Below are 144,179 nucleotides of genomic sequence, written 5' to 3'. Positions count from 1 at the left end.
ATTTGAAAGCCAAAACCAAGAGTGAGTAAAAAAAATGCAGAATTGGTGACGTGTTTCTATTGTACTTTTCCTTTGATTGTTCCTCACCTGGTTTTGACTTACAAATACTGATGTAAAATACTGATAGCGTGACCGTAGCCTTAGATGGAGTCCATAGAGAAGGATTTATATAATGCTTCTTGTACTATCAGGATTATATATTGTCAGCTGAATTTTATTATAAAAACATCAGCCTCTTCAGGCTGTCTTTTGCTCCCACCCCCACCCAGGAGATGTGGTATGATCAGACCATGTTCCTGTACGGTCACACACAGCCATTACACAGTACACAGCAGGGGCACATTTATAAGATTATCTCAGCACAGGAACATTTTATTTAAACACATCCAAATGTGGAAGTTATTATTATTCTAGGATCTATTGATTAAAATGTACTTTTGTTCATGGGAAAACACCTTTAAGTCAGGACTTTTGTCCCCAAAAAGGAGATTCTGATGAAACCCCCAGATGGAGTCACTTTGGACAATGTCTGGCCTCTGACTTGCGGTGTCCCATCTTCCTATATGCATAAAACTGGTCGACCAAACTTGTGCACTAAAAAAAAACAAAAAAAAAAACGGACACTGCTGAGACAGAGGCCAAAGTGACTCCATCGGCTTCATCATAGTGAATGGTTCCATTGACGGTTCCCTTTGAATTGTGTTTTTGCAGATTGAGGCAGAAACCCCAAGGTCAGTGCTTAGGGTACAACACAGCATAAACTTGAAACTAGACATACACTGTTTTTTGAGAGGCAGAATGGACAAAAACAGCATGATATTGAGGCAGAGACCCTGATTTCAGTGATTACTGTTGTATCTGCTGCAGATCTAGCAGTTCTCTGAAAGCTGAGCTCTGTATAACCCCGCCCACACCACCGATTGGCAGCTTTCTGTGTACACTGTGCATAGGCAAAAAGCTGCCAAATTAGTACAGATATATGATCAGAGACATTGATGACTTCTTGTTCTGTCCTACCCTTCAGTGATAATAATTGTCAGACTTTATGGGACAGTTGTAAACTTTATGGCACTAAATTATTACTCCTTGAAAACATCTACCTGGGCACATTTTTTGTGCATGTTTCTATACATCATGTATGTATATTACCTGTCCTACCCTGCTGAGTATATATTGATGTATTCTTTGGTTGTCATGCATCATGCTAATGCTTTTAACATGCCAGGGAGACACACAATCAATTTGCATGTGTGACATCTACGACTCAAATACTGAGCTGTTGTACAAGGCAGAAGGGGATTTCTAGAGGGGCACCGTATAGAACCTGCAGAAAAATTCCTAGCACATCACGAGTTTTATCAATCTACGTCATGTGCTCAATTTGTATTTTTTTCTGGGGTCATATTTTTATATTTTACAGCTATGGAGTCATAGGTGAGACTCTAATTGATACCTGCAGAGCAGTGATTCCACTTCTATAAAAACATTTCTATTTGCACAATAGATCAGTTATTTCGCTTACATGATTCATTTTACAGGGTTTCATGATGACATCTATGACAAGGCTGAATATTTATAATACAGGTTCAGTTTCCGCCACAAACAATGTACAATATGAGCATTGGTATTAAAAAAAAAAAAAAAAAAAAAAGCAACTTTGGCATTCTCACACCATTTTTGTGCAGCCCCGATGAAGTGATCGGAGCTGGGTCGGGACGAGGGCTTTCGACCGCTGCTTTTCATGATGAGCGGTGGCGTTCACTATGCTACAAATCTCTTTCTCCAGCAGGGACTCAAGTAGGATTTGTGGTGAGGCGCAGACAGAGGTACACACCATTCATCCAGAGACCTCAGTCTTGATGACTTGGGCCCTCAGTGTGCACATACCCTTAGAATTCAGAGCGATTACTGTACCATCAAATAAGAACTTATAGGGAAGGGGGAGCATGCTCGGATATGGAGTTATCTGAGTGTTCTCGGGTTCGGACAGAGGAGTCGGCGTGCGTGAGTCACATGCTCGGGTAGCCGCGGCGGCATATATCGTGGAGCTAAACATGCGGAGAATGCCAGTGTATTGTCTGATAGATGAGGGTCTATATTCTGTAACTTGCACCCATGTGAAGCATATGCACCAGACAGTGGGCACAGACGCAGTGTGGACCGAGCCCAAGTTGGGAATAACCCCCTATGGAGTGGCTAAGTAAAAGGCATAACAATTCCCCAAAAGGGCTCTTGTTTAATTTTTTTTTTTTTATTACAGTGGACAAGTTAAATCCTGTAAAACAAATATGTTCTGAGTTGGTATAATGGAATCTACCTGCATGTGTAGCCTTCTAGGGTATTTATGCCACTATATGACAGTAGTCAACTCTGCATTGTCTGGAGAAATTGTGGTCAGTGGTCACACTCCAATATTCAATGTAGACCCTGATCGACTGGTTGCGCAGGATTTACAATGAAGTCTATAGAAGTGCCACTGGTAAGTGTACACTTGGCAGCATTCTCATCGTCTTACCATCACAATAGATGAAAGATTCATCAATAGTGCAGTAAAATGCAGGAATTTAGTTGTCAGTGAACTCTACAAAATGGCACCATTTTTTTTCAAAGTGGCAACACATTGCATAATTGGCACTTCTGGCTATGCACACTCTCAGATAGCAGCACAACGATATTCTAGGTGGCACAAGTGTGAATTCATTTGGTGCATTTTATAACTTAATCCACAGCTCAAGACATTTCAGAATGGTCAAAATTTGCTGTTTTCCATCTGTTCTATTTTTTTGGGTCCCATTTTGCAAAAAGCCTTTGCCATTTTTTGCTTAGTAAAATGTATTTATTTATTTTACTCACTTATATAGCGACATTAATTCCACAGCGACTTACAGACATTATCGGCACTGTCCCCATTGGGGGCTCACAATCTAAATTCACTATCAGTATGTCTTTGGATTGTGAGAGGAAACCGGAGAACCCGGAGGAAACCCACGCAAACACGGGGAGAACATACAAACTCCTTGCAGATGTTGTCCTTGGTGGGATTTGAACCCATGACCCCAGCGCTGCATTCAGCCTATATATTATTTTAGCTGTGACCATAAAGCATCCAGAGTCACAGTGTAGCCCAAACCTAATGTTCACATTTTCAACAAAGCCTATATCCAGAAATGCCTGCAATCATTTACCATCTGCTCCCATATAGGAGTCTTGTCCTATAAATCCACAGAGCAGCATTTCACTTTGCCACCATTACAAAACCCCTACAGAAAGGATTATTCATATCCTGTAAGGAAATGGTGCCACAACTACAACATCAATCAAATGTTAGCATTTAATAGAAGAAAAGAGAACTGGAAAGAAGGATGTACACTTTCAGCCACTGTAAAAACATTATGGTTTATATGGTATTTCACCTGTTCTTCTATGGTAGAGGTCGCAATATTGGCACAGGAAATACAACTATTCTGCATCACCACTACTTGCACAGCATGATACATCTGAATGGGCAATGTTACATGAATCTGTTACATGAATCATGAACATACATCTGAATGGGCAGGTTACATTACTAGTTCATCTATTATAATAAGGCTTCACATTACGGGCTTATTCACAATACTATATAGCAGCCACATTTTCTTGTCATGTTACAGACACAAGTCTCATCCCCACCGAGTGTCTCATGACCTAAACCAGGGATGGGGAATCTTTTTTCTGCCAAGGGCCATTTGGATATTTATACTGTCCTTCGGGGGCCGTACAAATTGCGCCCTAACTCCACCAACAAAATGCGTCCTGATGCTGGCACTGGTGTCAGGGCGTAATCTACCATTGCATGCGCCTCAGCGTTCAGTAGTGAACACTTTGGGCAGAGTCAGAAGAAATTAATGGGACGGCAGCCGGCAAAATACAGCTGCCGGCCCAAGCACTGTGGTCCCCAGGAGTCTACTCGGGGGCCTGATAAAAGGTCATCGAAGGCCATAAATGGCCCATGGGCCTGAGGTTCACCACCCCTGACCTAAACTAACAGCACCATATATGTTTTGGATAAGGTGCTGAAATACAGATGAGAAGACACAGGTGCTATAGAGTCATGTGAAGAAGCCCTTAAAGGGAGTTTTCGCCCCAGATTTTTTTTGTTTAAAGCGTGCAGCATGGTCAGAATATAAGAAGTTTTCCCCACCACTCTTCTCTCTACAGTGCAATGAGGGGAGAGGTGAAGGATTGCTAAGGCGAGTAGGTTTTGTTTTATTTAACCATCCTGCAAGTTTTGAAAACAAAAGACATAGCTGGAACTGGAGGCCAGAAATTTATTACTGTAAACTCTTTTATGGCTCATTCACACGTCTGTTTTTCACATGCGTGTTTTATCCATGAGCTTACGGGGCTGTTCAGTGTTTTGGTGGAAGGGGTGTCCTGAAAAGAACCCCTTTAATAGACAGAACACCCCTCCATTGTTGCAGAACTTGATGTTACACTTGTTTCAATTCTTCACCACTGAGAAATATTTAGACTTGTGTAAAGAGCTGAAACCAATTCTTTATGAGCATCACCACCTCCGAAGAACATCAAGAACGTTCCTATTCACTGGCAGCAAACATCTTAGAAATGGTGAAACAATGAAATACAAGATATATTAGAAAGTTGCAGAACTGCTCATTGTACAATTTGCTTTTTCTATAAAACTGGAACCCTTTAGGTGCTCCAAAAACGTTCAGCATCCTCCCACCCTAAGAACCATAGGACCACCTGATAGCACATTAAAATCTGGAGCTCTGGTCACAGACAGATCAGCACAAGAGGGACAGATCAGATCGGATCAGACACAGACACATTGTGTTACCTTGGTAACCAAGTATAATAGTATCTAGCATTATGCCAATACATTGCAGCGGCTTTCCAGGGCTCCTGAATGGTGGAATACAGAGGCAGAGGTCTCAGAAGGTTAGGGGACGTCACCAGCAGTGGAGGCACATCCCCCAGCACACCTTCCTTACCTACACTGTTTACCCCATACACCCCAGTTTCCCCAATGTCCACGCAGAGGGGACACTTTCCACGTGACCAGTGGCTGCACCGTTAACCCCTTGCTGCCCCCGCAGAGGAGCTCTTCTTACCTATCCAGGTGACTGGGAGCAGTCGGCGCCACTAGCAGGCAGGAGAAGGGGCGGCGGTGCCTCTGCTGTCCCTCCTGGAAGTCATACTGCACACGATGGAGGGACGTGACTACAACTCAGAGAAAACTGCAGATAAACAAAAAAAGCAGAAGCTACATGTGAAAGCAGAAGGAGGGGGCGCCACTTCCTGGTCCAAGCTTCTTGTCAGGGAGAAGTGGAGGAGGGCAGAGACTGGGTTACAGGTGAGAGACAGCCCTCCCCTCCCTTCCGGAAGTGGTAGCGCCCGAAACTGTCCTGGCTGTGCAGTGGCTGGAGGAGTACATTTATGTATTGCATGCAGCTTGTGAAGTGACCAGTGTACTTGTGTGCACAGCCTGTGTGGTGATTGCTGTATATTTATGTATGCAGCTTGTGTGGTAACCAGCGTACAGGCGTGTGTGCATCCTGTGTGGGGACTAGTGTATACAGGTGTGTGTGCAGCCCGTGTGGTGACTAGTGTATACAAATATGTGTGCAGCCCATGTGGGACTAGTGTATACAGGTATGTGTGCAGCCCGTGTGGTGACTAGTGTATACAGGTATGTGTGCATCCTGTGTGGGGACTAGTGTATACAGGTATGTGTGCAGCCCGTGTGGTGACTAGTGTATACAAATATGTGTGCAGCCCATGTGGGACTAGTGTATACAGGTATGTGTGCAGCCCGTGTGGTGACTAGTGTATACAGGTATGTGTGCATCCTGTGTGGGGACTAGTGTATACAGGTGTGTGTGCAGCCCGTGTGGTGACTAGTGTATACAGGTATGTGTGCAGCCCATGTGGGACTAGTGTATACAGGTATGTGTGCAGCCCGTGTGGGACTAGTGTATACAGGTATGTGTGCAGCCCGTGTGGGACTAGTGTATACAGGTATGTGTGCAGCCCATGTGGTGACTAGTGTATACAAGTATGTGTGCAGCCCATGTGGTGACTAGTGTATACAGGTATGTGTGCAGCCCGTGTGGGACTAGTGTATACAGGTATGTGTGCAGCCCGTGTGGGACTAGTGTATACAGGTATGTGTGCAGCCCATGTGGTGACTAGTGTATACAAGTATGTGTGCAGCCCATGTGGGGACTAGTGTATACAAATATGTGTGCAGCCCATGTGGGACTAGTGTATACAGGTATGTGTGCAGCCCGTGTGGTGACTAGTGTATACAGGTATGTGTGCATCCTGTGTGGGGACTAGTGTATACAGGTATGTGTGCAGCCCGTGTGGGGACTAGTGTATACAGGTATGTGTGCAGCCCGTGTGGGACTAGTGTATACAGGTATGTGTGCAGCCCGTGTGGGACTAGTGTATACAGGTGTGTGTGCAGCCCGTGTGGGGACTAGTGTATACAGGTGTGTGTGCAGCCCGTGTGGGGACTAGTGTATACAGGTATGTGTGCAGCCCATGTGGGACTAGTGTATACAGGTATGTGTGCAGCCCGTGTGGGGACTAGTGTATACAGGTATGTGTGCAGCCCGTGTGGGACTAGTGTATACAGGTATGTGTGCAGCCCGTGTGGGACTAGTGTATACAGGTGTGTGTGCAGCCCGTGTGGGGACTAGTGTATACAGGTGTGTGTGCAGCCCGTGTGGTGACTAGTGTATACAGGTATGTGTGCAGCCCATGTGGGACTAGTGTATACAGGTATGTGTGCAGCCCGTGTGGGACTAGTGTATACAGGTATGTGTGCAGCCCGTGTGGGACTAGTGTATACAGGTATGTGTGCAGCCCATGTGGTGACTAGTGTATACAAGTATGTGTGCAGCCCATGTGGTGACTAGTGTATACAAATATGTGTGCAGCCCATGTGGGACTAGTGTATACAGGTATGTGTGCAGCCCGTGTGGTGACTAGTGTATACAGGTATGTGTGCAGCCCGTGTGGTGACTAGTGTATACAGGTATGTGTGCAGCCCGTGTGGGGACTAGTGTATACAGGTATGTGTGCAGCTCGTGTGGGGACTAGTGTATACAGGTATGTGTGCAGCCCGTGTGGGGACTAGTGTATACAGGTATGTGTGCAGCCCGTGTGGGGACTAGTGTATACAGGTATGTGTGCAGCCCGTGTGGGGACTAGTGTATACAGGTATGTGTGCAGCCCGTGTGGGACTAGTGTATACAGGTATGTGTGCAGCCCGTGTGGGACTAGTGTATACAGGTGTGTGTGCAGCCCGTGCGGTGGCCGGCGTGCAGGCGAGTGTGCAGCCCGTGCGGTGGCCGGCGTGCAGGCGAGTGTGCAGCCCGTGCGGTGGCCGGCGTGCAGGCGAGTGTGTAGCCCGTGCGGTGGCCGGCGTGCAGGCGAGTGTGCAGCCCGTGCGGTGGCCGGCGTGCAGGCGAGTGTGCAGCCCGTGCGGTGGCCGGCGTGCAGCCCGTGCGGTGGCAGGCGTGCGTGCAGCCCGTGCGGTGGCCGGCGTGCAGGCGTGCGTGCAGCCCGTGCGGTGGCCGGCGTGCAGGCGTCCGTGCAGCCCGTGCGGTGGCCGGCGTGCAGGCGTGCGTGCAGCCCGTGCGGTGGCCGGCGTGCAGGCGTGCGTGCAGCCCGTGCGGTGGCTGGCATGTGCGCAGCCCGTCTGGTGGCCGGCGTACAGGCGTGTGCGTAGCCCGTCTGGTGGCCGGCGTACAGGCGTGTGCGCAGCCCGTCTGGTGGCCGGCGTACAGGCATTTTGTGCAGGTTGCATCCTGCATAGTAATTGCAATACAACCATATATCACTTATGTGTGCAGCCTGTATTCTGACGGGAGCGCTCTTGGGCTGTTTTTTTGTTTGCTCGTACACTCACTATTCGATATGACTGATAGTATTGCTAAAAGAAATGACCGATTCTTCTGACGACTTCTGCTTGGAAGCTGCTACTTTCTTATATATGGAATAAAAAAAACACAGGTGCGCAGCAAAATAAACAACCAGTGTTTCATGAAGCGTCTACATTAGTGACGTTTCAAATAGTTTTATTGAATCACAGCTTTTATGTTACAGGGATGATGATAAAGGATTTAGCGTTAAGTACATTGTCTATAGTAAATGCAATTTCAATCAGAAAATGAAGAAGTTAAATCTGTTAATGATGGGTTTCCTTTAATGAATATTTCTGTCATCAGGTTTTACCAATATAAAGTACTGCCACCATTTTTACCGCTTGTTTTACAATATTCTAGGAAGATTCATATCAGTTTCCAATACCCTCTGCATAGCCCCGAAACTACGTTTTAGCCTATGAGCACACAGTGCGTTTTTGGTACTTTTTCTTCTTTTTTTCCGATCGGAAATAGGCCAAAAACGCTAGGAAATCCTTATGCCAGCTAATGCAATGACAATCCTGAAGTGCTGTACACATGATCAGGAATTTTCCTGTCAGGATTGTCATTGCGTTTAAATCTGCAGCATGTCAATTCTTTGTACATTTCTGCAGCGTTGTTCACCCATTTACTTCAATTGAGTCAATCGTATCCGCAGCAAAAACGCAGGTATAAAAATATTTGCAGGTTTGCTGCGTATTTGACTGACTCAATTTAAGTCAATGAGTCAAAAACGCACAAAGAATTGCCTGCAGGAGACTACTCCCATCATCCTACGGTCGCTCCCGCTGACAATAGCGGTGAGCAGGCGCAGCTTAGCGGAAACGTAGTTTCCTCAGCCGGCGTCTGTGCACTGTGTAAACAATAAAAATAAAAACACCTTATATTCACCTATACGCCGTAACACGAGTGTCCCACGGAAATCCGATCATTAAGGTCACTGGAGTTCATCAGCTAAGAGCTCCGGAGACCTCACTTATGGCATCGGTGCTGCGCGAGAATTTTCCCATGCAATACTAAAGCAGTAAGTGAGATTACTGGAGCTCACAGCTTCTGCTGTTTGAACTCAAGTGACTTCAGTCCCATAAGCACTGTACACTGACACGAGTGATTACGCTCCTGTCAGTATATAGAGTGCTGTCCTCTACAACAGTCACACCAGTGATTGCTGGTGTGACTGCTGTAGAAGTGACCCAGATCATCCTGGGACACTGGATTAAGACATCATGGCGGACAGGTGAAGGATATGTTTGTTTTTGGTTTCTTACAGGAGAGTACGCAGTGTTTTTTTTTTTTTTAAATAAATGATTAATACCGTGTGGAATTTTATTTAAAATAAGACTTTATTTTGGCCGTGTCTTTATTTAAAAAACTTTACTACGGGGTTAGTAATGGGGGCGTCTTATAGACTCCCTTCATTACTAACCTGGGCTTCATGTCAGCTGACAAGAACCCAAACCCTATTACCCCACTTGCCATCGCACCAGGGCAAGTGGGAACAGCAGAGGCAAAGCTCCAGATTTGGTAAGATTTGGTAAATCTTATGGATGCGCCAGTTTCTGGGCCACTGAGAGCTGATATTATTAGCCTCGGAGGGGGCCACGATACATGGCCCCTTCTCTGGCTATTAATATCAGCCCGCAGCTGTCAGCCTAGCCTTTGCTGACTAGATTTTTAAAGGGACCATACGTCAATTTTTTTCTGCCCCCCCCTGTAATCTAGCCAGTAAAGGCTAAGCAAACAGCTCTGGGCTGTTATTAATAGCCAGGCAACATTTTTGGCTGGTGGCCCCTTCCACAGATAGTAATATCAGCCCCCAGTGGTTGGCTTTCCCACTGCAGGTTATGAAAATGACGCGGGAGCCCACACCGTTTTTTAAAATTTTAGGCTATGTGCCCACGATACGGACGTAGCAGCGCTTTTGACACCGCATATTTTTGCTGCGTAAAAGTGCTATGTTCTATTAAACGCAGGTAAATCCGCATGTGTTCACTTAACCATGCAGATTTACGGCATTCAATACATTCTAGTGGTCAAATTTCTGTTATGAAGACTACAGACTACGTAAGAGAATTTGACATGCTGCGGTCCTGAATGGCTCGCCGCATGTCAGTGTCCGCGGGTAATCCCCAGCCTCAGATGCACGCATAGTGGATGTGGGATTTCTAGAAATCCCATCCAATATGCTGAAACATATAGCTGCTGCAGTTTTGACGCTGCATGAACACGTAGCTTCAAACCTGCAGCGGCTCATGATTGTGGGCACATACTCAAACTCACCTGCAGCATGTCAATTTCTGTAGCGGAGACGCTAGTCTCTGCTGCAGATTTTGGCCGATTGAAATGTCATTACATGCGGTGGATCCGCATGTACTGGAAAAACAAGTGCAGCATTACAGCACAGTGTTTTGGACGCAGCGAAAATACGCTGCGACCAAAGCGCTGTTAGTTGCTGATCGTGGGGACTTAGCGGCTAACCAAACAGCTGTGAGCTGTTATTAATATCCAGGGAACATGCTGGCCTAGCGGCCCTTTCCTGGGCTACATATAGCAGCTCTCAGCTGTCCCAGAAATTACATGGGACTAATGGTTAGGGCTAATGGGATTAGTGTTTATGGGTTTAGGTGTCGCTGACACCAAGCCCTTTGTTTAGTGATGAAGAGGTGTCAACCAGACACCCTCATTAATAAACCTGTAAACTGTAAGTAAAAAGTTAAATAAACACACAAACTGAGAGTAAAACACTTTATTTGAAATAAAACAGACACATTCTTTAATCATTTAAATTAACCAATATGCTCACCTCAGGTCTGATGGTAATCCAAGGGTTAAAGCGATGTCCCACGTTTCTTTCTTCAAATATCTTTATTTAGCTCCAAAAAGCATTCATTGCTGTACAAAAAACGCACCAAAATCGTGGAAAAACGTGCATTTGTGCCGCAGCACTTTTCCTGCCAAGAGATGTAGAAATCTTGCTGAAATTTTGGTGGATTTAATCTTAGACTGTTTTGTGGTTTAGGTTGTATGATAATCCTATTCTTTCCCAATTTTGTTTGTACCCCATCGTCCACTTCCAGGTGTTAACCTCTGTTGTTTGTGTTCATATATTTGTATGATTGGTATTTTCCTTTTAGCCCTGTTTGTATTACCTTGTTAGTCTGGTTGGTGTACTGCCATACACTGCTACTCCCCTCTTCCTTGGGTGGGGGAAGGGAACAGACTGAAGGAGGATTGAGGAGCTCTGACAAGGTGTGTGACCCTGGCGTCTTCACTTTCAGAAGTAATTTGGGAAACAAGGCCAGGTAGAGCGCCCCTAGCATTAGGGACAGGGTGGGAGTCCCTGGCCACGGGGTACCCGACAACAGGTTATGGAACCAGAATAGGGACTTCGCATAAATTTGTAACTAAGGAACCAAATAGGGAATAGGAAGCTAGGTTAGATTCTCATTGGGAGAAGTAATATCTTATGTTGGGGGCATCCAAGTACTTCAGCAATGGATTCCAAATATTCTCAAACCGTTCTCAAGTATCATCTCTAATTGCAATCAATTTTGCATATATTAAAATGTATTTGCAGCAGAAATTTCTGCACCAAAAACATAACTTTTGGCAGGAAGAATAAAGCTGCATAAACACGTGCATTTTTTTAAGGTTTTCTCCTTCTTTATTTGAATGGGTTAAAAGCATTGCAAAAATGGTAAATAAATTGACATGCTGCAGATTTAAAGGGAATCTGTAAGCAGAGTTTTCCTATCTAATTTGAGGGCAGCATGACGTAGGCGCTAAGACATTGATTAGGCTGCGTGCTGTTGTTTCAATACAATGAGTGTTTTATCAGCAGGAAATTATCACTGCCCAGACTAGCTCCCTTGTGCCAAGTGGTCCAACCACGCTCCCTAAGCAGCTGTCAATATACAATGTACACTGAAAGCTGCTAATCAGGGGCATGTATGGTCAGAGTAAGCTTTCTGAGCTTTGCTAAAAACGCTGATTGTATCACAAGTGCTGCACCCAGTAAACTACGTGATACATCGCTGGAATCAGGGTTTATTTCCCCTACAGCTGCTCTCAAATAATGTAGCAAAAACCTGGTGACAGATTCCCTTTAAAACTGCTTCAGATCTGCAAGGAAAAAATAAGCAGCATGTGCAATGAGATTTCAGAAGTCTCATTCACTTTGCTGCTACTGTAAACTGCAGCTTATTGGTGCAGAATAATCTGCTGCAAATACTTAATATGTGTGTGCACATGCCCTCTCGCGAGATTTGGATGTCAATTAAGAGAGGTTAGGTTTCCTCCACTTCTTGGCTATACAGTATGTATCCTGGAAGCCTTCAATATGTATTGAGTGTTAGGCTGTGTGCCCACGATGCGTTTTTCAAGCGTTTACACTGCGGAATTTCCGCAGCGCAAACGCTTGGGAAACTCTTGGTAAACCTTCCCCCATGGTCTCCAATGCAATTCCGCACTTTCAGTGCCCATGCTGCGTATTTTTCCGCAGCGTTTATGCTGCGCTCAAAAATACGCAGCATGTCCATTAATATTGCGGACACGCAGCGTAATCGCCGCTATTGACTTGCATTAGAACGCGCCAATTCTGCAAGACTGCATCTGTACTTGCGTAATTGGCGCGTTCTAATGTGTGGATGGTACCCGGGTGTAGAGGAGAGGAGACTCTCCTCCAGACCTGGGTACCATAGAATCTGTAAAAAAAGAATAAAATAAAAAATAAAGTTTATACTTACCTTCCGATGTCCTCCCGGTGTTTTGTCAACGCCGTCCGGTCTCTTGCAATGTTCGCGGTGTTATGAAGGACCTGCTATGACGTCACTGAGTCATGTGACCCATCACATTACCCAATGACGTCACCGCAGGTCCTTCACACCACCGCAAGCAATGCAAGAGACCGGACACAGCAGAGATGCCACCGGAAGGTGAGTATAATCTTTTTATTTTTATTATTTTTTTACCATTCTTATTCTTTTTTTTAACTATTACTTGGTCACACATTATAAATCCATGCCGGTTGCATGGATTTATATTGTGTGACCAACTTGTCAAGCACTTTTCCAAGTGCTTGAAAAAACGCATTTAAAAACGCTTCTCTCTGGCAGAAAAAACGCATGTAAATCTGCATGCGTTTTTTTCTGCCAGAGAGAGGCAAAAACGCTCTGCATCAAATTTGCTACGTGGGCACATAGCCTTAGAGCAGTTATTCCCAAGAGGACACATTTGTGGTGTAGGCATCAGAGAAAGACCCAATTTTGCTCCTGCAAATCTTACCACATCTCTCCAGAAATGCTTGACTAAACTACAGGACCACCATGTATGAACAAATTTGCCCTACGACCCACAAGCCCTAAAGCATAGAGTGAATAGCACTGTGGATAGAATCTTTGATAGAACCAGGCATGTCCTGTGAAGGGTCTTTAAGGAAGCTTCCATTTGAGTTCCTTGCCAACTTTATTCCACTGCTTTTTACCGAGAACATCATCCTCAATAGACATACCTTTTCCCTGCTGCATTGTTTTATTCCTCCAACAACAAAATGTACAAAAAAAACTACAAAAATTAAGCAGACCTTCTTATATAGGTATGGTGTAACAACCACAAGACCAGGTAAACCTAAAATTACCTACTGTTATATATTTAGGGTATGTGCACACAACGTCATTCTTGGGCTGAAACCCACCTAAAAAAGTGCTCAGAAAATGCTCAAAAGAATGAACATATACATTGCAATGTAAAACAGCTTTCTGTTCATATGTTCAGTCTTTGGAGCTCCTTTTGAACTGCTTCACATTTCCAACAATGCAAAGCAGTTAAAAGAATTGACTTGGCCATGCTTCATGAAGCTTCCACTTGAAAGCTGCTCACTAATTTATACACTGCTCAAAAAAATGAAGGGAACATTCAAATAACACATCCTAGATCTGAATGAATGAAATATTCTCATTGAATACTTTGTTCTGTACAAAGTTGAATGTGCTGACAACAAAATCACACAAAAATCATCAATGGAAATCAAATTTATTAACCAATGGAGGCCTGGATTTGGAGTCACCCCCCAAAATTAAAGTGGAAAAACACACTACAGGCTGATCCAACTTTGATGTAATGTGCTTAAAACAAGTCAAAATGAGGCTCAGTATTGTGTGTGGCCTCCACGTGACTGTATGACCTCCCTACAACGCCTGGGCATGCTCCTGATGAGGTTGCGGATGGTTTCCTGTGGGATCTCCTCCAGGATGGCACATCAATGCGAGTTGTGGCAAGAAGGTTTGCAGTGTCTGTCAGCGTAGTGTCCAGAGGCTGGAGGCGCTACCAGGAGATAGGCCAGTACACAAGGAGACGTGGAGGGGGCCGTAGGAGGGCAACAAGCCAGCAGCAGGACCGCTACTTCCGCCTTTGTGCAAGGAGGAACAGGAGGAGCACTGCCAGAGCCCTGAAAAATGACCTCTAGCAGGCCACAAATGTGCATGTGTCTGCACAAAATGTTAGAAACCGACTCCATGAGGGTGGTATGAGGACCCGATGTCCACAGATGGGGGTTGCGCTCACTGCCCAACACCCTGCAGGACGCTTGCCATTTGCCACAGAACACCAGAATTGGCAAAGTCGCCACTTGTGCTTTGTGCTCTTCACAGATGAAAGCAGTTTCACACTGAGCACATGTGACAGACGTGACAGAGTCTGAAGACGCCATGGAGAGCGATCTGCTGCCTGCAACATCCTTCTGCATGACCGGTTTGGCAGTGGGTCAGTAATGGTGTGGGGTGGAATTTCTTTGGAGGGCCGCACAGCCCTCCATGTGCTCGCCAAAGGTAGCCTGACTGCCATTAGGTACCGAGATGAGATCCTCAGACCCCTTGTGAGACCATATGCTAGTGCGGTTGGCCCTGGGTTCCTCCTAATGCAGGACAATGCCAGACCTCATGTGGTTGGAGTGTGTCAGCAGTTCCTGCAAGATGAAAGCATTGAAGCTATGGACTGGCCCGCCTGATCCCCAGACCTGAATCTGATTGAGCACATCTGGGACATCATGTCTCGCTCCATCCACCAACGTCACGCTGCACCACAGACTGTCCAGGAGTTGGCGGATGCTTTAGTCCAGGTCTGGGAGGAGATCCCACACGAGACCATCCTCAACCTCATCAGGAGCATGCCCAGGCGTTGTAGGGAGGTCATACAGGCACGTGGAGGCCACACACAATACTGAGCCTCATTTTGACTTGTTTTAAGGACATTACATCAAAATTGGATCAGCCTGTAGTGTGTTTTCCACTTTAATTTTGGGGGTGACTCCAAATCCAGGTCTCCATTGGTTAATAAATTTGATTTCCATTGATGAATTTTATGTGATTTTGTTGTCAGCACTTTCAACTTTGTACAGAGCAAAGTATTCAATGAGAATATTTCATTCATCCAAATCTAGGATGTGTTATTTGAGTGTTCCCTTTATTTTTTTGAGCAGTGTACAATACAAGTTAAAAAAAACTACCGGTGAGAACAATATCCCAGAAAACGACCGAAAAGACGCTTCAGGAAAAAAAAACGCTGGCGTTTCCCAATGCGTCTTCTTCTTGAAAAACTTGTCGGGTACGCACACCTCTCACAGAAATCATGGGCACATACCCTAAGGATATGTTTGAAAAGGTTGCACTTGAGGCAGAATGTCAAGATGAAAAATCCACTGCATATTACATTTTACAAAATGTTATCAATGAACTGCAGAAATAATGTGCATCATAAACTAATAGACTCTGAAGACTTGACATCCTCAATATGTCAATTTATGCTGTAGATTTTCAGTGTAGATTTCATCCTTTTCAAAGCAAATGTTGAAATCTATTGTAATTCTGCAACAAAATCCACAGTAAATATGTCATGTGTGGATCTTTACCTGTCATGGGTGTGTCAGAAGTGACAGACAGTCACCCTGCAGTTGGTTGCAGGAGATCTCTTTGGCATTACAGACACCTTCTTAGAGGCTGTCTCTCTAGGACCCAGCGGCTACCTTCCTCTTGCTAATTAACACCCTTGCCTGGGTGTATAAATACCTGCTGTCTGCTAGAGGGAGGTGTCGGCGATACTCACATTACCCCTTGTGAAGGCTCGGCGCAAGTGCGTTACTTCTTCCTCTCTGGAGCTATGAGGACGGGTGTTTATCTCTCTGAAGTCAACTAAAAGCTAAGCTATCTTCCCTAGTTTTTTCCCCCTTGTTGTCTTTAGTTGTCAGTGGGGATTGACTAGGTCCAACTTTTAATGCAATTATTATGAGGATTGTGTACAATTTGACTGTACATTTACACTTGGCCATTTTATTATATTGCTGAACAATTCCTAATATTGATCCTCCGAAAATTGGTGCAGTTTTAGGGTCTATTTATATGTCAAACAATGCTACTATATAGAAATACAGTGGCATTTGTCAGTCATTGACTCCTATTCTATAATAGGACTGTGTCCTTCTGTATATGATAGTGCATCAGACAGCACTAGTGTATTAGGTAAAAAAAAATATGCTATCATATACTGGGTAGGTAATACCAGAAAGACACTATTTTGGCTCGCGCAAGGTTAATGTATATGTACTTTACTTTATATGTACAAAGTAAAGTAGGATGAGATTGAATCAAAATCGTAAGTGTTGTTCTGGGGTTCCCTGAAGTTTTGTACTATACAGTATAAGGCCTCATTCACATGTCCATGTTAAACCCATTAAGGACCGGGTGATTTTTCATTTTTGCTCTTTCTTTTTTTCCTCCCCTTATTCCAAGAGCCATAACGTTTTTATTTTTCTGTTGACATAGCTGTGTGAGGGCTTGTTTTTTGGGGGGGATTAGTTGTACTTTTGACCCCATTAATTTTATGATGTGATGTACTGTAAAGCGGGGAAAAATTCCAAGTGTGACAAAATTGATGCCTTTTCATCCGTGATTCCGAAAAAACACGGACATATGAATAGTTTTTTACTATAGTTGTTGTGCCGAAGATCTGGGAGAATAAATTAGTCAGATGTGTGCTCCTCAGACATTTTCCAAAAGTGTAAAAGGGTGTGACTTTGTAGAAAAATGTGCCAGATTTATTAATGGCATACGTCACTTTTTAGCTGCAAGTCAAGTAGAACATATTTTTATTAGGCACCTACATGTCAGAGAAGAACCTTCTAGCAAGATGCTCCAAATCTATCAAAAGGATCAGATGTCATTCATCCACCCTGATCATTTTCTCTCCCACGGTAGCTCAGTGGTTAGCGCTGCAGTGCTGGGGTCCTGGGTTCAAATCCCACCAAGGACAACATCTGCAAGGAGTTTGTATGTTCTCCCCGTTTTTGCGTGGGTTTCCTCCGGGTTCTCCGTTTTCCTCCCACACTCCAAAGACATACTGATTGGGAATGTAGATTGTGAGCCCCGATTGGGGACAGTGCCCATAATGTCTGTAAATCGCTGTGGAATTATTGGCGCTACATAAGTGAGTAAAATAAATAAATAAAGATCACCTGTCGTGGAAAGGTTGGGATGCCCCCTTACATATTATTTGGTTCACTGGTTGCAATGAAATCTACTGTGTATGGAGACCTTAAAGGTGTTGTCCATGATTATCAAAACATTACTGCTTTCTTCTAAGAACAGCACCTGTGCCTGCAGCTTTATCCAGTTCACTTCAAAAGAGATTAGACACAATGCCACACACAACCCGGGGATAGGTGTGGGGCTGTTTCTACAAGAAAACAGTCTTGTTTTTCTAATCCTGGAAAACTCTTACTGATCATGTGCACAGCACATCAGGATTGTCATCGAATTACCTGGCACACGGATTACCTAGCGTTTTTGGTGCATTTCCGAGGGGAAAAAACAGCGAAAACGCATCAAAAACGCACAGTGTGCACAGAGCCTTAATGTCCATTTACATTGCATGATTATTGTGAATGAGTGTACCTTGGAATGATCGTTTCATAATAATCTTTAAGTGTAAACAGGCTGCCAATCACCCAACAAACCAGCAAAACACTTGTTTATTGGGTGAAATGATCTTTTGTTCTCAACAGCCCATCGTTCTGTGTAAACAGGGCTTGCTCTGCAAAGAACAATGGCGGCCAATGTGCACTGAGCAATCAGATCTCTCAGTGCACCTCGTTAGAGCGGTCTATCTGTGTAAACAGGCTCTTAAATGACCGCTAAGCATATTCATATTTCTTAGTGTAAATTAACCCCTAGCATTAGCAAATGTGGGCCACATCTATCAGTTCAGATCTGTACTATTCACACTGGTTTTCCTTTTATGAGATGTTAACTATCTGGAATTGTTATACAAGGTGTCCATGTGTGTCAGTGGACTGATATGGCCTCACCTCCAAAGTTTCTTCATCCTTCTGCAGGTGCTGTGATTATCTTGTGGGTGTTGTGATAGATGACACGACACGGTAAACCCCCCCCCCCCAACCCCAGCTCTCCCATACACAGGAGCGCTCTGTGATTTCTGTGTTGCCAAACATCTCTGACGGCAGCTTCTCTCTTAGAGAACGAAAAGATCAACAATCTGAAATCAGACTTGCCATATCCTTCTTTTCCACGACAACATCCATCGGGAGACAGACGGGAGGTCACCATACACATTATACTCTCAGCCAAACCTGTACATATTGATGGATTTGGACAACATTAGTGTAATGTGCACAGGGAGCCAGTGCATATTTTTGCACTAATTTTTCTAATACAGAAGGCCGTGTTAACACATTTTATTCATATATGGCACTCAAGGAATGGACAGACCCATACATAAAACACACCTTGATCAGGTCGCTCTGACTCATGATTTATACCTTCTTATAAAACAATGCAAATATTTTTCTGTTTGGGTCAGGATCTCGACTATCCAGTTGGACATGGCTTTTCCATATTGTACCAATCTCTTCCATAAAAAGAGATGACATAAAAGCCACTTCCTGTTACATGAAGTTTAGGTTTGACACATCCATGCCCGATCTGAGCCAAGCTAAACCCACACCCATCCTGGATTAGCATGTACTGGTGAACAGGTCATCTAAATATAGCATAGAACAAGTGAGTCGTTTTATTTTGGATTGTTAAGGATCATGCAGTTCGTAATATGTGTGTTATATGTATTTCAACAAGGTCACACTACATAATATTGAAGAAAACTGGCAAAAAACACTGTGAAAAATGTTGTGACTTTTGGCATAGTCAAGCCAATTTTGAATAACTCTGCCAAAATGGGAGGAGCAGGGATGGGACGTGATTAAGCCCGACCTTCAAATTCACGAAAAGTGGTGGAAAAAGACTGGAGTAACAAGTCACACTGAGCCGCACACCACTGTTAAGATGGACCGAATTGATTAAGTGGTGTATGCTTCTTGACCCCTTCATGACATTGTGATTTTCTGTTTTTGCACTTTCGGTTTTTCCTCCCCTTCATCCAAGAGCCATAACTTTTTTATTTTTCTGTCAATATAGCCGACTGAGGGCTTGTTTTTTTGTGCGACGAGTTGTACTTCTTAATGACACCATTGATTTTACCATATAGTGTACTAGAAACCGGAAAAAAATCCAACTGCGATGAAATTGCAAAAAAAAAAGTGCAATTCCACAATATTTTTTTTATTTATCATCCTCACTATTTAGTAAAACTGACCTGGAAATATGATTCCCCAGGTCAGTACGAGTACGCAGATGCAAAACATGTATAAGGTTTATTTTATTTAAGTGGTGATAAAAATTAATTTTTTTGGTGTCAGGGGCTGAGTGAGGGCTTATTTTTTCATGCCGACCTGACGTTTTTTACTGACACCATTTGGGATACATATGCTGTTTTGATTGCCTTGTTGTAAGCAAAAATCACGATCTCCTATGAACGCCAGCCACAAACCGACGTTCACAATGACAGGCAAGGGGGTCTTCTGCAGATCCCAAACTGTCTTGACAAGCCATCAGCGCCCCGCGGTCACGTGACGCGGGTGACGATGGGTGGGATTTGTGACATGCTTCCGGCTGTGATTTACCATGGGATTTAACAGGTTAACAGTCGTGGCTGTTAAAGGCAGTTGATGTATGATTAAATCAGCCATCAAGTGAGGGGAGAGATGCAGGGTCAGCGTTGGAACCCGCATCATGACCTTTGACGTAAATATACGTCAAAGGCCATGAAGGGGTGAATTTGGCGCATCATAGGAGTATATGAAACTTGCACTGCATCACTGCTATATAGTATATATTTATAAAATGTAGGTATTTAGTGCATAAATTAGCCAATTCATGAGAACCCACCAGCCATGACAAGGCGACCTTTCTTTGATGGCACCATAAACTTAATATTTATCAAACATGCCTCTCCCGGGCTAAAAGTCTGCAAATTTAAAGCATTAATTAAAAACAGCCTAAGGGCGGCTGCAGACGGGCATATGAAAATCTTCTGAGCTTCATCCAGAAAACTCGGACGTTTTTGTTTCCCAATTTATTCAGATTTTCATCCTTGTGCCATCCGTGTGTCCTTTTCTTACATCCGTGTGCTTTACATGTGTGATCCATTTTCATACAACTACATTAAATCATGTACATGATCATATACAGTTTCCTTCCTTTCCTAGGTTTATAATAGAAATCTATCCTTAAAAAATCAGATGCCACTCTGATGGTCCACCTGGGATCCAATTTTTTTCACGCAAGCATAAACTTGAGTGTGTGAGTCTCATCCAGGGTGCGGATCTAAGTAGTGCATGCTGCAATATTTTTGTCACTGACAGTCGGACCTAGAAAAAGAACGTTCATCTGAACAGCACTATTCAATAACATTGGTCAGTGTGCTGTCCGTGTCCTATCCCGTTAAAAATCATTTAGCACACATCCAATTTAGACGCTCGTTTACATGAGCCCTTAGGCTGATGAAAGCAGTGCTCAGCCAAATTTGGAGGCAGTCATGACCTCCAATATTATACTAAAACAAAACAAAAAAAAAAACAACTGTTGTACAGTTGTATTCTGTATTATGCAGTAATAGCAGCTTGCACCTGTTTACACTTGCTTTATTCTGTTTGGGGTTGCTGGTCAGCTTTCTGGCATATACTTAGGAGCCTATCAATCAGGGTAGGTAAGCAGAGATTAAGAATACTCTTTTAAATAGGATTATTCAACCGGTCTGTAAGTACACCAGACTCATCGGGTCTAAAATTCATTCACTATTCTAGGCACTTTGTATTGTGAAGTCTGGTGACAGATCGGCTTTAAACCCTTGTTTGTATTATGCATTGTTAATATCAATATCTTTTTTAGTAGTGGCATTGTGCACTGGTTTCCTCTGCACATACGTGAAGCGGATCTGTCAGTGTTAATATGCCGCCCTTTATAAATGCAGCAATTTACAGATATGGGTGAATGTTGATTTTAGCCAAAGCAGCACAAATAATTGTTGGTTACGTCTGGCCAAGAAAAAATGCAGCAGTCCCATATTTGTAGCATGTTTTTCTTTATTATTTGTTGCCTCCAATATGATGTATTGTATTTTCATTTTATTTGTTGCTGTATTTGATCATAATATATGTCATTATTACAGTTAGGCTACATTCACGTGAGTGTTTAGGGATTCCGATTTTCTGTTACATTTTTAGGAACAGACAATGGAATTTTTGTCCAAAATGAATTTGTTGCATAGCCAATGCAAACGGAAACCGAGGGGCACCATTAACTATCACGGGGTCCGCCTGTGTTCCATAAAATGTCATTTTTTTAACAGAAGAAATAGTGCATCATGTATGACAGTTTTTTCTGTTGTAAAAACTGACAAATAATATAACCACGAAGCCTATAATAATCAATTGGGTCCCCCAGTTACCATTTGTATCAGCTATGCAGCGAATCTGATTAGACATTAATTTAATTTGTCTGTTCCTAAAAGCAGAATAGAAAAAGAGATTGTCCAAATGCAAGTGAATATGTAGCCTGTGATATATTCACCATGATATGTTATTTATGTAGGTTTTCTGTTATAAGGAATATACTAAAAGGAAAGGAAGCCAGCTCACCACTGCAGCAATTGTGTCCAGTGTGCCCGGAACCACTTTCTGACCATACGTGGAATAATAGAACAAAATTGAGGAAGGTATTGTTCTAGCTCCTGGCTTAAAATGACATTTTCTTTGTTCGAAAATCCTTAAAAACATGGCCAAAAGACAGTAGGTGGGAGAAAATAAAGCGACGCGTTTTGAACTCTAGACGGCGTTCTTTGTCAAGGCTCATGGTAAAATTTTCACAGCAACCTTAAATATTCCAGCTGAACAATGGAGGTGGAATATTTAGAGAAGTGATAGACAATGTGATAATGTCATTATTGCATATCATGTTTCTAAATATTCCACTTTTATCGGTCAGTTATAATATTTAAGGTTGCTGGGAAAATTTTCCCACTGAGCTGTGACAAAGAATGCCAGATAGCATTTGATTCGCGGCACTTTATTTTCTCCAACCTACAGTCTTTGAGCCATTTTTTTTAAGGATTTTCCAATAAAGAAAATTTTATTTTAATCCGGGAGCTGGAACAATACCTTCCTCGTATTTTTCTGTTATAAGGCAAGGGTTTGTTTGTTTTAGCAGAGCCTAATATTGGACTATTCAGTTACTTCCAGGGGTTTTGCTTACCGTTTCTACATATTCGTTTTCATTTTCCGCATTCTACGCAAAGCCATATTTGTAGATGTCTAGTGTGAACTGACAGCTAATATCTCAAGGATGAGAAGCCGGGCACTTGGTTCTGAAACCCTAAATCGATCTGTGTGGATTGATTCGTCTGCTCCGTCCTGTGGTTTTGTCAGTTCAGACACTGAACAGCAGGTTACAACAGGTTTTACACAACCAGCTGTGATCCACCCATATACCATTAGACTATGCATTCTAGTCAGGCTCTTCATGCTGAGGCCTGCAGAGGTATTCCTATGATGATGCACAAGGTTTTATTAGTGCAAAATAGTTGATTCACAAAAATTACATACAGACAGGCAAGTGAAACCAAAACAGGGTTCTTTGTTATTCCTGCATTGTATTCACCTCCCACACGCTCTGCCCTACCTTTCAGATGGTAAGCGATGGACACTGGATATTCACTTTATCTTTTAGACCTGCATATCTCTATGTCCTAAATTCTTTACTTATTAATTTACCAATATATCTTTATAGAGGCCACAAATTCCCACTACAGATAAAAACAAAGTTCCAACCACTATGAAGATATATTAGGAAATCAACCATCACAGAGTTTTGGACCTATTTACATAACAATGTATTGGCATTTACTTCCAAATTAAAAATGTTGCTTTGTTTGGCTTCAATAGCCTCTATGCAATGTCATATGGCTAATAGCAGTAGAACACGTAGTCACCTCAGGGCCCTGAGTTGGGGTCCCAGTACAGGTCCAGGATGCAATTACAGTTTAATACAATGGTGTAACAGGGAGCTGTCAGCTTTCTGCATTCAGCCTGTGCATCTGAGTCTCACAGCAGCAGGCACAATGACATGACAGCCTGCTGCACAGAGCTTCAGTCCACACACTACACAGACCTGAGCAGTGCATGGAAGGAAGGGGGTAGGCCAGTAGTTTTTTTTTACATATTGTAAGTCAGTACTTGTGGGGGAACTATGGAGCCCCATAATGTGTGGGAGTAGTCTATGGTGGCCTCATATTGAGGGATCAAATCACTGTGGGATCTTCATATAGGAGTAGGAACCATACATAAGGGGGTCTGTGGCGGCCATCATACTGTGTGTGGGCTGCTGTGGGGCCATCATACTGTGTTGGACGGCTGTGGGGATATCATATTAGGATTTGGGTATATCATACTGTATGGGAGGATATGGAAACATTCTATTGAGTGTGGGGGGAATGCAAGGACATCATATTGTATCAAGCTGTGGGGGCATCAAACTTTGGGTTGCTGTGGGTACTATAATACTGTGGGGGAGCAGTTTAGGCAATATATCATTTGGGGGACTCTGTGGGTCATCATACTGTGTTTGTCGCCATCATCCTGTGTAGGGGTGGTTGTGAGGAATCCAACAGTGTTGGGTGTCACTCTGGGGGCCTCATAATGTGTGTGTGGGGATATCAACTGTGAGTGGACTGTGTGGGGGACTGTGGGGCCATCATACTTTGTGGGGAGGCTGTGGGGCCATCATACTGTGTTGGGTGTCACTGTGGGGTCTGATAATGTGTGTGGGAACTGTTGAGATATCTTATTGTTAGCCATCACTGTGGGGCTGTCATATTCTGGGGGAGTCACTGTAGGGTCTTAATATTGTATTGGGGGTCACTCTGGCACCTTATCATGTGGGTGGGGGAATTATGGGGTCATTATAATGTGCTGGGGGCACTTTGGAGATATTGTGTTGGGGGTACTGTGGTGGCATCATACTTTGTTAGCAGCATTGTGGAGACAATAGTGTGAGTGTGGGGATACTGTTGGGGAAAATTGCGTGGAAAAACTCACTTCGTGGATAATGTGTGTGGGGGCATTTTTTTTACATTATACTTTGAAAGCTATGGGCTTCAGTAGTGGCACTAGTTCTGTGTATGTGCCACAACACGTCTCTCTACTGATCTTTAAAGGGAATCTGTCACCTGTTTATGCTACGCCATCTGAGAGCAGCATGATGTAGGTGCAGAGACTAAAGTTCCCTTTATGTGGAAAATTACATGGACTGACGAGCGGCACAATACAACTGCCGATTGGTAAAAGTTTACCAATCAGAAGTTGTTTAAATGCCTGTTTACACAGGCAGACCAAAGTAAGCAATGCACACCGTACACATAGGCTGCCATTGTTCTCGGCGGTGTATACAGGACTTGCGCTTCCAAGAAAGATCGATTTTTTTTTCTGCTGCACAAAAGATCATTTAACCGAATGAACAAGTGTGTTGCTCATTCATCGGGTGATCGGCAGCCTGTTTTCACATCAACATATCTTGCAGCTTAAATGTACTAAATCCTTGAATAAGCACCATCACCAATGGAGGCCAATGCTGTCAAATCCTATGGTAGAGTAGAAAGCCTTCCAGTCCTGTCACTCTTCATGTATGTCAGGGCTTTATTCCTCGTAGGGGCAGCAGACTGAACAGTACGGGAAAAAACTTAAACGTCAAATTGTAGCTGATTTGAAATATGGCTGGACTCAGTTTCTCCCCATCAATATACATCACTGCTTACTTATCCATTGCCTTGAAGATGGACGTATTGTATCACTGGTTTAAACTTTTGATGGTTTTATTGTAGAGTCCAAGATAGACTTAGCAAGATGTATACCAAAAGAGTGTTCTTTTGGTATATATTTGGTCTCTGCATAGCTGTATTGAAAAGCATAGTAAATTTGTGTATATACCGTACATGATTTCTTCTGTTGCATATGTTTGAGGGACCATTTTTACCATTGAATTCAATGCCCAAACAATATAAACCTAGAGGTAAAAAAAATATGAAATGCTGACAAAGGACTGCTGAATGCCATGCCAAAAATACATTGGGAAGCATATGAATGGCTTTTAATTTTATATGTAATTAGAAAATATTTATTCATGGTAAAAAAAAATCCACTTACATCAACATTACATAACACAGAATGGGATATTACTAGATAACACACCTAAAGGTCAGGGAAATTAGATGCAGGGTGTTATATTTTATTGGTATTAACATCAGATAATGGAAATTGCTTACTATTACAACGTAGTATTTTATGTATTTGTAGCAACCACATCATTGTCAAAATGATGCAAATAGAATAAAAATATTGCCATATAGGAGTGTCAAGCAACAAGATTAACCCCAAAGCGACATTTTTTTTTCATCATCCTATTCAAAGAGCCATAATAATTTTATTTTCCCATTAATCTAGCTATGCGAGGGCTTGTTTTTTGTGGTACTTTTTGTAAAACTAAGTTGCCCATCTACCGGCCAGTGCAGTGATAACAAATATGGTTGGCTAAGTTTTAGTACATGTACACAAAAAAACATTTGCTACATCTCTAGAGCCATACCTTTTTTTCTGATGATGTAGCCATATAGAATGTTTTTGCTGTAGTATTTTTAGTCTTTATTGGTACCATTTTTGGGTACATACATTTTTATGAATAATATTGTTACTTTATTGGGAGGGAAACTGAAAAAAAAAGTATTTGCCAAAATAATAAGCCATCTCTAATACATGTCATTATGTTTGCAAAAGGACTTTATTTGCTTTTTTGTCCCATTAGATTTTTTGAAACAGAGATCCTTTGATTGCTTGTATAATGCTTTGGAATACCAAACCTGTCAGTAGTACATAGCGATAGATACTGAAGTCAGACCTAGGGTCCTTTTATTAAAGAGAACCTGTCAGCAGGATTTAGCAATATAAAATAAAAGCATGGCCACAATGGCGCTGTTATGCTAACTGAATTCATAATACTTTAGTGAAGGAATCCGATCTGTGAAATCAAACTGCAGACGCGCCACCCATGCAAAAGACGGCGACGGCCTAAAATTTCAAACAGCAGGCGGGTAACTGAACACCGGTGGAAGGCAGAGGGTCCAGAATAGGAGACTCTACCCACAGAACCACAAATCAAATTCCTTCACTAAAGGTGTCAATTTAATCAGTATAACAGAACCGTTATGGCCATGTCTTTACTTTATATTGCTAAATCCTGATGTCAGGATCTCTTTAAGCCCCTGGTTGCCATTGTTACCTTAGTTGGTCAAGGTATTTGAGTATCTGAGCGGTTGTGCTGAGAGTCTACCCCCGCATTAGGCTGGATTCAGACAAGCAAAAGTGAAATCATCTTTTTTCATCCAGAAAAATATGGATAATTTTTCATCTGTATGGAACTGATTTCCCTTCCGTGTGTACGTTTTGTAAAACAGTATACCATCCGCCTGTAATCCATTTTGTACATCAATAATTTAAAATATAATACCGGTAATCCAAATACAGTTATCTATGTTAATAATGGCAATAGAACCTTAAAAAAAACTGATGCCATGTGAATAGTGTCTGGATTTTTTATGCACCCAATGGAGTTTAATTGGCTAATCTGATCTGAAAAAAAGGTTCAGACTAGTGCATGCTGTGATTTTTTTATAGCTCCATATGTAAAACGCTCATGTGAACTTCACCATTGAATTTCATTGATCAGTGTGTTGTTCCTACATTATCCGTATCCTCTTTGCATATGGACAGCACACAGACATATACATTGCTCATCTATACGAGCATGCTCCCTCCACTATCTTACAATGGATATATTCGTCATAATAATGCAAGAGCTATCATCTTCTCATTATTGATGTATCTGTCATTGGTTATTAAGCAGATAACTCCTGGCTTAACTAGACTGTTTGATGGGCAGATCACACATGTAGAGACTGATAAAACGTCTGTTAGGTGTGTTAATAGAGGGAGGTGAATGATAACAGGTATGCTCAGATCAGTGATGCCAGATTTCACCCACATATGTTGTCAAAGTTTCCGATCCTTCTTGGACTTCCTGTCACCACATACATTTAGTGACACAGAAGATTTCAGAGTTTAACTGCAAATATCAAACATATGGCCAAATTATAGGGAAAGCTTAGAAAGATTAGCAGGTCTCAGTATCGTTACTCAAACACCAGATCCTATTATAAATAAATGGGATTTACTGATAAGAAATCACTAAAATAATGAATAAAATCATATAATCACCTCCATCACTAATACAAGGCTCAATTGGACTTAGAATAACAGTAAAAGCTAATCAAACAGGCGCTTATTTCCAAAGACTATTGTTTTATCTGGCACGTGAATTGTTAACCTTGAAGTAACTCAAAATTTTCGCCTGAAACCAGGGGTACTCCTTAGTAAGTGCGCACACAACTCCAGGGGGTCTGTGCATCGACGTCCGTATGTGAGGTTAAGGAAACCTATGTTGATATTGTAATGCAGATGTCTGCATAGCTGTTTAAAGGAGTTGTTTTTCCCCAAAACTTCAACACTCATGTCTGCTTTGTTGGGTGTTACACCTTATCCTTGATAACCTGAAGACGTTGAGCTGCGACACTAAACACAGCCAAGCTATGGACAGTAATGGTGCTGTTTCTTATAAGTAAGCAGCAAACCAATCTCTGAAAACCCCTAAACATCAGTTATTTCCGACACTAAAAAGAATATTTCCACAAAATTGAAAGGGAAATATACCAAGGCATAAAGGGGTTAACATTCAATTGAGTCTTCTAGTAACTGCATAAGTGAGCCAGGAGTAATGATCTCACTGCCCATCTGTGGATGATGAATCTGTTCTCCATCAGGTTCTACCACTTCTTCGTTCACTTCCACCACGATTGGTAGTCTGGAGGGTAAGGGGGGATCAGGCCACATGCCTGCTTCAGCCTGCTTTTCTGTTAAATCTTGGTTGGCATCAACATATTGGTCACTGGCTGTTTGTACACTGCTATTGTTGCCTTCTACTGGTAGAGACTTCACTTGACTGCTGTCCTCTTCTTCCATCATTGCTTGGGCAATCCCCACTTTCTTGGATTGAAGTTCCATGGTTACTGTCGCCTCCTGGTGGGTACAGTGCATTCTATTCAAAGGCTCAGCTACAGAAAATGAAAGGGTTGGGATTTATAGGGCAAATATACCTGAAAGAAAGTCCCTATAGAAAGTGGATTAATCCGTATCAGCATTACTTTATTTTTGTATTGTCCTAAGAAATAATCTTAGGGAATTGACACCTTATGCTTTTTTTGTAACAAATGTGTTGGGGACATGACTTTGTGGTGCTAATTAATATATAAGCATTAGAGAGTTTCATCAGAAGTGTAGTTAACGTGAGGTGGGGGCATATAGGGAGCAAGCCCCAGATCCTTGAATGAGCACCATCCCCAATGGATGCCAATAATGTCAAATCCTATGGTAGAGCAGAATGCCATGGCCTTCCAATCCTGTCACTCTCCAGTGGGGAAATGTACAGTCATGGCGGAAAGTGTTTGCACCCTTGAAATTGTTCCAGAAAATTAAGCAATAATTATTGCAATTACATGTTTTGTTATAGACAGACATGTTTATTTCCTTTGTGTATTGGAACAACACAAAAAAAAAAAGAGACAAAAAAGGCAAATTGGACATGATTTCACATAAAACCCTCAAAAAGGTCCAGACAAAGTTGTTGGCACCTTCAACTTAATATTTGGTTACACACCTTTTGGAATAAATAACTGAAGTCAATCGCTTCCTATAACCATCAACAAGCTTCTTACACCTTTCAACTAGAATTTTAGACCACTCTTCTTTAGCAAACTGCTCCAGATCTTTCATATTTGAAAGGTGCCTTCTCCCAACAGCAATTTTAAGATCTCTCCACAGGTGTTCAGTGGGATTTAGATCCGAACGCATTGTTGGCCACTTCAGAACACTTTGTTTCCATCTAGTTCTGGATGATTCTTGAAGCCAGAGGCAGCAAAATAACCCCAGTTTTTGAACCTCCACCATATTTGACCATAGGTAACGTGTTCTTTAATTTGTAGGCCTTATTTCGTTTTTGACAAAAGTAGAATGATGTGCTTTATCTAAAAGCGCTATCTTGGTCTCATCTGTCCACAAGACACTTTCCCAGAAGGATTTTGGTTACTCATGTACATTTTGGCAAAAAGGATATTCAGAGGTTATTTAGTTTAAAGGCGGCAACTAGATTATTACAAGGGATGGAAGGCCTCTCATATGATGAGAGGTTGGAAAAGTTGGGCTTGTTTAACTTTGTAAAAAAATGCCTCAGACAAGATCTCATTTAAATGTATAAATATACAGTTAGGTCCATATATATTTGGACAGAGACAATATTTTTCTAATTTTGGTTCTAGACATTACCACAATGAATTTTAAACAAAACAATTCAGATGCAGTTGAAGTTCAGACTTTCAGCTTTCATTTGAGGGTATCCACATTAAAATTGGATGAAGGGTTTAGGAGTTTCAGCTCCTTAACATGTGCCACCCTGTTTTTAAAGGGACCAAAAGTAATTGGACAATTGACTCCAAGGCTATTTCATGGACAGGTGTGGGCAATCCCTTCGTTAAGTCATTCTCAATTAAGCAGATAAAAGGCCTGGAGTTGATTTGAGGTGTGGTGCTTGCATTTGGAAGGTTTTGCTGTGAAGTAAACATGCGGTCAAAAGAGCTCTCGATGCAGGTGAAAGAAGCCATCCTTAAGCTGCAAAAACAGAAAAAACCCATCCGAGAAATTGCTACAATATTAGAAGTGGCAAAATCTACAGTTTGGTACATCCTGAGAAAGAAAGAAAGCACTGGTGAACTCATCAATGCAAAAAGACCTGGGCGCCCACGGAAGACAACAGTGGTGGATGATCGCAGAATAATCTCCATGGTGAAGAGAAACCCCTTCACAACAGCCAACCAAGTGAACAACACTCTCCAGGAGGTAGGCGTATTAATATCCAAATCTACCATAAAGAGAAGACTGCATGAAAGTAAATACAGAGGGTTCACTGCACGGTGCAAGCCACTCATAAGCATCAAGAATAAAAAGGCTACACTGGACTTTGCTAAAAAACATCTAAAAAAGCCAGCACAGTTTTGGAAGAACATTCTTTGGACAGATGAAACCAAGATCAACCTCTACCAGAATGATGGAAAGAGAAAAGTATGGCGAAGGCATGGTACAGCTCATGATCCAAAGCATACCACATCATCTGTAAAACACGGCGGAGGCAGTGTGATGGCTTGGGCATGCATGGCTGCCAGTGGCACTGGGTCACTAGTGTTTATTGATGATGTGACACAGGACAGACGCAGCCGAATGAATTCTGATGTATTCAGAGCCATACTGTGTGCTCAGATCCAGCCAAATGCAGCCAAACTGATTGGTCGTCGTTTCATACTACAGATGGACAATGACCCAAAACATAAAGCCAAAGCAACCCAGGAGTTTATTAAAGCAAAGAAGTGGAATATTCTTGAATGGCCAAGTCAGTCACCTGATCTCAACTCAATTGAGCATGCGTTTCACTTGTTAAAGACTAAACTTCAGACAGAAAGGCCCAAAAACAAACAGCAACTGAAAACCACCGCAGTGAAGGCCTGGCAGAGCATCAAAAAGGAGGAAACACAGCGTCTGGTGATGTCCATGAGTTCTAGACTTCAGGCAGTCATTGCCAACAAAGAGTTTTCAACCAAGTACTAGAAATGAACATTTCATTTACAATTATTTAATCTGTCCAATTACTTTTGGTCCCTTTAAAAACAGGGTGGCACATGTTAAGGAGCTGAAACTCCTAAACCCTTCATCCAATTTTAATGTGGATACCCTCAAATGAAAGCTGAAAGTCTGAACTTCAACTGCATCTGAATTGTTTTGTTTAAAATTCATTGTGGTAATGTCTAGAACCCAAATTAGAAAAATGTTGTCTCTGTCCAAATATATATAGACCTAACTGTATGTGTGGTCCGTACAAAGGACTAGCACATGACTTATTCCTTCCATACTAAGGACCAGGGGTCACTCAATACGGGTGGAAGAAAGGCAATTCCGGCAGCTAAATAGGAAAGGGTTTTTTACAGTTAGAGCAATCAGACTGTGGAACGCCTTACCACAAGAGGTAGTAATGGCTGACACTATAACAGCTTTTAAAAAAGGGCTGGATAATTTCCTCAGTACATATAACATTGTGGGTTATAGTTAAATTAGTGACAAAATGTATAATAGGGGGAGGTAGGTTGAACTTGATGGCCCTAGGTCTTTATTCAACCTATGTAACTATAAACTACAGTCTAGCTTTTTTATGTCTCTGTGTCAGCAGTAGGTCCTCCTGGGTCTCCTGCCACAGTGTTTCATTTCATTCAAATGTCGATGGATAGATTGTGCTGACACTGATGCACCCTAAGCCTGCGGGACAGTTTGAATTTCTTTGGAACTAGGTTGGGGCTAATTATCCACCATCTGGACTATCCTGCTTTCCAACCTTTCATCAATTTTTCTCTGCCGTCTGTAAGAGAATGAGAAGTCCTAATATTCTGAACAGCCATGTTAAGCCTAGCAGCCATTTTCTTCAGAAGTTTGAGCTAACTAAGTTTTGCAGCTAATGAGATGCATGTTCTGCGCGGTCTCCCCACAATGCAGCCATAAAATGATGTCAGTGCCATTAGCAAGTATGGTTAGTATACACAAAAGTTAATGGGAGCAGCTGCAGGTCATTGTGAAAGTAAATAAGTAGTGTTATAGGGTAGTAAATAGTGTCCTTGTAATTGTGATATGGAAATTAGGACAATACAGTTGTCAATATGTTTAGAATTATGATGAAACTGTCATTACTTAAGAGAAACATGGGGATTTATGGATTATAATGGAGTATGGTAAAAATACTCATAAATATTGTCATGTTGCATTATCACTTTGTGTTCTAAAATGCACGTCTTATTCTGCAGTATGATGTTATCATGTATAGCCTTTTGCCGCAATATGTAGTTCCTTTGTGTAAGCGATGTATAAAAAGGCTCTGATGCTGTTGTTCGGGGCAGACCATCGCCAAGGCAGTCCACCGCCAAGGCCACACCATCGCCAGACCAAATCCTCACCATCACCAGATATCCTAATGCTGTGTTTGGTCACCTGCGAGAGACAGTGTATTTTCCCTGCCTGCATTCTGAACTGTTCTGCTGTGTATCTCTGAATAAACTTCATTCTCTGCTTTAAAGAAGAATCGTCCATACTATTTTCACGGCTCTTCCAGCTCTCAGTAAGGACTTTCTTACACCGTCCATGTCCAGGGAGATTAGCTACAGTGCCATAGGTTGTAAACTTCTTAATTATGTTACGCACAGTGAACAAAGGAACATCAAGATCTCTGGAGATGGACTTGTAACCTTGAGATTATTGAAAAATTTTAACAATTTTGGTTCTCAAGTCCTCAGAAAGTTCTTTCTCCCCTTTCTGTTCTCCATGCTTAGTGTGGCCCACACACACAATGGAAAGATTGAGTCAACTTCTCCCCTTTTTATCCGGTTTCAGGTGTGATTTTCATATTGCCCACTCATGTTATTTGCCACAGGTGAGTTTGAACGAATATCATAGGCTTGAAACAAAGTTGTTTGCCCACAATTTTGGAAAAGTGGCAACAATTTTGTCTGGCCCATTTTTGGGGTTTTGTGTGAAATTATGTCTAATTTGCCTTTTATCTCTGCTTTTTTGTGTTGTTCCAATACACGCAAAGGAAATAAACTTGTATAACAAAATGTGTAATAGCAATAATTTTCTTGGGGAAATACTTCATTTTCTGGACTGAGGTCTAAGGGGTAACATTTCTCCTTGTGGAGAGTGACACACCGGCTCTGGCATGCCAAGCTAAGGAGGCTTATTAATTTTCTGGAACAATTATAAGAGTGCCAACACTTTCGTCCATGACTATATGTCAGGGCTTTATTCCTCTTAGGGACAGCAGACTGAACAGTACAGAAAAAAACTTAAACGTCATATTGTAGCTGATTTGAAATATGGCTGGACTCAGTTTCTCCACATCAATATATGCCACTGCTTACCCATTGCCTTGAAGATGGACGTCATGTTGTGTGACTGTTTCCAGTCATGCGATTCAGCCAGGTGATGCGGAAATACTGGGCTCAGCTATCTTTCAAACCAGTTATGATATGGCGTGGATATGTATGTAGTATGCGTCTTGTCACGTGAATCAGTTAGGTCAGATGATGTGTAGAGGCTGAGAGCGGCCATCTTTGTAGCCATCTATGGTTTCCCCATCCTCAGGTGTGTTGAGTTATTGTTTAGTGTTAGACTATTTATACCACGACTTTTAATTTTTTAATCACTTCCTGGCAAAGCAGTGGTGTGAAACACGTGTAAATGTGTCATTTGGTTAGGATACCGTGACCTTGTTCCATGTCATGTCACGTGGTAATATGATTTTATTATGGTTCTATTTTCATAGTTTAATATTTCTAATCATGATATTGCCTTTGTATATGTATAGTTGACTATGAGTTTATAAGCACAATGCTACTATTGTTAATCTATCCTGTTATTTGCACTTCATTGGTTTTGTACTGAACTTGTCCTTGTGTGATGGTGTAAGGATGTGGATATGCTGCCCCCATTTCCCTCTGAAGAAACAAATTTTATTGTTGAAATGTGTTATGTGGTGTGAAATGTTATGTATAATGTAATAAGTGTTAATGATGTGCAATGTGAATTGTGCGAGACGGTAGGGCAAGATAGAGTTAATGTTTTGCATTATTAGTGATAAAGCTGTATTATGCCCAGCAACAGGTAGCGGACAGACAGTGAGAGATAAGAGTTGGAACTAGCCCAGAGAGGGAGGGGCTATATAGCAAGGTTAGAGTGGACTTCCTGGTAGTCCAGTTAGATAGGGTCTGGAGTGCATAGTGAGTGGACCAAAAGGTGAGCAGTGCCGCATTCTGAGATGACCCTAAGTGAAAAGAGACCAAAGAGAAGGGATAGCGAGATCCGGATTATGAGTGACTAAAAGACAGAGGTGCCTTCCAGAAACGGGTCCTAGGAGAGGACTTCTAGACACGATACCCCAAGCTTATAACACTCAATATGAATATCTTGTGCTATAGTTACATAGTTTATAAGGCCAAAAAAAGACAAGCGTCCATCCAGTTCAGCCTATTTCTTGTGCACTGCAGCTATTCCGCAGCGTTGATCCAGGGGAAGGCAACAAAAAACCATGCGGTATAGGCCAATTTACATCATTGCGGAAAAATTCACTTCCCGACACCAATCTGGCAGTAAGATTAAATCCCTGGATTAATTAACTAAGCATAAGATGTAATTTTATTGTTCTCAAGAAAGGCGTCCAGGCCTCTCTTGAACTCATTAAGTGAGTTGGACATCACCACTTCCTCTCCCAGAGAGTTCCAGAGTCTCACGGCTCTGACCGTAAAGAATCCGCTTCTATGCTGGTGCAGGAACCTCCTTTCCTCCAGACGCATAGTGTGCCCCCTCGTCTTTGTCACCATCCTTGGTATAAACAGGTCATGGGAGAGATCTCTGTACTGCCCCCTGATGTATTTATACATGTTTATGAGGTCTCCCCTAAGCCTTCTCTTTTCCAATGTAAATAGGCCTAATTTTGACAACCTCTCTGGGTATTCTAGTCCCTCCATTCCCTTTATTACCTTAGTCGCCCTCCTTTGTACCATCTCTAGCTCCAATATGTCTTTCCTGAGCACCGGAGCCCAGAACTGTGCACAATATTCTAAGTGCGGCCTTACCAGCGCTTTATACAGAGGAAGAACAATGTTCTCATCATATGCCCCTATTCCTCTTCTGATGCATGCCATGACTCTATTTGCCTTGCTATATTGCGGTTATAATTATTTACAGAGTTGACTATAAAATACCATAGTATTCTTTTGGTGATTCCCTCTCATTTATCATTATTTATATTCTATACACTGTTATGCACTTTAGATAATTTTATTGCATTTGTTATTGGTTTCCTTTTTTATATACCAGTACATATACTGCTTTTTTTATAGTCACTCTGTATCTATACATGCCCATATATTAGATGGTTACATTTTTGTATCTTACAAGCCCTATCCATATACCAATATGGTACAATATATACAATACAATATATGGTTGTATTGTTGACCTAAGGTTTTTTCCTATTGTTGGGTATATTGTCTGTATGAGGAATAAGGATTTTTTTTTTGTAAATTGAATCATTGAGATTAGCCCATTATGATTTATAATGTATTTTGTAATAAAATAACTTGGGGAAATATTAAATATTAAATGTGTGCTCTGAGAATAATTACTTTTTGAGGGACACTAAGGCTACATTCCCTACGATGACCCTTTGATGCATTTTTGACGTTGTGTATTTTTGCTGCATATTTTTGTCTTACAGTTTGTCTTACAGTTCAATTTCTCTTGGGGGTACTATGACAACACAGCATTTAATGTTAATTATCCAGACGTAAATTCAGTAAGCCAGGAGACATACGATATTATCTTTATGTTGACTTTTGAATTTATGTGTCTTTCTTTGGTTAGTCAAGAAGCACAGAATATTATTTGTATAAGCCTGGATATTGACACTTGAGTTGATATTTACTGCAACTTATTGTCTGTTATCTCTGGAGGACAGGGACTCGGGGTCATGGAATAATGATGTTTGCTAATATGCTGATTACATATTGTACCAGGCCAGCTACTTTGTTGACCTGCAGAGCAATGGAGGACAAAATATGCAAATTGATTAAATGCTCAAACAATGAGACACGATCCCCTGCCACCTTCCCTCCTGACATGTGGATGATGACATGAGCCACAGATGTAAATATAAAAAGGGATTATCTATTGTTCTGCAAGAGAAATGAGAGTGAATTGCTAGTGCAACAGGATAGCTCCATCAAGAGGGACACAGATTTGATTCTACAGGATGCCAGCTTAAGGGACCACGGCCCTGACTGAAGGAATACAGATCTGCTCCATTAACTATCAGAGAACCCATGGATACATTTGGGGAAACCAGGTTGGGACACTCCAGGCGTATGGTCCCATGGAGATGTTTGGTGTAGCCAGGTTGGGACCCCCTGGTCAACTGGTTCTATGGATATGTTCGGAGAAGCCAGGTTAGGACCCTCGGGTCTCCTGGCCAAGTACCTCAATAGACTATCAGCTTCCTAAGCTTGTCGTTACCTCCTCTCTGTGGGTGCCCGCCAAAAGCAGGGTGCTACTAGTGGGGGCAGTTGGCCCTGGAAGCCCCGAAGTCACAGCGGCTTCAATCCCGGCGAGTCAGCGGAAGGGTGAGACTCTGTAATTTGCACCATCTTTGGTATTTGCTGGGACTGTTTTATATGTTTATTGTCTGTTTGGTTCAATAAAATATTATCACACTGTTTTACCCTCACTCTGTGTTGTCTGAGTAGTATTATGCCCACGGGAGACCCCTGTGTCTCTACAAGTACGCTGAGTTTTCTGTGCAGATTTTCCCCATAGACTTGCATTAGATGTGAAAAATCCCTAGGTAAAAAATGCACATGCATTTCCGAGGTGGAAACTAATCAAAAGGCATGTAAAAATCAGTAAAGCTTTGTCAAAGCCAAATACCAGGAAGTATCAAAAACAAAGCAGCTTTATTTAAAGAATGACATAACAAAAAGAAAACAAAAAACTGCAGCTTCAAAAACGGGATAAAAACGCTTGTTAAAAAAAACACACTCAAAAACGCAATGAAAAACCGCAAGTAGCCTAGTTTAAATAATAGGTGCAGAAATTCTGCAGCGTCAAAAACTCACCAAAGGCTCATCGTGGGAACATAGCCTTAGGGGGCATTACTACTTGTTAAGGTAGTCATATCACTTGCTAAAGGGGCACGCCTGCCATTAGTACTTGTTAAGGAGGCACTTAAGGGGCATTATTACTGTACTTTATAAGTGGCAATCGGGGCATGATTACTTTGTAAGGGTGCAGTCATGTCAATGTTACTGTCTGGGTTCAAAATGTGGGGCATGATTACTTTCTAAGGAGCGTTAATATTTTTTTAGCATCATCATTACTACTTTACATTGTGTGCAGAATTATTAGGCAAATGAGTATTTTGATCACATGATACTTTTTATACATGTTGTCCTACTCCAAGCTGCATAGGCTTGAGAGCCAACTACCAATTAAGTAAATCTGGTGATGTGCATCTCTGTAATGAGGAGGGGTGTTGACTAATGACATCAACACCCTATATAAGGTGTGCTTAATTATTAGGCAACTTCCTTTCCTTTGTCAAAATGGGTCAGAAGAGAGATTTGACGGCCTCTGAAAAGTCCAAAATTGTGAGATGTCTTGCAGAGGGATGCAGCAGTCTTGAAATTTCCAAACTTTTGAAGCGTGATCACCGAACAATCAAGCGTTTCATGGCAAATAGCCAACAGGGTCGCAAGAAGCGTGTTGGCCAAAAAAGGCGCCAAATAACTGTCCATGAATTGAGGAAAATCAAGAGTGAAGCTGCCAAGATGCCATTCGCCACCAGTTTTGCCATATTTCAGAGCTGCAACGTTACTGGAGTATCAAAAAGCACAAGGTGTGCGATACTCAGGGACATGGCCAAGGTAAGGAAGGCTGAAAAACGACCACCTTTGAACAAGAAACATAAGATAAAACGTTAAGAATGGGCGAAGAAATATCTTAAGACTAATTTTTCAAAAGTTTTATGGACTGATGAAATGAGAGTGACTCTTGATGGGCCAGATGGATGGGCCAGAGGCTGGATCAATAAAGGGCAGAGAGCTCCACTCCGACTCAGACGCCAGCAAGGTGGAGCTGGGGTACTGGTATGGGCTGGTATCATCAAAGATGAACTTGTGGGACCTTTTCGGGTTGAGGATGGAGTGAAGCTCAACTCCCAGACCTACTGCCAGTTTCTGGAAGACAACTTCTTCAAGCAGTGGTACAGGAAGAAGTCGGTATCGTTCAAGAAAAACATGATTTTCATGCAGGACAATGCTCCATCACATGCATCTAACTACTCCACAGAGTGGCTGGCCAGTAAAGGTCTAAAAGAAGAAAAAATAATGACATGGCCCCCTTGTTCACCTGATCTGAACCCCATAGAGAACCCGTGGTCCATCATAAAATGTGAGATCTACAGGGAGGGAAAACAGTACACCTCTCGGAACAGTGTCTGGGAGGCTGTGGTGGCTGCTGCACGCAATGTTGATCGAAAACAGATCAAGCAACTGACAGAAACTATGGATGGAAGGCTGTTGAGTGTCATCATAAAGAAAGGTGGCTATATTGATCACTATTTTTTTTTTTTTTGCATGTCAGAAATGTTTATTTCTAAATTTTGTGCACTGATATTGGTATACCTGGTGCAAAGAAACAAGTGAGATGGGATTATATTTGGTTTTTATTAAGTTGCCTAATAATTCAGAACAGTAATAGTTACCTGCACATACAGATATCCTCCTAAGATAGCCAAATCTAAAAAAACTCCACTCCAACTTCCAAAAATATTAAGCTTGGATATTTATGAGTCTTCTGGGTTGATTGAGAACATAGTTGTTGATCAATAATAAAAATAATCCTCTAAAATACAACTTGCCTAATAATTCTGCACACAGTGTATAAGTGGCAATATTACTTTGTGGGGCACGAAGTTAAACACTTACTGTTTTGGGGAACAAAGACAATCATTATTACAGTGTGCAGTACAAAAGATTATTTTTCACTATGTTGTGCACAATTACCATCTCTGGCAAAATAAGGGCACTATTATTTTCAGAGGCACTCTCTATGTGGTATCATTATTTTTAGTGGTGCTGTCCGTGTGACACTACTTTTTAAATGGATAATTGTAATGACTCCAATGTTTCTGAAGGTAGCAGCAGGATAGTGAACTTGTGTAGGTTGTGAATAGGCATTGTCGGTGCTGGATATGCCAAAAGTGAAATGTGTCTGTGTTGCAATCTATATAGACGAGCGAAGATGTCTTCATGGCGGTCCTGGCCAGATGGAAGAGATGGGAAAAGTGAATGATTAACCAGAGAGAACGCCACTTGGGAGTCACTATATATATCTGTAATGTAATGACTTGTATGGTCTGCAGAAATGGTATGTACCACTCTGCGGTCAGTGTATGACCGTGATTTTGGTCTTGATGCTTGCATGGCGTATTTATTTACTAACAGGATTGTGGTCTGTGAAGGTGCCCACTGTACCCTCTAAGATTATGGATGGACTACAGGTTGCGGACCTACTCTGATGTATTTCTTTCCAATATGAACTACCAGCTATGTTTCTCTGTGTCCTCCTTTGTGAAGCACCATCCTTTTGTTAGTTTACGTTACTTGTAAATCACCTGTTCTCTAAATGTCTGCTGGTGAAGGCGCCTGTGACCAGACCTGCCATCAACCTTCACCAACTGAAAAACATTGCTCATGGGAAAGCTGTTTTTCATAGGGAGAAAGAAGATGTACAACTGCATGAATAATTATATATCAGTAAGTGCCACAAAAGCATATCCCCAACACATATGTTAAAGTAAACACAACCCCTTTAAGCATGTCTGCTCGTACGGATATATACAGTGTCTTGAAAAAATTCATACCCCATGAACTTTTAGATATTATTTCACGTTACACCCACAAACTTAAATGCTTTTTATTCTAATTTTATGTGACATGCCAACACAAAGTAGCAAGTATGTGTGACGTGTAAAGGAAATGATATATGGTTTTCTAAATATTATAAAAATAGAAATCTGAAAATTGTGACGTGTATTTGTATTCTGCCCCTGTGTGTCAATATTTTGTAGGACCACCTTTCGCTGCAAGTACTGCTGCAAGTCTTTTTGGGTATGTTTCTACCAGTTTTGCACATCCAGAGGTTGAGTTTTTTGCCAATTCTTCTTTGCAAACTAGCTCTAGCTCAGTGAGATTGGACGGTAAGCGTCTTTGAAATGCATTTTTCATGTCTTGTCACAGGTTCTCATTGGCAATTAGGTCTGGACTGTGACTGGGCCACTGAAACACATGGATATGCTTTCATCTAAACCATTGCATTGTAGCTTTGGCAGCAAGTTTAGGGTAATTGTCCTGCTGGAATGTGAACCTATGCCCCACTCTCAAGTCTTTTGCAGCCTCTAATAGCTTTTTCCTCCAGGAATGCCCTCTATTTAGCTCCACCTATCTTCCCATCAACTCTGACCAGGTTCCCTGTCCCTGCTGAAGAAAAGCATCCCCACCTCATGATGCTTACATCACCATGCTTGACGCTGGGGATGGTGTTTTTAGGGTGATGTACAGTGTCAGTTTTCCACCACACACAGCGTTTTTCTTTTAGCCCAAAAAGTTCTACTTTGGACTCATCTGACCAGACCACCTTCTCCCAGATGCTAGCTGTGTGCCCTACATGGCTTTTTGCAAACTGCAAATGGGACTTGCTTTCAAAAATGACATTTTTTCATGCTACTCTTCTATAAAGGCAAGATTTTTGGAGTATATGACTTACAGTTATCCTGTGGACAGATTCTCCCACCTGATCTGTGAATCTCTGCAGCTCTTCCAGAGTGACCATGGCCGCATCTTCAATTAGTACTCTCCTTGCTTGGCATGTCAGTTTAGGTGGATGGCCATGTCTTGGTGGGTTTACAGTAGTGCCATACTCGTTCCATTTTTGGATGATAGATTGTTCAGGCCTTGGGCTGTTTTTTTTTTTTTTATAACATAACCTTGCTTTACTCTTCTCCACAACTTTATCCCTGACCTGTCTGGTGTGTTTCTTGTTTTTCATGATGCTTTTTTATCTCTAATTTCTCAAACAAACCTCTGAGGCATTCACAGACCAGCTGTAGGTATACTGAAAATAAATTACATACAGGTGGGCTCAGTTTACTAATTATGTGACTTTTGGAGGCAGATGGTAACTCAGAATTTGATTTAGGGTTATCAGACTACTGGAGGCTGAATACAAATGTATGTCACAATTTTCAGATTTATATTTTAAAATAATTAGAAAACCATGTATCATTTCCTTTACACTTCACAAATACTTGCTACTTTGTGTTGGTGTAGCACAAAAAATACATTTAAGTTTGTGGGTGTAACGTGAAAAAATGAGGTATGAATACCTTTTCAAGGCACTGTACAAGTGTGTATATATAGGACTGAATGGTATAGGACTTACCCTGTAACTCCTGTTTATTCCTGCATGGAGACTTTCCAATACATTGATTCCCTGGTGAAATAACAGCCACCGCGGGCATCCTTTTTTGCTGCTTTACAGTCTGACCATCTGTCTTCGCTGAAAGTAGCTTTGCTTCGCTTGGGCCTGGACTCTCCTCACCCGGGGCCTCAGTGTAAGCTGCATTTTGGTAACCCTGCTCTTCTGCCTGTGGTGAAGATTTGCTGGGATTAACCTGTTAACGTTGGAATAAAGGAAAAAAAAATACTGATAAATCACGGTAGTGTTATTTATGATCGTGATTGTGTTCATGGAAATTTGCTAACCTGTCAGTATTTGTTTTTACACATATATAGAATGTCATTCTCCCTTTTTTTCCAGCAGAATGATTTTCTTTTACATTTTTTAACTAACTATATTTTTCAGTAAGTATTATATCTCTCATCTAATTATTATTATTTTATTTTTTTGACTACTTCGGTTTGAAGAACTCAAATAAGCTAAGGTTACCCAAATTGGGTTTAAAGGGAACCAGTCACCAACTTCAGGCTTGACGAAGAACTGCTGTTCTAAAACGCGTTGCCTTCAAGCAGACGCAAGTGGAAATAAAGAAGAAACTATATATCTTTTCACTGAACCGACATGCAGAGTATATTTCTTTGTTCTATGCATCAACCTTTTAATCATCTTTAATAGCACTCCTGCAACCTCTTCATAAGAGTCCAGCTGTCACGTTCACTCAGAAAAATGCCTTTTATAATAGTCCTGCGCCGTTTGCTTATTGCCGCTGTCCGGTAGGCTGTCTCCAGACTCTGCTCAGCACCTTCTCTGTCCCCACAATTGCCATGCTCCAGGTCTTGAATGATGTGACTGACGTCTCTTATGTTTATTCCCAAAGTCTGTAAAACGCTCTCCATTCAATGTGGGGAACAAGACTTTTGCAGGCACATCAGATTTCTCTACAGCCATGTCTGATAAAAATGTTACAGTAGAACTTTTAAAGAGCAACTCCCATCAAAATGTTTATTCTCTTAATATATTGTAGTCATCATATTATATAGCACTGTGTACTTCCAATTGCTCATTTTGATCTTCTACTCAGTTAATTCTTCTCTTTTTCATTTGGGTTATGGTATCATGTGATTAAAAACTGACTAGCTGAAACCTTCTAAGCGCTATGTAGAAACAGTATGGCTATGTGCCCACGATGCAGAAATGCTCAGGATTTTTTCCTGAGCGTTTCTGCATCTCCCTGGCAGAAAAAACGCATGCGGATTGTACATGCGGATTGTACATGCAGATTGTACATGCGTTTTCCTGCCAGGGACATGCGGATGTGAAGCGTTCTTCACTGGCATTTCCACATGTGGGTTGACAAGCGCTTTCCAAATGATTTTAGCATCACTTGGAAAGTGCTTGACAACTTGATCACACTATATAAATCCATGCTAACAGCATGGATTTATATAGTGTGACCTAAGAGAATGTCAAAAAATAAAAAAGAAATCTATACTTACCTTCCGATGGCCCCCGGTGTCTTGTTTCCCTCTGTCCCGTCAGCGTCGCGTGACCCGTCACGTGAGACGTCAGCGCAGGTCCTTTAGTGCATTGCGAACTGTCGGCATGCGAGGAGGAGCGCAGCGCGGGCCGCCAGAAGGTAAGTATATGTTTATTTTTTATTTTATTATTTTTTTTACAGTTTTCTATGGTACCCAGGTCCGGAGGAGAGTCTCCTCTTCTCCAGAGCCGGGTACCATCCACACATTGAAACGCATGGAATGCGCATCTACATATACAGTGATGCGTAATCCATGCGGTCTAATGCAAGTCAATGGCGGCGAAAACGAAGCACTTCCGCTAAATAATTGGTAGTGCTGCGTTTTTTCCGCAATGATAATCCGCAGCGGAAATTTCCACAGCATGTGCACAGCACATGCGGATTATCATTGAAGAACATGGCAGGCCTTCTACCATGCTTTTTTTGAGCGTTTCTGCCGCTGCGGAAACGCTTAAAAAACGCATTGTGGGCACACAGCCTCAGTCAGTTTTCCCTGCATGACTCATGAGTCACTGAAAAAGTTCCTGGCAGAGGGAGGAGAGAGCAGCTGGGTCAGGAGTTGAAGAGCAAATGATTTTTACAGGGAAAAGAGATTGTGAGTCTCTACATAGAGCAGAGAAAAGAGAAGATTTTACTGGGTAGAAAGGCAAAATGAGCAATTCTGAGTACACAGTGCTATATAATATATTAAGAGGACAAAAACTTTGATGGGAGTGCTTCTTTAAAAATGATTGAAAAAAGATGGATGTTTTTATAGCGAAAATCTGGTGACTGGTTCATATTAAATCCATAGTGACAGAGCTCGGAGGTCTATGTCTTATCATATATAGATTTAGGTAAACATATTGGTAGCTAATAATTTTTTTATAAGGCATCTCCAATTTTGTAAATATACAGTGGGTACGGAAAATATTCAGACCCCTTTAAATTTTTCACTCTTTGTTTCATTGCAGCCATTTGGTAAATTCTAAAAAGATAATTTTTTTACTCATTAAAGTACACTCTGCCCCCCATCTTGACTGAAAAAAAAACAGAAATGTAAAAATTTTTGCAAAGTTATTAAAAAAGAAAAACTGAAATATCACATGTTCATGGACACTCATATTTAAGTCACATGCTGTCCATTTCCTTGTGATCCTCCTTGAGATGGTTCTACTCCTTCACTGGAATCCAGCTGTGTTTAATTAAACTGATAGGACTTGATTTGGAAAGGCACACACCTGTGTATATAAGACCTCAGAGCTCACAGTGCATATCAGACCAAATGAGAATCATGAGCTCAAAGGAACTGCCCAAGGACCTCAGAGACAGAATTGTGGCAAGGCACAGATCTGGCCAAGGTTACAAAAGAATTTCTGCATTACTCAAGGTTCCTAAGAGAACAGTGGCTTCCGTAATCTTTAAATAGAAGAAGTTTGGGACCACCAGAAGTCTTCCTAGACCTGGCCATCCAGGCCAAATAGAAAATCAGGGGCTCTGTAAAAACCAAACCACGGTCAGTTAGACCAACAAATATTTTGGCCACAACTGCCAGGAAAATTGTTCTTGTTGCAAAGAAAAACCCACAAATAATATCAGCTGAAATTCAGGACTCTCTGAAAACTAGCGGTGTGGCTGTTTCAAGATGCACAATAAGGAGGCACTTGAAGAAAAATGGGCTGCATGGTCAAATCACCAGAAGAAAGCCATTACTGTGCAAATACCACAAAGTATCTTGCCTACAATACCTCAAACAGCACAGAGACAAGCCTCAAAACTTCTGGAACAAGGTAATTTGGAGTGATGAGACCAAAATTTAACTTTTTGGCCACAACCATAAACGTTACATTTGAAGAGAGGTCAACAAGGCCTATGATGAAAGGAACACCATTCCTACAGTAAAGTACGGAGGTGGATCGCTGATGTTTTGGGGATGTGTGAGCTACAAAGGCACAGGAAACTTTGTAAAAGTTGAAGGAAATATGAATGCAGAACGTTATCAGCAAATACTGGAGGCAAATTTGCACTCATCAGCCCGGAAGCTGCGCATGTGACATACTTGAACGTTCCAACATGACAATGATCCAAAACACAAGGCCAAGTCGACCTGTCATTGGCTACAGCAGAAAAAAGTGAAGGTTCAGGAGTGGCCATCTCAGTCTCCTGACCTCAGTATCATTGAGCCACTCTGGGGAGATCTCATGCGCTCAGTTCATGCTAAACAGCCAAGGAATTTACTGGAACTGAAGGCTTTTTTCCAAGAAGAATGGGCAGCTTTACCATCTGAGAAAATAAAGAACCTCATCCACAACTACCACAAAAGACTTCAAGCTGTCATTGATGTTAGAGGGGGCAATACACGGTATTAAGAACTGGGGTATGTGAACTTTTCATCAGGGTCCTTTGGATGTTTTTGGTTGTCATTAAGATTGAAAAAGATAAAACACAGTAGTTTGCCAATAAATGGCTTCACCCAACCAATAACGATGAGTGGAGAAAAAGTTTTTTTGTTATCATTCATATTCTCTGAAACAAGGCCAAGAAAAGAAAAATTCTGCCAGAGTGTGTAAACTTTTGAGCACAACTGTGTATATCCCCTTCGCAACCCTGGGATTTTCCGTTTTTGCATTTACGTTTTTTGCTTGTTCCCAGAGCCATAGCGTTTTTATTTTTTAGTCAATATGGTCGTGTGAAGGGACGAGTTGTACTTTTCAATGCCATTACTGGTTTTACCATATCATGTACGGGAAAACGGGAAAAAAATTCCAAGTGCGGTGAAATTGCAAAAAAGTGCAATACCACAGATGTTTTTTTTTATTTTTTTTTACCACGTTCACTGAATGCTAAAACTGACCTGTCATTATTATTCTCCAGGTCATTACGAGTTCGATAACAAACATGTATAGGTTCTTTTTTATTTAAGTGGTGAAAATAAATTCCAAAGTTTGGTAAAAAAAAAAAAAAAAATGGCACCATTTTCCAAGACCTGTAGCGTCTCCATTTTTCGGGATCTGGGGCCGGGTGAGGGCTTATTTTTTGCGCACCGAGCTGAAGTTTTTATTGATACCATTTTGGGGTAGATCCGATGTTTTGATCGCCCGTTATTGCATTTTATTGCAATGTTGCGGCGACCAAAAAACGTAATTCTGCCGTTTAGAATTTCTCTCTCGTTACGCCGTTTACCGATCGGATTAATTCTTTTTTTATATTGATAGATCGGGCGATTCTGAATGCGGCGATACCAAATATGTGTGTGTGGTTTTTGTATTAAAATTTTATTTTGAAAGGGGGATGATTTAAACTTTTATATTTTTTTTTATTTTTTTAAATATTTTTAAAAACATTTTTTTTTCACTTTTTGCTTGCCTCTATAGTCTCTATAGGAGACTAGAAGCTGCACTTGTCTGATCGCCTCTGCTACATACAGATGATCAGCAGATCACCTGTATGTAGCAGAAATGGTCCTGTGCTATGAGCGCCGACCACTAGGTGGCGCTCATAGCGACCAGCTCATGACAACCACTGGAGTCTGCTGCAGACCCAGGGTTGTCATGCCCACCCATCGGTGACCCGCGATCATGTGACGGGGTCACCAATGGGCGGGGTAAGTGACGCGCTTCCGGCGCGGCGCTGTTAAATGCCGCTGTCAGAGATTGACAGCGGCATTTAACATGTTAACAGCCGCGGCTGTTGCGGGCACATGTCAGCTGTCAGCCCTCACTGAACCGAGGGATTACAGCCTGTGCGTACTAATACGGCACAGGCTGTAAAGTGGATATATATATATTTTTTTCAATGAAGCTAACATTAAATGAATCAGAAATACACTCTATACATTGTTAATGTGGTAAATGACTATTCTAGCTGCAAACGTCTTGTTTTTATTGCAATATCTTCATAGGTGTATAGAGGCCCATTTCCAACAACCACCACTCCAGTGTTTTAATGGTACATTGTGTTTGCTAACTGTGTAAGAAGGCTAATGGATGTTTAGAAAACCCTAGAAAACCCTTGCACAAGTATGTTAGCCCAGCTGAAAACGGTTTGGCTGATTTGAGAAGCTATAAAATTGACCTTCCTTTGAGCTAGTTGAGAATCTGGAGCATTACATTTGTTTGTTCTATGAAACTCTCAAAATGGCCAGAAAAAGAGAAATTTCATGTGAAACTCGACAGTCTATTCTTATTCTTAGAAATTAAGGCTATTCCATGCGAGAAATTGCCAAGAAACTGAAGACTTCCTACAACGGTGTGTACTACTCCCTTCAGAGGAGAGCACAAACAGGCTCTAACCAGAGTATAAAGAGAAGTGGGAGGCCCCGCTGCACAACTGAGCAACAAGACAAGTACATTAGAGTTTTAGAATTTGACGCTTCACAGCTCCTCAACTGGCAGCTTCATTAAATAGTACACGCAAAACGCCAGTGTCAACGTCTACAGTGAAGAGGCGACTCCGGGATGCTGGCCTTCAGGGCAAAGTGGCAAAGAAAAAGCCATATCTGAGACTGGCTAATAAAAGGAGAAGATTAATATGGGCAAAAGAACACAGACATTGGACAGAGGAAGATTGTAAAAAAGTTTTATGGACAGACGAATCAAAGTTTGAGGTGTTTGGATCACACAGAAGAACATTTGTGAGACGCAGAACTACTGAAAAGATGCTGGAAGAGTGCCTGACGCCATCTATCAAGCATGGTGGAGGTAATGTGATGGTCTGGGGTTGCTTTGGTGCTGGTAAAGTGGGAGATTTGCACAAGGTAAATGGGATTTTGAATAAGGAAGGTTATCACTCCATTTTGCAACACCATGCCACACCCTGTGGACAGCGCTTGATTGGAGCCAGTTTCATCCTACAACAGGACAATGACCCAAAGCACACCTCCAAATTATGCATGAACTATTTAGGGAAGAAGCAGGCAGCTGGTATTATATCTGTAATGGAGTGGCCAGCGCAGTCACCAGATCCCAACCCCATTGAGCTGTTGTGGGAGCAGCTTGACCGTATGGTAGGCAAAAAGTGCCCATCAAGCCAGTCCAACTTGTGGGAGGGGCTTCAGGAAGCATGGGGGGAAATTTCTCAAGATTACCTCAGCAAATTAATAGCTAGAATGCCAAAGGTCTGCAATGCTGGAATTGCTGCAAAGGCTGAATTCTTTGACGAAAGCAAAGTTTGAAGGAGAAAATTATTCTTTCAAATAAAAATCATTATTTCTAACCTGTTCTAACTTTTGTTCAGCATCGGATGTTATCCTGCTAATCACTTTATTTTTCTTAATTACTGTAAAAAAAATTGCATGTAAGTGTCAAAACTCCTGATTTTACCTGCCTTAAAGGGGTTTTCCCACGAACAAAAGTTCATCTTAATCAATGGCTGTGTCTGACCGTGTACGGAACATGGTCTGATCATACCACAGCTTCTGGGCAGGGGAGGAAGCAAAAGAATATAAGACATTACAGCAGGGGATCACAGGTGATTCTTTTTGTGAAGTAAAAAATTTCACTGCCTGTTTTTAAACAATGTTTTTCTTCAAAGAAAGAATCAGTTGCTATTCTATGCTGTAATGTCTGTATACTCTTTTGCTTCCTCCCCTGCCCAGGAGCTGTAGTATGATCAGACCCTGTTCTGTACACGGTCAGACACAGCCATTGTTTAAAATGAACTTTTGTTTGTGGTAAAACCCTTTTAAGCTGCACTGATATCAGTATGTACTTCTTTGGAGTACAGATGGTGTCAGTGAAAGGGTCAGCACCTGTATCTTACTAACTCTGGGGATGAGCTGCTGCAGGAGACTGTTCTGTTAAGCACAACATTCAGAGAAGGATATAGGTAGTGACCTTTTCACTGCCATCATCAGTACTCAAAATAAGTACATCCTGATATTAATGCAGATATAGGCAGCAAATAGACAAGGGGAATGCAGGGATTTCGAAGACTCATGCACTTTTTTTCAGGAATGAAGTCAAATGGACTAAATTATTAAAAAAAATGAAAGTTTAGTTACTTTTTAATACAACAATATACTGTAAATAGCTAATTTACACCTCTTATACTTACTTGCTGAAACCACTTTAATCTCTTTATTGTAGCAGTGGGGAAAACAAACATATTTTAATAATGAAAATAACCAAAGACCAGAAATAACATTCATTATGGAATCACTGTATGTTGGTCATAGCATTCATATCTTGTGAATTATTTAGACGTTTATACATAATGCAGTGAGTATAAAAGAATTCAGTGAAGGATTAAATATACTTATCTTGCTGTATGATGTATAGAGTGTGGAGTCTAATGACTCATGCAGGCGTGTGTGGATCTCGGTCTGATCACGGATCGCTATGCATGGACTGGCCGCGGGTCTGCCAACCCGAGCATGACAACCTCATAGGGATATATGAAATGGTCATCCTCCGGTCAGGAAACCCGCTGCCAGTCCTTGCATGGCGGTCCATGATCAGACCTACATCCACACAAGTCTGAATGAGCCTTAAGATACAAAGTGTCAGAATGAAATTCTCTTCACAGGGTAAATAAGGGTGCTATGGGAATCCTGGGGCACATCAACGTCACGGCCTTTGTTGTAAACTAAAAACACTGGTATTCAAGTAAACCTGTCACATTGTCTGCTTTTCCAGCGCTATTTTAATGCACAGGAATGAATGGCAGTATAGTTTTTTGGTTAAGAACTGGTATAACATGCATTTTATTCATTTAAATCTTGGCTCTTCTTGAGTGTAGGAGTTCAGTGGTATACACAGTGATTCTTTATGTATACTACTATAAAAAAGACTATCAGTCATTGGGTAACTCCATCCACTGTACTCCCACAATTAGCTGGGATTTAAATGCATGAATTTTAGGTTTAACTACACAACTAGCTATAAATGTAATTATAATATAAGCTGTTAGTTTACCTTTCAGAATATTAATTCTCCCAAAATATTCCAGTAGGGGACAGCATCCAAGTGGCAACATAAGAGACATTTTTTTAGAGTTCTCTATAGATAAATAAATATTTTTAATCACTTACCCAGAGCCAGATTTTTATTTTTTAGCTCCGTGTTTCCAGACTGGACTAAGGAGCATCGGATAGAATTTTATAATATTTCATCTGGCAAAGAGAAGTGTTCTAAAAGCTAGATTTTCAACACATGGTATGAATACCTCTGAGGGGCACAACCATTAGGTAGTACTTAGGGTGCCCATGCTATATTTTAAACCCCTTCCCAATGTAGGCAGATTTTACCTTCCTGACCACATTTTTCAGATCTGATGTGTGACTTTGTGGTAATATACTTATACATATCTCCGTGATTCTGACATTTTGGAAAGAAGATTTTGATATGTATAATGCCAAGTTAGCAGAGCCCCTGAGGTGCTATAACTGCAGAGCTCCCCAAAATGTGACTCCATTTAACAAACTGCAGCCCTGAATGAATTAATTTAGGAGTGGAACAAGCATATCAACACAGTATTTTATACCACTAGGCCATAATAATAAAAAATATATATCGTCACCACTAAAATGTTGTTTTACCCCCCCATTTTTCATTTTAACTAGGGTTAATAGGAACTCACAATTTATTACACAATTTCTTCCAGACAATACCCATATGTAGTTGAACAGTACTGTTTGGGTACACTGCGGGGCTCAAAAGAAGTGTAGAATTAATTTTTGGCATGCAGATTTTCCTGGAATAGATTACAGGCTCCATATGCAGAACCCCTAAGGTGCCAGAACAGCAGATTTCCCCCACAAGTGACCCCATTTGAGAAATTACAACTCTCGTGAAATTCATCTACTGGTGTGGTGACTCTTTCAGGTGTTTCCCAGTAATAAGCATGCAGTTGTTGTTCAGAAAATAATTGCAAATATGCCAGCTTAGTGCTCGTACATTGTGCCCAGCTTGTGCTTCTGAAGACACGCACCCTATAACTTGTTAGGCGGACACTCCTCGCTACAGTAATGCCAAACATGTGGACACTAACTGGGGTTTAGGCACACTGTGGGGCTAAGCAGAGATGGGGGAATTAGGATTTGAGAGCACAGATTTTACTGGATTTTATTTTGGGGGAGCCATGTTTCTTTTTGTGGGTTGAGTTGAAATTCTATTAGTACCATTTTGGGGTATATAAAAGTTTGGCTTACTTTTAAGGCTTGGCTCACATTTATCCTGTGCTCTATGCGGAGCGCTTAAGTCAAGTTTTCGGTCTAATTCTCCAAAAAACATGATTCAGACACAACCCCGGATGGAACCATTTACTATAATAAGGCCGACTGGGTCCTTACAGACTCTGTTCCAGCAATGTTCGTCTTTTTAGTGGTACACAAAAGTGTGGTTGAATGTACTTTATTACAAGCCTAAAAAGATGGGACACCACCAGAACAGAGGCCAAAAGGAGTCCATAGTGGCTCCATATGCCTCATTACAATGAATGGTTCACTTGGGAGGTCTGATTGGATTCTGTTTTTCAAAGGTTTAGACAGAAACTCCGACGGAAGTGCTCAGCGTAGAACACAGTATAAATGTGAACCGAACCTTATAATGATTTTTGGAGGCAGAATGTACAAATAAATAGCAGTCAACAATTGTTTTTATTTTATTTTTTTACACCGTTCACTGTTCTGTATAAGTGAGGACATACCATACACTGTGTGCAGAATTATTAGGCAAGTTGTATTTTAGAGGATTATTTTTATTATTGATCAACAACTATGTTCTCAATCAACCCAAAAGACTCATAAATATCCAAGCTTAATATTTTTGGAAGTTGGAGTGGTTTTTTTTAGATTTGGCTATCTTAGGAGGATATCTGTTTGTGCAGGTAACTATTACTGTGCAGAATTATTAGGCAACTTAATAAAAATCAAATATAATCCCATCTCACTTGTTTATTTTCACCAGGTAAACCAATATCAGTGCACAAAATTTAGAAATAAACATTTCTGACATGCAAAAACAAATAAAAATTAGTGATCAATATAGCCACCTTTCTTTATGATGACACTCAACAGCCTTCCATCCATAGATTCTGTCAGTTGCTTGATCTGTTTTCGATCAACATTGCGTGCAGCAGCCACCACAGCCTCCCAGACACTGTTCCGAGAGGTGTACTGTTTTCCCTCCCTGTAGATCTCACATTTTATGATGGACCACAGGCTCTCTATGGAGTTCAGATCAGGTGAACAAGGGGGCCATGTCATTATTTTTTCTTCTTTTAGACCTTTACTGGCCAGCCACGCTGTGGAGTAGTTGGATGCATGCGATGGAACATTGCCCTGCATGAAAATCATGTTTTTCTTGAACGATACCGACTTCTTCCTGTACCACTGCTTGAAGAAGTTGTCTTCGAGAAACTGGCAGTAGGTCTGGGAGTTGAGCTTCACTCCATCCTCAACCCGAAAAGGTCCCACAAGTTCATCTTTGATGATACCAGCCCATACCAGTACCCCACCTCCACCTTGCTGGCATCTGAGTCGAAGTGGAGCTCTCTGCCCTTTACTGATCCAGCCTCTGGCCCATCCATCTGGCCCATCAAGAGTCACTCTCATTTCATCAGTCCATAAAACCTTTGAAAAATCAGTCTTAAGATATTTCTTGGCCCATTCTTGACGTTTTATCTTATGTTTCTTGTTCAAAGGTGGTCGTTTTTCAGCCTTCCTTACCTTGGCCATGTCCCTGAGTATCGCACACCTTGTGCTTTTTGATACTCCAGTAACGTTGCAGCTCTGATATATGGCAAAACTGGTGGCGAATAGCATCTTGGCAGCTTCACGCTTGATTTTCCTCAATTCTGGGCAGTTATTTTGTGCCTTTTTTGGCCAACACGCTTCTTGCGACCCTGTTGGCTATTTGCCATGAAACGCTTGATTGTTCGGTGATCACGCTTCAAAAGTTTGGAAATTTCAAGACTGCATCCTTCTGCAAGACATCTCACAATTTTTTACTTTTCAAAGCCTGTGAAATCTCTCTTCTGACCCATTTTGCCAAAGGAAAGGAAGTTGCCTAATAATTAAGCACACCTTATATAGGGTGTTGATGTCATTAGTCAACACCCCTCCTCATTACAGAGATGCACATCACCAGATTTACTTCATTGGTAGTTGGCTCTCAAGCCTATGCAGCTTGGAGTAGGACAACATGTATAAAAAGTATCATGTGATCAAAATACTCATTTGCCTAATAATTCTGCACACAGTGTCGTTTTATTCTTCGGGTCAGTACGATTACAGCAATGCCAGATCAATATGTGATCCCAAGTATCAAGCTGCAATGATATCACAGGTACATGCGCACAATACACATGTACAATGACATCCAGAATTCAGTGTGAGATTTCTATTACAAAGCTGATATTCAGGATAATAAATGCCACATGGCGATGTCCTGTCCAAATATCATATCTAAAATTATCATTAAATTAAAATAGCACATAAAATACATATTGATAGAGACAGCCTTCCTACAAAACAAAGATTGCTAGAATTGATACTATGTGAGGGACAGTTATGGATATTTTATAAAAAAAAAACTATACTAATACAAATAATTTTAGGGTGTTACTACAAACCTTGCAATTTACAAATTATACATATTATTATTGAAGGCAGCACTGCAGTTTTTATGCATTAGTACAACAGACCCACAAATGTTTTTTCTCACTGAATTTTAAATGAATGTGTTAAAACCCTCTTACATGTGGTCAAATGTGAAATAAATGAGTTGAACACCAGAGTAGAGATACATTACCACAGTGGGATGCTTCTCCGTCATCAGTGATGTCTGGCTCATCTGTTGCTGCTGCAGTCGATGGTTCTTTACTAGTCTTAGTAAAAGGAACAACAGGACCGCAAACAATAACCCAAGAATTCCAAGTCCTACTATGATAGGGAGGTTTGGCTGAGGAAACATGGGTTGTGGCTCTGAGGGATCCCTTGGTGCTTATAAAATGAATGGTTAAATAAAGGAATAAGAAAATTCAGATTATTATAAAATGAACATAGTTGCTAGAGGTTTACATTTATATTCTATTTGCATATAACATTGCAGTGATAAAATACATGCATATTGATAAATGCCATGGTGCATTTATAGGGGATAAAAGGGGGTACGCTCTCTTCAGAAATCATCACCACTCTTTTCACTGGCTGTGCCTGGCAGGGCCGCCATCAGGGCATTACTGCCCTTACTACTGTATGGGGCCTGATGAGAAGAAGCAAAAAGGGGGAGGCTGGTGGTGAGGGGGGGGCTGGTGGTGAGGGGAAGCTGGTGGTGAGGGGGGCCTGGTGGTGAGAGGAGCCTGGTGGTGAGGGGAGCCTGGTGGCGAGGGGAGCCTGGTGGCGAGGGGAGGCTGGTGGTGAGGGGAGGCTGGTGGTGCTAAGGGGGTCCTGGTGGTGCTAAGGGGGTCCTGGTGGTGAGGGGATGCTGGTCGTGGTGAGGGAGGCTGGTGGTGCTAGGCGGGCCTGGTGGTGAGGGGGTGCTGGTGGTGCTGAGGGGGGCTGCGTCCGGCAGGGTGAGGCTGCTGAGGGGAGGCTGCGTCTGGTAGTGTGAGGCTGAGGAGGCGGCGAGGACAACCAGGGCTGGTCGAGGAGTAGGGGCGCCAATTACATTTCAAGAGGATGCCAACCTCCGGACAGATAGGAGGAACAAGAGTAGTTGACAAATAGGGAGATTCCCCCTTAGTCTTGACAAATAGGGTGATTTCTCCCCTCCCCCTTAGTCCCTTAGTCTTGACAAATAGGATGATTTCCCCGCCCCCCTCCCCCTTAGTGTTGACTACTTTATTTATTTATTTTTTTTTATAGTATCATCTTTTCAGTTATGTTTTGAGGTGTATTTATATTCTAGAATTTATAGGTTTTTAATGAATACCAGTAAAGATATTTTTAGTAGTGTATAGTCGGAGAATATATATGCAAAAATATACACTGTTAACATGCTGAGGCAGCCATTAGATTCTTCTTGACTGGGCGGTGGTGCCACTGGCTGTGTGAGTAGCTAACTTAAGACCATGTGTTAATTTGTCCACCATCTCAGTACATGATTGCATGATACAATCATTCCCTCCCCTCCTGGAAGGGGAGGGAATGATTGATATAGGTGGTGTGAGGCAGTGACCAGGATCGTATACGAGGGACATTATATATCCCCCAGAATGTGTACAGAGTCCTATTAAATCCATTGGAGTGCATTGCAGTCACAAACTCACCTGCGCCTGCAATGCAGGAATGAAGGTGAGCATTGACCTGGTCAGGCTATCTGACTAAGGCAGATTAGTAAAACCCGGCAGGGCCTTCATTTCTTGGAGGAGGTTACAAGAAGGCTGTGGGGCAGCATCCTCCCTCCAACCTGAGTTTTCCAGTGGCTCTTGTCACAGGTCCTTTAAAAACCCTGCATTAAGGAGTAGTGTTGTTCAGTGTTGGGACCTGCTAGGAGGATAGCAGGAAAACTCGGCAGGACAGTGCATAGCTGAACCCACGCCTGGGAAGGCTCTGCACCCATCAGGCTCTGAGCGGCCCGGAGTGGCCGTTGCCCACGGCAACCATTGTGTATGGACTTCTGTTAACCCGGCTGCAAACCGGAGGAATTTCTGTTAACCTGTGAGTTGCTGAAATAAAAGCTGTTTATGTTGGACTTGCTTGGGTCACTGCCTCAGTTACTGCATGATGTGAACACCGCTGCCTTACAGTGGGTATATATAACTGGGAAACATCTTTATTATTATGACAGCATAATTATTGGAAGGGAGAAATCGGACTGGGAGCTGATCTCCTGACCCCCATCCTGCGGTCCGTGCACAGACGGGTATTCACAGACATGAAATCCACAAGCCTGCAGTCCCTCTATGTCACTCTGCCTGCAGACTTGTGAATCCTCACATCGTAAGTACTGTGCGCTGTGAGTATTCGCCAGTGTCAAAGCCAGGAAAGGCGGTCACGTGGCTTCAAGGATGTGAAATGCAGACTCCCGGTCAAAATGGGGGAGGAGATAGAGTTAACAAACAAACAGGTGGGCAGGTAAATTTAAATGATTGGCCCCGCCGTGAAGCACTGAGTGGCAGGACTTTGTTTGAACAGTCATCCTGTGCTGACCGAGTCCCTTTAAACCTAAGTCATACTCACCTTCTGGCGTCTTCATCAATTTTCAGCACTTCTTCAGTCTTGCGGTGCCATCTTGTGAGCGCAGCTTCTGACTGGCTGGAAGTCAGAAGTTATGTCACAATCTCTCAATGCAAGTCTGAAAGCCTGAACGGTGCTCTCATAGACTTGATCTGGTCATGGTGTGGTGGTATTTGCCCCTTGTATGTGGTATTATTCAGTCACTATATGGTGGTAATATGTGATCTGGTCATGGTGTGACGGTATTTGTCCATTGTATGTGGTATTATTCAGTCACTATGTGGTGGTAATATGTGATCTGGTCATGGTGTGATGGTACTTACCCCTTGTATGTGGTATTATTCGGTCACTATGTGGTGGTAATATGTGGTCTGGTCACGGTGTGACAATATTTGTCCCTTGTTTGTGGTATTATTGGTCTTGGTATAGGGGATTGTGTTATGTATGGGGGTCACTTGTTCTCTCTGATATCAATGAGGGGAAGATTCTTTATTTCAAATAAAGATTACTTGGACATGCAACCCCTCCCTGTACTGTGAATATTATACAGTAACAATTATACACTTACAGAGGATCTTCTGTGAAAACACCTATACAATCACACGTTCAGTATTTGGTCAGTATTTCACATCAGTAAAAAAGAGTATTGGATATTTTAAGAAATGTTTAATAGGTTAGAATAGAGTAGGGCCCAGCCAAAAGAGTGTACCTTGTCGTGGTGGTGGCTTAAATAATCTTTTGGCCAAAGCAAAAGCTGCTGGCTATGTATGTGATGTGATGTTCGATGTGAATTGTTAATGTGTGACTGGTGAGGACGTGGTGCAGAAGTGGAGCTTTTCCAAGAGTGGGCGGTGGGACTGTGAAAGGCTCAAGGGGTGAAGGCGGAGCTAGGGTGGAGCCTGGGCAATGTCTCAAGGGGCCCCAAAAATTTTGCCAGTATGGGGCCCTGAAATTCCTAGTGGCAGCCCTTGTGCCTGGTATTCCAATCCAAGTGAATGGTGCTAAGCTGTAATCAAGGCCTAACCCATGGGTGAAGCAGTTTCTGTTTTCTAGCGGTAAATGGTGTCTTTTAAAACCATCTCTATAGGATAGGAAACATGAACCATGATGTCTGTATACCTGCAGAGCATAGTTAATGGGTTTGCCCTTGATTCCTGCTCATCCCCATTCATTTTATTAACTTCTACTAAACTCTTAAAGGGGTTTTCCCACTAACAAAGTTCATTTTTATCAATAGATCTTGGAATAATAATAAATTCCACAATTGGATGTGTTTAAATAAAATGTTCCTGTGCTGAGATAATCTTATAAATGTGCCGCTGCTGTGTACTGTGTAATGGCTGTGTCTGACCGTACAGGAACATGGTCTGATCATACCACAGCTCCTGGGCAGAGGGGAGAAAAAAAGTATACAGACATTACAGCTCGGGACCGCAAATTACCTAATTTATCTGATCATTACCTCATTTATATCATTACCTCATAAAAACCTCATTTGCCTGATCAAATTTACCTCAAAATTCTTTGAGGTAAAACATTTTTTAAAAACAGGCAGATAAATGCTTTATCTCACAAAAGGAATAATTTGCAATCTTTTGCTGTAATGTCTGTATACTCTTTTGCTTCCTCCCCTGCCCAGGAGATATGGTCAGATCGTGTTCCTGCACGGTAAGACACAGAAATTACACAGTACACAGCCGGAGCACATTTATAAGATTATCTCAGCACAGGAACATTTTATTTAATTCATCTAATTGTGGAAATTGTTAGTATTTCAAGATGTATTGTTTAAAATCCATTTTAAAATTAACTTTGTTCATGGAAAAACCCCTTTAAGCATAGAAAGAAGAGGGATTTAAAGGAATAAAATACAAGTTATACTGAAGTTTGCCCTACAAAAATATATGTTAAAGGGAATCTGTCAGTAGGATCATCCCTCCTACGCCATCGAAATGGGCATGCAGGTCATAGAAAACTGAATAAGCTGCAATCCGATGTCTTATTCTAGAGAAATCCATGTTTTTCTTAACATGTAAATGAGCTGGGGGCTTTACCAGTGTGAGACTTGTAATGACTGAATGTCTGCTCTCTACATGTCTCACACTGGTAATACCTCCTTTCATTTAAAATAAGCTCTGGAGGCATGTACTCAGGGGAGATCTATATCTGGCCCATGGCTGGAAGTGCCATGTATTCCACACTGGAACGCATGCGCACTCCATAGAACGGGAGTGCCATGCGCCCATTACTGCGGAAGTGCTACGCATTCCATGTTGGAACGCAAGTGCACCGCATGAAGCGGAAGCACTATGCGTTCCAGGCTGGAACACATCTGTATCTGACAGGGCAGGAATGAATATGTATATAAATAAAATGTGCTAAGGTTCAAGCTAATATGTATATACACTGCTCAAAAAAAATAAAGGGAACACTTAAACAACAGAATATAACTCCAAGTAAATCAATCAACTTCTGTGAAATCAAACTGTCCACTTAGGAAGCAACACTGATTGACAATCAATTTCACATGCTGTTGTGCAAATGGAATAGACAATAGATGGAAATTATTGGCAATTATCAAGACACCCTCAATAAAGGAGTGGTTCAGCACGTGGGGACCACAGACCACATCTCAGTACCAATGCTTTCTGGCTGATGTTTTGGTCACTTTTGAATGTTGGTTGTGCTTTCACACTCGCGGTAGCATGAGACGGACTCTACAACCCACAGAAGTTGCTCAGGTAGTGCAGCTCATCCAGGATGGCACATCAATGCGAGCTGTGGCAAGAAGGTTTGCTGTGTCTGTCAGCGTAGTGTCCAGAGGCTGGAGGCACTACCAGGAGACAGGCCAGTACATCAGGAGACGTGGAGGGGGCCGTAGGTGAGCAACAACCCAGCAGCAGGACCGCTACCTCCGCCTTTGTGCAAGGAGGAACAGGAGGAGCACTGCCAGAGCCCTGTAAAATGACCTCCAGCCGGCCACAAATGTGCATGTGTCTGCACAAATGGTTAGAAACTGACCCCATGAGGGTGGTATGAGGGTCCGACGTCCACAGATGGGGGTTGTGCTCACAGCGCAACACCATGCAGGACGCTTGGCATTTGCCACAGAACACCAGGATTGGCAAAATCGCCACTTGGGCCCTGTGCTCTTCACAGATGAAAGCAGGGTCACACTGAGCACATGTGACAGACTTGACAGAGTCTGGAGACACCGTGGAGAGCGATCTAGTGCCTGCAACATCCTTCAGCATGACCGATTTGGCAGTGGGTCAGTAATGATGTGGGGTGGCATTTCTTTGGATGGCCGCACAGCCCTCCATGTGCTCGCCAGAGGTATCCTGACTGCTTTAGGTACCGAGATGAGATCCTCAGACCCCTTGTGAGACCATATGCTGGAGCGGTTGGCCCTGGGTTCCTCCTAATGCAGGACAATGCCAGACCTCATGTGGCTGGGAGTGTGTCAGCAGTTCCTGCAAGATGAAGGCATTGAAGCTATGGACTGGCCCGTCCGTTCCCCAGACCTGAATCCGATTGAACACATCTGGGACATCATGTCTCGCTCCATCCACCACAGACTGTCCAGGAGTTGGCGGATGCTTTAGTCCAGGTCTGGGAGGAGATCCCACAGGAGACCATCCGCAACCTCATCAGGAGCATGCCCAGGATTTGTCAGGAGGTCATACAGGCACGTGGAGGCCACACACAATACTGAGCCTCATTTTGACTTGTTTTAAGGACATTACATCAAAGTTGGATCAGCCTGTAGTGTGTTTTTCCACTTTAATTTTGGGGGTGACTCCAAATCCAGGCCTCCATTGGTTAATAAATTGGATTTCCATTGATGATTTTTGCGTGATTTTGTTGTCAGCCCATTCAACTTTGTAAAGAACAAAGTATTCAATGAGAATATTTCATTCATCCAGATCTCGGATGTGTTATTTGAGTGTTCCCTTTATTTTTTTGAGAAGTGTATTAGTTTGAACCATAGCACTGTGTCTTTTAGATAATAGGAACAAGACCTAAGGTTCAGAAGAATTTAGATGTGAGGTTTTAGTAAGTAGCAGACCACTTCCCATAGTAAGCAATAAGTTTGAGTACATTTCAGATTCATCTATGGGTTGACACAGTAAAGATCTAAAAAGAGATGAGAAATGTCATACCTGCCTGCCCATGAGCCAAGACTTGTATAATAACTGAAGAACTAGTTGTTTCCCCTGACTCTTCATCTCTTGCAATGACCTATAATTAAGATACAGCAAAACAATTTCTGGTTAAGACTTTAAATGGCAATTAGTTTTACATTTTGTGTTAATTTTATTAGTACTAAATACTGATACACTTGGATGTAAAGAAGTTAGTAGTGTGTCACATAAACCACAAAGAATGCATAATTGGTAGTGCAGACGAGATGCAGTGTAGAGGAACTGTCAGTAGGTGACTGGACACAACAGCTCAGCCTGTTTATGAATATTATCTGGCCAGGTGATAGGCCGCAAGGACACCGAGTGTCTGTCCACCCAGCAGGTCTATGCCATATGGATGCAAGAATCAAAATGGCTATTTCACCTTAAAAGGAGCCTGTGATCAGAAATTGTCCTCAGAAGGTTTTAAGAGTGCTTTATCAGCCTCTTAATATCCTCTAATGATACTTGTATTAACCCTTGATGCTAAATGTAAGTGTTTAAAAACAAAATTTTATTGTTTCTGCTCCCCATGCCTGCGGGCACCAGACTTGTCCAAGACCACAGTCAATCAATGCCACTGCACAGTGGATGCATACCCACAGCAGCGTAACTAACATCCCAGAATGTGCCGTCCCTCTTCTTGTCGTACCCGATATCCCCGCACACTCCGGGACATCAGCTACGCTGCTGTGGGCTTGTTCCCTCCACACAGTGGCATTGATCGACAGCGGTCACAGACTAGTACAGTGATCTCAGGCAGGGAGAGCAGGGACAATTAAACTTAGTTATTAAACATTTACTTTTAGAGTCTAGGGCTGATACAAGTATCACTAAGGAGGATATTAAGAGGTTAATCAAGTGCTACTAATAAATTCTAGGGGTAAATCCTGATGTCAGACACTGGGGTTTTGCCCCAAATATTGGTGCATAACGCCAGTGCCCTTTTGCAGCTTGTACCCATTGCACGCCATACTTAAGATGACATTTACTAATAGGTCGAAATATTCTGCATCCTTTACATTACCAAAGATCTACACGGTGCTGTATGAATTCATATAAATGTATATTAATAGTGCTGATGGATAATGTAATACTGAAGATACCTCCCAGAGTCATAAAAAGATGAAAACAGCAATAGTGATACCAGTATGTTACATTAAGAATACGTAGCTCCCAACTGTCCTGGATTCAGCAGGACTGTCCCGATTTGAGGGCTTAGTCCCGCGTCCTTGTCACGTCACACCTTTTCTCCCGGCTTCTATGTGGCACCCTGCTGTTCACAGGTACCACAGGACCCAAAAGGGTGCATGGACGGACTTCTCCACAAGATGCCCTCACTACAAACAAACACCTCCACCCTTCCACCTTATACCACCAGAGGGAGCCCGGATACGGATATATATATGGAGAGTGGAGCCAGGCAGTCAGTCAGTTGTTCAGTTAGTAGTCAGAGAGTGTGCTGCCACTGAGAGCAGTGAAGACGCAGCACGTCTGCTGCTGAGTTGAGGGCCCTGAGTGTGGCCGGAGGCAAAGAGGAGAGGAGAGAGGAGTTGAGGGGGCAAAGGAGCATCATAGACTCACCCCAAGACACAAACCGGACACCCTGTCCACACCTACAGGGTCCTTTATTCCCAGTAGGGATCACCGGCATACCAAGAAGATTACAAGTCCCTGGTTGACCTGAAGCTAAGCCCTTGACAGGACTAGGAACCACGAAGGCCCCGGCTTCCAGGGATAGTCTTTGCCAGAAAAAGGTCCTACTGTTATGATCTGCTACAAGCACTAAGGAAAGAAAGGAGATCTGTCGCTACAATAGAACTAAGCTAGATCCCTACGATGTAACGGGGAACCTGATCCTGCGATCAGACCCGCTAAAGTCCTCGGCTAGTCTGTACGAAGACCTATAGATGCAAGGGAGGGATCCCTACAAGAACTAGGGACTGGGATAAAGTTGGGCACCTCCTAGCAGAAATTGTAGCAGTAAAAGACAAACACACAACATAGAACATAAAGGTCCGAAGACCAAGCTAAACAGACTGAGAAAGGTAACAAGCACCAGGCTAACTTAAGAGTAGAAATTACAATGAAGTCCAGCAAGGCCAGGAGGACGGAGCAGGATTAAATAGGCAAACAAGGTCATGTGACCAGCAAGATAGAAACAACCTAACAGGAGAGTTCTAACAGTACCCCTTCTTCTATGAGGATCCTCCGGATCCCCTAGGCCCAGGCTTATCAGGAAACCTCTTGTGAAACGCTCTGACAAGTCTGGAAGCAGAAACATCATCCACCCTCACCCATGAGTTATCCTCAGGTCCGAAACCTTTCCAAGGTACTGGAAACTCCCTCTATACCGTCTAGAATTTAGGATGCGGGAAATTTCGTATTCCCCGTCCTCCACCACCGGAGGAACAGTGGCAGAGACGTCTCCATCCGACACACAAGCTCTTTTCAACAGAGAAACATGAAACACTGGATTAATCTCCCAGGAGGTAGGAACCTCCAACCTAACAGCAGATTGGTTAACTACCTGAAGCACCTTAAAGGGCCCTACAAACTTGGGACCCAATTTTTTAGAAGGAATCCTCAACCGCAGATTCTTACAGGACAACCAAACCATGTCACCAATAGCAAACAAAACCTCTTGCCGTTTCCTATCAAAGTACCTCTTAGATTTTTTGTTAGCCTCCTGAAGATTACCACGCACATCCGTCCAAACTCTCTCCAAGTCACCTGAAAAACTTTCTTCCTCAGGCACAGCCGATACCAATTGGTAGAATGACCCAAAAGACGGATGTCTCCCAGAACAGCAAAAAAAAGGCGAACAACCAGCAGAAGAGGATGTATGGTTGTTAAGAGCAAACTCAGCAAGTGGCAGAAACTCAGACCACCCCTCCTGATTGTCTGCCACAAAACAACGCAAGAACTGCTCAACATCCTGATTCTTCCTTTCTGTCTGGCCATTAGACTCAGGATGATATCCGGATGAAAACGACAAATGAACTCCCAACCTGTCACAAAAAGCACGCCAAAAACGAGCCACGAACTGAGGTCCCCTATCCGAAACAATGTCAGTAGGAACGCCATGTAGTCTGACAATTTTCTTGACAAAGACCTTAGCGAGTGTCTTAGCGCAGGGCAGTTTGATGAAAGGAACCAAGTGACACATCTTGCTAAAACGGTCCACGACCACCCAGATGACTGTGAAACCCTCAGAGGGGGGAAGGTCAGTAATAAAGTCCATAGCCAGGTGTGTCCAAGGTGCACTAGGAACCTCCAGAGGGCAAAGCAACCCCGCTGCAGGAGTATGTGAAGACTTAGATCTAGCACACACAGTACATTGACGCACCCACTTAATGACTTCCTTCTGCCATCCAGGCCACCAATAACTGCGACCCACAAGTCTCTTGGTCTCAGAAATTCCTGGATGACCTGCCAACCGAGACTCATGACACTCAACAAACAAATCTCTCCTAAAGGTCCTAGGCACAAACAACCTCCCATGGGGAGTGTTAGATGAGGCATTCTCATGTGCTTTAAGAATCTCATCTTCCAAAACGGAGTCCAATGCAGCAATCACAACACCTTCTTGTAAAATGCTCTCCTCCTCCTCAGCACCGACCATGGGAGAAAAGCTGCGAGACAAAGCATCAGCTTTAGCATTCTTGGTACCCGGGATGTAAGTAACGGAAAAATTAAACCGCGAGAAAAAAAGTGCCCACCTAGCCTGACGGGCATTCAAGCGCTTGGCAGCATCAAGATAGATCAGATTTTTATGATCAGTGAAAACCTGAATGGGAAATTCAGCACCTTCCAAGAGATGACGCCAGTGTTCAAATGCGAGTTTAATAGCCAGCAATTCCCGATTACCAATATCGTAATTAAGTTCAGTCTCAGAAAATTTTTTTGAAAAAAAAGCACAGGGATGTACTCCATCCTTGATTTCCTGAGACAACACCGCACCGACCCCCACCGAAGAAGCTTCAACCTCAACCAAAAACGGCTTAGTCACATCAGGCTGCATAAGGATAGGAGCAGAGCTGAACCTCTCCTTTAGAAACACAAAAGCTTCAATGGCCTCAGTAGTCCACTGAACCGCATTAGCACCTTTCCTGGTGAGATCGGTCAGTGGTTTGACAATAATAGAAAATTTTTTAATGAATTTTCTGTAATAATTGGCGAAACCCAAAAACCTCTGTATCGACTTCAAACCAATAGGCCTAGGCCATTCCTGAACCGCCTGAACCTTCACAGGGTCCATCTCAAAGCCTTCACTGGAGATAATGTAGCCCAAAAAACTAATTCCCTGTACAGCGAACTCACATTTCTCCAGCTTAGCAAAAAACGAATTGTCAATTAATAACTGTAATACCTCACGTACGCTCCGCCAATGAGACTCCAGATCAGGTGAATAAATCAAAATGTCATCCAAATACACAACCACATTTTTGCCGATCAAAGGTCTAAGGATGTCATTAACCCCTTACTTACCGGGGACGTATTAGTACGCATATCTGCGTACCGCCGGTTCAGTGAGGGCTCCGGCGCTGAGCCCTCACTGAACCGAGCACATGTCAGCTGATTCTTACAGCTGACATGTGCCCGCAACAGCCGCGGGTGGAATCGCGATCCACCCGCGGCTGTTAACCAGTTAAATGCTGCTGTCAATCTCCGACAGCAGCATTTAACGCGCGCTTCCGGGTAGCGCGTCATAAGCCCCGCCCACCGGCGACCCCGTCACGTGATCGCGGGTCGCCGATGGGCGTGCATGACAACCCAGGGTCTGCAGCAGACGCCTGTGGTTGTCATGATCTTGTCGCTATGAGCGCCACCTAGTGGTCGGCGCTCATAGCACAGGACCATTTCTGCTGCATGCAGGGGATCTGCTGGTCCCCTGTATGTAGCAGAGGCGATCGGACAGTTGCTGCTTCTAGTCTCCTATGGAGACTATAGAAGCATGCAAAAAGTAAAAAAAAAAAGTTTTTAAAAATATAAAAAAAAATAAAAAAATATAAAAGTTTAAATCACCCCCCTTTCGCCCCATTCAAAATAAAATATATAAAAAAAAAACCCACATACACATATTTGGTATCGCCGCGTTCAGAATCGCCCGATCTATCAAAATAAAAAAAGAATTATTCCGATCGGTAAACGGCGTAGCGAGAAAAAAATTCTAAACGCCAGAATTACGTTTTTTGGTCGCCGCAAAATTGCAATAAAATGCAATAACGGGCGATCAAAACATCGGATCTATCCCAAATGTTATCAATAAAAACGTCAGCCTGGCACGCAAAAAATAAGCCATCAACCAGCCCCAGATCACGAAAAATGGAGACGCTACGGGTCTTAGAAAATGGCGCTATTTTTTTTTTTACCAAATTTTGGAATTTTTTTTCACCACTTAAATATAAAAGAACCTATACATGTTTGGTGTCTATGAACTCGTAATGACCTGTAGAATAAGAAGGGCAGGTCAGTTTTAGCATTCAGTGAACATGGTAAAAAAAATAAATAAAAAACAACTGGGGTATTGCACTTTTTTTGCAATTTTACCGCACTTGGAATTTTTTTCCTGTTTTCCCGTACAGGATATGATAAAACTAGTAATGGCGTTGAAAAGTACAACTCGTCCCGCAAAAATTAAGCCCTCACATGGCCATATTGACCAAAAAATAAAAACGCTATGGCTCTGGGAACAAGGGGAGCAAAAACGAAAATGCAAAAACGAAAAATGCTCCGGGGCTTAAGGGGTTAATAAGATTCTGAAAAAATGCTGGAGCATTGGTAAGACCAAAAGGCATAACCAGGTTCTCAAAATGACCCACAGGAGTGTTAAAAGCAGTCTTCCATTCATCACCCTCCTTCATGCGCAACAAATTGTATGCCCCCCGGAGATCAATTTTAGAGAACCACTTGGCCCCCACTAACTGGTTAAACAAATCAGGAATCAATGGCAGTGGGTAAGGATTGCGTAAAGTAATTTTATTAATCTCACGAAAGTCCAGACAAGGACGTAAACCGCCGTCCTTTTTTTTAACAAAAAAAAAATCCAACAGCCACAGGAGACTTGGAAGGCCTAATGTGACCGGCGGCCAAGCTTGTCTGTATGTATTCCTCCAAAGCCTTTCTCTCAGGAATAGTAAGATTAAATAAACGACTTTTAGGAAGAGGCGCTCCAGGGACAAATTCAATGGTACAATCATAGTCTCTATGTGGAGGCAATATTTGCGACTCCTCCTCAGAAAAAACTCTCCAAAAATCCTGAATAGGTACAGGTAATTCCCCTTTTTCCACCGCAGCAATATGTCCGTTACAACACTTGTCATAACACTTAGGACTCCAGGACTTAATTTCATTGGTAGACCAATCCAGTACAGGATTGTGCAATTTTAACCAGGGTAACCCCAAAATTACTGGAGAAGGCAAATTTAATACCACCAAATCCAAATTTTCTTGATGAACACCATTAATAGTGAGGGGAAATTCACAGACCTTGTGAGTAACACTCTTCAAGGGGGAGCCATCGACAGAAACCACAGCAATAGGGGATGACAAAGGTTTGGGTTTTAATTTACGTTTTCCAAGAATCCCCCATCAATCACATTCAGAGTAGAACCACAATCCACAAATATCCGAAATTCAATTAATTCTTCCTGAGCAGTGGTAGTAGCAGAATGAAATACCCCCTTAGAATTTAAACAGGCAATACGGGCGTAACTGACCTTTTTTTTTTCTTTGTTCATACGAAGTACACAGTTCTTAATAAAATGATCAGATTTTCCGCAATAAAAGCACAAACCTTCAGAAGATCTGCGGTCTTTTTCCTGAGAGCGGGGTGCCATAGCCCCGATCTCCATTGGCTCTCCAATGTCAGTACAGACCCTCTCAAGACTCGGAGCTGACATGGCTGAGGATTTACTTTCATTAACCCTTGCACGCAGTCTCCTGTCCACCCGTATAGCTAATTGCATAGCCTCCTGCAAGTTTCCAGGTGTGGGATAAGCAATCAGCAAATCCTTAACCCTTTCACCTAGCCCCGCAAGAAACAAACTTTTCAAAGCTGAATCGTTCCACCCCACCTGGGCAGACCACCGACGGAAATGAGAACAATATTTTTCCACATTACCTGATCCCTGCCTCAAATGTCTTAATTCAGTCTCAGCTGATGAGACACGATCAGGATCATCATACAACAAACCCAAAGCAGAAAAAAAACTATCCACTGATCTAAAGCATAGATTATTAGGTTGGAGAGAAAAGGCCCATCCCTGAGGTTCTTTGCGCAAAAGTGACATTATGAACCCTATGCGCTGTGATTCATCACCAGAGGATCTGGGTCTCAAACGAAAATACAATAAACAAGCATTTTTAAAGGAAAAAAATTCCTGTTGATCACCAAAGAATAAATCAGGCAAACGTACCTTTGGCTCCACAAAATGTGCTCCAGAACAGCTACTCACGTGTTGTTGGAGCTCGGCCACCTCCAGAGAGAGTCCCTGCAGGCGTTGAGCCAAATCCTGAACCGACACCATGATGGAAACTGGCAGTCTTTCCTTAGAGATATTTTTGGGCTGGACTTACTGTTATGATCTGCTACAAGCACTAAGGAAAGAAAGGAGATCTGTCCCTACAATAGAACTAAGCTAGATCCCTACGATGTAACGGGGAACCTGATCCTGCGATCAGACCCGCTAAAGTCCTCGGCTAGTCTGTTCGAAGACCTATAGATGCAAGGGAGGGATCCCTACAAGAACTAGGGACTGGGATAAAGTTGGGCACCTCCTAGCAGAAATTGTAGCAGTAAAAGACAAACACACAACATAGAACATAAAGGTCCGAAGACCAAGCTAAACAAACTGAGAAAGGTAACAAGCACCAGGCTAACTTAAGAGTAGAAATTACAATGAAGTCCAGCAAGGCCAGGAGGGCAGAGCAGGATTAAATAGGCAAACAAGGTCATGTGACCAGCAAGATAGAAAAAACCTAACAGGAGAGTTCTAACACCTACTACCAAGAGACAGGTGAAGGAACAGCACGACACAGAAGCTAGGCCCAGTTGCAGGCTAGCCAGGAGCTTAGAGAGAGGGAGACACGGACCAGGAGGCCTTACACCCACTCACTGGGGAGAAGTCCTGAAGTTCACCCTTCCTACCGAGTACCCTGGACCGTACCTGACATCCGCACCAGTAAAGGTACTGAAGTGAATCCCCTGTCTCTGTCCATTACTCCTGCTGCGCCGTCTCTCCTGCACTGCAATCCCCAGCATCACCACCATTTGCACCTACACTGCCCCGGGGGCCCGCTCCGCCTGTGGGGAGCAGAAACATCCCAGCTGCCATCCCATCACCCCCCGGAGGTCTGCAGCAGCGCCGGTAACCATTACCGGAAACCACAGGTGGCGTCGCGAGACAAACTGTACACAAAAACCCCTTTTAAAGAGAGACCCAGAGTACGGGCCCGGGAGCCGACTGCCGTGACCTCCTAAACAAGGTAAAAGGCCCGGGTACCGAGTCCCCTATATTCCCCCTGGGTGACACATCTCTACTCACCTCTCTTCTCTCCGACTTCTTCATCGCTCTGCTCCGTAGTAACTCGTCTTCGGTGGTGGGGCTGCTCTCTGGTCCGTGCATAAATTAAATTACATATTCACTGCTTCTTCTCTGATCGAATGCTGAGGCCGTGTTCACACGTGTAGCATAAATGCTCTGTTTTCTTCAGCTTTTTTTCTGCAGCTGTCCTCACCACACAACTCAATAACAATCTTCTCTGACTATTGTGTGTTTGCTGCTTTTCTTTTATGCGTTTTCCCCTTATTTGATGCGATTTCGGTGCAGATATGAAGTAGAGTTTTTAACGCTTTTTAATACTACAGACAACTTTGATTCTGCTCTTAAAAATGCAATGGTATTTTTTTTCATGCGTTTTTTTCAGAAGAAGCCGATAGAAAAAAAATGCACCAAAACTGCAGAGCTCAGCAGCATCTTTAGTCGCACAGAGGGCGGAGATTTCATGGAATCACATCCACTTTAATTCAAAATTTAGACCTTGCTCACATGTAGGGTAAATGCTGCGTATTTTCTGCTGCTTTTCTTGCACAAAAAATCTGCTGTGTTTAACTGTCCAAGCAAATTGGATGTGATTTCATGAGAACTGCGTTCCCTGTGGTCTAAAGATGCTGCTGAACTGGGCGGTTTTGGTGCTTTTTTTTTTCTCTCTTGGCTTCACATCTGCACCAAAAATGCATCAAATAAGGGGGAGAAGATTGTTATTGAGTAGTTTGGTGCGGATCCTGCAGAAAACAAAAAACACAGTATTTCTGCAACATGTGAACACGGACTTACAGAAACAAAAAAGTCAGACGTCATATTGTGAAACTACATAATGATAAGAAAAAATAAATCCATAGGTCCCAACTAGAGATGAGCAGGATGCACAGACGATGTTGTGCTGCCCTGGCTAATCAAAAGCTCCCGGGTACGCCGGAAGGTAAGAGATTCGTGGCCTCCCATTCAAGCTGCCAGGTAGCACTGACCTGGACGCTGGACCAGAGTCCCGTGAATCGATCCGCTCATCTCTAGTCCCAACTGCCCTGGATACAGTGGAGAGTCCTGGATTGGGGTCTATGCCCTGCAGTCTGGGGTGTCTGCTGATTTCCCTCACTACCACCGCCCCTCTGACATCTCCTCCTTCCAGGGAAGAAAGAAATGGTAAATGGGCGTAGATTGGGGTGTGGCCAGGGGCGTGACCAAAAACTGCCGGGGCGCACTATGTGCACTACATGATCTGTCCCTCTTTCTGTTCTTCAAAACTTGGGAGGTATGTGAATATGCTTTATTAGCTTGAACTTACTTTCACAGTGTAGGTCTCCGGCGCTTGGAACAGGTTTGCTCTTGCTATAAGAAAGCCACTCTGTGTTATCTGAAATAGCTGACTATGATTAGACAGAGTTGTCAGACTAAGGTGGATCTGTGGATTGGTTCCCTGAAATCACAACGATAAGTTGTTATGAAGCAAAGAGCCATTAACAAAGCATTAATAAAGAGTAGAACTTTGATTTTCAGCACACTGGATATATACACGGGGGATTTCTGTGGCATATGCTCCAGCATCCCCATAAGGCGTGTGCACCGGAGTGTCCTTTTGCATACGCAGGGCCTATCTGAGTCAGTATACCTATTTTTCTCACTGTATATAAAAGCATAATCTAGCACACTTTTATATAAAGTAGGACGCAGTAGAAAAAAAAAGTAAACCGCAGAATATACAATTTTAACAAAGGGAATAAACCATTGAGTTATGCCATACAGTAGCATATGTAAGAGATATATGTTGGGGAATACTCGTGGTGCAGACATCCCTTTGCATGAAAAAAAAGTGAAAATAGCCTTAAAGAAGTTGTCCAGTACTTTAGATTACCCCCCCCCAATGTATTCTCCCAGGGCCCCTAAGGATTTTTAGAAATACCTTACATTGCTGTTTCTGCCTGTGAGCCGCGCTGTCCTTGGCTGCTCACAGGTATCACGTGACCCCACGGTGACGTCATGACAAGTGAGTCATGACTCAGTGCTGGGGTCCCCGCGGTGGCTGCTGGGTTGTAGGCGGGGTTACCCCCCACATCACACCCAGTATCCACCGAGCGCTTTCCCAATGAATGGGGAGAGGCAGAGCACGCGGTGGATGCCGGGTATGACGCCGGGGGATAACCCCGCCCACAGCCTGGTATCCACCGTGGAACGCAGAAGACAGAGACCCCCGGCTGCTGTCAGCACTTGTCGTGACGTCAGCGGATGTCAGAGCCAGCTGCAGCCGGGGGTCACGTGATGCCTGTGAGCGGCCAGTGATAGCGCCACTCACAGGCAGAACCAGCAGAGGAAGGTAATTACAAAAATCCTTAGGGGCCCCGGGGGGATACATTGGGGAGGTAATATAAAGTAGTGGACAACCCCTTTAAGATAATTTGAATCCATTCTTTCATCATAGAAACAGAAAAGCCTGTTTGACTATAATGGGGTCTGTCACTTTAACTTTTATTTACGAACGTGAGCATACCCTTCAAGCTTCCTTCACACTTGTTTCTTTATAGCATTGTTTTGCTTGTAAAATGGCAAGCCTTCTTTGCGACATATTTTTGTCATGTTTCTTCAGTCATTTTTACTTATGAAAGTGTATGAAAAACAACATTAGACCTAGAGCATGTCTTAGTTGGAAGAAAAGAAAAACAGGCCATTTAATAATTTTTCATTGATATCCAGCTAACATCTGCTCTTAGATATTTTTGCAGGAAAAACAATGTCTGTGAAGGCGCCCTCAATAATATCGAATAGTTAATATAAAATGTATTTGTTAGAAGTGGTTTTACAATTGCGGTAAGAAAAATATGTATGACTGTAGAACTTACATTGGGGAAATCCCCATCTGAAGGCATGAGAGAAAGCACACGGCCATTGTACGTGCTGACCAGGGCCACAGGATTGTTATCCTCTTGCACAAATGCCTGATACTGAATAGCACCAAAGCGAGGAGCATGCCTATTAGATGCCAGCACTCGGATTTTTGCCTCTGCCAAGGAAAATTTTCTGGAGTCACAAACTTGTGAGGCCTGGATGGAATAAAGACATGTAACCTTATTAGTGTCATACTTTGAAATTTGTAGGTTTTGTGCGTAGGACCTCCATCTTCAAGACTTTGTTTTCTGAGGTTAGCAACATTTTTTCCTATTTCAGCCAGGAAAGTGTTTGCCAAGTATTGAAATGTAATATGCTTGTGTTTAGAGAAAATGCAGCACAGTTTGCACATCCACTGCCCGCATATCTGCACACAGTGCTGCCCAATGTACTCTATAATGATCTTACACCTCCATATAGTGTCTTAAAGAATCACTCCCATCAAACTTTTTATTCTCTTAATATATTGCAATAATCATATAATATAGCACTGTGTACTTACAATTGCTTATTTTGCCCTTCTACTCAGTTAATTATTCTCTTTTCTCTGCTCTATGTAGATAAAGGAAGTCTCTGGTCCCTGCGTGACTCATTCCCCTCTTCAGCTCCTGACCCAGCTGCCCTCTCCTCCCCCCACCATAGGCTTTTACAGTGACTCATGACTTGTGCAGAGAAAACTGACCTCCTGTTTCTACATAGAGCTTAGAAGGATTCAGCTAGTCAGTTTTTAATCACGTGATGTCATAGACCTAACGGAAAACAGAAAAATTAGAATGGTGTCACACATTACATACACTAGATACTGTGTATCTAATCCCATCCTGGGTAATATAGTCCGCTGAGCCCTATATCTAATCCCATCATGTGATACACTACACTGTGCCCTATATCTAATCCCAGCTCTGTGTATCTAACCCCAGCATATGATACGGTGAGCAACACCAGCTAACAGAATTAGAGCGGCCAATCGTCTTCGATGACAGCATCCACATCTCAGTGTCATTTTGCAGTCACCAACGAAATGTTTCTGCACTGTGATCCTAAACTTCATCCTCCCTTATCCTTTTGCAAACGCCCAGAATAGAGAGGCGTGACATCACACACATGTAAGCAGATCCCACCCACATTTACTGCAGTCGTAATGCAAGCTAGTTGTACACTAGGTTTTCATGGCAAATTTCAGCAGCTGCTCACCCTAGTGTTTGAAAATGGAAAATATCAAAACTTTTTAAATGATTTTTCATATTTTACTCCATTGAAAACAAATGCTAATATGCTATGAAAAAAATTAAAAACATTAATATTTTACATTTATTCAATTACTGAACATTTTTTTGGGGGGTGGCATCTTCCCTTTAAGAGATTTTAACACACAGGTACATGATCCCTTTCTAGAGAATGACCCGTCTGATGATTGAGGTTAACAAAGTTACTATTTCACGCTTTAAATTCAGGTTTTTTAAGCAGAGTACATTATGTAACAGTATTCAAGAAACTATGATGTTTGCAAGACAATGTTGCCTTTAATTCCTGGCTATAAAGTACTCCTTATTCAGACCATTTCTGCATATTATGGAGCGTTCAGAGAAAGATTCAGCTCAATAGAGTTGAAATCTGTCAATTATTAGGCAATATTCTGGGTCCCAGTTTCTTCATCATATACATTTTAACCCCTTCACTACCTTGTGATTTTCTGTTTTTGCACTTTCGTTTTTTGCTCCCTTCCTTCCCAGAGCCATAACATTTTTATTTTTCCGTCTATATAGCCGTGTGAGGGCTTGTATTTGTGGGACGAGTTGTACTTTTTAATTACACCATTGATTTTACCATACCTCATACTGAAAAATGAGATAAAGAGTATTATGTAATTGCAAATAAAGTTGTTTGAGTTTTTTTATTTACCATGTCCGCTAAATCTTAAAACTGACCTGCCATTATAATTCTCCAGGTCATTACGAGTACGCAGATACCAAACATGTATAGGTTCTTTTTTCTTTAAGTGGTGTGAAAAGATCCAAAGTTTGTAAGACAAAAAAAAGTCACCATTTTCCGAGACCTGTAGCGTCTCCATTTTTCGGGATCTGGGGCGGGTGGGGGCTTATTTTTTGCACTCCGAGCAGATGTTTTTATTGATACTACTTTGGGTAGATACAATGTTTTGATTGCCTTTTATTGCATTTCATTGCAATGTTGGGGCAACCAAACAAAATGTAATTCTGGCATTTCAATTTCTTTTCTCATTACGCCGTTTACCGATCGGTTTAATTTACTTTATGTTTTATTAGATCGGACATTTCTGAACCCAGCGATGCCAAATATGTGTATTTTTTTTTTTATTGTTTAATTTAAAATTAGGCAAAGGGAGGGGGGGATTTGAACATTTTATGTTTTTTTATCCTCACACTGAGTAAGTCGTACTCCTTTTCAGAAGTAAAGAAATCTGACACATGAAATAGACTTTTTTCACAATACAGCCATAGAATGAAAGCAGTGATTTTATGATCTTTTTTAAATCCTGAAAGAAGTTCGCAATGCACTTTTGCCCTTCAACCCTTTAAGGGTCAAGCAGTAGCATAGCTACCGGGGGGAAAAGGAGGTGGTCGCGCTCTGAGGGGGCCCACCCAGAGCTACACTATTGTAACTGTAGCGGCGTGAGCAGCACGCCGCTACAGTTACACTCCGGGCAGAGCAGGGAGACTCGATGTCCCTGCACTGCCTGGTGGCCGCTATGAGGCCCTTGAGCAGGAGGGGGGCCCCCGGTGTCAGCATCAGGCCCCCCCACCATTCACCGCAACCACGAGCTCAGTGATGGGAGAGTGAGCGATTAGTCCCCATAGCGTCCTCTGTGTCTGACGTCACTGACGTCATCACTTGGCGCCCAGCCCGCTGTTGTGAAGAGGTGTGTGGGCCGGGCGCTCAGAGCAGCGGGGGAACCAGGAGGAGAGAGAGGTGAGTATTGTGCTTATTATTATTTTTTCTTATGGGGGGGGGATTATGCTACAGACTGCCTATGGGGGTGGGGGGATTATGCTACAGACTGCCTATGGGGGTGGGGGGATTACGCTACAGACTGCCTATGGGGGGTTGGGGGAATTATGCTACAGACTCCCTGTTGAGGGATTATGCTACAGACTGCCTATGGGGGGTGGGGGGATTATGCTACAGACTGCCTATGGGGTGAGGGGGGGATTATGCTACAGACTGTCTATGTGGTGGTGGGAGGATTATGCTACAGACTGCCTATGGGGGGAGGTGGGGGGATTATGCTACAGACTGCCTATGGGGGGTGGGAGGATTTTGCTACAGACTGCCTATGGGAAGCGGGGTGATTATGCTACAGACTGCCTATGGGGGGATTATCCTACAGACTGCCTATGGGGGGATTATCATACAGACTCTGCCTATGGAGAGTGTGTTATACTATATTGAGGCCTATCTGGCACATTATACTATATGGAGGTTATTTATACAGTGTGGGGATTACAGTTAGGGTTATACAGTGTGGGAGATTATGTGGGTTCTTTGCACAGTGTAGGGGCCATCATACAGTGTGGGAGATAATGTGGGGTCTTTGTATAGTGTGGGGGCCATCATACAGTGTGGGAGATAATGTGGGGTCTTTGCACAGTGTGGAGGCCATCATACGTGTGGGAGATAATGTGGGGTCTTTGCACAGTGTGGGGTCCATCATACAGTGTTGGAGACATCAGTTTGGAGGCTAGTAAGGGGTCAGTATACTGTGTGTTGGAGAGCATCATACTGTGTATAGGGAAGCTGTACATGAGGGAAGACTCAGGACATTATTAAATGTTAAGTGGGCACTTATCGTTGTAGGGGAACTCAGGTTATGGTGACTGTCAGAGGGGCACACTGAGGGCATTGTTACTTTCTAGGGCGCAAAATGTGGTCACTGTTTTCTAAGGCACTTGTGTGGCACCCCAGGGGTCTGGTTACCACAGTAATAGAAATATTACGTCTGGGAGCAAGTGGGAGGTTTCCTGGTCAGGAGCCCTTAAGCATGCAACACCTCCTGCCCAGTCCTGGGAGGGGAGGAATCTGCCCTTATAAACTGGGTCTGGGGCGGGATTAGACAGTCAGAGCCTGGAGTGAAGCTCCAGACACAGGGCGAGAAACAGCTAGGAGCTCTGTAGGAGCAGGAGCTGAGTGCCAGGGACTGGAAGCAGATATTGCTCGTCCTGGCTGAAGAGACTACTACCGGACAACGGAGTCCGAGGCTGTGGAAACCTCTAAGTCTAGCAGCAGAAACCAGCCGGCAGGGGATTCCAGGTCCTCTGGCCAAAGAAGCCCGGAGGCTCAGTCACAAAGAAGGGACCAGCACCGCCATCGAGGAGCGGAGGCTATCAGAAGGCCCCAAGTCACCAGCCATACGGGTGAGCACCACACGGTATACTCAGGGATGTGGGCTACTTCTACTCGCTTACAGCAAGGTAGCCAGGAAGAGTGCAGATAGACGGGGAGGCCTACAACTCCACCTGGCCAGGGGAACTCCTGCTTGCTCGCAGACTGACCAGTCCCCTTATGCTAGCCAGTACTCCCAGGAGGGTCAGCCTTATTATCATCAGTAAAGACCCTGAACTGCACTGCAAAGACTCTGAGTCGTTCCTGCTTTCTCACCGCATACGGCACTACTAGTACTGGGACGCCCGCGCACCATCACTCCCATCATCCACATTCCCTGCCCTGAGGCCATTCTCTTCCCGTGGGGAGTTATCCCATCTTTAGCTGCGCACACCACACCAGCCTCAGCGGACTGCCTCGCAGCGGCGGTACACCCTGACCGCAATCCACGGGTGGCGTAGTCGGACATTAAACCACAAAAACCCTATAAAGACTGCCACTGGTTTGACCACCCTGAGCCACGGGACCGGGTTGCCGCCACGGAGACTACAACCCCCAGAGACCCGGCTCCGGGTATCCCACACACCCCAGGTGGCGCGTCAACTTTTGGCGTAGTCGGCAGGATTCAAACCAACCCGCCACAAACGGGTATTGCGTGCCTGAAAGAGACTTTGCACTTACCTGAAAAAGAGTTTTCCCGCTATCCGGAGCCATTTCCCGACCATCTTCAGTCGACGCCCGCCATCTTCAGAAGTTTCCCGCCATCAGCAGCTGTTTTCCCGCCATCCGTGGTCGTTTTCACGCCATCGGGCGCCATCTTCGGGACGCCGCGCGGGAAGAAGAGGGGCGTGGACGCCGAAAGCGCGCGAGACCCGAAGCTCCGCCCCACGCACCGACGCTGCGCAAGGTCCTGGAAGGGAGAGAGAGCGACGCTGACGTCACCGGGACGCGACGCAAGGTCCTCGTCCGGAGCAGTGCCAGCGGAGCCGCGGCCTACAGAAGAGGATCGTCAGAAGGTAGGCCACACTTAACTAGGGGGGAGGAAGATGACGGACACGGAGGAACCCTCTACCACCAGCGCGGCCACTGCCGCAGTAATGCCATTTACAATGCCCTACATCCCCGGAGGGGAGAGACTGTACAGCCTATTTAAGGTATACCCCCTGACGGACGGCCAGAAAGTGAGCATATTGATACGCCAGCTAACCGGCGCAGCCCAGCGTGAAGTAAAGTCCTGGTCAGTCCGGGACAAGGAGACCGTAAAGGAGATCTTGGCCCGTCTGAAGGACACTTTTGATACCCGCACCTCAGCCGAGATCAAAATGAGATTTTATGGGTGCAAGCAGCGGGCCCAAGACAGTATAAGAGACTATGCTTTGAGTTTGCAAGAGGCCCTGGGAGCCATTAAACAGACAGACCCTGACAGTGTGCGGAATGCAGATGAACTGTTAACTGAGCAATTCATTGAGGGTCTGCTGTCCAACGCCCACCGAACCCAGTTGCGTGCAATGGCCTTGCAGAACCCTGGTTTAGATTTTGCAAAGTTCAAAGACAGGGCCATCCGGGTGCTCCGAGAACCGGCACCGGGTAGCGCTGTAACCCACCGGCGCCCTGCTATTACCTATCATCAAGAGACGGCGCCCTTGTCTGCAGAGCCTGTAGGAGCTGGTGCGCAGGCTTTGGACAACAACCCTGCTACAGACCTGCACCATCAGGTCCAAGAGCTAACTAAAAGCGTAGCCGCGCTAACCCGAACTGTGCAGTCTTTACAGGTCTCTCCTCCAGGAAGGATCAAGCTGGCCACCAGTCCGGAGGACGTCCCGTGGCACCGACAGAAGAGGATCCCATCGTCCAGAGGAAGACCCAGCGACAGATACAACGAGGAGGGACAACCCATCTGCCGCCGCTGCAATCAACCCGGACATATGGCAAGGTACTGTCATTTAAACGGGCACAACCTGGGGCAGAGGGCCAACCCCCAGGCATAAGATCATCAGGCCGATCGAACTGGCGTGATAAATACGTAGTGGGACGTCCGGTCTTGCCTGTGGTACTGGATGGCATTCCTATGAGTGCCCTACTAGACACTGGGTCACAGGTGACTACCATCCCGTACGTGCTCTTTAAGCGGTACTGGAATGACTCGGACATAACCCGCTACCCAGATGACGTGAGTATCATCGCTAGCAATGGTCAGCCCATGCCGCAGGTGGGATTCAAAGAGGTGACCATTAAAATCGGTAAAGTCGAACTGGCGGCACAAGGACTGATTATTGTGGACATTGACCGTCATGAGAGTCACCCTAGAATAACCTTGGGAACTAACGTGATTGAAAATTGTCTTGCAGAGGTGATTCTCATTTTACAGCAGGTTGCCAAGAACGCCAGTTCCAGCCAGCAGCGTGTCCTCCAAAAAGAGATCCGGGCACTGATGAAACGGCAACAGGTGGAATTATCTGGTGGTGAGATTGGTAGCGTGAGAATGTGTGACCCGTTCCCTATTGCCATGCCCCCGAAAAGTGAGATGATGATATGGTGCCGGGCAGCTATTGGTCTAAGAGGTAGAGACTACCAAGCCATGGTAGAGCCCGTCTACTCAGACAGTAGGCCCACCATTTTGACAGCATGGGGAGTGGTCGATGTACGCCATGGGAGGGTACCTGTCCGCATCGTAAATATCGGGGAGAGAGAAGTACACCTGCCCCGGTATGCCACGCTAGCCAAATTGTTCACCATAAGCCAAAATTCTGTAAAGGCCGTAGAACCCTTGCCTCCATCTCAACCAGAGGAAGGTAACAGCTCTAAGAAACAAATGGAGGACTGGTGTCAGCAACTGCATTAGGGTACTGACTCCACTCCCTGCAACCTAAGAAGGAAGGACCGTGACAGCCAGAAGACTCCTCTGCAGCCCATCATCACCAGGCAGCCACTGGAGCTGGTAGCTCTGGACCATGTGAAACTGGCTCCAAGCAAATCTGGGTACGTCTACGCCCTCACAATCGTAGATCACTACTCCCGGTTCCTGGTGGTGGTCCCTGTCAAGGACTTAACGGCTCAAACAGCAGCTAGAGCCTTCCAGCAGCAATTCTGCCATCCACACGGGTATCCGGAGCAAGTGCTGACGGACCAGGGACCAGCCTTCGAAGCGGAGGTCTTCCAAGAGTTCTGCAATCTGTATGGCTGCAGGAAGATAAGAACAACGCCCTATCACCCTCAGACCAACGGACTATGTGAGAAAATGAACCAGGTGGTGATAGACTTGCTAAAAACATTGCCCCTGGAAGAACGCAGTCTGTGGCCTGAAAAGCTGCCTGATCTGGTGGACTTATATAATCACATCCCTGTAGGTTCCACCAACTGTACCCCGGCTTACCTAATGAGAGCAAGACCTGGTAAGCTGCCTATTGACCTGGATATGGGAGTCCTGACACTTGAGGACACCTCGCCAGAGGCAGACTGGGATACAGAACAACAGCAGCAGTATCGGAAAGTACAGGAGAGCGTCGAGCGAAGTCTGTCTCAAGCAAGAGAAAGGCAAGAGAAGACTTATAGCCAGCATGCTCCCACTGTTCCCCTGGTACCTGGAGAGCAGGTCTTGAAGAGAAAGAGGCGGCTCCACAAGTTGGACGACCAGTGGGAGAAGGACCCGTACACAGTACTGCCCTCAAGCCATGATAATCCAAAAGTCTGCATAATCCGTAAGGATGGAGGAGAAACCACAGCCATTGTTTCCAGAGACCACCTGAAAAAGTGTCCCGAGCAGCTGCAAAGCCCTGACGAAGATCCAGAAAACCCTCAACCCGCAGAGGAAAGGGAAGAAATGATCAGTACCATACTCGGAGACTTTCCCCGGTCCTGGACTCAAATCAACAACGCAGTCGTGGTACCCGTCCTCACCTTTCTCCAGCCAGCCCCTCTAGGGCCTACAGAAGAACAGGTGTCAGAAGAGCAGCCGGCCCAGGAGGCAGAAAAATCCATACCAGCAGCCCAGGAGAATCAACCCTCTGCTAGTAGTGAGCCTGCCGTGCCCCTAGTAAGCCAAAGAGTACGCAGAAAGCTGCCAGGCCTACCCGCAACACCTTCTACACCCTGTAGTGCAGAACCAGATAGTGGGTTACGTAGGTCCACCAGGAGCACTAGAGGACAGATGCCCGCTCGCTGGAGAGTCTAATGCCAAGTATATATTTACCTGTACATACGTAAATGCTGAAAAAGGTTTATGTTTTTGTTGCCTGTTCATTGATTATGTTTCTCTAGTTACCCTGCAGGTTTATTTGGACTGACAGGTTATGGACGCTGAGTAAACGGAACTAAATTGTAGATAGTTGCACCTTGGTGCCTCTTGCGAAGATGGCCGCGGAAGAGAAAAACCTGTCTGGCGTGGCCTCCTTGTGGCCCAAGTAGCTAGCCTCAGCCTTGCAGCCACGCCCAGGGCCAACGCTTGGGGTTTGCTTTGGACAGGTCCCCTACTCTGTTCCAAGACTTCACCTTGTTGGGTGACATGGACACCCGGTTATAACACAAAAGAGGTCTGCCGCGGCACATAACCACCAGACAAGAAGAGATTCTGACAAGATGTGAAAAATAAAACCAATATTTATTCAGTTCAAAAATAAAAGATACATTAAAATTAGACAAGGGAAAACCTCCAAAAATGGGGGAATGGAAAACACTGAAAGGTCCACTGCTTAGCAAATGTGATACATGAATATGTTTACAGGATAACACCCCTCATGTGGTAGAATCCAGGCAATAAAGAGATATACTTATAAGAGGACTACAGTGTCCTAGTATAGCGCATGTGTGACAAAGGAAGTAGTCATAGCTAAATGCATCTGAAATCTCCATAAGATTTAAATAGATCAAAGCAACATCAAACTTATCATAGGTCCAGACTGTAAAGCCACAGCAAAAATACTGAAGTAACACAGGAACCTAGTAAGAAAACATCACTCCCATCATCCACATTCCCTGCCCTGAGGCCATACTCTTCCCGTGGGGAGTTATCCCATCTTTAGCTGCGCACACCACACCAGCCTCAGTGGACTGCCTCGCAGCGGCTGTACACCCTGACCGCAATCCACGGGTGGCGTAGTCGGACATTAAACCCCAAAAACCCTATAAAAACTGCCACTGGTTTGAACACCCTGAGCCACGGGACTGGGTCGCCGCCACGGAGACTACAACCCCCAGAGACCCGGCTCCGGGTATCCCACACACGTGCACACACGGCCCAGTGGGCGCGTCACTTGCACACTGCATTACTATATTCTACAGGGTTGTTTTACCATCTTGAAAGCACACAGAAGGTGCAGTAATATGGACACGTACAGCAACAGAGGCTCAGTATTGGGGTATCAGCAGGAAGAGGTGTTTGTGCAGGTTGAGAATAGATGGGGACGGGACCTGAAATGTAAGGAGTCAAATGTGTCTTTGTTGTGATCTCTGCAGACCTGAGACTCTGAGTCCTGGCTGGAGAAGTCGTCGTATCGGTCTGGGCCAGATGGAAAAGATGGGAAAAGTGAACAATTTAATCAGAAAGAACATCAGCTGTAAGTTACTGTGCTGTGATCTCTTATATGTTCTGCAAGACTGTTATCTAGCAATATGTCACCATATGGCGGTAATATCAGTGCTGGTCTTTGTATAGAGATTATTTTCAGTAACAGCGTTGTCATCTGCTGAGGTTCTCCTACATCCACTATCTGGGTGCGCCACTAACTATTTTTGTAATCAGAGTTACCTGGTTAGGGGCCCACTCAGAAGTATCGCCCCCCCTGAAGCAAAACCCTAGCTTCGCCTCTGGGGTCAAGCCTTAAAAAGAACATGTCACCACAGTTTTGTAATGTAAAGTATAGACATGGCTGTAATGGTGCTGTTATTGTCACGGACATGGTTTGTGGAACCACTGTGCCATGGACCGCGGAGAGCCTGGAGGGGTGTGACTAAGCAAGTACCGGACTGTTCACTAGAGCCTCTGATGGTGAGGTTAGACTTGGCTCCCGATGAACCCCAGGTGCCACTCCAGGACAGACCAACAGCCGCGCAGCAGCTGGACCCAATAGGACAGATTGGATGGAGAAGCAGGCAGACTTTGCACCAGAGTGCAGAAGGCAGTTTTCCGCTTTAACGTGCCACCTCACGGGCATGTTCTCTGAAACGAAGGTCTATACGGATGGCGAGAGAGATCAGGTTGTCGAAGGTAGTTGGTAGGTCTTGACCGGCTAGCTCATCCTTAATGTTTCCGGAAAGCCCCTCCCAGAATGTCGCCACCAAAGCTTCGTTATTCCATCTGAGTCAGAACGCCAGAGTGCAGAAGCGTACCGCATATTGTCCCACAGATGAATTGGACTGACTTAAACGGAGAAGAGCGGAAGCTGAAGATGTGGTTTGCCCTGCTTTGCGAAAAGCCTCCAAGAATGCTGGCAAATTGGAGATGATTGGGTCCTCTTTCTCCCATAATGGGTTCAACCACGCCAGGGCCTCACCTCCAAGGTGCGACGTAAGAAATGCTACCTTTGCTCGGTCCAATGGGAAGTGGTGAGGAAGAAGTTCAAAATGTAGCCAGCACTGACTGATGAACCTGCGGCAGAGCTTCGGATTGCTGTCAAAGCGTGGTGGAGCTGCGAGTTGGGGGCCTGGACCTCGAACTATAGATTAAAGATTCACTGTACACTCTGGGCTTGGGTGATGAACAGTTTATTGATTCTCTGTGACAAGCAGAATTTAAAGGTGCAAGAACATTTTTGTGCTTGAATGTGACCAGATATAAATAACGTTTCGACCCTAGCAGGTATTTTTCAAAGCGTCATTTGAATGTAGAGTAGTAAAGGGAATTCAATGGAACCAAGTCCAAGGATAAGAGGTTTTGGCAAAAGGTTGGTCAAAATGCACAACAAGGAAACAGAGGGTTGCTTGTTTTCACGGCGTCAGGGAGCTCCCGTGCCCTGCGGTCCTTGTCCATGTGTGGACCTCGAACTAAGCAAACAGTCTGAGAAGTTTCCAGAGAAGACACGGCTGCTTGAACATGCGGGAACTCTGGAGAGACGTTTAAGGCCTCCAACTTGGTAGCCAGGGACTCCAACTGCATTGACAACTCTTCCTGCACGCCTTTCTGTCAGCAGAGCTCTTGGTACATGGTCCGATCAGGCGGGATCCGGGGTCCAGCAGGGTCCATGGCCTGAGCAAGCTGTCACGGACGTGGTTTGTGGAACCACTGTGCCACGGACCGCGCAGAGCCTGGAGGGGCGTGACTAAGCGAGCACCGGACTGTTCACTAGAGCCTCTGATGGTGAGGTTAGACTTGGCTCCCGATGAACGCCAGGTGCCACTCCAGGAAAGACCAACGGCCGCGCAGCAGCTGGACCCAGTATAACAGACTGGATGGAGCAGCAGGCGGAGTTTGTATCAGAGTGCAGCAGGCAGGATCTGCACCAGAGTGCAGCAGGCAGGATCTGCACCAGAGTGCAGCAGGCAGGATCTGCACCAGAGTGCAGCAAGGACTGGTACGCAACCATAACAACTTAGACTGTAGAAAAGGAGGTTGCTCAGGCACCTCACCAGTGGGGAGGAAGCAATATATACATAATACACCACAGCCATTGGCTGGGGAGGAAATAGCAAGTACACACGCTGGCCCTTTAAGAGGGCGGGAGCGCATGCGCGTGCCCTAAGGACATGGCTGGAAGCCCTGCTAGAAGCAGGCAGATCATTGGGAAGGGAAGGGAAGTACTGACCGCAGCGTGGGTGAGTGAAGTGACACGCCGGAGACCCTGCCTGTCAGAGCAGGGATCCGGCGTGGTGCTAACAGTTATACTGATTGATTTGATTGACTGCCGATGCCATTGGAGTATAGGTGCTTTTATTTTAACTGGGGCAAACATTCAGATCAAGAAGGAGTTGTCCTAGTAGTAGATAACGTCTTTAACCATCGTTCTGTACACATTCGTTGTAGGCCTGTGTGAGCGGTCTAGTAAACAAGCGATGATCGACTGGTACAAAGTAAATCAGTGCTCATTTAACAGCCTGAACTCGGCAGGGTTAATGCACCTTAAATGTTTGTATGATGGTACAATATTTTAGAATTTAGGTCTCCACCTTTAATTTTTCACAGGGCCACGGTTTGTCTAGACCCAACCTTGGAGGGGAGTAGGGCATGTTTTAAAGGGAACCTGTCATGTCCTATCTACTATGCAAACTGCCCCCATAGCATTGTTAGTGATGCAATGTGCATCACTAACACGCTTTTTTCATTAAAATTTATAATATAATGAGTATAAAACATTTTATATACTTATATCTTACCTGCTCGTTCAGTCATAGGGGTGTGATCCTCGTATTCAGTCATGGGCTGCCTCTGGCCGCACACAGTGAAGCTGGGAACTTCACTGCGCACACGGCGGGAGCAGCTTGTCATAGCGCGTGCGCAGTGAAGCTGGAAACTACACAGCCTCACAGAGCATGCGTGGCTCCCAGCGCCGGAAGCTTTACTGCCTGGCCGTGTCATACAGCGCATGCGCCCCACAAATATCAGCGCTCGCTGGGAGCAAAATTCAAATACGTGGGCGGCGCCAGCAGTGACTGAATATGAGGATCACACCCCTATAACTGAACAAGCAAGTAGGATTATAAGTATATAAAATATTATATACTCATTATATTAGCACCAATTTTAATGAAAAAAGCGTGTTAATGATGCACATTGCATCACTAACAACGCTATGGGGGCAGTTTACATACTAGATAAGACATGACAGGTTCCCTTTAATGGGGGATAAATCACTGATGTAAGAGGATGGATGACAGTATTCCAATGTGCAACAAGCAGCATCTGTTGCAAATTTTTCACATTTTAGGTACGATTTCATCAATGTAAATGTAAGCGACATGTGCATTTTCATATATACAGTACAGACAAAAAGTTTGGACACACCTTCTCATTTAAAGATTTTTTTGTATTTTCATGACTATGAAAATTGTACATTCACTCTGAAGGCATCAAAACTATGAATCAACACATGTGGAATTATATACTTAACAAAAAAGGTGAAACAACTGAAAATATGTCTTATATTCTAGGTTCTTCAAAGTAGCCACCTTTTGCTTTGATGACTGCTTTGCACACTCTTAGCATTCTCTTGATGAGCTTCAAGAGGTAGTCACCGGAAATGGTTTTCACTTCACAGGTGTGCCCTGTCAGGTTTAATAAGTGGGATTTCTTGCCTTATAAATGGGGTTGGGACCATCAGTTGTGTTGTGCAGAAGCCAGGTGGATACACAGCTGATAGTCCTACTGAATAGACTGTTAGAATTTGTATTATGGCAAGAAAAAAGCAGCTAAGTAAAGAAAACCGAGTGGCCATCATTACTTTAAGAAATGAAGGTCAGTCTGTGCGAAAAATTGGGCAAACTTTGAAAGTGTCCCCAAGTGCAGTTGCAAAAACCATCAAGCGCTACAAAGAAACTGGCTCACATGAGGACCACCCAGGAAAGGAAGACCAAGAGTCACCTCTGCTTCTGAGGATAAGTTTATCCGAGTCACCAGCCTCAGAAATCGCAGGTTAACAGCAGCTCAAATTAGAGACCAGGTCAATGCCACACAGAGTTCTAGCAGTAGACACATCTCTACAACAACTGTTAAGAGGAGACTTTGTGCAGCAGGCCGTCATGGTAAAATAGCTGCTAGGAAACCACCGCTAAGGACAGGCAACAAGCAGAAGAGACTTGTTGGGCTAAAGAGTACAAGGAATGGACATTATACCAGTGGAAATCTGTCCTTTGGTCTGATGAGTCCAAATTTGAGATCTTTGGTTCCAACCACCGTGTCTTTGTGCGACGCAGAAAAGGTGAACGGATGGACTCTACATGCCTGGTTCCCACCGTGAAGCATGGAGGAGGAGGAGGTGTGATGGTGTGGGGGTGCTGTGCTGGTGACACTGTTGGGGATTTATTCAAAATTGAAGGCATACTGAATCAGCATGGCTACCACAGCATCTTGCAGCGGCATGCTATTCCATCCGGTGTGCGTTTAGTTGGACCATCATTTATTTTTCAACAGGACAATGACCCCAAACACACCTCCAGGCTGTGTAAGGACTATTTGACCAAGAAGGAGAGTGATGGGGTGCTACGCCAGATGACCGCCTCCACAGTCACCAGACCTGAACGCAATCGAGATGGTTTGGGGTGAGCTGGACCGCAGAGTGAAGGGAAAAGCGCCAACAAGTGCTAAGCATCTCTGGGAACTCCTTCAAGATTGTTGGAAGACCATTTCCAGTGACTACCTCTTGAAGCTCATCAAGAGAATGCCAAGAGTGTGCAAAGCAGTCATCAAAGCAAAAGGTGGCTACTTTGAAGAACCTAGAATATAAGACATATTTTCAGTTGTTTCACACTTTTTTGTTAAGTATATAATTCCACATGTGTTAATTCATAGTTTTGATGCCTTCAGTGTGAATGTACAATTTTCATAGTCATGAAAATACAGAAAAATCTTTAAATGAGTAAGTGTGTCCAAACCTTTGGTCTGTACTGTATGTGCATGTACAACACTCCTATTCACAATTGAAATATTGTGCAGGTGTCTGCTGCAATGTTTTACAGACATTCACATTATGTAGATATTACCTAAATGGAGACGTTTATTGGTTCTCAGCTACTGACTCCTGTAATTTGGCAGCAGCCACATGGCATATAGGGAATGAGAGGCAAGTATCATCATAACAGAACTGATGTGTAAGGGTATGTGCCTACAATCAGGAGCCGCTGCGGGTTTGATGTTGAGTGTCTATGCAGCGTCAAACCCACAGCGTCCAGATGTTATAGCACAGTGGATGGGATTTCTAGAAATCACATGTCCACTATGCGTATCGGGGCACCTGTAATTGTGCCGCTCATTTGCATATGAGGGCGGGAGCCGCACGGCTGTTCTGCAGCGTCTGGGTCGCAGGCGGCTCCGGATCATGGGAAAATACCCTCAGCCTTTTGTGTACTAGAGGATAAGAATTGTGGTTGCAATCGGGCTTAGGGAGGAGGGATGCCTGCTCAATCAGTCTGAACATTTTGGGCTGAATATCCAGTCCATTGGGCCGCCATCCCTTCTTGCAGTCTAGTGTAGCTGGCTTTTAATGGACCTAGATGCAGCATGCTTTTATATATCTATGTGTAAGTATATAGACTGTGCTCCCTGTACATTCTGTACATACTGTCATGTCTGTTCTTAAAGGGGTTGTCTGGCCTTAGGGTACACTCTTTGTGATTGCAGACTTTTGAATCCTCACAGCGTTTGCACTGCGCACTGTGAGTATTCTCTGGTGCCGGCAGCTGTCACGTGACCGCAAGTGCATGATTTGCATACAAGCAGACTAGACGTGCACGGCCTTGCTCAATACAAGTGCATTGAACGAGGTCGGACATGTATAGTCAGAATGTGGCCAGAAGTACGAAATCACATCACCAGGTCCCGGCGCCAGCACCGGAGAGTACTCACAGCGCAAAGTGAGCTTCACATAGAGTGACTGCAGACTTGCCCCCTAAATCCGAACACCCCCTTTACTGGACCTAAATATGGTACATTTCTGAATACGTTAAATAATGATAAATGAAGACTTACCATAACTTTCAAATTATAGATGGTAGAAGCAGGTATACTTTCCAGTGTGTTTATCAGGGAAACAGATCCAGTAATATTATCAATCTGGAAAAGCTCACTGCCTGGACCTGCATGATAATAAGATAAATTATATATGTATAATAATCAGTCCCGTGCTGGCTCATTCCATCACATCTCTCCAGACTTGGGATGATAACTCTTGCTCCTTGTTTGCCTTGTCATACCCCTTCCACTTTTTTACTGTAACTCCTTTCTCCTTTGTTTGCTATGGTGCATCCATGGAGTATGAAATTCTACTAGTTCTCATGGCTCTTTTAGAAAATGAGATGGAGCTAACCAAGGATGGATCTTCTTTCTCTCAGTCCACATAGCAACAATATTACCGGCATCTGACATGTGTGGTGCGGGCTCAGCTCCTGAGCTTGCTCCAGACACCCTGACACATTCCATGATATAATAATACATCATGGAACATTAAAGAGTTAAGAGGCACATGCTGTTTATGAATTTGGTGCATCTTACTCCAGCTTCCTCAGAACTGGCGTGCAAAACTCAAGTCTTGATAAATTGTGGCCTTTATACTTTTTATAGGATATACAAAACACAACTTTCACACATCACTTATCTTGTCAATGTTATAACTATAATATTTTTATTGAATATGATATGTCATAGGTTCCTGCATTATTTCCCATCCAACCCCTAGCTAAAAACCCCATAATAATCTACTATTGAATTTCAGTAAGAGAAGACACTTAAAGACATGGTTTGTTTGGTAAACCCATAATAAAGATTTTAAGGTATTCAACTCACACAATTCAATACATTGACAAATAAGAGATCTTAAATGTTATTTCTAATGTTTAAGGAGTAACAACTTTGAAGAGTTAATGTTTTATATACTTTACCTGACAGTAAAGAATAGGAGATTGGAGTCAGTATTCCTTTGTCACCATCTTCAGCAAATATAGGCCCAGGATTGAACACAAGTGGCCCAGCCTGACAATACAAGAGAGAAACATCTTTTCATTATGTACCATCTATCTGCTCAAATAGACGTTATGGCCCTGATTCATAATTTATAAGTTATAGAATTCACTTTTTTTTTGTCTTGTATTCGCACCAAAATATTCAAAATGGCGCACGCAGTTCATGGATTTGGCACAACATAAAAAATGCTCTTTATTTTTGCATCTAAGAGGTTTTTTTAGCGACTTTCTAGAGCAAAAAGTTTCAAATCCTTTAAAAAGTCGCATGTTTGCCTTAAATGCAACAAATTAAAAACTCTACAGTGTTAAATGCCCCCCAAAATACAACTTTTGGTAAAAGTTGCATTTTATGAATCGGTCTAAAATATTTGGATAAGAAAAATAAAATAAAAAAACACATCTTAAAACTGGCACAAATCTTATAGAGAATAAGTCGCATATACTGAACCCACTAAAAATGAGCAGATTACTACAGAAAACTGGAGAAACCGCAATGATAAATACATCTGACATTTTCAAAAAACTTACTGGCTCTAATCGTGATGTTATGTTCACCAAGTACGTTGGACTGACACAGACCTTGACACCATCATGGAACATATAAAGACAGGGAAGGAACTGTGGGTACTGATCATCCCCATCAAGTACAATGACTCGCACTCTCGCTGTAGAGCGCTGCCTCTCTCTCGTCGTCATTTCCTGTTGTAGAAGAATATATGTCTAGAAACGTTCATTCATAGTCTTTATAACTTACATCTGCACAGATTAACAGACTACACCAATACCGCATGAAAACGTTGGCGGACAGGTAATAATATACAGTTGACTCTATAGTAGTACCGCCTGGTCTGCCTGCAGTGAAAGAAATTCAGAGCATCTATGGAGGTGTAACTTATTATCGACCATTAACATTGTCCATGACTAAGGATTAGTGATGAGCGAGCAAGCACATTGGAATACTCGGGTGCTCAACCCGAGCAACGAGCCCAATGTAAGTCTATGGGAAACTCGAGCATTTTCCTGGCGGTCCCACCCTGCTGTCTGCAGAAGGTCAAAAATTGCCTAAATCGATGGGAACAGTGCTCAATTAAACGTCAGGCAGGCTGAATATATAGGCAGACAGCCAGGCAGGGTATATAGGAGGGTGCATGAAAAACATAACAGGGCACTTGGAACACACTAGTGCCCTCCGATTTTCATGCACCCGTCTCTTTAAAAAAGCCGGCAGGCAATTCATCAGCGGCATACACCGGTAACCGACAATTTAGAACAGAAAGAATAGAGCATCACACATAGATTAGATAGATAGAAACATGTCAGTCACATATATAATAAGTACAGTGACAATGTTGGTTACTGTACTTGTTATTTAGTGTTAAAATAAAGGATTTATTAAAAAAAAACAGTGTTTTTGTCTCTTTAAAAAAGCGGGCCGGCAATTCATCAGCTGCATACATCGGTACCTGACAATTTAGAACAGAAAGAATAGAGCATCACACATAGATTAGATAGATATTATATATGTGACTGACATGTTTCTATCTATCTGTTATGCACACGCCCGGGCTAAGCGGCGTGTGCGTGTGATTGGTAGTGATTCCACTGGACCGTGCCGGAGAGTGAATGCCTGGAGGGGCGTGACTAAGTATTCACCCGATCCGACCAGGGTCGCACGACGGCATACGACGCCAGTGCACCAAGGAGGAACCGAGCAGAGGGACCAGGTGCTACTCCAGGACAGACCCCGGACACGGCTGTTGACCCACACAGGGGAATACAGGAACAGGCTGGTAGGCTGGCACACAGACTGGAGGGTATAGGCAGGCACGACTGGTATGCAGGCAGGCGGGTATGCAGGCAGGGGGGTAAAGGCAAGCACAGCTAGAGTGCAGACAGGGAGGCACTAGCAGGTAGGAACACAGGCGGGATAGGACCCAGTACACACCGGGACTCAGGAACAATACAGGCAGAGGGTTACAGGCAAGCACAGCTAGAGTGCAGACAAGGCTGAGCAGGGAGGACAGGGCTCTGTTCACACGGAACAGACAGGAAGGGAAAGACAGAGCCAGATACTCACACAGTACTTGCAGAGACAACAAGCAGGAGTTAGGTACGAGTTCAGACTCTGCAGAAAAAGGAAGGGAACGGACATAGAGGCAAAACAGGTAAAGGACAGGAGAGAGTTCAGACTGGAACTGAGTGTACGGAGGAGACCGACACTGCAGAGGGATACAGGAGCGGGTCTGGGAATACGGCCCCCAGAGAGGCGGAACGAACAGGCAAGGAGCGTGTTCAGACAGGACAGACCAGACGCAGGAGCGGGTCTAGGAAATCGGCCACTAGAAGGCGGAACGAACAGGCAAGGAGCGTGTTCAGACAGGACAGACCAGACACAGGAGCGGGTCTAGGAAATCGGCCACTAGAAGGCAAGAGGAACAGGCAAGGAGCGAGTTCAGACAGGTCAGACAAGATACAGGAACGGGTCTAGGTAATCGGCCCCTAGAAGGCAGGAGGGAAGAGACGGGACCTGGCACCTTCAGAGTGCAAGCACACACTGAAGGAAACACTATGCTCAGGCAGGGATAGATGGGAGCAGCTGAGCTATATACCAGGTGACAGACAGCAATAGGCTGAGGACGCACAAGGGGTGTGACCCACAGCAGGTACAAAAGGCAGGAAGTGATCGGGCGCCGCCCTTAAGCAGCAGAAACAGACACAAACAGACAGCATGGAGGGAAGCCAGAGAGACATTCTGGACAGGAGATCAAGTGCGCCCTCTTGCACAGTGGGAGATGGACCACCATGCAAGGACGCCGCCAGGTATGTTACAGTACCTCCCCCCTTACGCCCCCTCTTCTTCAGGCCTGCCAGAATCTTCCGCAGGGAATTCGAGGGCCAGTCGTTCACTGGGTTGGAGGGGGACAGAGACTTAAGGGTAATCTCTGCTTCGAGGTACATCTTGTCAAGCTCACAGGAAGCAATAGACGGGTTATCAGGTACATAATGAGGAAAAGTCACTGTCTCTTTGTTATCTGGTGGTATCCCGGAGGATTCAGGAAACAACTGGAGGTCCTCCGCCGGGTCAGAAGAGTGCAGAGGCTCAGAGAAAACAACTGCTTCAGAGTACACTAGGTCGGACTCACTGGAGGAAGCAGGCGAGGTATCGGGTACCGAGTATAGGAAAGTCTCTGTCCATTCACCACCAGGTGGCACCCCGAAGGGTTCTGGAGACAGCTGGCGGTCCTCCGCCTGGTCAGAGGGGTGTAGAGACTCACGGGTAACCTCTGCTTCAGAGTACACTAGGTCGGACTCACTGGAGGAAGCAGGCGAGGTATCGGGTACCGAGTATAGGAAAGTCTCTGTCCATTCACCACCAGGTGGCACCCCGAAGGGTTCTGGAGACAGCTGGCGGTCCTCCGCCTGGTCGGAGGGGTGTAGAGACTCGGAGGTAACTACCACTTTGGGGTACCCATTGTCAGGCTCACAGGACGAAGCGGACAAAGTATTGAGTACCGGGTGTAGAGAAGTCTCTCTCCATTTGTCATCGAGTGGTATCCCGGAGGGTTCAGGAGGCAACAGGGGATCCTCCGCCAGGTAGTAGAGGTGCACAGACTCTGAGGTAACCACAGCTTTGGAGCATCCTTGGACATGCACACCGGTTAAAGAGAAAGAAGCATCTGATGCCGGGTGCAGGAAGTTCTCCTGTGTGGAGTCTGGATGGGCAGAAGTCTCTTCGGCCAGGAGAACTGGTGCACTACCCACGCACATTACCCATTGGGGTTTCTCCGGGATACAGGGAGATGAAGCTTCAGTAGGGACTTCAAGGTTGGGGTCAGGAGGTCTCAGGGAGGACAGACCCTGGCGTGACGGCTTGCCTCTAAGTCTAGCACGTCTGGACTGCCTCTTGAGGTTGAGAGAAGTATTCCGGAAAGCGTAGTCACCCTGTGAGGATTCTGGGTGGGCAGTAGTCTCATTGGGCTGGAGGACTATTGCGCTACCCACACACATTACCCGTCGGGGCTGCTCCGGGATATTGGGAAGTGAAGCTTCAGCAGGGGCTTCAGAGTTAGGGTCCTCGAAGACCATACGAAAGGCCACCAGGAAGGCCTGCAGGTCAAGGATGACAGGATCCCATGCTTCCCATAGGGGGGTGACCCATTTCAAGGCATCACCCGCTAGGTAGTCAATCATAAAGGCCACTTTAGCCCAATCGGAAGGAAAATAGAGAGGGTAGGCCTTAAAGTGTAGCATGCATTGCTCCACAAATGCACGACACTGTCTTGGATCCCCATAGTAACGTGGCGGATCCGCAGGAACGAGGGCTGATAGATCCATCTGGACGGGTGCGTAATTCGCCTGGAACTCAGCTAAAGGAAAAAAAAAATATTTATTTATTTATTTTAATGCATGTATTCGCTGGAAAACTTCTCAGAGAGCGAAGGCCGTGGGGCTCAACGGGAACCATGGCCTGAGCATGCTGTTATGCACACGCCCGGGCTAAGCGGCGTGTGCGTGTGATTGGTAGTGATTCCACTGGACCGTGCCGGAGAGTGAATGCCTGGAGGGGCGTGACTAAGTATTCACCCGATCCGACCAGGGTCGCACGACGGCATACGACGCCAGTGCACCAAGGAGGAACCGAGCAGAGGGACCAGGTGCTACTCCAGGACAGACCCCGGACACGGCTGTTGACCCACACAGGGGAATACAGGAACAGGCTGGTAGGCTGGCACACAGACTGGAGGGTATAGGCAGGCACGACTGGTATGCAGGCAGGCGGGTATGCAGGCAGGGGGGTAAAGGCAAGCACAGCTAGAGTGCAGACAGGGAGGCACTAGCAGGTAGGAACACAGGCGGGATAGGACCCAGTACACACCGGGACTCAGGAACAATACAGGCAGAGGGTTACAGGCAAGCACAGCTAGAGTGCAGACAAGGCTGAGCAGGGAGGACAGGGCTCTGTTCACACGGAACAGACAGGAAGGGAAAGACAGAGCCAGATACTCACACAGTACTTGCAGAGACAACAAGCAGGAGTTAGGTACGAGTTCAGACTCTGCAGAAAAAGGAAGGGAACGGACATAGAGGCAAAACAGGTAAAGGACAGGAGAGAGTTCAGACTGGAACTGAGTGTACGGAGGAGACCGACACTGCAGAGGGATACAGGAGCGGGTCTGGGAATACGGCCCCCAGAGAGGCGGAACGAACAGGCAAGGAGCGTGTTCAGACAGGACAGACCAGACGCAGGAGCGGGTCTAGGAAATCGGCCACTAGAAGGCGGAACGAACAGGCAAGGAGCGTGTTCAGACAGGACAGACCAGACACAGGAGCGGGTCTAGGAAATCGGCCACTAGAAGGCAAGAGGAACAGGCAAGGAGCGAGTTCAGACAGGTCAGACAAGATACAGGAACGGGTCTAGGTAATCGGCCCCTAGAAGGCAGGAGGGAAGAGACGGGACCTGGCACCTTCAGAGTGCAAGCACACACTGAAGGAAACACTATGCTCAGGCAGGGATAGATGGGAGCAGCTGAGCTATATACCAGGTGACAGACAGCAATAGGCTGAGGACGCACAAGGGGTGTGACCCACAGCAGGTACAAAAGGCAGGAAGTGATCGGGCGCCGCCCTTAAGCAGCAGAAACAGACACAAACAGACAGCATGGAGGGAAGCCAGAGAGACATTCTGGACAGGAGATCAAGTGCGCCCTCTTGCACAGTGGGAGATGGACCACCATGCAAGGACGCCGCCAGGTATGTTACACTATCTAATCTATGTGTGATGCTCTATTCTTTCTGTTCTAAATTGTCGGGTACCGATGTATGCAGCTGATGAATTGCCGGCCGGCTTTTTTAAAGAGACAAAAACACTATTTTTTTTTTAATAAATCCTTTATTTTAACACTAAATAACAAGTACAGTAACCAACACTGTCACTGTACTTATTATATATGTGACTGACATGTTTTAGTGTTTAAATAAAGGATTTATTTAAAAAAAAATTGGCGTGGGGTTCCCCGTACTTTTAGTCTCTAGCGGAGGTTAAGCAGACGGCTGGGGCAGATGTTTGAAGCCTTGGAAGGGAGTAATACCCACGGAGCTTCCCATGCTACTAATATCAGCCCCCAGCTGAATACCTAGCCTTTACTAGCTATTAAAATGGGGGGCCCAAAAAAAAACGACGTGGAGTCCCCCCTATTTTATTAGCTAGCAAAGGCTAGGCAGACAGCTGGGGGCTGATATTAATAGCCCAGGAACGGTGCCATGAATTTTGGCCCCCTCCCAGGCTAGAAACACCAGCCGTCAGCTGCCCCAGAAATGGCGCATCCATAGGATGCGCCAATTCTGGCACTTAGCCTCGCTCTTCCCACTGCCCTGTAGCGGTGGCAGTGGGGTAATAGGGTTGGGGTTGATGTCAGCTTATAATGCCAGCTGACATCAAGCCCAGGTTAGTAATGGAGAGGCGTCTATAAGACACCCCCATTACTAACCCCATAGTCAAAGTTAAAAAAAAACACAAACACCCAGAATAAAGTCCTTTAATTGAAATAAAGACACAATTCTTTAATGTTCTAAATTAAACTCTACTAATCGTCACGCCCATTCCAGCTGAAGCCAACGATCTCCTGCAATAAAAGATGAGGTTGGTTTATTATTTTACTTTTATTGCAGGAGATCGTTGGCTTCAGCTGGAATGGGCGTGACAGTAAGTAGAGTTTAATTTAGAACATTAAAGAATTGTGTCTTTATTTCAATTAAAGTACTTTATTCTGGGTGTTTGTGTTTTTTTTTAACTTTGACTATGGGGTTAGTAATGGGGGTGTCTTATAGACGCCTCTCCATTACTAACCTGGGCTTGATGTCAGCTGGCATTATAAGCTGACATCAACCCCAACCCTATTACCCCCTGCCACCGCACCAGGGCAGTGGGAAGAGCGAGGCTAAGTGCCAGAATTGGCGCATCCTATGGATGCGCCATTTCTGGGGCGGCTGACGGCTGGTGTTTCTAGCCTGGGAGGGGGCCAAAATTCATGGCACCCTTCCTGGTTTATTAATATCAGCCCCCAGCTGACTGCCTAGCCTTTGCTAGTTATTAAAATAGGGGGGACCCCACGCAATTTTTTTTGGGGTCCCCCATTTTAATAGGTAGTAAAGGCTAGGTATTCAGTTGGGGGCTGATATTAGTAGCCTGGGAAGCTCCGTGGGTATTACCCCCTTCCCAGGCTTCAAACATCTGCCCCAGCCATCTGCTTAACCTCCGCTAGAGACTAAAATTAAGGGGAACCCCACGCCAATTTTTTTTTAATAAATCCTTTATTTTAACACTAAATGACAAGTACAGTAACCAACACTGTCACTGTACTTATTACATGTGTGACTGACATGTTTCTATCTATCTAATCTATGTGTGATGCTCTATTCTTTCTGTTCTAAATTGTCGGGTACCGGTGTATGCCGCTGCTGAATTGCCGGGTTTTCATGTTTCACTGTGAGCACTGTTCCCATCGATTTGGGCAATCACTGTAATGCCACAACCACCATGGTTGTGACATTACAGTGAGTGGCAGACAATCCCTGCATGATTGGTGCTCTAAATAGCGCCAAACATGCAGGACGGGGACCCGAGCTCATGCCCGAGCATCTCGAAAGTACTCGGTGAGCTCCGAGGATCTCGAGTACTGAGATGCTCGGGCGAGTACCGAGCAGTGGCGAGCATGCTCGCTCATCACTACTAAGGATCATTTGCAATACGGAAAGAGTCAGATAATGTAACCCTTTGTCCAGGCTTGGACTGTCCCACAGGAGAACAGGAGAATGCTCCGGTGGGCCCCTGCGCAAGAGTGGTCACCACCCTTATATATGAGTAGTACTTGGCACAATATACTTGAATCACTCTGTGCAGACAAAGGCAGCATCTTACTCATCTAACAATCTACCCAGTTCATTGTTATATAAATTTGTGATTGAGGACAATGTCACATTTACATGAAGCTGAAAAGGAGTTGGTTACTGGTGGGCCCTTGGCACCCCAGTCCGACACTGCCTTTGTCTCTGTCTGAAGAACGATTTTGAATATACAATAAAGCCTACTTGCTCTACAGTGTAAATTAATGTCAGACATACCATAGACGTTGTGAATTTCTTGATAAACAGATTACAGTTTATAAGTAGTAGACTTTGAAATGGGACGTTGATCCAAGGAAATAAACTGATTGCCATATGTGGAGTCGGGAAGGAAATTTTACCCTACTATGGGGCAGGCAAATTTTAGCCTGGGGCAAGCATAAAGCAATGGTCCAGGATTAGCAGCCCAACATTAGCTTGTTTACTTCTAGTTGCTTCATAAAGGTAAAAGAGGTAACAATATTTTAAAAAGATGTAAGATGGTATGATAATGGGAACACCCACGCCAGGGTAACTCTAGATATGAAGGCCTCATACCTCTCTAAATTATTTAAAGGGAATCTATCACCAGGTTTTTGCTTTGTTTTCTGTGAGTAGCATAACAAATGGACATAGACTCTGAATCCAGTGATGTATCACTTATTGGTCTAGTTGCTGCAGTTTTGATAGCAGATCTAGCAGTTCTCTGAATGCTGAGCTCGGTATAACTCCTCCCACACCACTGATTGGCAGCTTTCTACAAACAGGGTCTCTATATTATGCTGCTCTTAGATTAACTGGCAAAAACCTGGAGACAGATTACCTTTAAAGATTATTTCCATTAAAATCTTATATTTGCCAAATAATAAATTAGTTGCCCAAAAATTGGGAAATATATATATTTTTACAAAGATGTACCTACAGACATAGTTATGTTTTATTTATAGTAGCATTGACCTTAGATACATAATATCTGTCCATTTTGGGCATATCACAGTTGACTGTAATAACAGCCGCACTCCATACTTTGTAAGGATTTTCCTACAGTGCAAAAGTCACCCTGAGTTTAGCTGTTCTATTTTTACTTTCAATTAGGAATGACATAATATTAAGTGTCTGTCTGTCACTATGCATTAGCTCCACATCACTAAAGGTGAGAGCACCCATATGTAGGAAGATCAGAACGTTAAGCTGAAAGCTCAAAGGCGATGAGAGTCCCACCCAGACCCAGCCGGAATCAGTGACTACTGACTGGCCCATGATTGCTAGTGGTGTCAAATAGTATAATCTCCAAGAGATTATAGGTAAATGTGATTACTGCTAGTGTGAGGGGACACCCCTGGAGGATTATTATCTATTTAAGACATGTCTGAATACAAATAGATTGGATTGCCATGTGTTTATAGCAGTCTGTCTCTTCTTCTTGTAGAAGGTGGAAAAGCTTTTATAGTAACATTTTTCCCAATTCTTGCAGCTTTTCATCTCTTGGGCTATGTTCCCATGATGATCTTTTGTTGAGTTTTTGACGCTGCATGTTTTCCCTGCATTAAAAACAGTTCCAGAAAAGTGGATGGGATTTCTAGAAATCTCCTGCCCACTGTGCTTCTTATATACGCTGCTTAAATTGACCTGTGGTGCGTTTTTCAAACCCGCAACCTGTCAATTTCTCTTGGGGGTACGCTGAGTTTTATCTGCAGATTTTTCCCAAAGATTTACATTAGATACGGAACATCTGCAGGTAAAAAATGCACATGCGTTTCTAGTGTGTTTCTGCAGCGGAAATGCATCAAAAGTGTAACTAACGTAGCCTTACAGATCTGCAGAATGTGTATCTGAATCGAATGTACCGGAAGATAAATAATTGCTAACTATGTGAACTGTGTCAATCCCAACAAGGTTGCCTTGGGGATAAAACTTTCCTTGGAAGTTAAAGTAATTTCTGCTGTAATATGAATTTCACTATTTCGAAATACTAAACAAAAGTGTTGCAACCAGATATCTTACCACAGCATGAATGATAACCTCCAGTTCCTGTACATTTTCATAATCTAAAGGCCTAGACAGCAATACTTTCCCGTTGTAAGGGAGATCCATGTGAAAGTATTTAAAATCACCCTGTGAACAATAGAGAAAAAATATCTTTCTTTGGAAACACATGGCATGCACTATAATCAGGTTAAAGCTCCTCAATATATATAATCAGGAATACATTAATCACATACACAAAGTGAGACAATGAGGTTTTCCTCTGAGTGGCACGCTCACTGGACCGCATTCAGGGCCGGCCTGAGAGATTACGGCGCCCTAGGCGAAACTATTTTGTTGCGCCCCTACTATTCTTGGCAGTAGGTGAAAACTTGGGATATAAATTTAGGAGCAAAATAAACCACAACAACAATGATTAATTAACTCTCTCCTAACTCTTTAATCTTCTGAGAAGTTGTATAGGACAAATATATACAAAGTAATCAATAACACAAAGCAAAAACGACCATAGGTAATTAAAATTTTTGTTTCCTTGCCTTTTTTTTTGAAAAGGATGACACTAAGTCACCGAGATTAATTTGTTTAGCAGCTTCAGATTCTATCGAAATTGTTGCCAACCCAACCAACCTCTCTTGCGTCATATTTGCCCTTAAATATGTTTTAATTAGCTTTAGTTTTGAGAAGCTTCTCTCTCCTGAGGCCACGGACACAGGCAGAGTCAAAAGAATTCTTAGAGCCACCACCAGGTTGGGGACACTTTCTTTCAAGTCAGATTTAAGCAAAAGTTCAAGAACGTCTTTTGATGATGAATCTTCTGGAACACGTCTTGACATTGCCTGCAGTTCACCACATAGCTCTATGGCATCGATGTCTTTTACTTCGTTGTGTGTAAGAGACTTTTCCAGAGCTTTACACTTATCCAGAACAAATTTGCTTGGTTTTATCTCAAGTGAACGGATGTGGTACAAAAATCCAAATTTCAATTCCATTTCTTTCAGCTGAGTGAACCGCTCATCAACTGAATTTATAGCAGTATCTAAGATCGCAAAGTAAAAGTTAATTTTGAAACTCTGTTTCTCATCTCTTACGGGCTCATCTTTCCCTTCATAAGAGAACTGTCTATTTTTTTTCTTTAAACGTTTTGGCGCAGAACTTGACTCAAAATTAGCTGGTATGCCAAGCTCTTCTGCGATTTCCCTCGCATCAACTAACAGCTTCTCAAACTCTTAATCGCTTCTTAATGATTGCAGATATTTCTTTGTTTTGTCAAGGTGTTGAGAAGCAGCAGCTAAATCGAATTCTTGTGACTGAAGTAACTTACTTGTCAAATTGATTTCGTACAAAATGTTGAACCATACTAGAACAGATGTAACAAAAGAAAAGGTTCCAACTTGTTTAGCAAGACCTTGAGCTTCTAGCCGGGAGACATTTCCAGAGCTTCCTGTGAGACTAATATTTTCTGCTATGTCCATTAGGGCATCATGGACTTCGCTCAATTGGTAACGGAGGGGGGCCAGAGCATCAATTCTACTTTCCCACCTTGTTTCGCTTAGAGGTTTTAGAGTCAGAGATGGCAAATGACGCACGAGTACTTCCCAACGCTGAGTTGACGAAGAGAAAAATACGTAGAGATTTTGAACTAACAGGAAAAAAGTTGTCGCTCCAAAACAACATTTAGCGGCATCGTTGACGACTAAGTTTAGAGAATGGGAGCTGCAAGGCACAAAGAATGCACGTGGGTTTATGTCCAAAATTCGTCTTTGTAGTCCAATGTTTTTTCCCTTCATGTTGCTCCCATTGTCGTAGCCTTGCCCTCGTAAGTTGTCCACAGAGAGCGACAGTTCTTCAAATTTGTTCAAGACAGCGGCTGTCAAACCACCTCCAGTTGTATCAGAAACAGGAATGAATCCCAAGAAGTGCTCTTTAATTTAAAACTTTTTGTCTTCTGATGTGGAAACAAACCGAACAATGATAGTCATTTGTTCAACATGAGACATGTCAGAAGTACAATCCAGCACTACAGAAAAGTATTTTGCAGTTTTGACATCGTCAAGAATCTTTTCCTGAATACCATTACTTAGCAGTTGAATCATCTCATTCTGTATTGTTTTTCCCAAATAATGTGCATGAATCTCTTTGTCCCGGATATTCCGAATGTGCTCACACATGACGGGATCGAACATAGCCAAGTACTCCACAAATTTCAAAAAGTTCCCATTATTAGATGCAAACAATGCATCATTTGATCCACGGAACGCTAACTTTTGCGTACCTAGTACCCTCACTAAAGCTATCAACCTTTCTAAAATTTGATGCCAGTATTTTTCTTGCTCTTCAATTTTGCGTAAGTGTTCTTCGTCAATGGTCTTGTTCATCTTAAGTCTATTTTCGAGTTCCTTCCATTTTTGAAAGCTAATCATGTGATCTTTGCTTTTTTCGTGGCTGGCTAAAATAGCAGATATGTTTTTCCAGTCATTTACACCATCAGTACCTAAGGCTGAGCGTTTGATGATTCCTAGTTGAAGTGATGAGTCTGGAAACAACGTGCAGCAAAAACAAAAAACTGAATTTTTCTGAATAGATTACGTTAGCCAATTGCGTTCAAGACTTTCACCATTGACAAGATGACGTTTATAGTGAACACAAGAAAATTTTCTACGATTAGTGTCCAAAGGAAAATCGAAATCTTTAACTTGCGTGGGGCCGAGTTTTACTACATCTAGGCATAAGTCATCATTGATTACGGTCCACGTAGCGGGATCGTCCGAATAGTCTTTGCGTAGTATTTTTATAGATGTACCAGCCTCCATGTCAGTACTGGTACTTTGATCAGATCTGCCACCAGATATTGATGGTTGTAGTTCACTATTTTCAGCATGAGAAACAAATTCTATTTCCACATTCGATATTTCCGAGGCAACAGAAGCTGTTGTTCCAACGTTTGGAATTCCGCGTCTTCATTTCTATTGCTTAGATATTTTAAAAATGACCCTTTGATTTTTGAAAGTGATTTCTCCTCCTCAGCTTTTCTTTTACGGTTCTGAAACCCCGAAAGTTTTTTCTTCTTAGCAGCCATGACTCGTTACAACAGACAGCATTTACCTAAAAGTTAACGCGCCGATTAAAATTGTTATCTGAACATTATATAATACGATTTTACTTTTAAGACAAAAACCACAAATTTCTTTAACAATTTCCAATATTTTTGAAAATCAAAACAATATACCTACCTCGCAGCGCCTAACACTTTAGAATCTAGGCCAAAAATTTACTAAAAACCTCCTATTTTCTATTTGCATTCATGAAACCTCATTGAACAATGAATCTAATGAATATACAAAATAACAGCAATGGCTCACATGATAAAGCATGCAAACAGTAGAGACATACCTTGAAAATATTATAATAGCGCGCGCCGATATACAAAAAACGTAGATACTATCTCCCTTGCCTTAGCTGGCCTGATTGGCAGTCCAGGCAGTCTACGCCAATGTGTCAAAACAGACTCCTCCCTCTAGCCGCATCGACTGCTGATGACATCTATCAATATAATCGCCAACTAGTACCTAGTACCTAAAGTCCAAACTACGTATAAATAGGCCATATGGTACACCTACCTTTTAAGTATACGTATTTTTTTTTCTCGGGCGCCCCCTTAGTGTAGTGTGTGCATGTTTGGTTGTTTGCTTTGCTTTGCCAACATTTGAAAACTTAGGAGCAAAATAAACGCGCGGGATCCAACACCTGTCAGCAGACGATGCAAACGACTCACGTCCGTAGTTTAGCGCCTCCTTTCCGTGCGTAAATTGAAGCTCAACGGTTTTTCTTTTAAATTTATGGTAAAAAAATTTATGTACACTTTTCTTTCCATCACTAAAACTTTTTGCCTTTTGAAAAGATTTTTTATAATTTTTTCTATTTTTTCTCTGGCGACCCCTTAGGGTCGACGCCCTAGGCGGCCGTCTAGTTCGCCTATACGTTCGGGCCGGCCCTGACCACATTGTAGAAACCGGCTCCATTGTCCCATGTTCTGCTAACCAAGATGGCTGCATACAAGACAAGGCCAAGTGACATTTCACCTTGACATTGTTGTTTAGTAGAAAAATAGGTTACTCTTCTACCTTTCCCTTCACTGAGAGAACTCAGTTCAAATTGTTATTTTTTTACAGTTTGAATAGCCTAAAGCATTTAGCACCTATCCACTGGATATGTGATAATGTTAAATCGGTGGGGATGGTGGTCCAACCACAGAAGCCCCCATTAGTCAACAGAATGAGGGTTACCTGATCCCCTCCAACTGCAGAACTTCAGCTAGGAAAAATATGGATGGAGTGGTGGTCAAGCGTTTATACAGTTGAAACCAGAAGTTTACATACACTATATAAAAAGACACATATACATGTTTTTCTCAATATCTGACATGAAATCAAAATAAGCCTTTCCCGTTTTAGGTCAATTAGGATTACCATAATTTTTTATATTTGCCAAATGCCAAAATAATGAGAGCGAGAGAATGATTTAAGGCATTTTTATTACTTACTGCAAAGTCAAAGTCAAAATCAAGTTTACATACACTAAGATTACTATGCCTTTAAACAATTCTGAAATGCCCATATGATGATGTCATGTGTTTGGAAGCTTCTGATAGTTTTTTTTTTTTTGGCAACATCTGAGTTAATTAGAGACACACTTGTGGATGTATTTTAATGCACACCTGAAACACACTGCTTCTTTGTGTAGCATCATGGGAAAGTCTAAAGAAATCAGCCAAGATATCAGGAAGAGAACTGTGGACTTGCACAAGTCTGGCTTATCCTTGGGTACAATTTCAAGATACCTGAAGGTGCATCATTCATCTGTACAAACAATTATACGCAAGTACAAACAAGATGGGAATGTCCAGCCATCATACCGCTCAGGAAGGAGATGGGTTTTGTGTCCTAGAGATGAACGTGCTTAGGTCCAACATGTGTGTATCAACCCAACGACAAAAGCAAAAGACCATGTAAAGATGATTGTGTCAATATTCACAGTGAAACGAGTAATTTTTGGAGACATTCCTGTGGTCTGATGAAACTAAAATTGAACTTTTTGGGCATAATGACCATCGTTATGCTTGGAGGAAAAAGGGAGAAGCTTGGAAGCCTCAGAACAACATCCCAACTGTCAAACATGGAGGTGGCAGCATCATGTTGTGGTGTTGTTTTGCTGCAGGAGGGACTGGTACACTTCACAAAATAGATGACATCATGAGAAAAGAAGATTATGTGGCAATACTGAAGCAACATCTTAAGACATCAGCCAGGAAATTAAAGCTTGGGCAGAAATGGGTCTTCCAAATGGACAATGGCCCGAAGCATACTGCCAAAATCACAAAGCCCTGATCTCAATCCTATTGAAAATTTATGGGCAAAGCTGATAAGGCAGGTGCATGCAAGGCGACCTACAAACCTGGATCAGTTACACCAGTTTTGTCAGGAGGAATGGGCCCAAATTCTGACCAACTATTGTGAGAAGCTTGTGGAAGGATATCCCAAACATATGACCCAAGTCATTCAGTTTAAGGGCAGTGGTACCAAATACTAATGAAATGTATGTAAACTTTGCAGTAAGTAATAAAAAATGCCTTAAAACATTCTCTCTCTCTCATTATTCTGGAATTTGGCAAATATTAAAAATTATGGTAATCCTAATTGACCTAAAACGGGAAAGGTTTATTCTGACTTCATGTCAGATATTGAGAAAAACATGCATATGTGTCTTTTTATATAGTGTATGTAAACTTCTGGTTTCAACTGTATATTTTACTTACCTATATAGCATCATCAATTCCACAGAGATTTACAGACATCATCATAGCTGTCTCCATTGGGGCTCACAATCTAAATTCCTCATCAGTATGTCCTTGGAGTGTGGGAGGAACCTGCAGCGCCCCTATGCAAACATAGGGAGAAGACACAAATTCTTTACAGATGTTGTATTTGGTGGGATTTAAACAAAGGACCCCAGTGCTGCAAGACAATCGTGCTGCTAACCACTGAGCCACCACGCTATCTAGCGTGCACTGTGCTACTTCATTCAAGATATATATAATTATTATAGTAACATCCAGGAGCAGAAAGTGAATAGGGCTTAGAAAGTCTGAAATATGCACTGCAAATGTGTAACATATCTAACATGTGTGAACATGGGCCACAAAATAATGTGTATTGTGGAAAATGCTGATTCCGGATTCATGTTTTGTATTTTTTCCTCCCATCTGAATTAAATTGACTGTTTCTGGATTTTGCCTGATGCACAGCTATGACGTCTGCTTAGAGGTAAAACTGTAGTGAACATTTTTAATAGTTTCCCTTTTCTTTAGAAGCAAATCCACTACTGATTCTTTACCTTTCTAAGAAAATGGAAGACGTATAGTCATATAGTGAGATTAGTTATCCAAGGCTCTTTATCGCTTCCTCTTTTTTTTACAACAGCGAAATGAAGCAGTGAAATTTAACCTCTTAGTGACATTGGATGTACTGAAACGTTCAATGTTGAGTGGCCGTGTATGGATAGCTGAGCCCGCTCCATACCCTGCAGATGCCGGCTGTGTTATACAGCTAGTACATGTCTGTAACTGCAGCGATTAAACATTGCTGCTGTTAACACCCCAAGTGCCTCTGTCATCCTCTGACAACAGCAAGTAACTTGTTGAAGGCCTCAATGGTTGCCTTGTCAGGACTCCTGTGAGTAGGAGTAGGAGTAGGAATCCACAGACTGGGCTTCATTGGAGAATGTGATTTTTGCTATATACAACAATACTGTTGTACTGCAGTATATAGATCAAGTGATCAGACAATTGCAGGTTCAAGTTCTCCAAGGGGATTAAAAAACAAAGTAATAAAAAAAGTACAAAAAAATAAATAAATATAAAATATTCAAATCACATTATTTTCCCCATTTTAAAAGTAGAGAAATAAAAATATGTAAACAAATAAAAGCTTTGATATCGCCGCATCCATGAAAGTCCAATCCATTAAAATATAAAATGAATGAACTCGTTAAAATTGAATAGCCAGAATTGCTGCTTTTTGGCAACACAAATCAAAAAAATGTAACAAGACGTGAAAAAATGTTGTATGTATTCCTAAATGGTGACAATGGTGACATCAGATCACCATGCAAGAAGCAAGCCCTGAGACTGCTTCATTGATGGAAAAATGAAAGTGTTAGGCTATGTGCCCACGTTGCAGAAATGAAGCAGAAAATTTCTGCTTCATTTCTGCAAGTCCTCTCCCGGAAAAACGCTTGCAGAATTCCGCACGCGATTATTGCGCGTTTATCGCGCGTTTTCCACATGCGGAATTGCCTTGCGTTTTTAATGCATAGCACAAAGGCAATTCCGCTTGCGGAAACGCAAAATTAAATGACATGCTGCGGATTTTTGTACGCAGCGTAAACGCTGAGGAAAGATCCGCAGCATGTGCATAGAACATGCGGAATCCCCTTGGGGACCATGGGGGGCGGATTACCTAGCGTTTAACAAGCGTTTACGCTGCAGAAATTCCGCAGCATAAACGCTTGAAAAACGCTACGTGGGCACACAGCCTAACTGGCCTCAGAAAATGACTGGAGGTAGGCTAAAGGTTGCCAGTTTTCACTCATATTTTACTCCCGCTGCTTTCTTGAGTATACTGTTTTTATATGGGCCTTTTTAACTAGTGCAAATTTTTATGGTCTTTTGCAAAGGGGTGTATCTCACAGGATTCTCGGGGGGCGTGTCATTAGGCTGCTGTGCACTGGCACGCTGTAAGCGACACCCCCTTGTAAAGACCCTAAAATATAAAGGTAAATAAAAAAGGCTCATATCTCTGGTACCATATGGGGGTTTAAGAAACAAACGAGCAAAAAACATGAATACTTGGGAGCAGCAGAAGTGAAAAGAGGGCAAAAACTGTACACCTGATGACAGGTCTTAGTGGATGCAAACTTGTGGCCTTAAAATATTTCAGAAAGAACAATATAATTGATAAATGCCATCAGTAAGGGGTTATTTTCAGCTTTCACATGTAAAGGGGTTAGCCGGGTGCAGGAGCTCATCGGACTTTCTATAGCTGCCACTGGAGGTTCCTTTGATGACCTGTTCCACGCTCTATTCATATTGGACCCCGGCTCAGGGTAACTTTACATACCAGTAATGTATTTATGGCATTACCTTTGATCTTCTGACTGTATTATAAGACAACTAAAGATGTATGTATGGTTTCTCTGATCACATGTGTACTAGTCACTGCCATTGCAAGACAGAATTTTTTGTACTCACCCTTGTACGGTCTATTACATACATCAATGTATCGCCATCTAAATCCATTGCCTTCGCAGTAAATACTACAGAGTCCACCTCAGCCAGCTAAAAAACATGCAATGTGAACACGAGTGTAAATAGTTACATTGTTATACTGCCAATAACTTTGTATACATTCTGTTTCATAGGAATCATCTAACACTGTTGCTATATCTTACTGTTTTGTGTCTACAGCTCCAGCGCACATCTATGTGTCTCTAAGTTACAGACTACAGATAAACACTGTGTAGTCTGATCTGGGAGTCAGACTTTCTTATGTCTCATACTTCTTGTTAGCATGCAGTGGCGTAACGACTGAGCTGGCAGTGGTCATCGCAGCAACCGGGCCCGGCGGGTCAGGGGCCCGACGATGCCTTCAGAAACTTCAACTGGATGTGAATCCTCGGACGCACATCCAGCTGAAGTGTATTGCACCACAGAAATCCATTGGGTCCTTGTGCGGCAATATACGCTGACGGCCAATCAGAAGCCAGCAGCTGACGTTTGTGTGCACGTGACCGGGGGAGCATGGCAGTGACATCATGCACTCCCACCCCACGCTGAAGTCTGCTGCTGGCTTCACAAGAGGACGCCGCACATCGGGGGAGCGCAGGTAAGGTGAGTAATTTTTTTTTTAAATCAGTGGCCATTCTACTACACGGATGACTATGGGCTGTGCTTTATACTTTATGGAGGACTATGGGCTGTGCTTTATACTTTATGGAGGACTATGGGCTGTGCTTTATACTTTATGGAGGACTATGGGCTGTGCTTTATACTTTATGGAGGACTATGGGCTGTGCTTTATACTTTATGGAGGACTATGGGCTGTGCTTTATACTTTATGGAGGACTATGGGCTGTGCTTTATACTTTATGGATGACTATGGGCTGGGCATTATACTTTATGGAGGACTATGGGCTGGGTATTATACTTTATGGAGGACTATGGGCTGGGTATTATACTTTATGGAGGACTATGGGTTGGGTATTATACTTTATGGAGGACTATGGTCTCAGCATTATACTTTATGGAGCACTATGGGCTGGGCATTATACTTTATGGAGGACTATGGGCTGGGTATTATACTTTATGGAGGACTATGGGCTCAGCATTATACTTTATGGAGGACTATGGGCTCAGTATTATACTTTATGGAGGACTATGGGCTGGGTATTATACTTTATGGAGTACTATGGGCTCGACATTATACTTTATGGAGGACTATGGGCTGGGTATTATACTTTATGGAAAACTATGGGCTCAGCATTATACTTTATGGAGGACTATGGGCTGGGCATTATACTTTATGGAGGGCTATGGGCTGGGCATTATACTTTATGGAGGACTATGGGCAGGGCAGGGTCCTCGCTCCTCCTGTACCAGTCGCTGTCACGTTTTGTTCAAGAATTTGTAATTGTTTTTTCTATGTACAGTGGTGGCCAAAAGTATTGGCACCCCTGCAATTCTGTCAGATAATACTCAGTTTCTTCCTGAAAATTATTGCAATCACAAATTCTTTGGTATTATTATCTTCATTTAATTTGTCTTCAATTAAAAAACACAACAAGAATTGTCCTAAAGCCAAATTGGATATAATTGCACACCAAGCCTAAAAAAGGGGGTGGACAAAAGTATTGGCACTGTTTGAAAAATCATGTGATGCTTCTCTAATTCGTGTAATTAACAGCACCTGTAACTTACCTGTGGCACCTAACAGGTGTTGGCAATAACTAAATCACACTTGCAGCCAGTTAACATGGATTAAAGTTGACTCAACCTCTGTCCTGTGTCCTTGTGTGTACCACATTGAGCATGGAGAAAAGAAAGAAGACCAAAGAACTGTCTGAGGACTTGAGAAACCAAATTGTGAGGAAGCATGAGCAATCTCAAGGCTACAAGTCCATCTCCAAAGACCTGAATGTTCCTGTGTCTTCCGTGCACAGTGTCATCAAGAAGTTTAAAGCCCATGGCACTGTGGCTTACCTCCCTAGATGTGGACGGAAAAGAAAAATTGACGAGAGATTTCAACGCAAGATTGTGCGGATGGTGGATAAAGAACCTCGACTAACATCCAGACAAGTTCAAGCTGCCCTGCAGTCCGAGGGTACAACAGTGTCAACCCGTACTATCCGTCGGCGTCTGAATGAAAAGGTACTGTATGGTAGGATACCCAGGATGACCCCACTTCTTACCCCGAGACATAAAAAAGCCAGGCTGGAGTTTGCCAAAACTTACCTGAGAAAGCCTAAAACATTTTGAAAGAATGTTCTCTGATCAGATGAGACAAAAGTAGAGCTTTTTGGCAAAAAGCATCAACATAGAGTGTACTGGAAAAAAAGAGGCATTCAAAGAAAAGAACACGGTCCCTACAGTCAAATATGGCGGAGGTTCCCTGATGTTTTGGGGTTGCTTTGCTGCCTCTGGCACTGGACTGCTTGACCGTGTGCATGGTATTATGAAGTCTGAAGACTACCAACAAATTTTGCAGCATAATGTAGGGCCCAGTGTGAGAAAGCTGGGTTTCCCTCAGAGGTCATGGGTCTTCCAGCAGGATGATGACCCAAAACACACTTCCAAAAGCACTATAAAATGGTTTGAGAGAAAGCACTGGAGACTTCTAAGGTGGCCAGCAATGAGTCCAGACCTGAATCCCATAGAACACCTGTGGAGAGATCTCAAAATGGCAGTTTGGAGAAGGCACCCTTCAAATATCAGGGACCTGGAGCAGTTTGCCAATGAAGAATGGTCTACAATTCCAGCAGAGCATTGTAAGAAACTCATTGATGGTTACCGGGAGCGGTTGTTCGCAGTTATTTTGGCTAAAGGTCGTGCAACCAAGTATTAGGCTGAGGGTGCCAATACTTTTGTCTGGCCCATTTTTGGAGTTTTGTGTGAAATGATCAATGATTTGATTTTTGCTTCATTCTCTTTTGTGTTTTTTCCTTGCAAGCAAATTAAATGAAGATAATAAGACCAAAGAATTTGTGATTGCAATCATTTTCAGGAAGAAACTGAGTATTATGTGACAGAATTGCAGGGGTGCCAATACTTTTGGCCACCACTGTATACCCCTTTTCAAATGTAAAGCGCCATGGAATAAATGGCGCTCTAACAATAAATAGTAATAATAATATGGAGGACTATAGACTGTGCAGTATATTATATTCAGGACTATGGGGAGTGCATTATACTATATGGAGGACTATGGGATGTGAGTTATACTAGATGGAGGACTATAGTACACTATACTAGAGGGAGGACTATGGGCTGTCCATTATACTATATGGAGGACTATGGGGAGTGCTTTATGCATCTGCTATGAGGCCCCATGACTTTTATGTACGCCCCTGCATGCATCATTAAATATAGCTACAGAATACATATAGTGTATTTGTAACATTGAAACATGAAAATACATAGATCTGCTTGGAAACTGCAAACCAAAAAAACTGTATCTGATTTTTTTAAGCTAGACTATTTGCAGAGTTCTTTCATTTGTTATGCTGGCTGCATATGTTCGTGTTTTAACTAATATGATTACAGTTAAAAAATTTAGTTTTATTAATTTTTTGGTTCACAGTTTTGTAAACAATTTCTCTACTTTATGAAATTTAACAGCACTTTGCTTTGTCTTTTTATGATTATATTATCATTCTGTATATGTTTTTCTGTAAAAACAAAGAAACTTGTACCAGGTTTGCAGCTGTTCACCCATCAGTGTATGTACACACGACATCTTTTTCAGGCCTATTCTGCCTGAAAAACACCTGAGAAAGCATTTGATAAATGCTAAAAAATTGAACATACGCATTACAATGTCAAAATGACTGTCTTTGCATATGTTCCATCTTTTTCAGCTTCTTTTAACAGCTACAGGCTTTAAAATCTGTGAAATAGCTTCATTCTTCAGACAGGGAAGCTGCTCACTAGTTTATATATATATAGTTAAAAAAAAGACACCGGCAGCAAAGACATCGCAAAAACATCCAGGGATGCCAAACAATGTGCTGTAGGAGAAACCCCACCAGTGATTTCACAAAGCGTTTTCTGCTTCAAAAACTCAGCGGATTCGCCGGCGTGAAAGAGGTGCTGTGTGCACATGCACTTGGAAATGTAATCAAGCTGCAATCACACTTGCAATTTTTTAGTATATTTTTATGTATTTTGTTAGTCATAAACAAGAACTGTATCAGTTTTTCCTTTCCACTATTCCTTCTTTTTGGGTGGGATTCTCCTAGAATTAGGTGGCTTATTAGTAACATGAATAAACAGAACATTTCAGCTCACCCCTGAGATGTAATCCCAGTCCGGCACGGAGCACAGCGTCCTCGCTGCTGCACAGCGCCTGGGTCAATGAGGAAGTGAAGATGGATCCAGATCAACACACCGGGCAATTAATTAAAATTCAACAATCTTTATTGGCAAATCCTTTTTCATAGCCAGTGTACAAGAGGTTTTCACTCAAAACTTGCATGGTATATTTTATACACACCACCCCATAATATATGCTTTGTCATCTGAGATGTCCATTTTTTGTCTTTTCTACAAGTTTTTAAAAGGATTTGCCAATAAAGATTGTTGAATTTTAATTAATTGCCCGATGTGTTGAGCTGGATCCATCTTCACTTACTCATTGACTTATTAGCAACACCTACCAGGAATAGATTTGCATGTGGGTTGGTTAACAAAAAAAAACAAAAACCTCTGCACATTAATCACCTCGCTGATGTTCTGAACAGCAATGGATTCCTCCAAAAACTTTGGTTTATTGTCATTTTCATTAAGAATTTGAACTATTATTCTGTACTGGACCTGGAGATAGAAGACAAAGAATAAAAAGGGAAGATGCAGATTGGATAATTTAGTGGCAATTGACAAAAAAATATGTACAAGCAAGGGCATAGTTTATAACACTTACACAAGATCAAACATACTTAAAAAGGTATAAAATGGTCTATTAATCGGAAATTTTCAGCTTTTTTTTATAAATATAATCTATTCTCTGCTTGCTAAAATGTGAACCACTCTGGTTGGCTGTGAAAGTGGTGGCTTGATTTTTCCATTTTCAGTGTCAATTAGCCAAAGATGTGCTGCCAATGAAAGAAATATTGCAACTACCTAATGTGCCAATGAATAGTTACAAATGTTGCATTTTAACCAAGTGTCACATAATTCATTGTTACCATTGCATATCCTTCTTCAGAACAGGAGAGGGTGACAAGAAGAACGGATGAGTCCAGAGCCTAAAAAAAAATCATGACATTTACTGATGTACAGTCCTTAATTACGGTAGATATATTACATTTCTAGTGAATAGTTTACACCAAAATGTAGCCACCATTACCTCCCTATCCAGTGTTTTCCCAGAAGACACATTGAGCCAGACATTCTTCCCATCAAGGTAGAACCAATCCGAGTCTGTGCCACTTAGACAGAGTTTTACTGTGCTGGTCACTGGGTCTCCAAACATACTAAGATTAGTCACAAACGTCCCATTAGGGCTGTTCTCTGGTATCTCCGTGAAGATGTTGCTTCCTCCAGAGCATTGATCACCTGAAATTTTATAACATGAAACTCATCTTAAGGATGTCAATGAGAAAACATTTTCTCTACATACAGTATTGATAGATCTCTCTGCATTATTACACACTCACACAATTCAATTCAATGAAGCTTTATTGGCAGGACCAAATAAACATTAGTTTTGCCAAAGCAAAGTACATATCTATATATACATGCTATATGTGTACACATATATACATATATATTGTAGTGTGGCGGTGTTCACACTGTGCAGTTATGCGGCAGTGACCCAAGGAAAGTCCAACTTAAACAGCTCTATTCAGCAAAAACTCACAAAGTAAAGGTAAATGATATCCTCCGGATCGCAGCCGGGACGAAACACAGTCCTTTTCCAACCCGTTAACGAGGGCGACGGCACCGCCGTGGCGCGGTCAGGTGCACCAGGAGTTTTGCTTCCTTTGGCTCTGTGTTCAGGTTCACACAGGCCTGTGTTTCAGACCCACCTGCTCTGCAACTTGTAGACAAAACACTGGCATACCCAAACCTTTGCTGCAGGTTTTAAACAGGAATCTGTGGGCATGAGTCACCTGTAAGACCCGGGCAGGAGGGATTGGACTGCCCCACTGCCATTCCTGTAGTCCACTCCAAGAATAAAAGCCCATGCCAGGTTTTACCAAATCTGCCTTGGACAACTAGTTTGACCAAGTACAAACTTACTTTTATTCTACCCGGGTTCAATATGCCTCTATGCACATTCTAGGAGAAACATACCGTCCCTCGCATACGATTCACGTCACTGCCTCACAATATATATATATACAGTACAGACCAAAAGTTTGGACATACCTCATTTAAAGATTTTTCTGTATTTTCATGACTATAAAACTTGTACATTCACACTGAAGGCATCAAAACTATGAATTAACACATGTGGAATTATATACTTAACAAAAAAGTGTGAAACAACTGAAAATTTGTTTTATATTCTAGGCTCTTTAAAGTAGCCACCTTTTGCTTTGATGACTGCTTTGCATGCTCTTGGCATTCTCTTGATGAGCTTTAAGAGGTAGTCACCGGAAATGGTCTTCAAACAATCTTGAAGGAGTTCCCAGAGATGCTTAGCACTTGTTGGCCTTTTTGCCTTCACTCTGCGGTCCAGCTCATCCCAAACCATCTCGATTGGGTTCAGGTCTGGTGACTGGAGGCCAGGTCATCTGGCGTAGCACCCCATCACTCTCCTTCTTGGTCAAATAGTCCTTACACAGCCTGGAGGTGTGTTTGGGGTCATTGTCCTGTTGAAAAATAAATGATGGTCCAACTAAATGCAAGCAGGATGGAATAGCATGCCGCTGCAAGATGCTGTGGTAGCCATGCTGGTTCAGTATGCCTTCAATTTTGAATAAATCTCCAACAGTGTCACCAGCAAAGCACCCCCACACCATCACACCTGCTCCTCCATGCTTCACGGTGGGAACCAGGCATGTAGAGTTCATCCGGTCACCTTTTCTGCGTAGCACAAAGACACGGTGGTTGGAACCAAAGATCTCAAATTTGGACTCATCAGACCAAAGCACAGGTTTCCACTGGTCTACTGTCCATTCCTTGTGTTCTTTAGCCCAAACAAGTCTCTTCTGCTTGTTGCCTGTCCTTAGCAGTGGTTTCCTAGCAGCTATTTTAACGTGAAGGCCTGCTGTACAAAGTCTCCTCTTAACAGTTGTTGTAGAGATGTGTCTGCTGCTAGAACTCTGTGTGGCATTGACCTGGTCTCTAATCTGAGCTGCTGTTAACCTGCGATTTCTGAGGCTGGTGACTCGGATAAATGTATCCTCAGAAGCAGAGGGGACTCTTGGTCTTCCTTTCCTTTGGCGGTCCTCATGTGAGCCAGTTTCTTTGTAGCGCTTGATGGTTTTTGCAACTGCACTTGGGGACACTTTCAAAGTTTGCCCAATTTTTCGGACTCACTGACCTTCATTTCTTAAAGTAATGATGGCCCCTTGCTTTACTTTACTTAGCTGCTTTTTTCTTGCCATAATACAAATTCTAACAGTCTATTCAGTAGGACTATCAGCTGCGTATCCACCAGACTTCTGCACAACACAACTGATGGTCCCAACCCCATTTATAATGCAAGTAATCCCACTTATTAAACCTGACAGGGCACACCTGTGAAGTGAAAACCATTTCCTGTGACTACCTCTTGAAGCTCATCAAGAGAATGCCAAGAGTGTGCAAAGCAGTTATCAAAGCAAAAGGTGGCTACTTTGAAGAACCTAGAATATAAGACATATTTTCAGTTGTTTCACACTTTTTTGTTTAGTATATAATGCCACATGTGTTAATTCATAGTTTTGATGCCTTCAGTGTGAATGTACAATTTTCATAGTCATGAAAATACAGAAAAATCTTTAAATGAGAAGGTGTGTCCAAACTTTTGGTCTGTACTGTATATATTGTGAGAGGTCAACTCTGTGGTAGACGCAGGTTCACACAGGGATGCAGTCCGCAGGTTCAAACAAACTGGTGGTTTATTAAGTGTCCAAAAGCCAGGCAGGAAACAAAAGTATCACAGCTTCTTTCAGGTTCCAAAAAGGTATAACAGAACAAAACTCAACATAACAAGTCCATACAGCACGGCCTCAGCCGTTTAAATACAAGTGCTTTTCTCTGCCTTCTGCAGGGCTTAAGCAGCACATGCAAGGTCTGCTCACCTTCCAACACACACAGCCAGAGTGAGACAGCTTCTGCTGCCTTAAATCAGACCTTCCAAGACCTGGAGGTAAGTGAGCAGCCAATCCCACCCAGCTATTTCAGCTGCTCGTAAGACCCGGCTCATAATCCGGGCCCGTTAAACACCTCTCAGCACTCTGCTTTTCCGAATCCTACATCACCAAGGCTTGGCACCTAAGGGACACATACCTTCCGTCCATGACCTGTCCAGCTGCAACCTTACATACCCCCCTCCCTCTGCCCAAAGCCGGGGGGCTTGGCACCTTCCGCTAACATACAATAGCTCCTTAATAGGGCATCAGCATTCCCATGTTGTTTCCCAGGCCTATGCTCCACCTGAAAACTAAAATTCCTGTAGGGCTAGGAACCACCTAGTTACTCAGACATTGTTGCCCTTCTTCTCTCGCATCCACCACAGTTGGGCATGGTCCGACACTAACCTGAACCTTCTATCTAACAGGTAATACCTCAGAGTGTCCAACGCCCACTTGATGGCCAAACATTTTTTCCCCACTATGGAGTAGATCTTCTCACACGTGGACAGCTTCCGACTGAGGTACATTACAGGATGTTCTTCTCCATTAATCTCCTGGGATAAGACTGCTCCAAGCCCGACATCCGATGCGTCTGTCTGGACCAAAAACTCTTTGGAGAAGTTGGGCGCCACCAAGACTGGCTGTTAACAGAGGGCCAGTTTTAGTTCCTGGAAGGCTACCTCAGCTTCCAGTGACCACTTAGATATAGCTGACTTCGTCCATTTCAGAAGATCTGTCAGCGAGGCTGCTATCAAGGCAAAATTAGGGACAAATCTGCGATAGTAGCCCACGATGCCTAGAAATGCCCCGACCTACTTCTTCGAGATGGACTGTGGCCATTTCTGGATCGCCTTAACCTTATTTATTTGTGGTTTTATTTCCCCTCTACCAAACACGTAGCCCAGATACTTGGCTTCCTCCATCCCCATAGCACATTTATTTGGGTTGATGGTGAAGTCCGCCTTCCTTTGGGATTCAAGTATGGCTTGAACTTTGCCAAAATGATTTCCCCAGTCCTGGCTAAATATGACGATGTCATCTAGGTAGGGCACTGCAGACTTTTTGTGGGGTGCTAAGATCCAGTCCATGGCTCTCTGGGAAGTGGCCGGAGCTCCCTGCAACCCAAACGGCATCCTGACATACTGATAACATCCGTCTGGCGTTGAGAAGGCCGTCTTCTCCTTGGCCTCTTTAGAGAGGAGAATTTGCCAGTATCCTTTGGTGAGGTCCAGGATGGTGATGTACTGAGCTGGTCCTAACGTTTCAATAAGCTCATCTACCCTAGGCATTGGGTAGCTGTCGAACTTTGACACCTTATTTAGCTTCCTATAGTCATTGCAAAACGGCCATTCTTCCTCTGGTTTTGGCACTAAGACTATCGGACTGGACCAGCCACTCTTGGACTCTTCAGTGACTCCCAGGTTAAGCATCCGCTTCACCTCTTTCGAGATCACCTCTCTGCGGGCCTCTGGGATCCGATACAGTTTTAGGTTGACGCGAACATGAGGCTCTGTGAGTACCTCATGCTCTATGACTAGTGTTGAGCGAGCACTAAAATGCTCGGGTGCTTGAAGCTCGGGCTGAGCTCACCGTGATACTCGGGTGCTCAACCCGAGCAACGAGCCCAATGTTAGTCTATGGGAGACCCGAGCATTTTTGCGGCGGCACCCCCGGCAGTCTGTAGAAAGCCTAAAAAGTGCCCAAAACGATATTAACAGTGCTCAAGTGACATGGGGACAGCATGGGGATCACCACAGGAAGCATTTCTGACCCCCAGGTCACTGCTGTCAACAATGTGGTCAGAGGTATTAAGCCACTTTTACGGGCTCACAATAAAACGTTCAAAAACAAAATTGAAACTGTTTTCCTGTGAAATATGTTAAGGAACATCCTTTCCAGGGTAAAGACTTGTGTATAAGGTAAAATAAATAACCAAAAATAAAGAGGATTTAGATGAAAAAAAGGATTTTTCCTGGCCCCTGAGACGTGGGGCTAAGTCTAGCAGCAACAGCATACAGGACTGTAGTGCAGTGTTTGTTGGTATAACCACTGCATCTCCTATACAGTCTGCCTGCCTGATATCTGGGATGGATATTAGTCCTCAGAAGGACTGTTTGTTTGATTTTGCAGGCTTTAGAGACCCTACACTACCTATTTCGCAGTATAAATCTCTCCCTAGCTCAGCAGCACTCTCCCTACACTGTCTGATCTGGAACGACTGTGTCCAAGATGGCGGCGCCTGGTTTTAAATACTCGAGGTGACGCTGTGCGGCCAGCCAATCACTGTAATGCCCACAACCAACATGGCTGCGGCATTATAGTGACTGGCTGGCAATCGCTGCATGTTTATTGGCTCTGTAAATAGCGCCAAAAATGCTGGGCGGAGACCCGAGCTCCTGCCCGAGTAACCCGAAAATGCTCGGTGCTCGCCGAACATCCCGAGTAGTGAGATGCTCAGGCGAGTACCCAGCAGTGTCGTGCATGCTCGCTCAACACTATCTATGACCTGAGTGAGCCCTGGCAACTCCGAAAACAGGTCTTTATTTCACTGCAACAGCTCCTGACATTGCTGTTTCTGTGAGCAGGACAAGGTGACTGCCACCTTAACATCTTCTGCATTGACATCAGACTTGTCTGCTAGAAAAGGAGCTTCCACGGGTTCTCTGTCCTGCCACGATTTAATCAGGTTAACATGGTAAACTTGGTAGGGCTTCCTCTTCCCTGGTTGGTGAATTTTATAGTTGACTTCCTCAACTTTCTCTACCACCTCATAGGGGCCCTGCCACTTGGCCAGGAACTTGCTCTCCACTGTGGGCACTAGCACAAGTACTCGATCTCCTGGGTTGAACTGTCTCGCCCAGTCTGACCTATTATATACCCTGGACTGTGCCTCCTGTGCCTTGAGGAGGTGCTCCTTCACAATGGGCATCACGTTGGCAATCCTCTCTTGCATTTGGGCAATATGCCCCACCACGATCCTATAGGGAGTGGTCTCAGCTTCCCAGGTCACATCCAGGAATCCTTGAGGGTGCTGGCCATAAGAGTAGTTCAAACGGGGAGAAACCTGTGGAGCTTGGGGAACCTCCCTGATGGAGAACAACAGATAGGGAAGCAGACAGTCCCGGTCTCGGACATTCTTCTCCACTGCTTTCCTCAACATCGCCTTCAAGGTTTTGTTAAACCTCTCCACCAGTCTGTCAGTCTGGGGATGGTGCACTTAGGTTTTCAGTTGTGCAATCTGCAGTGTCTTGCACAAGTCCCTCTTGACCTTCAACATAAATGGAGTCCCTTGGTCCGTTAGAATCTCCTTAGGCAACCCCAGTCTGGAAAATATATGGACCAACTCCCGGGCTATACACCTGGCGGGGGAGTTTCGTAGAGGTACGGCCTCCGGATACTGTGTAGCATAAACTAATACCACCTGGATATACTGATGCCCCCGGGCAGACTTGACCAGGGCTCCACTAAATCCATCGCTATGCGTTCAACTGGGACCTCGATAACAGATAGTGGTACTAGGGGATTGCAGAAGTGGGCCATCGGGGAGGTTAGCTAGCATGTGGAGCAGGAACGACAATATCTCATTATTTCTCTGTAGCATCCTGGCCAGTAGAATCTCTGGAGGATCTGTTCCTCTGTCTTATCTGCCCCCTAGTGACCATCCAACACATGGGAATGAGCTATGTCTAACACCCTGCATCTATAGGGCCCTGGCACCAGTAACTGCTCTATTACCTCACCACTTGGCTTGACTACTCTATACAGCAAATCCCCATTCACAGCAAAATGAAGGAACTGACTGTCGGCCCCCGGCTCCTGAGGCACCCCATTTAACACTGTAACATTTTTGAACGACCCTTTAAGAGTTAAGTCCCTAAGTTGGGCAGTTCTAAAGTTTTCCTCGGATACCTCCAGCTCAGGGATGTTGGCCTCAGGGGATGCTACCTCATCCTTGTCGCCAACAAACACAAACATGGGAAACTCATCTACTGTGGTCTGCGGCGAGGTTTCTTTAGGGGTAATCTGACTGTTGTCCGAGCAACCAGGCATACCCACTTTCCTCCACATGTCCCAGAACAATACAAAGTCCCGTCCAATTGTTATGAGGTGCAATAACTCCTTGACGAACCCCACTTCATGAGACGCGTTGCCACAGTCCGTGCATACATCCACCTGGGCCACAGAATAGTTCTTAGCGTCCCCATAGATACACCGGACACCCACCACCTTCCCAGGAACCAGCCGATGAGGGAGTGTGGCCTGAGTCCAAGAGAACAGACACTTGCACCTCGTTTACGGACACTGCACGCCTGAGGGCCCTTGCCATGTTGAGGAACCGCACTGCAGACGGGGTAGGCCAAATAGGAACAATGCCGTCCCATGTTGCAGCCCATTGGCTCAGAGTTCATGGGACACCAGGCGGCTATATGGCCAGGGGCATGACATCTCCAACAGAGGATGGATTGGGACTGATTACCCAGCTGCGATTCAGCTGCCTACTGGGACTTTGGATGCCCACCCAGTGAGGATTTAGTCCCCTTCTTTTGGGAGCCATGCCCCTTTTGGGAACCCGAGAAAGGTGACCTAACCCCTGCTTGACCACTCAGGGAACCCTCTACCGCCCGGTACCTCTCCACTAGGCCCACCAGGTCGTCTGCATTTTGGGGATCTCCCTGGCCAACCCAGGACTGAATCGGCTTCGGCAGAGAGTGGATAAACCGATCAATGACCACTCTTAACAATCTGGGCTAGGGGATAGGTCTCTGGCTGCAGCCACTCCTGGACCAGGTGCAGAAGGTCAAACATTTGTGACCGGGGAGGTTTGTCCCTGTGAAAGTCCCAGTGGTGGACTCGTTGTGCCCTGACTGCTAAGGTTACGCCCAGCCACGCCAGGATCTCAGCCTTAAGTTTGCTATACTCCTTAACGTCTTGCAGGACCAAATCAAAGTACGCCTTCTGTGGTTCCCCAGTCAGATATGGCGCTAGAACCTCTGCCCACTGCTCCAGTAGTAGTCTTTCACGGTCTGCTACTCTCTCAAACACAGCCAGAAATGCCTCGATGTCATTCCCCGGAGTCATCTTTTGCAACGCCCCTCTCACGGTTTTCCTCACCTGGGTCTCGTAGCATCAGCTTGAAGGTGGTGCTCCTTCTCTGACACAGACAGCCTCTGCTGATGCTGTAATTGGAATTGCTGCGTCAACAGTTTATTCGTCTCCTGCTGAACTTGTTGCTGCTGCATATTCGCCTGTACCAGTTGTTTTATAAGCTCCTCCATGGTTACAGGCTGCGCTTGTACTGCTACAGCTGCCTTGACCCAAGACATGTGGTTTCCAGGCAGAAATCATCTGTCCTCTAGGACTTCTGCCTGCATTCAAAGCACCAATTTGTGAGGGGTCAACTCTGTGGTAGACGCAGGTTCACACAGGGATGCAGTTCGCAGGTTCAAACAAACTGGTGGTTTATTAAGTGTCCATAAACCAGGCAGGAAAGAAAAATATCAGCCTCTTTCAGGATTTAAAAAGGTATAACAGAGCAAAACTCAAAATAACAAGTCTATACAGCACGGCCTCAGCCGTGCAAGTACTTTTCTCTGCCTTCTGCAGGGCTTGAGCAGCACATTCTGCTCACCTTGCAACACACACAGCCAGAGTGAGATAGCTTAAGCTGCTTTAAATCAGACCTTCCAAGACCTGGACTGAAGGTAAGTGAGCAGCCGATCCTACCCAGCTCTTTCAGCTGCTCGTAAAACCCAGCCCCATAATCCGGGCCCATTAAACACCTCTCAGCACTATGTGTGCTGGAGCTTGCTTTTCCGAGTCCTACATTACTGAGGCTTGGCACCTCGGGGACTCATACCTCTCGTCCACAACCTGTCCAGCTGCAACTTTACAACATATACAGGTGCTTCTCCCAAAATTAGAATATCATCAAAAAGTTAAATTATTCCAGTTCTTCAATTCAAAAAATTCACAAAGTGGCTATAAGCCATAATCATCAACATTAACAGAAATAAATACTTGAAATAGATCACTCTGTTTGTAATGACTCTATATAATATATGATTTTCACTTTTTGTATTGAAGAACTGAAATAAATTAACTTTTTGATGAGTCTAATTTTGTGAGAAGCACCTGTGTGTGTATATATATATATATATATATATATATATATATATATATACAGTACAGACCAAAAGTTTGGACACACCTTCTCATTGAAAGATTTTTCTGTATTTTCATGACTATGAAAATTGTACATTCACACTGAAGGCATCAAAACTATGAATTAACACATGTGGAATTATATACTCAACAAAAAAGTGTGAAACAACTGAAAATATGTCTTATATACTAGGTTCTTCAAAGCAGCCACCTTTTACTTTGATGACTGCATTGCACACTCTTGCCATTCTCTTGATGAGCTTCAAGAGGTAGTCACCGGAAATGTTTTTCACTTCATAGTTGTGCCCTGTCAGGTCTAATAAGTGGGATTTCTTGCCTTATAAATGGGGTTGGGACCATCAGTTGTGTTGTGCAGAAGTCAGGTGGATACAAAGCTGATAGTCCTACTGAATAGACTGTTAGAATTTGTATTATGGCAAGAAAAAAGCAGCTAAGTAAAGAAAAACGAGTGGCCATCATTACTTTAAGAAATGAAGGTCAATCAGTGCGAAAAATTGGGCAAACTTTGAAAGTGTCCCCAAGTGCAGTTGCAAAAACCATCAAGCGCTACAAAGAAACTGGCTCACATAAGGACCGCCCCAGGAAAGGAAGACCAAGAGTCACCTCTGCTTCTGAGGATAAGTTTATCCGAGTCACCAACCTCAGAAATCGCAGGTTAACAGCAGCTCAGATTAGAGACCAGGTCAATGCCACACAGAGTTCTAGCAGCAGACACATCTCTTCAACAACTGTTAAGAGGAGACTTTGTGCAGCAGGCCTTCATGGTAAAATAGCTGCTAGGAAACCACTGCTAAGGACAGGTAACAAGCAGAAGAGACTTGTTTGGGCTAAAGAACACAAGGAATGGACATTAGACCAGTGGAAATCTGTGCTTTGGTCTGATGAGTCCAAATTTGAGATCTTTGGTTCCAACCACCGTGTCTTTGTGCGACGCAGAAAAGGTGAACGGATGGACTCTACATGCCTGGTTCCCACCGTGAAGCATGGAGGAGGAGGTGTGATGGTGTGGGGGTGCTTTGCTGGTGACACTGTTGGGGATTTATTCAAAATTGAAGGCATACTGAACCAGCATGGCTACCACAGCATCTTGCAGCGGCATGCTATTCCATCCGGTTTGCGTTTAGTTGGACCATTATTTATTTTTCAACAGGACAATGATCCCAAACACACCTCCAGGCTGTGTAAGGGCTATTTGACCAAGAGGGAGAGTGATGGGGTGCTACGCCAGATGACCTGGCCTCCACAGTCACCAGACCTGAACCCAATCGAGATGGATTGGGGTGAGCTGGACCGCAGAGTGAAGGCAAAAGGGCCAACAAGTGCTAAGCATCTCTGGAAACTCCTTCAAGATTGTTGGAAGACCATTTCTGGTGACTACCTCTTGAAGCTCATCAAGAGAATGCCAAGAGTGCGCAAAGCAGTCATCAAAGCAAAAGGTGGCTACTTTGAAGAACCTAGAATATAAGACATATTTTCAGTTGTTTCACACTTTTTTGTTAAGTATATAATTCCACATGTGTTAATTCATAGTTTTGATGCCTTCAGTGTGAATGTACAATTTTCATAGTCATGATAATACAGAAAAATCTTTAAATGAGAAGGTGTGTCCAAACTTTTGGTCTGTACTGTACATATACACACACATCATACAGTAGGGAAAATAAGTATTTGATACACTGCCTATTTTGCTAGTCTTCACACCTACAAAGAATGGAGCGGTCTGTAAATTTTATTGTAGGTACACTTCAACTGTCAGAGACAGAATCTAAAAATAAAAACCAGAAAATCACATTGTATGATTTTTAAATAATTAAATAGAATTTTATTGCATTAAATAAGTATTTAATCACGTACCAACCAGTGTCTTTTATACAGGTAACAAGTTCAATCAATCACACTCCAACCTCTTCACGATGGCCAAGACCAAAGAGCTGTCTAAGGCTATGTTCACACGTTGCGTTTTTGCAGTGTTTTTTTCTGCAAATTTTCAGCTGTGTTTTACAGTACCAGCAAACTCTGAGATTTCAGAAACTTATGCACACATGTTGTTTTTTTCTGACTGTTTTGTCAAAGGGCTGAGTTTTTGCAAATTGCAGCATGTCACTTCTTTCAGCATTTTTTCACCCATAGAAAGCAATGGGTAGTGCAAAAACACTGCAAAAACGCAGCCAAAAATGCAGGTATCAGGTTTTGCTGTGTACTTGGTGCTAAAACCTGCTGAAGTTGAATCAGGTTATTTTTTTCTGCACTAAACTTTATCAGCATGCACGAGAGACAAATGAACACTGACAAAATCACAGTAAAAAAACGCAGAAAAAAATGCCACAAAACCTGCTTTTTTACATTGCTTCTTTAATGCCAAGAGAGCCGGTTTTGTCTGCAGAAAAAAAAGCTGCAGAAACGCAACTTGTGAACGTAGCCTTAGGACACCAGGGACAAAATTGTACACCTACACAAGGCTAGGATGGGCTACAGGACAATAGGCAAGCAGCTTGGTGAGAAGGCAACAACTGTTGGCACAATTATTAGAAAATGGAAGAAGCACAAGATGACTGTCAGTCTTCCTCGCTCTGGGGCTCCATGCAAGATCTTTCCTCGTGGGGTAATGATGATTCTGAGAAAGGTCAGGAATCAGCCCAGAACTACATGGGAGGACCGGGTCAATGACCTGAAGAGAGCTGGGACCACAGTCTCAAACATCACCATCAGTAACACACTACGCCGTCATGAATTAAAACCCTGCAGGGCACGCAAGGTCCCCCTGCTCACCCCAGCACGTGTCCAGGCCCTTTTAAAGTTTGCCAATGATGATCTGGATGATCCAGAGGAGGCATGGGAGAAGGTCATCTGGTCAGATGAGACCAAAATAGAACTTTTTGGTGTCAACTTCACTTGCCGTGTTTGGAGGAAGAAGAAGGATGAGTACAACCCCAAGAGCACCATCCCAACCGTGAAGCATGGCAGGAGATGCTTTTCTGCAAAGGGGACAGGATGACTGAACTGTATTGAAGGGAGGATGGATGGGGTCATGTATTATGAGATTTTGGCAACAACCTCCTTCCCTCAGTAAGAGCATTAATGATAGGTCGTGGCTGGGTCTTCCAGCATGACAATGACCCGAAACACACAGCCAGGGAAACTAAAGAGTGGCTCCTTAAGAAGCATTTCAAGGTCCTGGAGTGGCCTATCCAGTCTCCAGACCTGAACCTAATAGAAAATCTTTGGAGGGAGCTGAAACTCAATGTGGCCCAGTGATAGCCCCAAAACCTAAGCGATCTGGAGAAGATCTGTATGGAGGAGTGGGCCAAAATCCCTGCTGCAGTGTGTGCAAACTTGGTTCAGAACTACAGGAAACGTCTGACCTCTGTATTTGCAAACAAAGGTTTCTGTATCAAATATTAAGTTCAGTTTTTCTATTGTATCAAATACTTATTTCATGCAATAAAATGCAAATTAATTATATAAAAATCCTACGAGATTTTCTGGATTTTTTTTAAGATTCGATCTTTCACAGTTGAAGTATACCTACGATAAAAATTACAGACCTCTCCATTCTGTGTAGGTGGGAAAACTTGCAAAATCGGCAGTGCATCAAATACTTATTTTCCCAACTGTATGTATGTATGTACAGTTGTGCTCAAAAGTTTACCTACCCCGGCAGAATTTTTCCTTTCTTGGCCTTGTTGCAGAGAATATGAATGAAAACAAAAAAACTTTTTCTCCACTCATGGTTATTGGTTGGATGAAGCCATTTATTGTCAAACTACTGTGTTTTCTCTTTTTAAATCTTAATGACTCATGAGCAAACTGTTCCAGTTGTCTCGTGTTTGAAGGTTGCCTCTTCCAGACGACATGTTTCAGCTCTTTCCAAAGATGCTCAATAGGATTTAGGTCAGGGCTCATAGAAGGCCACTTCAGAATAGTCCTCTTAGCCATTCTTGGGTGTTTTTAGCTGTGTGTTTTTGGTCATTATCCTGTTGCAAGACCCATGACCTGAGACTGAGACCAAGCTTTCTGACACTGGGCAGCACATTTCGCTCTAGAATCCCTTGATAGTCTTGAGATTTCATTGTACCATGCACAAATTCAAGACACCCTGTACCAGATGCAGCAAAGCAGCCCCAGAACATAACAGAGCCTCCTCCATGTTTCACAGTTGGGACAGTGTTCTTTTCTTGATATGCTTCATTTTTCCATCTGTGAACATAGAGCTGATGTGCCTTGCCAAAAACTTCCATTTTTGTCTCATCTGTCCAAAGGACATTCTCCCAGAAGCTTTGTGGCTTGTCAACATGTAGTTTGGCAAATTCCAGTCTGGCTTTTTTATGATTTTTTTCAACAATGGTGCTCTCCTTGGTTGTCTCCCATGAAGTCAAACAATGACGGATGGTGCGATCTGACACTGATGTTCCTTGAGTTTGAAGTTCACCTTTAATCTCTAGAAGTTATCCTGGGCTCTTTTGTTACCATTCGTATTATCCGTCTCTTTGATTTGTCATCAATTTTCCTCCAGTGCCACGTCCAGGGAGGTTGGCTACAGTCCCATGGATCTTAAATTTCTGAATAATATGTGCAACTGTAGTCACAGGAACATCAGGCTGCTTGGAGATGGTCTTATAACCTTTACCTTTAACATGCTTGTCTATAATTTTCTTTCTAATCTCCTGAGACAACTCTTTCCTTTGCTTCCTCTGGTCCATGTTGAGTGTGGTACACACCATGTCACCAAACAGCACAGTGAGTATCTGTGGCCCTATATACAGGCCCACTGACTGATTACAAGATTGTAGACACATGTGATGCTAATTAGTGAACATAACTTGATTTAACATGTCCCTTTTGTCACATTATTTTCAGGGGTACCATTATTCTGTCCATGCCTATTTCATGACTTTAATTTTTTTTTTTCTTCTGTGGAAGCAGGGATGAAAAGCAATGACTGACTTTCATTTGTTAATTTTCATAGATTTTTAATTTATTATTACTTTTGTCAGATTTCAGTTATTTCTGTGACGAATGGGGTTTTTTCTTTCATTAAATGAAGGGTACCAACAATTTTGACCTCGTGTGTATATAACTTCTCATGGACAGGTGGCTGAACAGTCGGGCCTCTGTCCTGCTCTGCCATTATTCACATTGAGGTCGGCTGGCACATGGTAAGGTTTTAATACTAGAGACAGGATAGGACCATCTCTATTGGGTACATCTTGTCGTGATGGGATGGGTTTTACGCTTTTTTGATCAAAATAGTGTTTACTAAGTACCGTATGTTATTTACATGTTCTATTACTATTTACTTACTACAGGGTATATGCTCTTTTTTTTCTAGGGTTTTGTCTCAAAATTTATGCAGATATTGAATATATGAAATTTAGACTGCATACAGATTATACTGCTATACTGCATATAGAAAATGTATATACCAGTGAATGCTTACAACAGACCTTAAATGAAAAATCCACATTTATTATTTGCAATGTTGTACCCCAATCTAAATGTAGTACATACTTGCTAGCTGAGTGATCACAGTGACTGGTCACATAGCTACAACTTGTATGCAGCTCCCAGTATATGATATTCACAATTATCTAAAAACAGTGGTCAGTGTAGGACAACCCCACCAGTGAGTATTTAACTGCCGCAACTGCAACTCAACACAGGCATAACAGTGCCCTTATAAAGTAAATAAGCTGTTCAAGATACCAGATCCTAGAGGGAACCTCTTTGTAATCACGGTGCTTTCTGACTAGTAGATGAGGGTCCTGAATAAGACACCACCATTTATTAACATTTCATAATAGGATATCTGAATTTTTATTTCTCCCTTTTAATGCACTGTAGATTGATACAGCGTGTCTGTCATTTCAGGAAACTTTTTACAATAAGCTGTCATGTGTATACATGAGGAATACATGAGGAATAGCACTATTTCTGTCCACCTGTGTGCAATCTAAGTGTCACATTGTCTGTCAGTATATTAACACCTTTTCTGAAAGGCCACAGAGGCTGCAACACCATTAAGCAAGAGGCACCACTAACCAAACAACACCATGAAGGAAAGGAGATCTCCAAACAGGTCAGGGACAAAGTTGTTGAGAAGTACAAGTCGGGATTGGGTTATAAAAAATATTCTAATCTCTGATGATCCCCTAGAGCACCATCAAATCAATTATCATCAAATGGAAAGAACATGGTACCACAACAAACCTACCAAGAGAAGGCTGCCCACCAAAACTCTCAACCCAGACAAGGAGGGCATTAATCAGAGAGACAGCACAGAGACCAAAGGTAACCCTGAAGGAGATGCCGAGTTCCCAAGCAGAGACTGGAGTATCTGTCAATAAGACCACAATAAGTCTTTCACGCCATAGAGGTGGCCCTTATGGAAGAGTGGGCAGAAAAAAGCATTTACTTACACACAAAAATTGTGAAGCTCATTTTGAGTTTGCCAAAAGACATGTGGAAGACTCCCCAAATGTATGGAGGAAGGTGCTGTGGTCAGATGAGACCAAAATTGAACTTTTTGGCCTCCAAGGTAAACACTATGTCTGGCACTAAAACAACACAGCTCATGACCTCAAGAACAGTGAAATGTGGTGGCGGCATCATGATGTGGGGATGTTTTTCTGCAGCAGGGACAGGGAAAATGGTCCAAGTCGAGGGAAAGATGGATGGTGCGAAATACAGGGATATTGTTGAGCAAATCCTATTTCAGTCTGTCAGTGATTTAAAAAACAAACAAACCAAAGACAGAAACATAATATGCAAATACCCTGCAATAAATAAATAAACAACAATAATGCATGAAAATAATATAGTATACTTAGTTAACATAATTTTGATCAAAATAATGCAAAAGCCATACCACCACATCACGGTGACCCTATTTGGGGCAGTCCTAACTCTAATATTTAAAACCTTACCGTTTGTCAAGTGACATGCATGTGGATAAGGGCTGAGAAAGACCAAGCCCAGCTAGTAGACACACAGACATGTGGAACAAGATGAATAGAATTTACAGCTCAAGGAAAAGGCAGGCCCCACCTTTATATGTACAGTACACACTAACTGAAAAAAACAACAAAAAAATGGTTTCAAATATTAGAGTTAGGACTGTCCCAAAATAGTGTCACCAAATAACCCAGTTCATTTTTTTCTGTCAGTGATTTGAGACTGGGACAAAGGTTCACCTTCCAACAAGACAATGACCTAAAGCATACTGATAAAGCAACACTCAAGAGGTTTAAGGGAAAACGTGTAAATGTTTTGGAGTGGCCTAATCAAAGCCCAGACCTTAATCCAATTGACAATCTGTGGTCAGACTTGAAGATTGCTGTTCACCAGAGGAAGCCATCTAACTTGAAGGAGCTGAGGCAGTTTTGCCTTGAGGAATGGGTAAAAATCCCAGTGGCAAGATGTAGAAAGCTCAAAGTGACCTATCCAAAGCAGCTTGCAGCTGTAATTGCCGCAAAAAAAGGAGACTCTACAAAGTACTGACTTTAGGGGGGTGAATAGTTATGTACACTGAAGTTTCCAGTTATTTTGTCCTATTTGTTGTTCGCTTCACAAAAAATAGAAAACCAAATGTTCACAGTTGTATGAATGTTCTTTACATGAACTGATGCAAACCCTCAAAAAAGACAGTGAAATTCCAGGTTGTGAGGTAGCAAAACACAAAAAATGACAAAGGGAGGTGAATACCTTCGCAAGCCACTGTATACTATTGATTTATGCAGTTTGTAGAAATGACAGAGACCATTTCAATCCCAATACATTGTTCACAATTATCTATGTTACCCTCTCCTGTTGTGCCTGTCATATGATATAGCAAAGTTATAAGCTTGAACTGTAATCTTTAGTGAAATGTACCTTAAAGCACATATGCTGAGATGATTCGAATATATTTATTTTCAAAGCTGCCACCCATATCTTCTAATTTACCTTTCTTCTTTGAAGTACCTGAACCCTGCAGCTTTGTACTATCTCTGGAATGTTTTCATAACCTTAGTCTCTCCCATCTAATATATTATCCCATTTCTAGTATGTATGTTCCTGCCTTCCAATAGCTTATGACTCACATGTTTTTTATTAAAAGTTAATTTTCCATAGGGAAAGAGTCCTCCATACCCATGCTCAAGGCAGTAGTTAGCATATAGGCATTGTCATAACATTTAGCCATCGTAACCATATGAATTCCGCAATAAAGATAATGCAGATGAGGATTTTAGATAATAAGCAAATTAAAACGTAACATTTTTATGGTATGTTCATCAAAATGATGACTAAAAATGTCCAATTTTTGGGCATGTAAGCCACATCCACATACACCTTTCACTCTGGAAAAAAAAACACTTTTTAAGTACAACCAGGGCGTCAGAAATGATCTATACTGATCAGGAGATCAGTGCGATAACACCCTTTTAGGTGTTAGAAGAAACCCAAAAATGTGTTTCACATCCAGACTTCCTTTCCTAGTATATGAATAGACAATATATATTCTATGTAAAGTACCTGAGGTCACCTGGAAGGCTAGACTGAGCATCAATAGGAGGAATTCAGAAGGGGAAGGCATAGCTAAATACCGTGCAATGTCTGCAGCCTGTAGAAATAAAGAGAAACCACAAGTTAGAAGATTCAAAAGTAAGTAAACCAAATACCTACAGCAATCTTATAACATGTCATTACTCTTGGCGTAACAAAGTTAACACTTGGAGTCTGATTTGGGGTGGTCCGAAATACAACCTGTACAGTGCATTGTGAAAGTATTTGGTCCCCTTGAACTTTTCTACCTTTTGCCACATTTCTGGCTTCAAACATAAAGATATAAAATTCACATTTTTGGGGGAAGAATCAACAACAAGTGGGACACAATCGTGAAGTGGAACGAAATTTATTGGCCATTTTAAACTTTTTTAACAAATTCAAAACTGAAAAGTGGGGCGTGCAATAGTATTCGGCCCCTTTACTTTCAGTGCAGCAAACTCACTCCAGAAGTTCAGTGAGGATCTCTGAATGATCCAATGTTGTCCTAAATGACTGGTAATGATAAAAATAATCGACCTGTGTGTAATCAAGTCTCTGTATAAATGCACCTGCTCTGTGATAGTCTCAGGGTTCTGTTTCAAGTGCAGAGAGCATCATGAAGACCAAGGAACACACAAGGCAGGTCCTAGATACTGTTGATGCTTTGTTTTAGAATCCCCAGTGCATGCTGGGAATACTCAAACTAAGCGTCATAAGGGGGCAGAGGCTGCAATCAATGCCACAGCTCATGCCCCCTCCCAGAAATGAAGTGTCATCAGTGATGCTCATTTCAGGGACTGGGCTAGTCCCTGCCCACTGTGCACTGTGAACAAAAACAGTACACTCTCTCGCCGGCTCAGATCAGTAGTAACGAGTTGGCACCAGAGCGCACTGTCATTGTGTGTTGTACGACGAATACTCGGCTTTCAGAGACCAGTGCCGCCCCCGCAATTGACATCACTTTCATTTAGGATAAAAATTAAGTTGTATTTCGGATCACCCCTTTAAGATTCAATTCTCCTGGAGTAAGATGTGCCCAAATCATAAAGACGAGTGCACCTCAATGTATTAAAGGCATCTTACAGCTGCCATTGCCCAACATTCTGTCTTAACTTGCATCACTTTTTTGGCATAAATTCTGATTATTTTGTTGGGCCACACACACCACATCATTCCCATTAAGAGCCACACGCTTTTCTTAAGGTTTGCACCAAAACATGTTTTGCGAAACTACAGGTTATGCAATTATTTGACGACATTTCAAACAGTTTTACACCAGATTTTTAGCACAAATTGATGAATTGCCCCAATGACATTTAGATTTCTGAAAATTGGAAAAACAATTTATGGATAAGGGAAAGTTCTAAAAAGACAATCCTTTCACGTCTAAGGCATTTATTTCAAAACTTTTCCTCTCACCACAATTCCAATCCTATCACCATTATAGTTTAGAGCGGTTTAAGCACAAGTTTTAATAGGACAAATTTAAAAAATCCTCAAATACGCTCAAAACAATAAAATCCTAAGTGGAATGGGCAAAGCTTTCTCCTATTGTGTGTATAACTCTACTCAATCAGTATTGTTCAACCCATTTTTCTATCAATGGACAAGCCGATTCAGTGAGTTTAGCTACAATATAGTCTTTTATTGTTTTGTGTGTACAGTAATTAAGGGTCTTTGGTGCTATTAAAGGGGTTTTTATGCTCTCTAAAATTCTGCAAAATGGTGATTACTACATCAATGTCAATCTTCTACATCAAATTTATTACTAAAAAAATTATATCAATGTTTCTCCTTAATTATTTTCTTTCATGATACAGTATGTATGGACAAGAAATACTAGCATTATTACTATTCTACTTCTTCTGAATGCACTTCAATGGATACTAGAAAAGGATGAAGGGTGGACAGCATCCAGGTGACAGTGATTTCAATTATATGTTGCTCCCATTCATCATATAACGAATATCTCACTTATGGACAGGAATATCTTATTACTGCTAACTATGGGCATTGGGCATATCTTCCAGGGTAGCAGGCATTGCAGCTGCTTTGGGTCTTGGCAACTAAGGGGTTCGCCTCTAGTTAGAGTTTAGGGGCAGCTAGTGATAAATGTACATGATAGGAAAAGAAAGTGGAAAAAGGAATGATGATCACAGGGTGTAACAAGGATAGAAAAGAGGAAAAGGCACAGGAGGAATGGCAACTATTTCAAGTGTTGCTATAGGGCCATATATATATGGTTACTTTTGGATTCTACCAGGGGCATGAATAGAAGAAAGAGGGGTCTGCATCATTTTCACCACTTAGCATCAAAAACGATATGAATGGCCCCATAGCATCTCCATGGTCCGCCTGAAGAAGATCGCTTAGATAGTCACTGCTGTCGGAGAAATAGAAAGTGATCCACTCTTATAACTGTGGAGTCTACCGCTCGGCTCATCCATGGGAGCTGTGCCCTGTCATTATGGCAATGACAGACACTTGTACATACATAGTAGCTTATACTCGTTACAACTACTACTCAGACCACCGCTACAAATTATCACTATCCTACAGCCAGAATGATAACATACAAAGTACAGTTTTCTTCATTGAGCACATTTTCAAACACCAATAGGATAAACTGAGAATAAAAGGAGGTCACACAAGCTAAACTTGGTAGTGTAATTTACAATGACGTTAAGTCGCTGTCGTTCCAGTGGTCATAACCTGCTGCAATGTGTTAATCTGAATGTAAACCAAGGAAGGCTTCTTCTATAGGTGCAATGTATACTACAGATCTGTGTTAATCTCAGAAGGGCTGCCCACAGATTGATGCTGTCACTAATGTCTCGTTATCCAGGGGATTAGCATCTTTAGAGCTGTAGACCCCCCCCCTGTGTGACTGAGCGTGACACATAGGAATCCTGCATGTGTGACAAGATCATCTGCAGGCCAGCATTGTGCGTATGATAAATGAATGGCACGCCAGGGTTAGCCGGGGGGCATATGACCAGTTCACCTTTTACACTGAGGACCAGTATAATGGTATACAAAGCCAGTCAGTTCACAATATTACATCATTCTGTGTCATCTGGGTGGACAGTCCTGCAATATTAGACACACATCATCATGAATAATATCATAAATACACTGAGACACATTAAAGTATGGAGATATTATAAGAAAGTCAAATTACAAACCTCAAATAGAAAATAGAGTTATAAGAGCACCCAGTCTCGGACTGGACCACAGGAGAACAGGGGAATCCCCTGGTGGCCCCCCAACACCTACATGAGCAGTGTTTGGCAAAGTGCAAGTAATGCAACACGTACACATAAGGGCAACATCTAACCTGTCACTTAGCAATCTACCCAGTCATTAGTATATAGAAACACGGGAAAATTTGTGAACAAGGGTCAGTAATATTGCATATAGCTGAACATTGGGCCACCAGAATCAATTTCACTGGCTGGCTCTTGACCCCCAGTCCAATACGGATAGCATCCTTGTTATTAGGGTACCCTATGTAACAGCATGATGAATGCCATACCATCTATTGGAATCATAGTCTATATTTTGAATGCATTCAATTCCATCTCTGCAATAAAGATCATTTAAAGATAGCTCGCATGTAGCATCGCAGTTCTAGCAATATCATGTCATTCATTCCCAAATTTATACATTACATTCTATGCATTCTGCATAAATATATAAATATATATAATAAGCAATAGCGAAAAATGCAAGTTTAATTTAGCCTGGTAAGTAATGGTAAGCGCTGATTCATACTTACTACTGAGTATCTCAGTGACCTTGGGGATGGTGGTGGCCCTTTTTTGTTCTTGGCATGGCCTGACTTCGTTATAGTATGGTTTTCTCCATAATTAGGTAGAAGGGTCACATGGACCTTCCAGTAAAGGTGCTGGCCGGAAAAGAGAAAGAAGCAGAAAGGAGACTCAGAGCTCAGAGAGCTTAAAGTAATACCAATGTGGGGAGGGAAGAGCATCTGCTATGGAAAGGAGGAGGTGGAAGGTGCACATAATGCTAGAGAAAAGTAGGGAAAGTGTAACAATGCATGAATCGTGCATATTGCTGGCACTGAACTGCAAATCTATGCTACAATTGTACAATGACAGACACAAAAATTGGGGCATATGTAGAGGAGTGATGATTCAAAAATGTCTGTTGCTTTCTATCAAGAGTTAAGAGGCTCGACCCATGGGTTAATTACATCATATTCTAATGTTGGCTAAAGTGGTTCCAGGGAGGAAGGAGATGAAGCTATCCTGAGTTGTCTCCTTCTCTTTATGGACTATATAGCATTCACAGAGACTACCGTCATGGTATATTACCACCTTGGCTTAGAATTTAATTCTTTTCATTGATAATGATTAATGAGTATTATTTGGCTTGCTGTTTAAGTCTTAACAAATTCCCTTTTGTTAACTTTGTAAAGTTAATCTATATATTCACATAAAAAAGAGTTATTGGCTGGAGTAGATATTTCATGAATTAATAAGGGCACAAGGATGTCCTGAAATGGGAATCATTTATTGAATCAAATATAAGAAGCTAACACAATATTAATAGAAAATTTTTCACATGGCACATACCACAGGAATAAGTGGCCAAGAATGGAGTTTGTGTAGGCAAAATAATTATAGTCAAAAAACTTCTAAAAGGAAGTAGTAAATCATAAACCCCAGATTGTTCTATGATGTGGTTACACAGAAATTATACACTTTTATCGGGCCAGGTCAGTCTCATCAACACATTTACAATTTTTCTCCAGGCGAGGTAAATTCATGAATGTCCATCTCACAGATGATGGCAGTGAGTCCAGTTATTCGAACACTTGTAGTTACTAAGTATTTTGGCTCACTGGCTTGCAGCCCTCACATAAGGTGGAGACTTGGTGTTTTCAATACTTTTAGGGCCGTTTCATCAGAGCTCTTTCTCCACTATTCTGGCATAAAAAGCTTTTAAAAGTTGCTAAATATTGAGGTTGTGATAAAATTTTGTGACTGGCGTTCTCCATTTTTGCCCATCTCCAACAATGAGGGCGTAACTGCCACTCGCTATGCCACAAATCTTTCTACAACAGTGACTGGAGTAGGATTTGTTGTGAGGCGCACACGCCCCTTGTCTGACGGTCCTGGATCAGAGGCATGCACCGCTCTTAATGAATCAGCACCTTCGTTTTCATAGTGTCCTAATGGTTAGTTGTCACCTCCAGTGCCAAGAAAATCCTACATAAGAGAGCACCAATATAGCACTGCTATTCTTAAAGTAATATATTAAAAGCATTCATGTCACTGCTTTTATGAAATGAATGCTGTTAAAATATTACTTTTATGAGTGTAATAATCCACCTGGAAGCCTTAGTGACAGGAATAAGACCAGGACCAGAACAGAGAAAAGTTGCTGAGGTTCCAGAAACAACTAGTAAAAAGGATATCCTGGTGTATCAAATTGCCAAAGTGGTACAGACCCTGTGATAGAGAGACTTTTACATCATCTGGTTATCTGTTTCTTTAGAAGGCAGTACCATGTTCACCTGTCAGTGGCATAGGCATACATTAATGGGAACCTGTCACCAGTTTTGTGACATAGTAGCTAAAAATATCACCTTATTCAGTATCTGAGCTGCATTCCCTAAATCCTTATATAACTCCCTGACTCCCCCTGTATACCCCCGAAAAAAACTTTTTAATGTCTCCTGCATTGTATGCTAATCTTCTCGGTCCGGTCCGATGGGAGATGCTTCGGGCCTCCAGTGCACATGGCCAATGTTACACATGGAGCAATGGTCTGCGTGGGCTAAAAATCACACCATGCACTACGTTTAGTCCGTTTTACGGACCAAACCATATGCAGATGAGCACATGGAGCTGCACACAGACCCATTTACGTCCACAATCTGCGGGCTGGACTGACCCGAGTTTTAGTACGACCATCTGAACCCGGCCTAAATGACAAGAGCCGTACAACTGTTTGTGTTAGGTTTAGTGAAGTCATGTTTGTGTATTATTGTTACTCAGGTAACACAAACTTTTTCTTGCAACTGAAACACAAACAGTAATAGCATCAGATGGCAGCTTATGAACAAAGGTGCTGACTGATTCCCTATTTTTTTGCACATTTTATAATGTTACATTTATTACACACAATTTATTGCATACAGTTTTATCTGTTTTAGTATTTTTTTCATCTTTAGCAATTATATTAGAGTACTAAAATTCATTACATATAGCATTAATTGCCATTTAGTATCTGTGAAATTATTTTATTGGTCGTGCGATAATTAGTCATTTTATTGTGTTTTTTAATAGTTGTATTAGGCAGGTATGTCCCTGCCACACTTCATGTTTATTAGCGTTTGTCCTGTTCTATCTAGATACAATCTTTTTATAGTTACAGAGTAGGGATGAGCGGACCTGTGGAAGTTCGGGTTCTGGTGCCCAACCCAAACTTTAATCCAAAGTTTGATTTGGGTACCAGAACTATTCCCGAACTTGAACCAGAACCCGCACCCCTCTCTCTCTCACTGTCTCTCACTCTCTCCTTCCTCCCAAACATCAAAACGGACTTCTGGGAGAAGTCCGTGTCCGGTATGAACTTTTAAGTTTGGATTCGCTTATCTCTATTAGAGAGTATTTATATTGGATTTCTCAACATATAACACAATAATAGAACATTGCCGAGACCAAAGTGATTTACAGAGGTTTTGTAATAACAGAACGAGGAGCATAACTACATTGATGTATATATGTATGCTCAGGTTATATCTGGGGTAAAGTTCAAATACTGTTACACTTGTTTGTGGTATCTATGGTCATTTTAATATGTGCTTTAAATGTTTCTTTTATAATCTGGATTAATAATGTTTGTTTTCTAGACCACAAATGGAAGTGGTTGCACAGTGCACAGCGGTGGACACAGAATGCAGAGGGTCCCTGTGTAGAGAATGTCCCTTCCACCCCACACAATACTAGCTAAATTACACTTGATACACTTGTAATGTGGCGCGGGGTGTTAGCCGTGGGCAAGGTACTCGTGTCTTAGGCCCCATCACATTACTTGAAGGTGGGGATCCTGGCTGGGTGTGTTGACTTGTGCTGTGGGGGCACTATGCCCATGCACGCTTCATGTAGACGATGTTGCTGGTTGGCCAGGACCAGATGTTTCACAGTTCAATGAGGGAGGCCACCAGTTCAAAATAAACCTTTTACTGAACATTAACTTGGGGAGGGTTATATACAGTAGATAGCGGGTACATATCTTCTCAAACGTTTCCTTGATAATGCGCAACATTTTCCTCACACAAATTCAATCCCTTTCTCTTCTCCTTACTTGTTGTCTGTCTTCACTATTCCTCACTATTTCATCACAACCCAGCTCGACACTACAGTTCAGCTTGCAAGAGTCCTTTACTCAACCAGGGATTCCACATCCTCTTCCCCTTAGGGGAGCTATGGTGCCAATATGGCTGGTACTTATCTTTTCTACTGACGCTCTGGAACTCCCTTTGTCTTGTGTACTCCATCCTTTCTAGGTCCGTTAACCTTTAGGAGTTATAAACTCTGGGTTGTACTGATACTGTAGGTGTCCTCAGGGGCAGACACTGACAGCTTGGGGCCCCTGTGCAAGAAATGTGTCTGGGCCTCCCTCCCTACCCGCCGCTTATGATCAGGGCAATCTGGCCGTGAGACCCCCAGAGCCTTGGGCTACGTGCAATAGGCCAGGTTTCCCTCATTCTTGCCACCCTGCAAGCAGGGGCGAACATAGAAATCACAGGGCCCCATAGCAAAAGTTTTATTTGGGCCTCCCCACACCTCTAAAAAATATTTTTATTTTTTCACTGAGATAGATGCACACATATACATAAACATATACCGTACATACACTGTACATACACATATACTGTACATACACACATACCGTACATACTCACATACTGTACATACATACTATACATACACATATACCGTACATACACACATACCATACATACACACATACACTATATACATACTGGACATATATATACCATACATACACACACATATACCATACATACACACACATACTGTACATACACATATACTGTACATACACATATACTGTACATACACAGACACACAAATATGCATACACATATACCGTACATACATACATGTATACACAGATACACACACACTGTACATATATGCACAGAGATACACATTGATACACACATACCTAATCACACATATATACAGTACATACACAAATACTACTCTTCTATATCAGATGTTCAGATGAGCTGTGTAGGTCAGAGATCAGCAGGAGAGGGCTGCAGAAACTACTGTGGGGGATGCAGACACAGCAGACAGGACTGATAGGCCTCTGCTGCTGCCGTCCTGTGCAGTGAGCCCTCCTCCCCCAACCTCTTCTTTACTAGATGCTGCTGGAAGGAACAGAGGGCGCAGAATACTCACAACCACTTCTGCTCTTCCTCCACTATTGTCACCACCCCAGTGTGCTGTGTGGGCCGGGCCCCTGGTTGCAGGTGAGTACTCACCATTGGAACATGCCATGCAGGAGCCAGAGGCTGCAGCCAGTGAGCGCTCTCATCAGTGGTCTGCTGGGGAAAACGTTCATTGGCCAGCTCTCTCTCCCTGCATGACATGCCCACTTTTTGAAGTCCTGCACTCTGCGTGCCCTCTCTCCCTGGCTCTGGGTAATCAGAATGATTACAGGCGGGAGTGAGAGGGGCCCCATGCTGCTTGACACAGGGCCCGTTTCACTCCCGCCTGTAATCTTTACTAAGTGTATCCATAGTAGCCTCCAGCCCCGGTGCACCTTCACTGTCTGCACCGGCGGTATGTCTGCCCCCGGGTGTCCTGTCCCAGGACCCATCTTCAGTAAATCACTCTATCGCTCAGTCACTCTTCCTGCTTCGGATCATGCTATCTCTTTCTCCAGGTCTCCTCTCAGTGCTAGGGACACCCAAAGAATGTGGCACTGCTCACACCAGACCTTAAGTCTCTTGTCTATGCACTCTGGGCCCTATCTGCCATCTTAATAGGAAATTGCCTCTTTCCTTTCAACTTAACCCCTCCAATTTTGCTGTCATAATTGTGCTGTAATAATATTGTGCTGATGTAATGTTCTTTTGTAATAAATATGATGTTAAAGGAGTTGTTCGAGGGTAGTTCTATACTTCTATACATCTCAAAAAGAAATACACAAGTACATTTTTGTGAAATAAACCAAATCTTATTAGATCACCTTAGTTTATACCATAAAACTACAGTAAAACAATAAAAAAAAAATGTTTAGTGCAAAATTCTTGGTCCTGACTATGATGCAGTCAAGCAAGCCTACATGGATACATAGACATAAAACTAATGCCGCAGCAATGCTGATACATGTGGATGATTGCATGGAATGTAGGATTGAAATATATGCAAAATCAAAATACTTAACACAGCAATAAAGGCAACAGTATTTGTCTGTCGAGGTCACAGAACTAAGGATGTAGCAAACCCATACAGTAAAGATAAGAGGCAACACAGGTGCAAAATACTGATGAGACAACCACTCACAACCTACCAATTCATGGAGGGGCTGATTGCTTAGTATTAAAATTTCACACAAAAAAGGCTTGTATAGAGTGCTGGTTGCACACGTGTAGTACACAGTGTCTGGCTTACAGCCTATTAGTGATGCCCATACTATTCGATTAGGCGGGCTGCCCAGTGCTATATAAGTGTGACTCGCCCCCTGGGCCGTGGGGCACTCGGGACCGGTCTTCAGGGCAATGCTGGGAGTAGTAGTGGCGACCCGATCCCGTGGCTCAGGGTGGTCAGACCAGTGGTAGTCTATGATGTGCTGTTGGTAATGTCCGACTACGCCACCCGTGGATTGCGGCTATTATGAACCGCCGCTGCAAGGCAGTCCACCGAGGCTGATGGTGTGTGCAGCTGAGGTAGTATAACTCCCCACGGGCAGTGTAGAGGATGGTGGGGGTGATGGTGTAGAGAGTCCCAGTGCCGTTAGTACTGGAGGAGCAAGGAGTACACAGACAACGTACTGCAGTCCAATGTCTTTTACTCACAGTTCATATGCCCCGGGTCACTTTAGCGCCAGCAGTGACCACCCAAGCCGTGCGGTGTCCACCAGGTGAGGGACTCGGTCAACCCCCAGGCACTTCAGGAGTATGGTTCAGAGCTCCTTCCTATCCTTCCTTCGGCTCATGCCCCGCCAGTGACCAAGCTTTTGTCCAGCTCCCGCGGGTCTATGTGGGCAAACGTGGGCCCCGTTTCCCGCTACCCTATATGGTATGCCTTCCTAGCAAGGTTTAGCAAGGGGTTGCACCAAGTGATGGTCACGACCTCCGGTTCTTGGCTGAAGATTATTAGCTTCCACCAAATTGGGATCCGGTACCCTCTTCTTGCCTGACCCGTCACCCGATTCACGTTGGTCCTTAGGGTCCCTTCCACCTTCTTGTTCCTGAGCCCTTCTGTTCCTTTTCCTGTTCCTTCTCTTCTCCTCCGTTCCTTCTCCTCTCAGGCCCAGGCCTTTTCTCTAGGCCTGCCTCTGAGCAGAGCTCCTACAGAGCCTCTGCTCCCTGTCTTCTCTTCTCTCTGTACTTCCTTAATCTAAGATGGTGCCCACCTTATATACCTCCCTCTAGAACATGAGCCCAGGTGACCAGCAACCAATGGGCTCCTACCTACGCTCAGGAACCGTCCCCTCTTGCTCCTACATCACCGGGTTTTCCTCCCCCCTCCCCACTCCATCCAGGGACAGGTTCTGTCGTGCCTGCATTACTGTCTAATGGGAGCACCATTGAGCTGTCCCCCGGAAATGGGGTGTGTGTGATGCATGCAGCTACCTGACCCTGGTCCATACTCCATCCTTACCTGGGAGTGGAATATCACACCTCTGGCAGAGGTGCAATACCTCTGTAGCGACCGAGTCCTCGGGGCGCTACAAGTGCACACAATGAGGACAGACGCCCTTATTTATAGAACTTGCATATTTTGGCCAAAATATCAACCAATACTTCATGTTTAAATATAGATTTTTTTGCACGTTATATTTTTATTCAGGGTGCAGCCAAGCCCATCAATGTTGGACTTGTAAACTGTCCTGGTGGGGTGCGCTTATATAGTGCTGGGCAGCCCGCCTAATCTAATAGTATGGGAGTCAGTAATAGCTAAAATTGATATTTGTGATAATTGTAGCCTCAAATACATACATTTTAGATAAAAATAAAGAAAACTGTCCACAAACTTGAAACCCCCTTTAAGCAATAATGTCACTGAGTGGGTGGATTTCAAAGATCTATGTTGCTTTCTAACATAAGAAACTGTGATTGCCAATAATATGGAGAATTAGTGGTTAAATGCATAATTTCCATAAAGTCAGAAGCTGATTTAGGATGGAATTCCCCTTTAAGTTGCGGAAACCCCCATGGTATTTCATTGTACTGTGAGGAGTGTGACCTGAGTACAAGTAATTAAATCCAGCTGGAGCTGCGGGGTCATGTTAAATGGTCCCCCGAGAGGCTATCTGTGCTGAGAATAGAACCATGTGAGTGGGTGGACTGGGTGGACTCACATTAACATCTCTTATCTGTGACAGACTCATGCTGGAAATATTACAAATGTAGAAATAAATTGATTTCACGCAGCAAAATCCTGAAATCATTGCACATGTGGAATCCATGCCGCACACAGGATAGACATATAACCTGGTATAGAAAGGAATTCTGTAAAGAAGTTTTAATATTTTCCAACAATAAAAATCGGAAATATAAACAAAACTCCTGCGATCCTGAAACAGATCTACCTCGTATAAGAGACATTTAATTCCCTGAAATTTATGTTGTAGTTATACCACATGGGCACTAGAGGTCACTTCAGTACAATCCTCAGCTGCTTAAAGGGACAATACATTTAAAGTTCATAGATTACACTAAAAAAATATTTAGATCTGAGAGTCCTTAGTGGTTGATACCTTTTAATGGTTAACTGAAAAGATGGTAACAAATTGCAAGCTTTCGAGACTATGCAGGTCTCTTCATCAGGCTATTATAACACAAAATCTGAAGAGTCACATATTTATACACAATAAGACACAAAAATAATGCAATAGATAAGACAGGCAATGGAAAGCAGAGTTATTATCGAAGAGATAAACAGTTCTGGCTATAAATATTTTAGCAGTTAATAGATAAGGAGTGTGAAGGTTTTATTGTCCTGTGACTAGGTCCAGTGTGATGCCCCCACAGGTCTGAGGAGCACATACCTTACATTGATGTAGAATGACATAAATCCATACGACACATTCATTCCTGCTCTGAAAGTGTCTAAGGTCACCATCAGTTTATATTCCGAGATTCTTCTTTCTCTTTGAGTTTTCAAGTTACCTTTTAATACCAGTAATTTCATGTCTTTTATGCTGTGATCAGGGGAACAAAAATGCTTGGCTACAGGTAGATCTATTCAGTTTTCTTTCATTGTGCGGCGATGATGATTCATCCTTGTCCTAAGTTTTTGCCCTGTCTCCCCTACATAAAGACCCCTAGAGATCCACATTATTGCTAGTCACTAGTGTTGCGCAAGCATGCTCGACACTGCTCGGTACTCGCCCAAGCATCTCACTACTCGGGATGTTCGGCGAGCACCGAGCATTTTCGGGTTACTCGGGCGGCAGCTCGGGTCTCCGCCCTGCATGTTTGGCGCTCTTTACAGAGCCACTGAACATGCAGGGATTGCCAGCCAGTCACTGTAATTCCGCAACCATGTTGGTTGTGGGCATTACAGTGATTGGCTGGCCGCACAGCGTCACCTCGAGTATTTAAAACCGGGCGCCGCCATCTTGGACACAGTCGCTCCGGATCAGACAGTGTAGGGAGAGTGCTGCTGAGCTAGGGAGAGATTTATACTGCGAAATAGGTAGTGTAGGGTCTCTAGAGCCTGCAAAATCAAACAAACAGTCCTTCTGAGGACTAATATCCATCCCAGATATCAGGCAGGCAGACAGGCAGGCTGTATAGGAGACGCAGTGGTTATACCAGCAAACACTGCAGTCCTGTGTGCTGCTGCTGCTCAAATTGCTAGACTTAGCCCCAGATCTCAGGGGCCAGGAAAAATCCTTTTTTTCTTCATCCAAATCCTCTTTTTTTTCCTGAGTCAGACTGTACAAATACGGGTGTCACCACTGCTTCTTCCGCTGTTGTGCATGTAAGAGAACTCCATGTTGTGCGTGCAAGGCAATTCCCTGTCCATACTGCATGCAAAGATGCCACCTCCTCTCAGTCTTCACGTGTTATGGCAGTTTCTCAAGAAACAGCATCAATGTCTACGTCCACGTCCCACCGCAGCGTTCAATTGTCCATATCCCAGACCTTTGAACGAAAGCGCAAATTCGCAGCCAACGCCCTACAGGCCACAGTCCTAAATTCGCACATTTTACGACTGCTTGCGTTGGAAATGCTGCCTTTTAGGCTGGTGCAGACGGAATCCTTCCGCAACCTTATGGCGGTGGCCGTCCCTCGGTACTCGGTCCCCAGCCGACACTATTTTGCCCGGTGTGCCATCCCCGCACTACACAAGCACGTGTCCCAAAACATCTGCCTTACCCTCAACAACGCAGTTACTGGGAGAGTCCACCTGACAACGGACACGTGGACAAGTGTTGGGGCCAGGGACGGTATATCTCCCTGATGGCACACTGGGTAAACATAGTGGAAGCCGGGACCCAGTCGGACCTTGGGACGGAACACATCCTCCCCACACCGAGGATTGCGGGCCCTATGTCAGTCAGAGTTGCCCCCACAGTGTACAGCTCCTGTGCATCCTCCTCCTCATGTTCAGCCTCCATCTCAGATATCACCACATCAGTTACAAGCTGGAAGCACTGCAGCACTGCCTCAGCCAAGCGGCAACAGGCTGTGCTGAAACTCATAAGCTTAGGTGATAAACCTCACACTTATTGTGAGTTGTGGACAGCTGTGAAAGAGCAGGCAGATCTGTGGCTGAGACTGCTGAACCTACATCCAGGCATGGTTGTGTGTAACAATGGCCGTAACCTGGTGGCGGCTCTGAGGCGAGGCGAGATCACACGTACCATGC

The 144,179-nt window shown here is 43.3% G+C and overlaps 2 protein-coding genes across 2 annotated transcripts in view; both read right to left on the bottom strand.

Moving 5' to 3' along the window:
* IRF5 (interferon regulatory factor 5) overlaps positions 1-5,374 on the bottom strand; it is a 23,727-nt gene extending 18,353 nt beyond the window's left edge. The window contains exon 1 of the mRNA XM_073652554.1: positions 5,118-5,374. The gene's annotated coding sequence lies outside the window, so the exon portion shown is untranslated. The remainder of the gene's footprint in view (positions 1-5,117) is intronic.
* A 21,237-nt stretch (positions 5,375-26,611) lies between these two features.
* On the bottom strand, positions 26,612-138,681 carry LOC141165117 (protocadherin-15-like). Its single transcript, XM_073650756.1, has 18 exons — positions 138,614-138,681; positions 133,844-133,972; positions 130,054-130,141; positions 112,419-112,627; positions 112,258-112,317; positions 111,794-111,886; positions 107,051-107,137; positions 98,764-98,874; positions 89,407-89,577; positions 88,798-88,888; positions 87,890-87,996; positions 71,874-72,074; positions 70,325-70,456; positions 60,455-60,533; positions 53,923-54,113; positions 49,226-49,246; positions 41,638-41,869; positions 26,612-28,553 (listed from the first exon to the last, which is right to left on the bottom strand). The coding sequence occupies exons 1-18, from the start codon at positions 138,614-138,616 to the stop codon at positions 28,168-28,170; spliced, it is 2,391 nt and encodes a 796-aa protein (XP_073506857.1). The 5' UTR covers positions 138,617-138,681; the 3' UTR covers positions 26,612-28,167.
* Between the last annotated feature and the right edge of the window lie 5,498 nt (positions 138,682-144,179).

This window comes from Phyllobates terribilis, unplaced genomic scaffold (genome assembly GCF_046119375.1).
Source record: "Phyllobates terribilis strain yellow unplaced genomic scaffold, ASM4611937v1 Scaffold_11__3_contigs__length_659146591, whole genome shotgun sequence".
NCBI classification, from domain to species: domain Eukaryota; kingdom Metazoa; phylum Chordata; class Amphibia; order Anura; family Dendrobatidae; genus Phyllobates; species Phyllobates terribilis.
Note: the sequence above shows the minus strand (reverse complement) of the source record. Positions and strands in the feature narration are given on the sequence as shown.

Excerpts from the sequence above, each read along its gene's own strand:
- LOC141165117 (XM_073650756.1), bottom strand. Across the intron at positions 72,075-87,889 it reads TCTATAATTTGAAAGTTATG|GCCTCACAAGTTTGTGACTC; the intron begins GTAAGTCTTCAT and ends TATTCCATCCAG. Across the intron at positions 28,554-41,637 it reads GAATAAACAGGAGTTACAGG|CTGAGCCTTTGAATAGAATG; the intron begins GTAAGTCCTATA and ends CATTTTCTGTAG.